At 42.1% G+C, this 144,179-nt stretch overlaps 2 protein-coding genes and 1 long non-coding RNA gene across 7 annotated transcripts; 1 reads left to right on the top strand and 2 right to left on the bottom strand.

Moving 5' to 3' along the window:
- Positions 1-13,563: 13,563 nt before the first annotated feature.
- LOC121013823 (methyl-CpG-binding domain protein 3-like 2B) lies at positions 13,564-14,549 on the top strand. Its single transcript, XM_040449629.1, has 2 exons — positions 13,564-13,653; positions 13,974-14,549. The coding sequence occupies exons 1-2, from the start codon at positions 13,564-13,566 to the stop codon at positions 14,547-14,549; spliced, it is 666 nt and encodes a 221-aa protein (XP_040305563.1).
- An 18,410-nt stretch (positions 14,550-32,959) lies between these two features.
- Positions 32,960-43,709, bottom strand: LOC121013871 (uncharacterized). 2 transcript variants are annotated; one of them, XR_005782952.1, is made up of 5 exons: positions 43,671-43,709; positions 41,141-41,256; positions 37,937-38,050; positions 35,621-35,917; positions 32,960-34,054 (listed from the first exon to the last, which is right to left on the bottom strand). It is a non-coding gene; the product is annotated as an uncharacterized LOC121013871 (long non-coding RNA). The 2 variants fall into 2 exon arrangements; XR_005782951.1 differs by having other exon boundaries at positions 37,937-38,038.
- A 92-nt stretch (positions 43,710-43,801) lies between these two features.
- LOC121013870 (adhesion G protein-coupled receptor E4-like) lies at positions 43,802-136,268 on the bottom strand. Of its 4 annotated transcripts, none has more exons than XM_040449681.1 (22): positions 136,228-136,268; positions 132,126-132,218; positions 128,466-128,516; positions 125,982-126,101; positions 121,172-121,321; positions 118,461-118,501; positions 117,712-117,847; positions 117,004-117,111; positions 113,870-114,054; positions 113,114-113,281; positions 110,818-111,012; positions 101,293-101,528; positions 99,276-99,342; positions 98,370-98,461; positions 97,039-97,219; positions 95,016-95,111; positions 57,243-59,072; positions 54,373-54,464; positions 52,655-52,828; positions 44,378-44,573; positions 44,057-44,157; positions 43,802-43,847 (listed from the first exon to the last, which is right to left on the bottom strand). In XM_040449681.1, the coding sequence occupies exons 2-17, from the start codon at positions 132,154-132,156 to the stop codon at positions 58,836-58,838; spliced, it is 2,094 nt and encodes a 697-aa protein (XP_040305615.1). In that variant the 5' UTR covers positions 132,157-132,218; positions 136,228-136,268; the 3' UTR covers positions 43,802-43,847; positions 44,057-44,157; positions 44,378-44,573; positions 52,655-52,828; positions 54,373-54,464; positions 57,243-58,835. The 4 variants fall into 4 exon arrangements, with proteins under 4 accessions (XP_040305615.1, XP_040305614.1, XP_040305617.1 ...); XM_040449680.1 differs by having other exon boundaries at positions 44,378-44,499; XM_040449683.1 differs by lacking the exons at positions 43,802-43,847; positions 44,057-44,157; positions 44,378-44,573; positions 52,655-52,828; positions 54,373-54,464 and adding an exon at positions 65,062-65,175 and having other exon boundaries at positions 58,952-59,072.
- Positions 136,269-144,179: the final 7,911 nt, after the last annotated feature.

Below are 144,179 nucleotides of genomic sequence, written 5' to 3'. Positions count from 1 at the left end.
TTTTCTTTTTCAACATTACTTTGGCTATTCAGGGTCTTTTCTGGTTCCATATAAATTTTCGGATTGTTTGTTCTAGCTCTGTGAAGAATGCTGGTGTTATTTTGATAGGGATTGCATTGAGTGTGTAGATTGCTTTGGGGAGTATCGACATTTTAACAATATTTGTTCTTCCAATCCATGAGCATGGATTTCTTTTTCCCATTTCTTTGCGTCTTCTTCAATTTCTTTCATAAGTTTTCTATAGTTTTCAGCATAGTTTTTACCTCTTTGGTTAGGTTTATTCCTAGGTATTTTATGGTTCTTGGCTTTTTCCCATTTTTAAATTGGGTTGTCTGATTTTTGTGGTTGAGTTGTAAGAATTCTTATTATACTCTGATACTAGACCCTTTTATGCTTTACAGATAGTTCCTTCAATTTTATAGGTGGTCTTTTCACACTCTTGATAGTGTCATTTGCACAAAAGTTCTCAATTTTGATGAAATCCTAGTTATCCATTTTTTGTTGTTGTTGCTTGTTCTTTTGTTGTCATATCTAAGACGTAAGCAAATATTTGTATAAGGTGTGAAGGAGGGGGTCTAACTTCATCTTTTTATTACTTATTTTTATTTCTGTTTTTTAAATTTTATTTTAGAGAGGGAAAGAGAGCGCAAGCAGGGGAGGGGGCAGAGGGAGAGACAGCGAAACAAAGAATCTTAAGCAGACTCCGTGCTCAGTGCAGAGCCTGCTGCGGGGCTTGATCCCATGACCCTGGGATCATGACCTGAGCTAGAATTAAGAGTTGGAAGCTCAACTGACCGAGCCACTCAGTCTCCTCTCACTTCATCCTTTCAAATGTAGATATCCAGTTGTGTTAGTACCTCTTTTTTTTTTTTTACAGCTTTATTGGGATGAAATTGACATACAGCAGTGTGTAAGTATAATGTATACAGTATGTTGATCTGATACACATATACACTGCAAAATGATGACCAAAATAGGGTTAGTGAACCGCTCCATCAACTCATATAATTATTTTTTCTGGTATGTTGTGACGATATTAGAGAGTCACTCTCTCAGCAACTTCAAAGTATATAATACAGTATTGTTAACTGTAGTCTCCATGCTCTACGTTAGGTTCCCAGAAGTTATTCATCCTTCCCAAAGTTTGTACCCTTTGGCCCAAAGGGTACAATGAGGAGTCATTTCCCCACTCTCAACCCCTGGGAACCACCATTCCATCCTGTTTCTATGAAATTGACTTAAAAAAAGGTTTCACGTATAAGTAATACCATTCAGTATTTATCCTCCTCTGTCTACCTTATTTCCCTTCGCAAAATGCCCTCCAGGTTCATCCATGCTGTCACAAATGGCAGGATTACATTTTTTATGGCTAAGTAATGTTCCATTATATGTATATATATTCACACCACATCCTCTATATCCATTCATCCATAGGAGGATATTTAGGTTATCTCCATATCTTGGCTATTGTGAATAAGACTTCAATGAACAGAATAACTTTTCAAGATATTTATTTCAATTCTGTTAAGGCCTAGTTAATGATTTTGGGGCAGATAGAATTTAACTTCTCATTGACAACATGTCCAGACACTGCACAAAGTTTGACTTTATTGAGCACCAGGGACCACACTCTTACCTCCTTGAAACTCTGCTTATCCAAGGGACGGACTTCACCTTGGATTCTGTACGTTCCCAAACAAGTATGTAGGGACAAAAGGAGCATGGCCATCCCCCAGAGTGGCCAGTGTTTCCTGCAAATCTTCTCTTTCTGCACTTTATTCTAGACTTTGAAAGCCCAACCACCCATTGACTTCGTTCAGCTTATTTAGTTCCAGAGTCTATTTGCTGGGGCTGCAAAGATGAGCCAGTCACAGTCACTACCCTCACCAATACCACTGTCAAGCAAGACCACTAAAGTGTTTCCTCCTTCCTTTATCCTTTTTAGATGAAGCAGGTCCATGAAGATGGGCTGTATGTTTTGATCAAAGAAGATGCAACCCCTTGAGTTACTCCAGGCACAAGACTGTGTCTTTTAGGCTGGATTTCCCCCACCCCAAAATGCTGTGGAGGTAAATGGTCATTTCCTTTCTATCTCTGTCTCTCTCTTCCCATTTCCCCAAAGATACAGGGACCCATCCTTTTTTTCCTGTACTTCAACACTAGCCTCCAAAACACATCTAGAAAATTAGCACCTAGGCTGAAACACTATGGAGCCTAAATCCCACTTGCTTAGGCTCTCACACCAATAGTGTGATTCAGTGGTAACTCCTGAGGTCACCCTTTTCCCCGAGACCCATTCTCAACCCATCCTTTGTTTATTAGAGGGTGCCAATGGGATTTCCTGGGGGACCCTCTCAGGCTGGGAAGAAACATTTTGAAATGTTTTCTGTATTAAGTATCAGGAACAAGAGATTTTAGTAGAATTAAACTTCGGTGTGTATGTGTGAGAATGTTTACTCTCTGGGTGTTTTGTTTTTCACTTACATATAAAATAATGACATTATTGGATAAGAAATACATAACTGCTTCACATGAAAGTTTTTTATAGTGTGAAGACTTGGGAAGAAAATGTCATATGTACGAGCATGGAATAAAGAGCTAACTAAATGGCTTATATTCAAATTTTAGCTCCACCCCTTAGTAGGTATGGGACTTCGGGTCAGTTACATACCTTGTTTTTGCCTTGATTCTCCCTCTGTCAATTAATTGGTGATTTAAAATTTTTTAAAAAAATGTTTATTTATTTTTGAGAGAGAGAGAGAGAGAGAGAGAGAGAGAGAGAGAGAGAGAGAGAGAGATTGTGAGCATTGGAGGGGCAGAGAGAGAGGGAGACACAGAATCTGAAGCAGGCTCCAGGCTCCCAGCGGTCAGCACAGAGCCCGACGCAGGACTCGAACTCACGCACCGCGAGATCACGATCTGAGCCGAAGTCAGAGGCTTAACCAACTGAGTCACCCAGGTGCCCCTGGTATTTTTTTTAATGTTTATTTATTTTTGAGACAGAGAGAGAGGAGAGAGAGAAAGAGAGAGAGGGGGAAAGAGAATAAAAACGCATGGGCATGGGGGGAGGGGCAGAAGGGAACAGAGGATCCAAGGTGGGCTCCATGCTGACAGCAGAGAACCTGATATGGGGCTCCAATCTGTGAACCCACGAACCTAGAGATCATGACTTGAGCCAAAGTCCAATGCTTAACCAACTGAGCCTCCTGGCGCCCCTGTCAAATGGTGATCTTAAGAGTAGATGGAGTGTAAGGTTATTTAGGGTATTAAAGGAATTGATGTTTGAAAATGCTTGGGACACATGACATATCACAAGGTCTGTACCCATGTATCACAAATAAATTAAATACATATATTCTTCCTACACTTTAAGCTCCTGAAACATGTGACTGGCACTCTGCATGAGCACATGTGTACAGAGACTCCATAACAGTGATGAGTAAACAGATGGGACTACGTTGTTGCACATATTGCAAATATTCTAATTTGCGCCTAACCATGCATCTCAGACCAACTTATTTAGATTGGCAGGAGCCTTTTCAGTGTTTTGAGGCCAAAGCTTAGGATTTATAAGTTCTTCCGGGGGGGAGGGAGGGGACTTTTGCGGTGGGAGTGGAGATGGTTGTCAGGCTTGGCTGAGCCTTTTCTGGAGCAAGGGGAGGAGCTCTGGGCTGAAGACAAAACTTGCATGAGTCCAAGTGTTAGAAGACAAGGCAAGGAGATACTGTTGCTCAGATGCAACAGTCAAAGAAGAGGAGACATTGGGTGTTCATTTCACTAACTGGGTCTCCTGTTTGGAAGACCCTGGGCTCTCATTCTTGGAACGACTGGCTTGACTTTGGAAACTCAACCTTTATCTTTGGAAAGTATACATGTGCACAATATTTTAAAATACTATCCTATTATTCTACAAGAAGTAGAATCCTGTGTTCTACTTCTTTTATTTCCCCTTGTGCTCTTTCCTATGAGATTGTCAGGTTTTTGAGCAAGGTTACAAATGGTGCCAGTACCACTCACATACCTAGATGTTCATAGCAAACACACTCCCAAGTCAAGGACTCCCCTTGCCCTACTTTGCAAATGTATCTTCGTCACAGTCTGGAAGACCAGGTTTAGACTTAGAATTCTAGATTCTACAGGGGCCCCAGGGTGGCTCAGTGGGTTAAGCATCCGACTTTGGCTCAGGTCATGATCTCGCGGCCCGTGAGCTCGAGCCCCGCATCAGGCTCTGTGCTGACAGCTCAGAGCCTGGAGCCTGCTTCAGATTCTGTGTCTCCCTCTCTCTGTACTCCTCCCCCACTCATACTCTGCCTCTCAGTCTCTCTCTCAAAAACAAACAAACAAACAAACAAACAAACAAACAAACAAAAAGAATTCTAGATTCCCCAGCAAGTATACCAGAATGTATTGGCACAGGGAGACTTGACCCACACCAGCCCCTTTCTTTCTACCTCTGTCTCCATCGTGCAACATGAGAGACCTTGAACACATAGAAGTGGATGTCGCAGGCTGCATGTTCAAGTTCTGTGCAAACCCTTGTTAGGAGCCAACACTGGACGCTCCTTGGACCCAAGCATGCAAACACCACTAACATTGAAGGTGGGCACTCACAGAGGTTGAGTTTTGGAGATGTTTCTGTGGCCTTAGGAAAGGAGAAGAGTTTGGGGACAGAATGAGGTCTTGGGGGGATCCTTCATGTGTTGCCACATGGGGCAGAACCAGCGGATTTGTTAGCAAGGTCTGATGTGACTGGTTGGAGCTACAAGGGCTTCTTAGATTAGCAGCCTCTTGACATTTGAGAAATTCTGATGGACATTTGGGGTTGATCTCAGGCCAATTTAGAGAGTGTGCCTGCGTAATTGTGTTACAAATTGTGTATGTGAGAGAGCGAGCGAGAGCAAATGCTGGTACTCTGGAGTTTGTGTGTGCATGCACACATGTACTGGCAGGAGGGCGGGTGGATGGCACTCTCTAGGGGCTGGTAGAACTTCCTTTCCTTTGGGAAATCAACCCTACTCACTCTTGTGGGCTCAGCTATCCTTGGCTTTATCTAACCAAGCCCAACAGAAATATGACAACTGCTACGCTACGTGTCATTTCCAGTTTTTGAGCAAACACGTTGGCACAAATCAACACAAGGTGATCAAGCGCGCTTTTGAAACATTTTATTTAGCTCAAGAAACCCAGTGTTATCACTTGAATTATAATCCACACCAAAGTGATGAGTAAGATATGTTATAACTTGTCTTCGTTCAGAGCTTTGAAACCCAGTGTGTGGTCAGATACAGTGTATCTGATTCCAAACTTAAATTTGATCAGATACATTTGATCTGTATGTAGATATGAAAAGATTTACTGTTATAAGTCTCAGAGCTAAGTTTCCCACACTTAATGTATAATCTTTCAAATAGCTAAATCAAATATTAGTATTTGCAATAACTCTACTGTACTTAAACTTGGAATCAATTTTAAAAGTCCCGTCCTCTTCATTGCTGAGGAACATCCCCTGTGAAGGATGATGGGTCACCATTTGAATATCCATCCACTTACCCTGAGGGACCCTGGAGTCACATCCTCTGTTGTGAATAAGCTGCTGTTACCCTTGGCATTCGGTGCTTTTATGAACATATGTTTTCATTTCTCTCAAGTATCTCAGAATGGGAAAGGTGGGGCGAACGGCAAGTGTATAATAAATGAAGGAAGAAACTACACACCATTTTCCCTGAGTGGTTGTTCTAGTTTGCATTCCCACAAGGAACGGGCTGGGGTTCCAGCTGCTGTATACTGCCCCCAGAGTGTCCTCCTTAGGGTCATAAGGGCTGGATTGTAGTATCTCACAGTGGATTTCACTTGCATTGGCCTCAGGTGGAGTGACGTTGGACAGCTTTTCAGCCGCTTTTCTTGGTGCAATGTCTGTTGAATTCTTTCCTATTATTTTCCCTCTGGGTCTCCCTCCCTCCCTCCCCCCACAGCTATTAGGAAATGCTCTCTCTTCTGTATATTAGTAGTACTTTGTGATGAAGGAGATTTGTAATATTTTCTCCCCAAACTGTAGGTTGTCTTTTTTTTTTTTTTTTTTTTTTTTTTTTAATCTCACAACAGCATCTGTTGCAGAGCAAAGGTTTGGGGGAGAGTCCCCAGTATCTGCGTCTGTGGTGTCCCTAAGTGCAGGTGATGTGGGGTCCTGTAGACCCTGTAAAAGAGGCAGGCAGCTGCTGTTCCTGAAGGGCGTGTGCCAATTCTTGACAGAGGGGTGGATGCTCGGGGGCAATCCCTTTGGAAGAGTCATCTGCAGGCCTGGGAGGGTGGTCTGCGATGGGTCACACGGCAGGTTCTGGGCCCCTGACTCGCCAAGGGAGGCAGAAGTCTGCGCGCAAAGCGGGGCCAGAGCCCCAGGCCCCGGAACGCGCATCCTTGGACTGGGCAGCTGGCGGCAGCCCCGGGGGTGCGGGGCTGGAGAGAGGCTGGAGGACCGGGGTGCTCAGGGCAGAGGGGGCGATCCCCGGGAAGTGGTTGGCTGAGGGTCCCGACCGGGGGAGGGGCTGGTGGCCTCGGGGAGCCTCGCACTCCTCTTCTGCACTGCTTTCTGGGCTGAGACGGATCCCTCTCCAATATTTATTCCCCTCCCGTATTGACCTGACGGAGCCCCTAGGCACCCCCACATCCCCCGTTCCCCTGGGGAGAAAAGCTGAGTCCTCGGCCTCCTCCGGGGGAGGCTCAAAGGGGTGGTGGCTGAGGAAGGGGCTGCCAGCCAAGCCACCCTCCCCCAGCAGCCCTGGGAGCGAGCACCTGCGCGCTGCCGTAACTCCCACAGCCACCTGGAGCCACGGCTCCTGGAAATCCCTGGGGCCTGGATGTGGGGCGCCGGTGTCCAGGGGGCCTTGCCTGCGTGGTCCTGGAGCAGCCGTCAATCCCCACCTGGGACCCGTGGTCCTGGGGCTGTTCCCGAGGGGCTGTGGCTCAGGGTCGCACTTCTGAGATCGTTCTTAGTCTTCAATCCCAGTAATTCGTGCATTCTTATGGCTGGAGTTGGGTGGGTGCAGACGCCTGGGAGAAATGTCCGTCCCCGCGGACGCACGTTGGATTAGTTTCTAGCCGGGCGCTGCTCAGACTCCAGCCGCTGGGACCCAACCAGAGCTTGTGGGTTGCGGACGCAGTGCTGGGGACGTGTGTGTACCTGAAACAGCACAGGTGTGTGTATGGCTTCACTGGGTGCTGCTGGTTTTCCAAAGCGGTTCTGCTAATTTAGATTCTCACTCTCCCTGCAGGAATGATATGACTGTCCCCGATAAGCCCGGGCAGCCTGTAGGATTACGGTTTTTCATTTCAGCGAATGTGGGTCTCGTTGTGACTTTTATTAGCATTTCCTTGAAACTAAACAGGTTTTTTTTTTTTTTTTTAACATGTTAACTCTGTATTTGTTTATCCTTTTTTGATGGGGTTCCTAGTCTAGGATTTTTGAGCCGTTTTTCTAGTGGGTGTTCAGTTTTATTTTTTATTGGACAGAATTATTTACATAATTTGGCTTGATGTACTTTACCAGATGTGCATAATGCCAATTTCTTCTCTCGCCCAGGTTGTCCACTACCCGTCCCCCGCCCCCCCGTCTTACTGGTGAATTTTGATGAACTTATTTAAGCTTATGATTCAAATTGTATTTTTCCGCTTCAAAATGAAAACATTTCTCCTCATTGTGAAACTGCTCTGCTCTCTTTTCGAAGTTATGTGTTATGTTTATGGTAGAACGAAAATGAAGGATTTAAATAATTAAGAAGGAATTGATTCCTTCTAGCAAAATGCAAGATTACTAAACCAGAAGACGGTTCAAGAGCAAATATCCCAACAAAACTACAGGGTGAATGATATTAGTAAGCTCAGGACAGAGTTAAAAAAAAAAAGCGAGATCAGGAGAGCAGAGAGATCATGGGGAAGGATGATGTCAGAAGCGAGGACCCACAGTCTGTTCCACGTTGATGAAAGGTATCACCCCACAGATGTAATTAAGTCAACATCACATAAGCAAAGTCAATTACACAGGAGATGCCATTGTCTAAAAACAGATTTTAGAGAAGGCAGAGGCCAAATAAACAAGAAAAAGGCTAACTGGTAGTATTGAAACAAAACTTAAATAAGATCGATATCAACAGAGTGCCATTTTAAAAATGCTAAAGAAGGGAGCATGGGTGGCTCAGTGGGTTAAGTGTCCAACTTCTCCTCAGGTCATGATCTCATGGTTCGTGGGTTCGAGTCCCGCGTTGGGCTCTGTGCTGACAGCTCAAAGCCTGGAGCCTGCTTCCGATTCTGTGTCTCCCTCTTTCTCTGCCCATCCCCTGCTTGCACTCTGTCTCTCTCTCTCTAACAAAAATAAATAAACATTAAAAAAGTAAAATGCTAAAAGAAATGTCATATCAAAACCAGGATTCTATACCCAGCAGCAATATTGCCCACAATAAAGATGTCTTAAAAGGGGCGCCCGGGTGGCTCAGTCGGTTAAGCGGTCAACTTCAGCTCAGGTCATGATCTCACAGCTTGTGGGTTTGAGCCCCTCATCAGGCTCTGTGCGGACAGCTCGAGCCTGGAGCCTGCTTGGGATTCTGTGTCTCCCTCTCTTTCTTCCTCTCCCCCATTCGTGCTCTCTCTCTCTCTCTTAAAAATAAATAAACATTAAAAATTTTTTTAAGATGTCTTAAGAAAACCTTTAAAAAATGAAACATTTCATTGTTAGCACACTTGAATTAGAAAAAAATACTAGAGTGAGTTCTTTAATCCAAACAAGTGGAATTCCAGATTGAAAACCAGGATTGCAGGAAGGAACAAAGAGAAGGAAAGGATAATTTATAATTACAAATAAACTTAAAAAATTTTTTAATGTTTATTTACTTTTGAGAGAGAGAGAGAGAGAGAGAGAGAGAGAGAGAGAGATCATGACCTGAGTCCAAGTCGAATGCTTAACCGACTGAGTCACCCAGGCACCCCCAAATGAACTTTGCTTTATGAGGCAATTCTGGAAATCTCTCTTGGAGATTAAAATATATACTGTAGTGGGATTCTCACACAGAGTCGTGATCCCAAGTCTTTTCTTTCCAGGAAGCAGCTTTATTCGTCCCAGAACAACTCAGTTGTGTTCGTACCCAAAGAACTGAGCTCCAAACACCACATGGTCATGGCATAATTTTGTTCTACATTTTTTACTTCTGTGTCTCCCATAGATGGTAAGACACAAACATGTAGTCTGATTAAGTGGTCTCATGTTACAAGGTCATGAGGGATGTTGTTACTTACACATATAACCAGGTTGCCTTGAGGTGTTTGTTTGCTCGTTTTTCTTTCCTTAGGGAGGGGACCCTAACCACAATGCAGGATTAAGGTGCCTCAGAAAGCTTAAAAATGTAATGGGAAGGGTTGGAAGGTATTAGCGTTTGGGGAAGGTGGTAAAAGTAATTATATTAGACTATATAAAATAAAGGAATCGTAATTAATCATTAAGCACATAAAGATTTATATATGATTGCAACTGGTAAGTTTATTAAGGGAACAATATAACAATAAAAGAGTTAAATCAAACTCAGTAAAATGAAGAGAGTGAAGGAACATTAACTATTTAGGTCAAAGGGTAGGGAAAGTGTAAGGTGGTTGAAATACTCTCAAATTTACTGGCAATAAAATGAATTATAAATGCACAAATTATTAATTTATTTTTAATGTCTTTGTGATATATTCCATAGAATTGTTAATAAATATTTTGGACATACCTTTACCGAGAAACATTTAAACAGTTTCTAATTTTTTCCTAATAAAACATAAGTTGTATGAAAATTTTTATACATAGAAACTTCCATTTCTGTTTTTATGGACTGTATCCATAGTGGGAGGAAACGGGAAACATTAAAAAGTGGACAGAAACCACAAGATACAAATGTACCTCACACACAAATGTATTTAATGATTTCATCTACAACAGCTGACAATGTCAATAGCCCCACATCTGTGTGTATGTGTGTGTGTGTGTTTAAGGTTTATTTATTATGTAAGTAATCTCTGCACCCAATGTGGGGCTCAAACTCACAACCCCAAGATCAAGAGTCAAATGCCCCTCCAAATGGGCCAGCTGGGAAACCCAATATTTGTGTCTTTGTATAAAAAGATTTTGCAACTGCTCAACTGCAGTTGATAGGAGACAGGATGTCGCTTCTCCATTATCCACTCATTGGATTATCTACTCCCTTCCTCCATAAAACGGGCCTCAGGCTCAGAGGCAGAAGTCACACATTTTGCAGCAAGCCACGGGTTCTCACATCAGGAGTGGAGGCATCAGGACAACTTGGCAGCCATGGAGGACACTGTACCCACCTGTTGTCCAGACCAGCCCGTTCTGGTGAGTGTGGAGTCCATATTGTCGACATGAGTGCCCACTGGTATACCAATCCTTTTTTTTTTTTTTTAATGTTTATTTATTTTTGAGAAAGAGAGACAGATTGTGAGTGGGGGGTGGGGCAGAGAAAGAGGGAGACACAGAATCCAAAGCAGGCTCCAGGCTCTGAGCTGTCAGCACAGAGCCCGACGCAGGGCTCGAACCCACAAACCGTGAGATCATGACCTGAGCTGGAGTCCTACGCTCAACCAACTGGTCCATCCAGGAGCCCTGGTACACTTCTCATTCCATGAAACCTCTTTAAGTGAGCTGACAGGAGATTTTAAAGGAAGAAGATATCTTAATTGAAAGCTGTTTCTTCGGTGCTCATTTTTTAAAAGTTTATTTATTTATTTTAAAGTTGGGGAGCGGGGGCAGAGAGAGAAAGAGAGAGAATCGCAAGCAGGCTCTGTGCAGTGAGCATAGAGCCAGCTTGGGGCTTGATTTGGGGCTCGATCCCACAAACCATGAGATCATGACCTGAGTTGAAACCAAGAGTCAGAGGCTTACCCAACTGAGCCACCTAGGCATCCCTCAGATGTTAATGTTTTTTAAGTAATGTTCAAGGTGTTGCACTAATACTATTTAGTATATGAAGTTTTCTTGGGAAAATAGGCTTAGATGTGTTTGTTTGGTGGTTTTGTTTTAACCAACAATATCACCAGGAAGTGGAAGTAGACTTTTGTCCTCCACTGTTTACATTGTTCCCCTCTCTGGAAAATTCTTTACCCACATGTGCTTCGTCTTTTTTTTTTTTTTTTTCTTTTTAATTCAATTCTTTGCTTAAATATGTCCTCAGTTAGTCCCATCTTAATCTCTTCATCAATAATTGTAGTTAATTTCTGGGGTGCCTGTGTGGCTCAGTGGGTTCAGCGTCCGACTTCGGCTCAGGTCATGATCTCAAGGTTCGTGGGTTCGAGCCCCGCATCAGGCTCTGTGCTGACGGCTCAGAGCCCGGAGCCTGCTTGGGCTTCTGTGTCTCCCTCTCTGTCTGTCCCTCCCCCACTCACATTCTGTGTGTGTCTCTCTCTCAAAAGTAAATAAACTTTAAAAAATTAAAAAAATAATTGTAGTTAATTTCTTTGTCCTGTTATCCCTCCCTACTTTCCTCCTCCACCTCTCTTTCTCTACGTCTGTATCAGCCTGTTTACCACAGTAGTTAATTATACCTGACATGATATTAGATACTCATTATTCTGTGTATTAACTCTTTCCTCTTACTGAGACTAAAATAAATGGGGGTGGGGTGGGCAGTGATTTTTGTTAAGTTAAATTCTGGTTTTAGTGCACAACTTGGCATATATTAGGTGCTCTATAAATGGGAAGATCAAACAATTTTTCCTCTAAACTGGGACCTCTTGAGTATTGAAAGGGGTGGTATAATAATAATTATGGCAGGACAAAAGGAATGAAATGAGATTTGTGGCTTCCCTTTAAAAATAAATGATAGGTTTAAAAGGAAAGGCATATTGATTAGGTTTGCAGTTTAAACAGATTATTGTGATTAGAGTCTTATATAGTACTCCTCCCATGTCCCCAGGGGACATGTTCCAAGACCCTCAGTGGATACCTGAAACCATAGATAGTATTGAATCCTATATATGTTTTTTTCCTATGCATAGTTATGGTAAAGTTTAATTTATAAAGTAGACACAGTAAGAGATTAACAACAATAATAAAATAGAGTAATTATAACAATAGACTGTAATAAAGTTATGTGAATGTAGTCTCTCTCAGAATACATAACTGTATCGTACTCACCTTATTGTGATGATGTGAGATTGATCAAATGCCTAGGTGATGAGGTGGAGTGAGATGAGTGCTGGTAGGCACTGTGATGTAGCCTGAGACTACAACTGATGCATCAGAAGGAAGACCGTTCCTTCTGGACCTCGGACCACAGTTGACCGCAGGTAACTGAAACCTGAAACGGTGGCTAAGGGGAATTGCTATAATAAATTACAGAGAGAAAGGATTAAAAAATCTCGGACAGTGATGATTTAGTGCAGTATGCCACAAGAGAGATACGTCATTGCACTTGTGGTGGAATGAATTTATTTAAAAAGTGTAGAAAGTATTTTTTTGAGTTTGAATAATTTATTTCCGTAAATAAATCCAAGTGCCTTCAATGGCGAAACAGTAAGTGGTTATGGATGTAACCACTGCACATGTGTAATTAAACATTAAAGTACACATCTCTGCTGAGTATCCAGTTTGTAGAAAAGCAATATGAAAGAAATAGTAATACATATAGAAGTAAACACTGAAAAAAATCAACACAGAAAATGTAATTTTGGTTGCTGGATCAGGAAAGGTCACCGAGGTTGTGGGATTTTATAGGAAACTGAAAGTACTCAAGAATTATTCGGAAGTTGAGTCTTTAGGTAAATTCAGGAGGGCGGATGTATGGTTTATTGTTCAAAGTGTGTGGTGTGGCCACAATGACACTCAGGTTTACACAGGACATTAGTACTAGCAAGTGGGTTTGGGGACACTGAGACAGCAGTGAATTTTGGGGGGGAATTGGTTGGTTCAACTTCGGAGCTGGTCACTGTTCGTGGAGTCATCAGTGTCATTATTGATGAGGTGAGTGGGAGAGTGGGTATTGGGTATCAGGGTCAGAGTCAGATCTGCACTGACTCTATGGGCATTTCTAGTTCCATTAATGGTATTTGGAAGCCAGGGAAATGGATGAATGGCCTAGACAGGGGTGCGTATGTGTAACAAATGTGAGAGCAGGATTGACCTCTAAGAAGCATCGATTGTTGTGTTAAGTCAGAAAGAGGAGCTGACGTTAACAGGGAGGAGCACGGAGAATGTTCTTGCCAGAATCTTGAAAAATGGTTTTATAATGGAGGTCTTTGTGCAAACAAACAAAAACGTGTGATGGGAATATGGTGTTTCTGGTTATCTATTCATGAACAGGAAGATAGTTGAGTGACAATGGGGTTTGAGTGTGCAAGTGAGAGTGAGTGAGTATCTAAGGGTTGGGAGGGGCAAGACCTCACTGAGGATGAGGCACTAGAGGTAGGAGAACCAGGTTGTTGTGTGTCCTAGACCCCAGTTAAGAGATACTGCAAGCCTGAAGCCTTGGGATACTAAGAAACCTGTGATCCCTGTGTCCAAATGACGGTGGGTTGAGGGGAGCCAGCATGAGTGTGGTTGACATTGACAAGTGTGGTAAGATGGGCACATCCTACAGAGAAGGTGGTGGAGGAGAAAGGGTCTGGAATTGGCACTGGGTAATGACCTCAAGCTTTCTGTCCTTGACTCACATCTCTTTGATATCATCCCAGGAACTGTTCTCGCACCAGCATCACCATCACCTGGGAACCCTTAGACATGCAGATTCTTGGCCCCACTCCAGACCTGCTTGGCTTGAGGTCCAGAAATCTTGAGTGCTAACCACCCTCCAGATGATGGTGATACAACGGTGCCATTCGAGACACCTTTCTCTGTGGGTAAAGGAGGGTGAAAGATACAGATGAGTGGAGACCATTCTTTGTGGCTGGTGGCCTTCATCCCCCATCTTCAAATTTCCTGTTTCATTTTGTTTTCAAAGGGGAAGCTCAAAAGAAACATGATGGCCTGGACTTCGGAGAAGAAAAAAGTCCATTTAGTTGAGTCCAAGCAGAGGTGTCGTGAAAGGGCTGCACTTCCTGTAAGGCGGACCAGCTGCATTTTTGAGAGGCCGGTCACAAGGATAACTTCTCATCCTGGCAGTGGGACCAGGTGCAATCAATGGGACAAAACCTTGGAGAAGCCCCAGCAAATCTGTGCATACAGGAGACTGCAGGGCCTCCAGGCCTGCAGCAGCGATGGGGAGATGTTAAGTACTTTGGACTTTACAAGTACCTTACAGGTAGTTGCGCTGGGTGGTGTGGGTGGTGCTGGGTCTCTACCTGGCAGACCTGAGTTCTGCACAGCGCCATCTTCAGGTTGGGCAGGGACGGTCCCCGGGGTGGGTTTCTGTCCCCCACCACTCGTCTACAGACAACCGGTAACACTCGGAGATATCTGGAGACAGACTCAGAAAGTGAGAAAAGCAAGAGACAGGCTGGCTGAGGCCTTGGGGGCAGACAGGCTTGCCAGGGAGGCAGAGAGAGCCAGAAGCCAAGAGGGATGTTCTGACAACTAGAGGAAAAGTAGAAGATTGTGTGAAAGGGTCGAGTGGGGTGGCCCTGGGGAGGGTACTCGCCAGTGAGGCACGTTCCACTTTCTGTTGCATTGTCAACCCTGTTTCTCGCTCCCTACCACGATGCTTTGTTATAGTAAGATGGCTCTTTATTAAACTCTTTTGGGACACAAAGACATGAAATAGTGGGTGGTTTGGTGGGTAAGAGATTGGATTTCATGTGATAAGAGAGAAGACAAAGCTTTGCCAGCAGGCTCAGTGCCTTTGCTCTGGATGAAACTTGTCTGCCTCACAGCATAGGACATGCTGGAATGATCCAATAAACACTTCATTTTATTTATGGACAATTCATTCGGTCAACAAACGTTGTAATTATTTGTGCCGAACAAATACTTGGTGGAATATTACAGAAGTCAGAGGGGGAGACCTTCTCACTAGGGTCAGGAAGGAAAAGAAGGAGCCGGCATTTTCTGGACTTCCTTACACTTTTGATAGAGTAGTTTTGGCAGAGGTGGGGGAGGAAGGCTGATTTCGGAGGGTCAAGGACGGGAACACAAAAGGGTAGAGAGTGAGAGGAGGCGGACAGGTATGTCTTGTACCTCCTACCATGGGCTCTGGATTTAACTTAGTGAAAGTTCCCTCCCAGAGCAAGCAGCTTTGTGGTAGAGGCTCATTCCGGCACAGGACTGGGGCAGATCTGACTCTTCAGGATGAGCTAATCTTCTTATCCAATGTCCTGGGGTAGGAGGACATCTCATGGCCCCACCCTAGCCCAGTAGGATCCAGGCACAGGGCCCTTTATGGCACCGGAGTTGGAGCTGGAGTACACAGGGTCTTGCCTGCCAGATCTGGAGTTCTGGGAGTCAGAGTTGAGTGAGGTCACAGAGGAGGAGTGCCTGCCTGGGTTTGAGTCCACCTGGGAGGAGAGCACAGTAGGGGTGGGTGTGGGGGTTGGCAGGGAAAGACCTTCCCCCACTCATTAAAATTTTTTTTTAATGTTTATTTTTTTTGAGATAGAAACAAAGTGAGAGCGGGGGAAGGCAGAGAGAGGGAGACACAATCCGAAGCAGGGTCCAGGCTCTGAGCTGTCAGCACAGAGCCCAATGCGGGGCTCAAACTCACGAACCGTGAGATCATGACCTGAGCCGAAGTCAGACACTTAACCACTGAGCAACCTAGGTACCCCTGCCCCCCCTCATTTGTATTCTGCATGTATCTGTGTCTGTCTGGACATAATCTACTCTAGTCCCATCAACAGCTGATTTCTTCCCTCACTGAATCTTCCCATTTGTAAATTGTGTTAAATTGCTTTATCTTGATTTATCCATGCATTTAAATCATTCTCAGCCGGTTCCCAGATGTAGGCTATGATTACAGGGAGCTATACTGAAAAATGAAGGTGTTCCTTTCCAACCGGGACCTGGAAGAATGGCTCCCACAAAGAAGGGTAGCGAGAAGGGCCATTCTACCATCAAGGAGGCAGGGTCCAGAGAACACAGCAACATTCACAAGCGCGTTCGTGGAGTGGGTTTCCAGAAGTGTGCCCTCTGGCACTCAAAGAGATCTGGACATTTGCCACAAAGGAGATGGAAACTCCAGATGTGAGCTGAACAAAGCTGTCTGGGCCAAAGGAAGAAGGAATGTTCCATCCTGTATCTGTGTGTGGCGGTCCGGAATACATAACGAGGATGAAGATTCACCAGACCAGCTCTATATGTTGGTTACCTGTGTACCTGTCACCACTCACAAAAATCTCCAGACAGTTAATATGGATGATAGTTAGTCAGTGATTGTCAGATAAAGGTGTAAAACTGCAAAAAAAAAAAAAGTGTTCAGATTGATAACTGGGGACCTGGAAAGTTTACATGATGGCATCGGGCATGGTCACTGATCTCCAGGACATCCGTGTGATAAGCCACGTGATAATTAGGATTTTAAAGACAACGTACTAACAGCTTTTGATAGTTTGAGTGGGCATAAATGGGGGAGTCCTACAGTCGATTCATGGTTTATCAACAGCAGAGAATCATTCCTTGCCTCTTCCAGCTCCTGGTGGTGCCTACAGTCTCCAGCTTCTGGTGATAGTATCACTCCAGTCTCTGCCTGAATCTCTCACAGGGTCTCTGTTCCTCTATGTCTCTGTGTCTTCTCTTCCTACAAGAACACCAGTCATTGCATATAGGGCCCACTCTAAATCCAGCCTGAGTGCAATGTGCTATCTGCCACTTCTGGAAGCTTTTTGGCCAGGCTAGGCTTCTTTTCTCCTTCCTTGGCTCTCTCCTCCCTGACCTCAGCTCCCTCTTTCTCTCCTTGTCACTTCTGGACTCTGTATGGCCACAGTTTCTCTCTGAGCTTTCACTGCTTTGGTTCAACCCTCTCTGTCTCATTCTGCCACACCACAGGCATGGCTCATACCATTTTGGTTTGTTGCATTTCATTTTTTTCTTATTTCAAAGAAGTGAAGGATCTGTAATACTGAAAAGTATAAAACACAGAAGGAAATGGAAGGAGACATACCTAAACCGAAAGATATCCTGTGTTCATAGATTATGAGATAGTTATTAAAGAGCCCGTTCTGCCCAAAGCCATCTACAGATTCAATGCAATTTCTATCCAAATCCCAATGGCATTTTTCACAGATAGAAAAAACAACTTTAAAATTCATATGGAACTACAAAATATCCCAAATAGCTAAAGCAATTCTGAGCAAAGAGAAAAAAAAAAAAAAAGCTGGAGGCATCACACTTTCTGATTTCAAATTGTGTTAAAAAAATATAGTGTTCAAAGCATTATGGTACTGGCATAAAAACAGATACACCAATAGAACAGAGAGTCCCCAAATCAACCCATACATATAGTCAACTAATTTTCAACAAAGTAAGAATGCACAGTGGGGAAAGGATGGTCTTGTCTTTTCTTTTAAAAAAAAATGAGAGAGAGAGAGAGTGCAGGGGAGGGGCAGAGAGAGAGGGAGAGAGAGAGTCCCAAGCAGGCTCTGTGCTGTCAGTGCAGAGCCTGATGCAGGGCTTGATCTCATGTGTTGTGAGACCATGACCTGAGCTGAAATCAAAAGTCGGATGCTTAACTGACTGAGCCACCCAGCGGCCCTTGAAATAACTATCTGGGAGTGATATCTGAACTCCTATATTCGCTGCAGCATTATATTCCCAGTAGCCAAGGTATGCCAACAAAATAAATGTCCATTAACAGATGAATAAAGAAAATGTGATTATTATATAACCTATGTATATATACATATTTGTGAATATTATTCACCCATGAGAAAGAAATATTTGCAACAACATGGATAAACCTGGAGGATATTATATTAAGTGAAATATAAAGAAAGGGTCATCACATGCACAACTTCAAGAGACCTTGCCAAGCTGTCCCACCCACTGGTTGTACATGATCAGATTGCTTCCAGCCTTAAAAGCACGCGGTATTGCTTTTGACACAAAAAGCAATTCTATTGACACAGAAAGATACTACAAGATCTCACTTTTATACGGAATCTCAAAAAAAAAAAAACAGAGTCAAACATACAGTAACACAGAATACAGTCGAGTTTATCAGAGGCTGGGTGGTGGGGGGGAAAGGGAAGATTTGATTAAAAGGTACAATCTTTCAGTCATAAGATGAATAAATTCTGGAGACCTAATGTACACCGAGGTGATTATAACTAATAATTATGTATTGTGCACTTGAAATTCACTTAGAGAGTAGATCTCAAGTGTTACCAAGAACATGATCGCTAAGTGAGGTGAGGGATATATTAATTACTGGGGTAATAATTTCACAATGTAGATGTATATCAAATTATCATTATCAGACCCCCCTCATACCTAGTCACCAGTTGGGGAATGAATAGATACTGTGGTTTCTGCAGCCAGCATGCCTCCACACAGCCACAGGAATCTACAAATATAACTGATGGAACAGTAGGGGGGGATCTTAGAAATCTAGTGTTGAATCATGCGCTGGAGAGTCTATGCTGTGCCCTTGCCTGTAAATAAACATATAAATCGGTAAAATTAATCCATGGTGCATCTTGCAACAATGGACAGCCTCGTGGGAGCAAGGATTACAGCTTGGTTCGCTGTTCACATCACAATGTTTAAAATATTAAACATCACAGGGGCACCTGGGTGGCTCCATAAATAGGCGTCTGACTTTGGCTCAGGGCTTGATCTCGCAGTTTGTGAGTTCAAGCCCCGCATCGGGCTTTGCGCTGGTGGTGTGGAACCTGCTTGGGATTCTCCCCACCCCCACTCTGTGCCCCTTCCCCACTTGCACTCTCCTTCTCTCTCTTAAAATTAATAAATAAACTGCAACTTAAAAAAACATTAAACATCACAAATATAAATGAGTCGCTCTGAGCATTTTTTCCTGATACCTTTTTCCTCTCTCAGTGCACGGAGAGATAATGTCTATCCAGAATTGTTATTCTCTTCCTTAAGCTGCCTCCTACTCTTAAGAGCCAATCACCCCATTCCACATTCTTGAATTCCTCGTGCCGCCCACCCCTGAAGTCACCCATCTCAAGGAGCTACTCACACCAAGTGATCCAGAAAGTAATTTAATTAGTTCTTTCTTCACGGATTGCCATGAATTCGCTGTTCTCCAACCTTAATGCTGTGGCTGTCACAATTAGTTGCATATTTATGTCGCCTAGGTAAATTTCAAAGTGCTGTTGCCTTCTACACCCCCTTCCCTTAATCTACAGATACAACTGATCCTGCCTGGGGTCCAGACACCAGTCCTTTCCAATTTTACCAGGCAATTCTAAGGTGCTGCAAAGTCTGAGCAACCCTGAAATGAGAGAAAAGTCCTTAATCTTGTGGTTAAAAAACACTTGGAGTTCTTACAAAATAAATTCTGCTGTCTTGGCCCCTCCCACAGCCATTGTGATACACTTGGTCTGGAATGTGTCCAGGGACCCATAGCATTACAAGCACCCCAGGTGTGTTTCACATAAGTCAAGGTCCTGGACCACATTCCCCCACACAGCTAGAGGAGTGGTTTCTCATCCTTTAGACCCTTGGGGATTTGTAAATCTCCCGTGGACCAGGCTGTATCCCACATCAGCAGAGAAGAGCTGGGACTGGACCCAGCTATCAGTAGTTGTAAACTCTCCAGGTGCTTCCAATGAACATCCAGGCTGAGAACAATTAAAACAGATCATCTGATGTTAATCACAATTAAAATGTGGTGATGCCAGATGATGACTTCGGATCCCTCCATTTCCTCTGAGGTACTGGTAACAGCAGTGGACTCTAAGCGTGAGAGGACGTATACCCAGCTTTGGGGCCAGCTTTTGGAAGGAAGAACAATTTTGGATAACAGGCTCAGCCATCAGAAAGTAAGTGCTGTGAGGGCGGGGCACAGTAGATATTCCCCTTCGTGAAGAGAGAGTAAAGGGATCTCTGAGAAAATCCCCGAGGTAGGTGGGTTCCTGGGGCTCTCCACTCTAGTTATGTTTCCACTGGCCACTCACTGCCCCACGGTACTCACTGCCTTGAGGCCAAATTCTCTGGATTATCCTGACCAGCACAAATGCTGTCTAAGAATTCCCACCCGCCTGTGGGCTCTTTTGTCTCAGGTCAAAGTGGAGAGTCTCTCACAGGGTGGCTCCTCCCGTGCTCCCTCCCCCTTCAAGCTGCCTGAGGTCAGAGAGAGGAAGTCTCTCTTCACTTCCATTCTTCCTGGTTGAGGACAGCCGTTGCACCCTGTTACATCTTGGGATGGCCCCATGAGGAACTGCTTCCCAATGCTGTTTGGTAAAGCTGACAAGGCGAGCCAGATCTGTGCTTGTTACAGAAAGGAGTTTCATTTTTGCCTTTGGTATTAAGCGGTAATCAGTGTATCTGAAGTTGAGAAGGGGATGGTCACAGTGTTGGTGCTTTTGTTTGTATCTTTAAAGAAACCGGTTTGCATCACGCAGCGTGATTAGTATTGGCTGGAGGTGAAGAGACCCACTAGGTCAGTGCTGGGTCAGTGTGGGAAGGATGGTCCATGTGTGAGCCAGGGGAGAGGTTGGAACCATTGGCAATTGTTCCGGGATCCACAGACTAGGCTTACTCATACTGCTGAATTTAGGGGTCTGTAAAGGCCAAATAACAGTTTCTATGGAATACTTGCTAATAACTCTTTATTGTTTTAAAAATCAAAATTTACATTTAATATATGAAAAATGGCTACAACCTTAAAAATGTCACTCAGAATACATAATGGCACCTCAAGAGTGAAAATGTTGTAAATCAGTTTAAAAAGCACTATAAGCTATTGGGATATGTTGGGTAATGAAATTGTGTTAATAATTATGTCAGGACAACTGGAATGAGATGAGATTTAGGGCTGCCTTTCTGAAAATAATCTGAGGAAGGCAGAAATTAAGGGCTTAAAAAGAAAGTGCTCTGATCAGATTTGCATTTTAAATGGATTATTGTGGCTAGAAACATAATTGGATTACAGGGAAGGGACATTGGATTAAATCTTAGCAGTTAATTAATACAGGGCAGTAGACCACTCTGAAGATTATATCATTGTGTAATTAGAGTTAAGTGACTTTATTTGAAATGTTTTGTAATTAACTGTAGAGTTGGAATCATTTATGCTTCAATAAATCACGTGAGCACCTACTAATACAAAGCAATATTTGAATACCTCTATGTAAAACATTTAAAGCCCACACTAGTCTTCTCTTCAAGGTGCATCTAATTTAGTGAGAAAAAGTGTGAAAGAGATCATCATATACATATAAGTAAAAAAAAAATGCACAAAAATCAGGGGAAAATGTAGTATTATAATTTTGATTGTTGGGTCAAGAAAGGACACCCTGTGGAAATAACATCTTCTCTGAGATCTGAGAGATGATAAACAATTATGGGACAGTGAGAATCTTTTGGTGAATGCAGGATGGTGAATGGCTCATCGGTATGAATGTGAGGTGGCTGGGTGTCCAGAAGGATGCTCGCATTTAGACAGGGGATCAGTACCAACAAGTGAATTTGGAAACAATGGGGGAGAACTGAGTTACCCAGGAAGGTGTTCGTTCAACTTGGGACCTGGTCACTGAATTGAATGTCATGGACACTGATGGGGTGAATGAACGGGCAGGTGGATATTTGGGTCCCCAGGTTGAAGTCAGGTTTTGCTTTTGTTGCCTGAGCTTCGGCGTCCTTTCCAAAATGTCATTGACAAAACCAATGTCAAGGAAAATTTTCTGTTTTCTTTTTTAAAACGTTTTTATTGAGATATAATTGACACATATTAGTTTTAGGTATACTCCATGATACAATATTTATATACATTGCAAAATGATCACCCCAATAAGTCTAGTTAACATCTAATATTGGGGCACCTGGGTGGCTCTGTGGGTTAAGCATCGGACTCTTTTTTTTTTTTTTAAATTTTTTTAATGTTTATTTCTGAGACAGAGAGAGACAGAGCATGAGTGGGGGAGGGGCAGAGAGAGAGGGGGACACAGAATCTCAACCAGGCTCCAGGCTCTTGAGCTATCAGCACAGAGCCCAACTCGGGGTGGGGCTCGAGCTCACAGACTGGGAGATCATGACCTGAGCCAAAGCCGGACGCTCAACCGGCTGAGCCACCCAGGTGCCCCGTGAGCATCTGACTCCATCTCATGGTTCCTGCCCTCAGGCTCTGGGCTGACAGCTGGAGCCTGCTTGGGATTTTGTCTCTTCCTCTCTCTCTGCCCCTCCCCCACTCACACCTTCTCTTAAAATTTTTTTTTTAATGCTTATTTCTCAGAGAGAGAAAGCGCACACATGAGTGGGGCAAGGGGCTGAGAAAGAGGGAGACCCAGAATCTGAAGCAGGCTCCAGGCTCTGAGCTGTCAGCACAGAGCTCAACGCGGGGCTCAAAGCCACAAACCAGGGGATCATGACCTGAGTCGAAGTCGGATGCTTAACCGACTGAGCTACTCGGGCACCCTATATCTCTGTCTTTATCTTTAAAAAAAATTTTTTTTTTTAAAATGTTTGTTTATTTTTGAGACAGAGCATGAGCGGGGGAGGGGCAGAGAGAGAGGGAGACACAGAATCGGAAACAGGCTCCAGGCTCTGAGCCATCAGCCCAGAGCCCGACGCGGGGCTCGAACTCACGGACCGCGAGATCGTGACCTGGCTGAAGTCGGACGCTTAACCGACTGCGCCACCCAGGCGCCCGAATCTCTCTGTTTTTAAATAAACTTAAAAAAAATCGAATACCACAAAGTTACACTTTTTTTCTTGTGGTGAGATTTCTTCTTAGCAGCTTTCAAATACACAATATAGTATTGTTAACTATAGTCACCATGCTGAACATTTCATCCTGTGGCTTATTTCACAACCGGAAGTTTGTACCTTTTGATCACCAGTATTCGTTTCCCTCCCCCTCCTGAGGCCATATGGTATTTCACTTTCTCCGTCTGACTTATTTCATTTAGCATCATGTACCCAAAGTCCATCTATGTTGTCACAAGTGGCAAGATTCTCTTTTATTTATGTCTTTAGGTTTATTTTTGAGTGAGAACTTGAGCAGGGGAGGGGCAGAGAGGAGGGAAAGAAAGAATCCCACGCAAGACCTGCACTGTTCTCACAGAGCTGGACCCGGGGCTTGATTGAACCCACAGACTGTGAGATCATGACTTAAGCCAAAGTCAAGAGCTGGATGCCTAACTGGCTGAGCCACCCAGGCGCCCCTAAGATTTCCTTTTTGAAATGGCTGAAAAATAGTCTGTTATCTATCGACCAGTTGATGGATCTATGCTGCATTTTCTCTATCCATTCATCCATCCATGGACTAGATTGTTTTCCATGTCTTGACTATTGTAAATTTCCATTTTCTGCTAAGAGTTTTATAATTTGGTACTTATACTCAATTCTTTAATCCATTTTGACTTAATTTTTGTTAGTGGTGGGTTTGTTGTTTTATTTTATTTATTTATTTATTTATTTATTTATTTATTTATTTATTTTTAAAAATATGATTTATTGTCAAGTTAGTTTCCATACAACACCCAGTGCTCATCCCAACAAGTGCCCTCCTCAATGCCCATCACCTACCACCCCCCTCCCACCCCATAAACCCTCAGTTTTTTCTCAGTTTTTAAGAGTCTCCTATGGTTTGCCTCTGTAACTTTTTTTTCCTCTTCCCCTCCCCCAACGTCTTCTGTTAAGTTTCTCAAGATCCACATAAGAATGAAAACATATGGTATCTGGCTTTCTCTGCCTGACTTATTTCACTTAGCATTATACCCTCCAGTTCCATCTACGTTGCTGTAAATGCCCCGATTTCATTCTTTCTCATTGCCAAGTAGTATTCCATTGTATATATAAACCACATCTTCTTTATCCATTTGTCAGTTGATGGACATTTAGGCTCTTTCCATAATTTGGCTATTGTTGAAAGTGCTGCTATAAACATTGGGGTATAGGTGCTCCTCTGCACCAGCACTCCTGTATCCCTTGGATAAATTCCTAGCCGTGCTATTGCTGGGTCATAGGGTAGATCTATTTTTAATTTTTTGAGGAACCTCCAGACTGTTTTCCAGAGTGGTTGCATGAGTTTGCGTTCCCACCAACAGTGCAAGAGGGTTCCCATTTCTCTACATCCTTGCCAGCATCTATAGCCTCCTGATTTGTTCATTTTAGCCACTCTGACTGGTGTGAGGTGGTATTTCAGTGTGGTTTTGATTTGTATTTCCCTGGTGAGGAGTGATGTTGAGCATCTTTTCATGTGTCTGTGGGCCATCTAGATGTCTTCTTTGGAAAAGTGTCTATTCATGTCTTCTGCCCATTTATTCACTGGATTATTTGTTTTTTGGGTGTAGAGTTTGGTGAGCTCTTTATAAATTTTGGATACTAGCCCTTTATCTGATATGTCATGTGCAAATATCTTTTCCCATTCCATCAGTTGCCTTTTAGTTTTGTTGATTGTTTCCTTTGCAGTACAGAAGCTTTTCGTCTTCATGAGGTCCCAATAGTTCGTTGTTGCTTTTAATTCCCTTGCCTTTGGAGATGTGTCAAGTAAGAAATTGCTGAGGCTGAGGTCAAAGAGGTTTCTTCCTGCTTTCTCCTCTAGGGTTATGATGGTTTCCTGTCTCACATTCAGGTCCTTCATCCATTTTGAGTTTATTTTTGTGAATGGTGTAAGAAAATGGTCTAGTCTCATTCTGCTGCATGTTGCTGTCCAGTTCTCCCAGCACCATTTGTTCAAGAGACTGTCTTTTTTCCATTGGATATTCTTTCCTGCTCTGTCAAAGATTAGTTGGCCATACTTTTGTGGGTCAGATTCTGGAGTCTCTATTCCAGTGTCTGTTTTTGTGCTAACCTCATACTGTCTTGATGATTACAGGTTTGTAGTAGAGGCTAAAGTCAGGGGTTATGATGCCTCCCACTTTGGTTTTCTTCTTCAATATTACTTTGGCTATTTGGGGTCTTTTGTGGTTCCATACAAATTTTAGGATTGCTTGTTCTAGCTATGTGATGAATGCTGGTGCAATTTTGATTGGGATTGTATTGAATGTGTAGATAGCTTTGGGTAGTTTTGACATTTTAACAATATTTATTCTCCCAATCCATGATCATGGAATGTTTTTCCATTTCTTTGTAACTTCAATTTCCTTCATAAGCTTTCTATAGTTTTCAGCATAGAGATCTTTTACATCTTTGGTTAGATTTATTTCTAGGTATTTTATGGCTCTTGGTACAATTGTGAATGGGATCAGTTTCTTTATTTGTCTTTCTGTTGCTTCATTATTGGTGTATAAGAATGCAACTGATTTCTGTATATTGATTTTTGTATACTGCGACTTTGCTGAATTCATGTATCAGTTCTAGCAGACTTTTGGTGGAGTCTGGTTTTCCATGTAGAGTATCATGTTGTCTGCAAAAAGTGAAAGCTTGACTTCATTTTTGAGAATCTTGATGTCTCTTGTTTCATTTTGTTGTCTGATTGCTGATGCTAGAACTTCCAACACTATGTTAAACAACAGCGGTGAGAGTGGACATTCCTGTCGTGTTTCTGATCTCAGGGTGAGAGCTCTCAGTTTTTCCTTGTTGAGGATGATATTAGCTGTGGGCTTTTCATAAATGGCTTTTATGATGTTAAGTATGTTCCTTCTATCCCGACTTTCTCAAGGGTTTTTATTAAGAAAGGATGCTGAATTTTGTCAAATGCTTTTTCTGCATCGATTGAGAGGATCATATGGTTCTTATCTTTTCTTTTATTAATGTGATGTATCACATTGATTGATTTGTGAATGTCGAACCAGCTCTGCAGCCCAGGAATGAATACCACTTGATCATGAATAATTCTTTTTATATGTTGTTGAATTCGATTTGCTAGTATCTTGTTGAGAATTTTTGCATCCATATTCATCTGGGTCTCTGGTTTAGGAATCAAAGTAATGCTGGCTTCATAGAATGAGTCTGGAAGTTGTCCTTCCCTTTCTATTTCTTGGAACAGCTTGAGAAGGATAGGTATTAACTCTGCTTTAAATATCTGGTAGAATTACTCAGGGAAGCCATCTGGTCCTGGACTCTTATTTGTTGGGAGATTTTTAATGACTGATTCAATTTCATCACTAAGTTATGGGTCTGTTAAAATTTTCTATTCCCAGTTGTTTTGGTATTGTGTGGGTGTTTAGGAATTTGTCCATTTCTTTCAGGTTGTCCAGTTTGTTGGCATATAATTTTTCATAGTATTCCCTGATAATTGCTTGTATTTCTGAGAGATTGGTTGTAATAAATCATTTCATTTGTGATTTTACTTTTTGGGTCCTTTCTCTTTCCTTTTTGAGAAGCCAGGCTAGAGGTTTATCAGTTTTGTTTATTTTTTTTTAAAAAACCAACTCTTGGTTTCATTGATCTGCTCTACTGCTTTTTTGGATTCTGTATTGTTTATTTCTGCTCTGATCTTTATTAGTTTTCTTCTGCTGGGTTTGGGGTGTCTTTGCTGTTCTGCTTCTATTTCCTTTAGGTGTGCTGTTAGATTTTGTATTTGGGATTTTTCTTGTTTCTTGAGACAGGCCTGGATTGCAATGTATTTTCCTCTTAGGACTGCCTTCGCTGCATCCCAAAGCATTTGGATTGTTGTATTTTCATTTTCATATTTATTTCTTCTCTACTTGCCTGGTTGACCCATTTATTCTTCAGTAGGATGTTCATTAACCTCCATGCTTTTGGAGGTTTTCCAGACTTTTTCCTGTGGTTGATTTCAAGTTTCATAGCCTTGTGATTTGAAAGTGTGCATGGTATGATCTCAATTCTTTTATATTTATTGAGGGCTGTATTGTGACCCAGTATGTGATCTGTCTTGGAGAATGTTCCGTGTGCACTCAAGAAGAAAGCATATTCCATTGCTTTGGGATGCAGAGTTCTAAATATATCTCTCAAGTCCATCTGGTCCAATGTCTCATTCAGGGCCAAACTTTCTTTACTGATTCTCTGTCTAGGTGATCTGTCCATTGTTGTAAGTGGGTATTAAAGTCCCCTGCAATTACCACATTCTTATCTATAAGGTTGCTTATGTTTGCGATTAATTGTTTTATATATTTGGGTGCCTCCAAATTCAGTGCATAGACATTTATAATTGTTAGCTCTTCCTGTTGGATAGACCCTGTAATTATTATGTAATTCCCTTATTCATTTCTTGTTACAGCCTTTAAATTAAAGTCTAGTTTGTCTGATATAAGTATGGCTACTCCAGCTTTCTTTTGACTTCCAGTAACATGATAGATCTCCATCCCCTCACTTTCAATCTGAAGGTGTCCTCGGGTCTAAAATGAGTCTCTTGTAGACAGCAAATAGATGGGTGTCATTTTTATCCATTCTGATACCCTATGTCTTTTGGTTGGAGCATTTAGTCCATTTACATTGTGTTGTTATTGAAAGATATGGGTTTAGAGTCATTGTATTATCTGTAGGCTTCATGCTTGTAGCAGTGTCTCTGGTATTTTGTGGTCCTTGCAACATTTCACTCACAGAGTCCCCCTTAGGATCTCTTATAGGGCTGGTTTAGTGGTGATGAATTCCTTCAGTTTTTGTTTGTTTGGGAAAACCTTTATCTCTCCTTCTATTCTAAATGACAGACTTGCTGGGTAAAGGATTCTTGGCTGCTTATTTTTTCTGTTCATCACATTGAAGATGTCCTGCCATTCCTTTCTGGCCTGCCAAGTTTCAGTAGATAGGTCTGCTACTACCTTTATGTGTCTGTCTACCTTTGTATGTTAGGACCCGTTTATCCCTTGCTGCTTTCAGAATTCTCTCTTTATCCTTGTGTTTTTCCAGTTTCACTATGATATGTCATGCAGAAGACCAATTCAAGTTATGTCTGAAGGGAGTTCTCTGTGCCACTTGGATTTCAATGCCTGTTTCCTTCCCCAGATCAGAGAAATTCTCAGCTATGATATGTTCAAGTACACCTTCGGCCCCTCTCTCTCTCTCTTCCTCTTCTGGAATTCCTATGATATGGATATTATTCCATGTGATTGCATCACTTAGTTCTCTAATTCTCCCCTCATACTCCTGGATTTTTTATCTCTCTTCTCAACTTCCTCTTTTTCCATAATTTTATCTTCTAATTCCCCTATTCTCCCCTCCACTTCTTCAATCTGTGCGGTGGCTGCCTCCATTTTATTTTGCACCTCATTTATAGCATTTCTTAATTCATCACGATTATATTTTAGTCCCTTGATCTCTGTAGCAATAGATTCTCTGCTGTCTTCTATGCTTTTTTCAAGCCCAGTGATTAATTTTATGATTCTTCTAAATTATTGTTCAGTTATGTTGCTTATATCTGTTTTGATTAATTCTTTAGCTGTCGCTAATTCCTGGAATTTCTTTTGAGGAAAATTCTTCTGTTTGATTATTTTGGCTAGTTTTCTGTCCCTTATGTTATGTGCTCTGCACCTGTGAGCACTGCTATATTAAAGGGGGGATTGTCATACACTGTCCAGGGCCTGGCCCTTCAAGAGGTGTTTTTTGGAGAGTGTTACTTGCTCTCTGTTGTTGTGACTTTGGTTATTTTATTTCCTACTCGTAGTGATGTTTTGGACCCTCCACCAGGTTTGCTTTGGTTTGTTCCCTGGGTAGCCCTGGAAAGGAAAACATACAGACAAACAGGAAACAAAGACACACAAACAAACAAAAAGAAAAAACAAAAAACTAAAGACAATCCAAAAGCAAAAAACCAGAAACACTAGCTACAAGTAAAGAACAAGAAATGACAGGGGTGGGGAAGAAGAAAAAATAAACATTGACCAGGCAGAGAGACTAAAAGGCTTAATCCAGAGAGACAGAAAGGAAAATAAGGAAGGAGGTGGGGGAAAAAGAAACAAAGATAAAGTTATGCAGACAGAAAAACTATACTGCTTGATTATTCCAGAGAGAGAGAATGGAATGTAAAGAAGGGGGCGTAGAACATGTATCAAGAGAATGGATTAAATAGGTCTGTTTAAACAAACCAATAACTGGAGTAACCAGCCCAGAGGAGGGAATTGATAAGAAGGAGAAATGGATGGGAGAATATATCTATATAACAAAAATTGTCCTTGAATTAATCCAGGCAATGCAGCAGCACTGGCCAGGAAGGGTGGGGGGGGGGGTGGTCTCTCTGGTTCCACAGCATCTATCCTGTTCCAGTAGATATGCAATTACCCAGCATGGAGGGGCGTGGTTTGGTGTAGGCTGGCCCCGCCTCCACTGTGGGCCCCGTGGACCGATCCCTGAGGCCCCGTGTTGGTGGTGGTGGGGAGAAAAATGGTGACCCCTCAGTCTCTTCTCCACAACCCGGTGTCCCAAATCATTCCTTTGGGAATTTCTTTGGGCTCCTTTGGAGCCATCCTCACTGTGCTGAGGGCACAGACAAGGCTGGCTGTCTCGCTCTGCCAACTCCTTTGCCCCTGTGCTTGGCTGGGATTTAAACTCCCACTCTGTGTACCCTGGTATTGGGGAAGCACCTCCTGATATGAGGTCCCAGCTGGTTTTGTCCTGTGCCACAGCACTTCAGAGGAGGGGACTGGTTTCTCCTGAAGACTGTGCCCCTGATCTCCCACTGAATCCTGGAGTGGCTCCTCTCCTCCCCAGGTGTGTGAACAGGACAGCCGGCTCCAGTCTGAGGATGGGATCTGCAGTTAGAGATCCTTTAACCTGCACTTAGAGATGGGATCCCTCTCCATCCTTGTCTGAGGTTTATCTCTTGTCCAGATACAGTCCTATGCTTCCCCAGCTGCTCTTTCACATGCCTTTGTCTCTCTGCAAAAGAGGATCCCTCCCCTCCTTGCCTACATGGCCCCTTTTATCTCCCCCAGTTTGCAATCACCCACCTATGGCCCATCAGGTACCAGTTTCTCCCTGGTAGACTCAGTCTCTTTTCCTCCAGACTCTTGGGGTTCAAAGTCCTTTGGCTTCAGGCCTTCTTTGTTTGAGAGAAGTGGGAAGTATGGATACCCCTACTTCTCCACCATGTTGGCTCCTCCTCTCAATACAAATTTAATAAAATAAGTTTCTAATTGGCTGCTTTCTGGAAAGGGAATCTTTTTTTTTTTTTTTTAATTTTACGTGGGTCTGTTTCTGGACCCACTTTTACTCCCTTGATGTATGTGCCTACTTTTTAAAGTTTATTTATTTTGAGAGAGCAAGCAGGGGAGGGATAGAGAGAGAGGGAGAGAGAATCCTAAGCAGGCTCTGCACAGAGCCCGATGTGGGGCTCAAACTCATGAACCAGGAGATCATGACCTGAGCTGAAACCAAGAGCTGGATGCTTAACCACTGAGCCACCCAGACACCCCTTTGTGTGTGCCTATTTTTATACCAATACCACAGAATTTTGGCACTGTAGCCTTATAATAAGATTTGAAATTAGGTATTATAAATATTCCAACTTTGTTATTTTTCAAGGTTGTTTGTCTATGCTGGTTCCTTTCCATTTGCATGTGAAATTTAGAATCAATTTATCAATTTCTACACAAAATATTGTATATTTTTATTGAGATATTGAATCTATAAATTTGTGGAAAACTGGCATCTTAAAAATGCTAAGTTTGGGGCACCTGGGTGGCTTAGTTGGTTAAGTGTCTGAATTCAGCTTAATGAGTTCGAACCCTGCATCTGGCTCTGTGTTGACAGCTTAGATCCTGGAGCTTGCTTCAGATTCTGTGTCTTACTCTCTCTCTGCCCTTCCCCTACTGGGTCTCTCTGTCTCTCAAAAATAAATATAAAAAAATATTAAGTTTGAAGATGATTGTGTATTTTTTCTCTTTTGATCTCAATTTTTTTTTATTTTTTTTTAACGTTTTATTTATTTTTGAGACAGAGAGAGACAGAGCATGAACGGGGGAGGGGTAGAGAGAGAGGGAGACACAGAATCGGAAGCAGGCTGCAGGCTCTGAGCCATCAGCCCAGAGCCCGACGCGGGGCTCAAACTCATGGACCGCGAGATCGTGACCTGAGCTGAAGTCGGACGCTTAACCGACTGAGCCACCCAGGCGCCCCTGATCTCTTAAATTTTTTTAATGTTTGTTTATTTTTGAGAGAGAGACAGCATGAGCAGGAGAGGGGCAGAGAGAGAGAGAGAGAGGGAGACACAGAATCTGAAGCAGGTAGGCGCTGAGCTGTCAGCACAGAGCCCAACATGGGGCTCAAACTCGGGACCTGTGAGATCATGACCTGAGCTGAAGTCGGGCGCTTACCTGACTGAGCCACCTAGACACCCCCTCTTTTGGTTTCTTTTAAGGTGAATTAAGTTGATAGTTTGCATTGAATCAACCTTGTGTTCTGAGAATAAACCCAATTTTTTTGTGATTTATTACACCTGTTATGTATTGATGGATTTTGTTTGCTGACATTTTGTTTATGATATTTGGATCTATGTCTGTAAGGGATATTAGATTGTAGTTTCATTGTGATGCCTTCTTCCTGGTTTTGGTGGCAGTGTTAACACTGCCCTCATGTAATGAGTTGATAAGTGTTGACTCATCCTCTGTATTCTGGAATATATTGTGTAGAATTGGTATTGTTTCCTTCATAAGTGTTTGGTAGAGTTCAACAGTAAAACCAATTGGGACTGAGATTTTCTTTTTTGGAATGTTTTGACTACACAATTTTCTCATTGATAGAGGACTATTCAGGCTATAATTTTTCTTTAGTGAATATTTATAGTTTGTGTTTTACAACAGTAAATTTCACCTAAGATGTGTGTAAAACATATGGGCAGAAGGTTGTTTGCAGTATTTATTTTCTTTATAATGTGCTGTTGGATTTTGTTTGCTATTGTTTTATTGAGGATTTTCATTTCTATTCATTAGAGATAGTGGTCTATAGTTTCTTGTTCTTTTCTGGCTTTGATATTGAATATTGGCCTCATAGAATGATTTAAGAGGTATTTCCTCCTGTCATTTTTTGGGAAGAATTTTAGAAGGGTTGGTAACTCTTCAATTTGTCAATAATACAGCTTGTGCTGAACTTTGCATTGTTGGGAGATTTTTGGTTACTGATTTAATCTCTTTACTTGTGATAGGTCTATTCAGATTTTTTATTTCTTCTAGAGTCAGTTCTGGAACTCTGTGTTTCTCGAAATTCATCCATCTCATGGAGGTTATATACTTTGGTCAGAATATTCTCTAATGATACTTTTTGTTTCTTGTACTGTTGGTAATTATCCATTTTCATTTATGATTTTAGTTATTTGCATGGGATTTTCTATTTTCTTAGTACATTTAGTTAAAAGCTTGTCAATTTTGCGGATCCTTCCCCAAAACTGACTTTTGCCTCCATTGACTTCCATATTGTTTTCCATTCTCTTTCATCTACCTTGACTCTAATCTTTGGTTTTCTACTTCTCCCGTCTACCTTTGCTTATAGTTTGCTCTTTTCTAGTATCATAAAATGGGAGATTATTGTACTGATTTGAGATCTGTCCTTTTTCTTTTTTTTTTTTTTTTAATTTTTTTTTCAACGTTTATTTATTTTTGGGACAGGGAGAGACAGAGCATGAACGGGGGAGGGTCAGAGAGAGAGGGAGACACAGAATCGGAAACAGGCTCCAGGCTCCGAGCCATCAGCCCAGAGCCCGACGCGGGGCTCGAACTCACGGACCGCGAGATCGTGACCTGGCTGAAGTCGGACGCTTAACCGACTGCGCCACCCAGGCGCCCCGAGATCTGTCCTTTTTCTAAACATAAGCATTTATATCTTCAAATTTCCCTCTGTGCATTTTCTTTTTGTTCTTCAGATTAATTTTCCAATTGTTTTAAGTTCATGAATTCTTTCTTCTGCCTGCTCAAACCTGCTGCTGAATCCCCCTAGTGAATTTTTGCCATTTCAGCTATTGTGCTTCCAACTCTAGAATTTCTATTTGTGTGTGTGTGTGTGAATAATTTCTGTAATTTAATTGATATTCCATATTCATTCACATCTTCCTGATTTTAATTTTTTTCCCATGATTTCAACTCATTTAGCATACTAAGACAGCTGAAGTGGCATCACCAAGATGGTGAAATAGGAGGCCCTACCTTCTGTTTTCCCACAGAGATCTACGATTAGCCATCTACCCACAAACAAAAAGCTCTCTGGGATAGCTCAGGGGTCCACTTAGGAAATAACAGCAACACAGTGGGGAAGAAAACCCTGAGCATAAGTGCACACAAAGGAAAGGAAAAATATCTTAATTTTGCTTGCATCACTGGTCTTCCAGTTGGGCACTGCTCAGTACCAAGCAGAAACACTCTGGCCAGAAAGCATTTCCCTAACTGGAAAAGGGAGAGCAGGGTGACCAACCAGTTTCTCCAGGCTTTTGAGGCACCACACAAGGGACCTACTTCTGTTGCACTTCATTCAGACACTAGCAAACCTGAGATGTACAGAGAAGGCTAGGAACAAAAAAAGAAGAGCCTTGGCTACCAGTAACAGTCACACAGCAGGAGCGACATTGGTTCCAAGTGATTTGCTCTCCAGAGGACCCCAGCAGCTCTCTCAAACAACTGGCCAGCACAGTATCTGAAAACCCAAAGATATTCACATACTTGTGTAGAGAGACAGGTCCTGAAGGTGTGGTGATGAGAGAATTACAAAGCAGGGGGCTGAGACTCTCCAGGAGCCAAAGCATTGGTCCTCTGGCTCAAGCCTCTTTTATGTTTGCAAATTGATAACAAGCCATTACAACATAGTATGTGGCATCTTGACAGGTTGTGCACTTGCAGTGTATTCCATACTGGGTCATGAGTACATCTGGTGACAGACAAAACATTCTTATCCCCAGTCCTGGCCACCCGTATGATGTCCTTCTGGAGAAAATGAGCAGTCCCGGCGGCCTTCCGTCCTGGGGATAAAACTGCTTTTGGTTCCTCGCTGCTCCGTCCCTTTCCTTCAAGACATCCTTACGTGCCTCTGGTTTCTTGTTCTCCAACATCTCCCCCTTTTTGTTTATATACAATGGGCTATAGGAGGACATTGTATAACCCAAGCTGTTGGTCCGTTGACAGGCTCATTGTCCCTGGCACCAGACTGCACATGCAAAGATAAATACATTGCATATTAATACAAACAGAATAGCAGTAGAGAAACTAAAAATCCCAATATGCTCTATAGCATTTAATTTTCCCAATCCCTCTGATATACTTTCTAAGATCTTAGAACCAGATAACATGTCCAGATTTGTTTTGGAAGTCTCCTATATCCCTGCTTGCAGATGTTAAATGTCCATGGACATGTTTGATTGAGCAAGTGTCTCTTAATGCCATTCCATGGAAATTTAGTGTTATTAAACAGCAATGGGGTTACACATTGGTGTAGTGTTCCAATAACATTTTAATGATCTTTGCCTTTGTAGGCTCACTAATTGATCCCCAGCAATATCACAGCCTGTTGTAGGTCTGCAATCTCACTGGACCATCTACTGTCAATGTCCTGCTGTGTCTTCCAAGGTGGTGCAATTTCTCATGCCGTTGTTGCACAAATTGTACCATCTGCGCAGATTGGTGCAACGAGACAGCTGCAGTGGCTATGGTGGCAGTCACAGCAATAATGCATATGAGAGCTGCAACAAGTATTCCAGCAAACCTTTGGGATCAGTGAAGAACTCGCTGTAGAGCCTGGTCCATCAGATACATTTCTGGAGAATGTTGTCATGGTTGAGACATGCAAACCAGCAGCCACAGGCCAGTGCGTGCTCTAAGTAAATATAAGCTTTTGGATGACATAGTAAAGGGTATAGAATTAAGACAGGTATATAATGAGCAGTTAACACAAGTTATAAGGGCCTCAGCATCATTCCAAACTATCTGTGCTTTTAATAGTATGTATGGCAAACGGACACAAGCCCGTATGTATCGGGTACTATTGACCGTGAAGGATAGAGTAGAAATAGTGCTGGGGCTGTTTTTATAATATGTGCCCTTGCAGGTATGTAAAGGGTGGAGGGCAGCAGTTCATGTCCATATATGCTTTTGTAATGGTCCTTGTCGTAAACGAGGGCTGGGTGCAGAAAATCCCCCACCATGCCAAATGACTGAGCCATTAGCAGTGGTGCTGATAGTATGATTATGAACACACCATCGTAGATTTTGTAATGAGTTTTTAAGGGGAACTGAGCCCAGAGGGCTCCAATCAACGATGCTTCCATAGGAAGTATTTAAAAGAACTCACCCTATCTCCCCTCTACATGCTTCCCAAGTCACCCATCCACCCCATTCTGACAATGTACGAGTAGCACAAGACAGAAGCATTGGAGGAGTGTCATTAAGATTGGAGCCAATCAGAGAATGGGCTGAGAGTAAGAAAATAGGTTTGTGCTGGGCCCTGTTTTTAATAATAGATCACCATGCTTGAGGCTTACTTTTGAGGCAGTGTTTCCTGTAACCAAAACATATAGGACGACCTTCAGTCCCTATAGCATAATTATCCATAACAGTACCTTCTTCATTGGGCCTATGTGTTTCTCTGTTGTCAAATGGCCCAGGTGTCCATTCAGTGTCATTTGTATATACCGGCATGGGGGAGTTGTACCAATTTCTGCCGATTGAGAGGTGGATGAGGGATATAAGCCCAGTAAATATAGTTATCAGCGCTTACCATAGTAGTGATAACCACGAGCATCGCAAGGAAAAGGTGAGCAGGAGTTTTGTGGGCTGCGAGTCTGCATCAAGATTTTTTCAGCAGCGTGCATCAACCTCTTAACTTGTCCCTGAGTAGGAGGCTAAGAGGTCCTAGTGCTCCTCAGGAGAGGGTGTGGTGCACTGGGCACAATTATTGGTTTCTCAGTGGACATTCTGTGAAACTCTTTGGTGGGGTCATGTCGAACTGCGGTTGCTTGGATCAGCTCATGCCTGGGTTTCAACCGGTGACTGGGTAACCACTGGTAGCCTTGATCTGTAAAGACATAAGCATACCCTTTGCCCCACACAACAACTTCTCCCTTTTCCCCGTGTCCCTTCTCATCTTTCCAATATACCGGCTGGTAAACAGGGGTGACCTTTTTCTTGTGCCAGTGTATCTCAGCAGAAGGACATGTATGGGGTCCTCATATGTCCAAGAAACTTAAAGTATATAAGGCCGGATGTAATTGTTCCCGTGGCGTAGGTCTCAGTCCTTCTTCTTCTCCCCCTCTTTGTTTAATTAGCATGTTTTTAAGTACCTGATGAGTATGTTCTGTGATCCCTTGACTGTGAGAGTTCTAGGGAATGCCAGTAAGATGAGTAATTTGTCAGGCTACAAAGAATTGGACTCCTTATGAGATACATATGCAGGGCCATTATCAGTTTTAATGTGTTGTGGGATACCTAGAATTGCAAAGGTTTCAAGAAAATGAGCACTGACATGCCTAGTCTTTTCTCCGGTATATGCCGTGGCCCAGATCTATCTGGAGAAGGTATCCACAGTAACATGCACATAAGAGAACTTACCGAAACCAGGAATATGGGTAACATCAGATTGCCAAAGTTCATTTGCCTGTAGTCCACAAGGATTCACTCCAGAGGTATATGGAGCCACAGTGAGGGGGTTGCAACAAGGACAGGCACTAACGATGTCTTTTGACTCAGCATGTGTTATAGTGTCTATGGGAAAGTCCTTGAGCATTAGTATGGTGAAGCATATGCTCCTGTTGTGCCATTTGTAAGGTGCCTTGTAATAAGTCATCAGCAATGGAATTTCCTAAGGATAATGGGCCAGGAAGGTTAGAATGACTGTGAATATGAGTGATACAAAAAGGGCGTTGCCTATGCCATATTAATTCTTATAAATGCAAAAACAGATGATGTAATTCATTTCATGGCACAATATGTACAGTTTCAATATTTAGGACTGTGAACCATGCACATTGTGAATCTGTCACAATATCGAGGGAGGCAGGTACAAGATGCAACAATCCTATAATGGCTGCTAATTCAGCTTTTTGGGTAGATGTACAGGGTGTCTTCCAGGCCTTAGAGATAGGACCATGTATAGAAGCTCTACCATGACCATTTCCATCTGTAAAATATGTGTCAGCATCTGCGAAAGGCCACTCTCGAATTATCTTTGGCCAAATCCATGATGTAACCTTGAGAAATGACAAAATTTTTGTCCCTCGGATAGTGATTGTCTAATTTCCCTGCGTAATCAGGCAAAGCTATTTGTCATTGTATATTAATTTGGTAAGCCATATCAGTTTGTTGATATGATAAGGGAATAATTATAGAAGAGGGATTGCTACCATTAAGCACACGTAATCGGGATCGGCCTCTCCAAATTACATTCCCAATTTTATCCAGATACATGGTAAGACTTTTAGAGTCCTTACTTGGTAAAAACAGCCATTCGAGGATTCCCCCATCCTGCCTACGACCGCAGCTGGAGAATGTGGAGTAGGAAAAATCAATAATTGAAGAGGAACATTAAGTCAAACACGAGTGAGCTGACAATTTTGAATATGATTTTCAATCCACTGTGATTCAGCTTCTGCCTCTTTTGTGAGGACCCTAGGGCTGTTAAGGTTGGGATCAGGGGCTTATGTTTGGAAAGGATGAGATAAGGTGTAAGTTGGGATTCCCAAAGCAGGTCGCAACCAATTTATATCTCCTAGTAACCTCTGGAAATCATTTAAAGTTTCAAATTATCTCAGCCAATCTGTACTTTTTGGGGAATGATGGTTGCCTTGTGAATTTTTGCATCAAGATAAAGAAAGGGATCTTGGGTTTGCACTTTGTTGTTGTTGTTGTTACTATTAGGCTGTATTTGGGTACAATAACCCAGCGGCCTGATAAAGATCTTTTATCTGTGTAGGTGTTTCTGCAGCAAAAAGAATATCATCCGTGTAATGGATAATCAACACCTGTGGGACCTGAATAAGTAATTGTGAAAGTGGCTGATTAACAAAATGCTGACACGTAGTAGGGCTATTAAGCATACCTTGCAGAAGCCCTTTCCATGGATGGCATCACACAGGAACCATATGATTGTCTGAAGGTACAGAACAGGCAAATTTTTCTCTATCATCTGGCAGTAGAAGAACTGAAAAACAATCTTTTATTTTTTATTTATTTTTATTTATATATGAAATTTATTGTCAAATTGGTTTCCATACAACACCCAGTGCTCATCCCAAAAGGTGCCCTCCTCGATACCCATCACCCACCCTCTCCTCCCTCCCACCCCCCATCAACCCTCAGTTTGTTCTCAGTTCTCAACAGTCTCTTATACTTTGGCTCAATCTACTATAATTAATGACCAGTTCTGAGCAATCATAGTAGGAGACAGGAGCCCAGGTTGCAAAGCAAAGGTCCCATAGACCGTATAACCTCGTTTACCTTCCTTAAGTCAGTCAACATTCTCCATTTCCCAGATTTTTTCTTTATCACACACACACAAGAATTCCATGGACTGGTGGGCATTTCTACATGACCTGCATCCAATTGTCCTTGCGCTAATTGTTCTAGAGCCTCTAATTTCTCTTTTGGGAGGGGCCACGGTTCCACCCACACCAGGGCAGTTGTTAACCATTCTAATGCTAAGGCATAACGTTGTTCAGGAACAGTGGCTCTTACACTAAACCTGAATTCTGTACAGACTATCCCAGTCCCACACAAGGTGGCCACGTTTCGGCAGTAATTGTTCCCATACGCCCATGTTCTTGTCGTCCAAGCCCTTTTAATGGATTATAACTCACTTTGGACACCATATTGGTTGCAGCAGGGGAAACATAAGGAATATTAACATGCTCCCCATTGACTTAGGAGGTCTCTTCCCCATGGATTAATGGCTGTATCAGTAACATAAGTCTGGATAGTAGCAGCCTGGCCTTCAGGCCCTTCACATAGAAAACTTTCAACACTCTGTTGGATGTCAGTAGCTTTTCCTACACCTGTAAAGACTGTGGATATAGGTCGGAGTGGCCAATTCTTAGGCCAAAACTTAGAAGCGATGATGGTGACATCATGAGCTCCTGAGTCTACCAGGCCAGTAGATGATTTTCCATTCATTTGTAAGGTCATCTCAGGCCTTTGTCCTTTAGAAATGTTTGCCAAGATATCTGTTTGCCCGTAGATCCAAACCCTCCCTGCCAGTCTATTGGCATGGAAATTAAAGCAATGTAAGGCAACAACGGTAGTTGGGCAATGCGATCTCCTGCAAGACATGATAAGGAACTGAAGTACTAATCATTACTAAAACTTCATCCTTAAAACCAGCTTCTATAATTCCTAAGTAGACACGAACTCCCTTGGACGTAAGACTGCTTCGTCTAATAAGAAGGCCAATGGACCCTGAAGAGGCCCGTAAATCCCAGTTTTAACCTTATAAATTCCCACGGAGAGTTTGAGGACCAGAGACTCTGGGGCAGGAATATCTAATGCAGCACTCCCTCATGTGGCATGGAGAAGGTCATGGACAGACTTGCATGGTAAGTCCCGTAGCTCACAGGGTAATAATGTGGAATCTAATTCCCCGTATTCTTTACATTCGGGCCCTGGTTGGGGGGGGGGGGGGGCGTTATCCCTGTCTCCCCCACCAAGATGGCAGGGGAGCTCTATTCTTATGGAATTTAGATCTACATTGATTTGCAAAATGATAGCCTTTATTGCATCCAGGGCATAACCCAGGAGGCTTAGAATTTCATTCTGGGGGTGAGGTAGATCATGGGAGTTGTTACAGCTCAGCTGTCAGCAATCCCTTTTATAATGTCCCAATTTGCCACAGCGAAAATGCTTGGACTGTTTGTAAAGTCCAGGGGCTGCTGGCAGTGGCTATTCAAGGCACATTTTATAGACCTCTGAGCTGATATCTTGACAGGCCTTTATATAATCAGTTAAATCACCTCCTTGAGACTTCACTGGGTATAAAGCTTGTTGGCATTCCTTATTAGCATTACCAAAAGCCAGCAGCTGTAAGAGGAGATCCGGTAAGCCTGCCTGAGAGGTGCTTTTTATAATAACATCCTTTAACCCAGCAATAAAATCTACATAGGGCTCGTTAGGACTCTCTTTGACTTGAACAAAAGAGGGTGTAGCCTGTCCTGGGGTAGCTATTTTCTCCCAGGCATTCAGGCAGCACAATCTAACTTGTATCACTGCTTGAACATCATACTGAAGCTGAACCTGTATGCCAAACCCTGTCTGCTCCTGGTAAGTTGTTTCCCGGTAATGGGCACAGGAGGATTCAGGGCGGCATCATGCCGGGCCTGTATCTGTGCTTCTTCCTCCCACCAAGTCCTAAACTGCAAAAATTCAGAAGCGCTTAGGACAGTGCGACCCAGGACCGCCCAGTCCCATGGAATGAGTCGCTCTGAATTGGCTAACCCAGACACCAATCCCAATGTATAAGAGGAATTAACACTGTATTGCGTGCAAGCCTGTTTCAAGTCATTAATTACCTTAAAACCGAAAGGAACCAGATAAAATCATTGCCCTCCCTGAGGATATTTCTGATTAGGAGGAATTTGGGTAATGTTGACAAGATAAGCTGCAGGCATACTAGGTGTTAATTCAGTGTCCCCCCCGCAGCCTTAGTTTGTTGAAGCACCTGCATTAAGGGGGAAACGAATTGTGATACTATGAGTGGAGATACCAAGAAATGGGTTTTTTGAATAAGCGGAACATTTAGTTTCCTCAAAGGGATGGATGGGTTCAGGGCCGTGGGGCCATGAGGGAGGCAGGAGTACGGAAGCCTGAGCTGCGACTATCTCTGGGCCATAACCTGGGACCTATAGGTTTCTATTCCTCTGGTGGTGGGATACGGGCTCGGGCCCTGAGTCACTATCTACAAGCTCATGATCACTTTCAGCAAGTGAGGGGTTGTGATGACCAATGTCCCCTTCTTCCCCTGATTCTGACTGCAAGGGCTGCAAAGCCAGGGAACTTAAGTTACATAAAGACCATAGGGAGAGAGGGATGGTTTCTTGCTGATAAGCGTGGCACAAAGCACATAAAACCAAGTTCCATTGTTTCTGATTCAAAGCATCTTTGCCAGAGGCATAAACCGGTAACAATGTTTCTTTACTAACTATAACAAATCCTGAAACGCCGATCGTTTCACTTTTACCCCTGAGCTCTTTAATAAAGTCTGCAAGAGCTGAATATGTAAGTGATAACTAGATGGGGTGGAATCCCCTATACTTACCCTGCAGAAATCCTGAAGGATGAGCTTCCCCAGCTCCAAAGTTTCCTTCGGTTCCCTGGGCCCTTCTTCAGTGGTGCTGCACACGTCCCCCTTCAGGTTCCCTGTTCAGGCACCAGCTGAAGAGAGGTCCTCAAGGTGAGACTCTCCAGGAGCCAAAGCATCGGTCTCCTGGCTCAAGCCTCTTTTATTTTTGCAAATTGTCTGATAACAGCAAGCACATACGACATAGTATGTGGCATCTTGACAGGTCGTGCACCTGCAGTGTTTTCCATAATGGGTCATGAGTACATCTGGCACCAAACAAAACATTCTTATCTCCAGGCCTGGCACCCACATGATGTCCTTCTGGAGGGAGCGAGTAGTCCCGGCAGCTTTCTGTCCTGGGGATGAAACTGCTCTCGCTTCCTTGCTGCTCTGTCCCTCTCCTTCAGGACATGCTTATGGTGCCTCCGGCTTCTTGTTCTCCAACCTACTTGGACACCAGCCACCAGGATACCTCCCATGCCCTCCTCCGTGTACCTGCTGGAGCCTGGGATGCATGTTGGAGCCCAGCTCAGGCCTCTCTCTGCAGCTGCTGAGTGCATGACACCTGCCTAGATCCCTGCAGCTGACCCCCCAACACACAGGTGCTAGCTCCAGCTGTGTCCTTCGTGCTGCTGGCCTGATGCTTGTCCCAGGCCTCTACTGCCATTTGCAGGCCCCTGGTGATAGCCTGTAGCTACCCAAGTGCAGGCCACAGCCAGACCCCTATAGCTGCTTGTGACCCAGATTCAGCCCTATCTCCAGTCACTAGCTTGCACCTCTGTGCTCACGTATAACTAGCCCCTCCAGCTGTGTACCTGCACCCCGCTAGCCTGACTCCTACTACCCGCATCCACTGCTGTGTACCAGACAGCCAGGACCCCCTTAGCTACTTGTGGGCTCAGCTTTGTCCCTGTCTCTTGTCACTGACCTATACCCCTGTGCTTATGTGCAGCTGGCCTTTTCCAGCTATTCACCTGCACGCCCCCAGCCCAGCTGTTTTCACTGCCTCCAGTGCCCTGTATACACCCCTGGAAAGACCCCCTACAGCCTCAAGAGTGTATGCTGACAGCCAGAACTCCTACAGCTACCAGTGCACCTGCGGCTGGCCAGACTTCCATCACTGCACGGGTGTCTGCAACCACTCCTGGGCACTACACAGGCCTGTGCAGCTGGACCCTCCTGCGGAGTGTGTGCATGCCCCGGACCCTGCCACCACTGCTCCCTGGCCCAAGCTGCTGGACCAGGAGGGGCCATTGAGGTCCTCTACAGCCCTTACAGCCACTGTGAACCCCCCTGCAGTACTTTCCAAGGGCCACACAGCTATTGATGGTGTGGATCTCAGCAGCTTGAGCTGACGAGACATCATGTGCCTGCCTCACGCCCCCTGATCCAAAGCTAGCACACGCTCCTGCTTGAAGGTCTTCCCCCTTTACTGCAGTTTGTCCATCAAGTCTAGAAGAGGTTATTGCTCATTCAAATGTGCAGACACTGATGCAAGGCTACAGGGATCGAAAAGAATGAGTGAAACATGCCCCCACCAAAGGAACACAGGAAACTTCTAATAACTGACCCCAAAGAAATGGAGATACGTACATTTCCTTAAGAAGAATTCAAAGTAATTGTTTGAAAGATACTCAGAAATGATGGTTACCAGAGGGGAGGTGGCTGGGGTGAAATGGGTGGTGGGGATTAAGGAGTGCCCTTGTGATGAGCACTGGGTGATGTACAGAATTGTTGAATCACTATATTGTACACCTGAAACTAATATAACACTATATGTTAACTAACTGGAATTAAAATAAAAACTTTAAAAAAAAAGATACTCGGAAAGCTACAAGTGAACACAAGTTACTGAAATCAGGAAAACAAATAGAAGAACAAAGTGAGAAATTCAACAAAGAGAAAGCATAAAGAACTAGACAGAAGTTTTGGAGCTGAAGAATACAATGGCTGAAGAATTCAACAGAAATCTTCAACAGTAGACTACACAAAGCAGAAGAATGGCCGATCTTGAGGACAGATCATTTGAAATATTCAATCAGAGGAGTAAAAAAGAGAAAAGAATGCATAATAAAGGAAGCCTTCAGGATCTATGGGACACAACTAAAAAAAACAAACAAAAAAAAACCCAAAAAAACCCATCTACACCTCACTGGAGTCCCAAAGGAGAAAAGAGGAAGAAGGAAGCAGAAAGCTTATTTTAAGAAGTAAACTGCTGTATGGGGCGTCTGGGTGGCTCAGCCGGTTGAGCGACCGACTTCGGCTCAGGTCATGATCTCACAGTTTGTGAGTTTGAGCCCCACGTTGGGCTCTGTGTTGACAGCTCAGAGTCTGGAGCCTGCGTTGGATTCTGTGTCTCCCTGTGTCTCTGCCCGCCCCCCACTCATGCTCTGTCAAAAATAAACATTAACAAAATAAAAGAAATTGAAGAGGACACAAAGAAATGGAAAAATACTCCATGTTCATAGATTGGAAGAAAAAATCTTGTTAAAATGTCTGTACTAACCAGGGGCGCCTGGGTGGCTCAGTTGGTTGAGTGTCCGACATTGGCTCGGGTCATGATCTCGCGGTCGGGGAGTTCGAGCCCTGCGTTGGGCTCTGTGCTGACAGCTCAGAGCCTGGAACCTGCTTCGGATTCTGTGTCTCCCTCTCTCTCTGCCCCTCCCCTGCTCACGCTCTGTGTCTGTCTCAAAAATAAATAAACATTAAAAAAAATTTTTTTAAATAAAAAGAAATAAACTGCTGTAAGACACTCTTGTTTTTTCTCCTCTTCCTGCACCCCAGCCTCCTCCCCCAACACAAATCCAGCATCCATTTATTAACAAACGTAGCTTGTAGGAGCTGGGGGGTCCAGCACCATATGTCAGGGGAGCTGTGAGGCGTCTCACTCACCTTTGCATCGGGTAACAGACAGACATACTGTGGTCCCAGCTGTGGTCCTTGCAGTGGCCCATTAACTTGCTGCAGTCCCTTTTAGCCATAGTCCAGGAGACCTTGGAAAACACGGACTTAGACAATCACCCATGTATGAGAGAGCCTTCATGGAAGTCCAGATTTCTACAAGTGCCCCATTAGAGAGAAAAGAAAAAGTACTGAGTTAGGGTACCAAATCAGGAGTTCCAGGATTGGGATAGGGTGTAAGGGGGTGGGAAGAGCTTGACAGAATGGCAGAAAGGAATCTCAGAATACATGAGGGGGACAGCTCCTACTCACTGTGTTGTGGAAACCATCAAGAAGTCCACTCAGGAGTCACTGGGTGGCCCACAGACACGACGAGTATTCTGTATTCCTCCCCCTCACTGCCCCATTCCGTGGTCAGCTTCCTTTGCCTGCTTCTGAAGAGAGCAGTGAGAGTAATCTCTGGCAGACAGGGAGAGACTACCACTTTAGCAACAGCAGGTAGTGTTACCTTTGGGAAAAGCAAGACCAGAGTCTGTTAGCACTTGGTCTGGTGCCTGGCAGGGTAGGGACAAAGCACACAAATATAAGAATTGTGCCACAAGAGGGAGCAAGAGGCATGGAACTGGCATGACCCCAGAAGATCTGAGGAAGCCTTGATCTCTAGCTGGGCTGACAGGAGGTATTTCTCCCTGGAGGCAGTTAGTAAAAACTACAGGATGTAACTACACTTCATATGCAAAGACAGCGAGGAAAAACTTCAAAGAAACATGAAAACAATACGGAAACATGACTCCACCAATTCCTACCAATAATATTCCAACAACCAATACTATTCTCAAGGGATTTACCTGGAGAATAATTCAAAATAGCCGCTTTAAGGAAAATTAATGAGATAAAAGAAAACACAGGGAGGGACCAAGATGGTACAACAGCATGGAAGGTTTTTTTTTGTGTGTGTGTGTCTCGCGTCCCTGAAATGCAGCCAGATCAACACTAAACCATTCTGCACACCTAGTAAACTGATTTGAGGATTAACAACCCAAACCAGAGAACTCAACAGGTACATAACATGGAGAGGTGAACTGGGGGAGAAAGCTGCAGAGGGCAGGGAGCTGTTTTTGCTTGGAGAGAGGATGGAGACAGGAGGAGAGAATGGAAAGCATCCCCCCCCCCCAAAAGCAGCTGGAGAGAAAAGAAAAAGTATGCAAGGGACTGAACAAAAAAGGCAGAAAGGAGAGGTTTTAAATTCCATGAAGACTCTACGAACAGGGGGAGCACAGAATCTGAAACTCTGCGGCTCTTTACCTGGCAGTGCTCGGGTGGGAATGGCGAATGCCCAGGAGGAGAGAGTGAGGTCCTTAGGCCACATGGGAAGATGCAGTCCCCCAAGGGGGGAAATTTGGTAGAGGCTGTGTGGCCACCCCACAGGCAAAGGTCCCAGCAGACCCCGGAGAACATCCACATTTGCTGGTGGTGGAACAAGGATGTTAAGGTTGAAGCCTGGTGCCAGATGTTGTGATTTTCCATAATCCCTGAAATGCTTCTGCTATAAGGTTGCATGAACTCTTGGGGGGGCAGGCTGGCACCCAGCCACGGTCTCTGGGCATCGAGAGAAGCATGGTCCTGCGAATGTTCCTGGGTGTGGCCGCCATTGCTTGGTGAGATCCTCCTGCAGGGGTCAGAACAGGTCAACACCACGGTCCCTCAGAAGTGAGGGGTTGGGAAACAGCCTCATCTGAGATAAAACTCAGCAGGGAGGTGCCACCTGCAGCCTGCTGGCTTGGTCACAGACAGTGCAGAAGTGGGGAGTGGATGGAAGCTGGAGACAAAGGAGGGGTGCATGATAGCTGATCAGGGAGACCAGAGTTCCAATACTAGAGACTGGGTAGCTGGGTGATGCCATTTTCACTCCTTCCACGCATGCGCATACACACCTACACACGCTACAACAGTCCACCCAGTAAGCTAAGCAGAGCCATCTAGTGGAGAATAGCTGTTACACTAAGCCCGCCCAACTGGGCCAACCTCGCTCTTCAGGAACACAAGTCTCTCTGCCTGCATAGTTTATGGACTATAAAGTGCTACATAGTCCAACTTCTAGGGGAAAACGATGTGATTTCAATCGTACTTCAGTCTGTTTGCTGGTCCATCTATTTAATTTTTTTTCTGATTCTTGAATACAGAATCAGAAACAAATTATCTCTATTTTTCATTTCTATTAAATATGTCTTTAATTTTTCTACTATATTTTTTATTTTTTTGTAAATTTTTCAAATGCTATTTTTTTACTTCCATTATTTCATTTTATTCTATTTCATTGTATTCATTTTTTCAAATTTACAACAGTTTCCTTTTTTCTTTTTTATCTTTCTCTTTTTTTCTCTAATCTATCAACCTCCTTTCAAAAACAGACCAGAACACACCTAGGATCTAGCATCCTTTATTTGACTTTTTCGTCTTGTTTTTAATTTTTTAATTCTAATTTTTTTCTGTTTCTTCCTTAAAAATGATGAAACGAAGAAACTCACCCCAAAAGAAAGAGCAGGAAGAAATGACAGCCAGGGACTTAATCAATACAGCTAAAAGCAAGATGTCTGAACCAGAATTTAGAATCATGATAATAAGGATACTAGCTGGGGTTGAAAACAGATTAAAATCCCTTTCTGTGGAGATAAAAGCTAGTCAGGATGAAATAAAAAATGGTATAACTAAGCTGAAATCTTGAATGAATGCCACGGCGGCAAGGATGGATGAGGTAGAGCAGAGAATTAGCGACCTGAAGGACAAACTTATGGAGAATAATGAAGCAGAAAAAAAGAGGGAGACTAAGGCAAAAGAGCACGATTTAAGAATTAGAGAAATCAGTGATTCATGAAAAAGGAACATCAGAATCATAGGGGTCCCAGAAGAGGAAGAGAGAGAAATAGGGGTAGAAGGGTTATGTGAGCAAATCATAGTGGAAAATTTTCCTAACCTGGGGAAAGACACAGACATCAAAATCCAGGAAGCACAGTGGACTCCCATTAGATTCAACAAAAATCGACCATCAACAAGGCAGATCATAGTCAAATTCACAAAATACTCAGGCAAGGAGAGAATCATGAAAACAGCAAAGGAAAAAAGTCCCTAACCTACAAGGGAAGACAGATCAGGTTTGCAGCAGACCTATCCACAGAAAATTGGCAGGCCAGAAAGCAGTGACGAGATATATTCAGTGTGCTGACTCAGAAAAATATGCAGCCAAGAATTCTTTATCCAGCAAGGCTGTCATTCAAAATAGGAGAGATAAAAAGTTTCCCAAACAAAAATTAAAGGAGTTCATGACCATTAAACCAGCCCTGCAATGGGGCGCCTGGGTGGCGCAGTCGGTTAAGCCTCCGACTTCAGCCAGGTCACGATCTCGCGGTCCGTGAGTTTGAGCCCCGCGTCAGGCTCTGGGCAGATGGCTCAGAGCCTGGAGCCTGTTTCTGATTCTGTGTCTCCCTCTCTCTCTGCCCTTCCCCCGTTCATGCTCTGTCTCTCTCTGTCCCAAAAATAAATAAACGTTGAAAAAAAAATTTAAACCAGCCCTGCAAGAAATTTTAAGGGGGACTCTCTGAGGGAGAAAAGATGGAAAAAAAAAAAAAAAGACCAAAAGCAACAAAGATTAGAAAGGACCAGAGAACACTATCAGAAACTCCAACTCTACAGGCAACATAATGGCAATACATTCACTTCTTTTCAGTACTCACTCTAAACGTTAATGGACTAAATATTCCAATCAAAAGAATAGGACAATTGAATGGATAAGAAAACAAGATCCATCTGGGTGCCTGGGTGGCTCAGTTGGTTAAGCTTCTAACTTTGGCTCAGGTCATGATCTCATGGTTCATAAGTTCAAGCCCCACATAGGGCTCTGTGCTGACAGCTCAGAACCAGGAGCCTGCTTCAGATTCTGTGTCTCCCTCTCTCTCTGCTCCTCCCCCACTCATTCTCCCTCTTTCTCTCAAAAAAATAAAACATTAAAAAATATTTAAAAATAAAAGAAAACAAGATCCATCTATATGCTGTTTACAAGAGACCCAGTTTAGACCTAAAGACACCTTCAGATTGAAAGTAAGGGGATGGAGAACCATCTATCATGCTAATGGTCAACAAAAGAAAGCCAGAGTAGCCATACTTACATCAGACAATCTAGACTTGAAAATAAAGACTGTAACAAGAGGTGAAGAAGGGAATTATATCATAATTAAGGGGCTATCCATCAAGAAGACATAACAATTGTAAACATTTATGCTCCAAATGTGGAAAACCCAAAAATATAAATCAATTAATCATAAACATAAAGAAACTCATTGATAATAATGCCATAATAGTAGGGGACTTCAACACCCCACTCACAGCAATGGACAGATCATCTAAACAGAAATCAACAAGGGAACATGCCTTTGAATGACACACTGGACCAAATGGACTTAACGAGTATATTCAGAACATTTCATCCTAAAGCAGAATATACATGCTTCTCCAGTGCACATGGAATGTTCTCCAGCATAGATCACATACTGGGACACAAATCAACCCTCAACAAGTACAAAAAGATCAAGGTCATACCATGCATATTTTCAGACCACAAGGCTAGGAAACTTGAAATCAACAACAAGAGAAATTTTGGAAAGGTAACAAATACTTGGAGACTGAAGAACGTCCTACTAAAGAATGAATGGGCTAACCAACCAGTTAAAGAAGAAATTAACAAGTTTATGGAAGTCAATGAAAATGATAGCACCACAACCCAAAACCTCTAGGACGCAGCAAAGGCAGTCATAAGAGGAAAGTATATAGCAATCCAGGTCATCCTAAAGAAGGAAGAAAGATCTCAGATACACAACCTAACCTTACACCTTAAGGAGCTGGAAAAAGAACAGCAAATAAAACCCAAAACCAGCAGAAGACAGGAAATAATAAAGATGAGAGCAGAAATTAATGCTATCGAAACCAAAAAAAAAGTAGAACAGGTCGATGAAACCAGAAGCTGGTTCTTTGAAAGAATTAAGAAAATTGATAAACCACTAGCCAGGTTGACCAAGAAGAAAAAGGAAAGGACCCAAATAAGTAAAATCAAGAATGAAAGAGGAGAAATCACAACCAACACAACAGAAATAAAAACAATAATAAGAGAATATTATGAACAATTATATGCCAATAAAATGGGCAACCTGGAAGAAATGGACAAATTCCTGGAACATATACACTACCAAAACTGAAGCAGAAAGAAATAGAAAATTTGAACAGACCCATAACGAAAAGGAAATTGAATTAGTAATAAAAAATCTGCCAAAAAACAAGAGTCCAGGGCCAGATGGCTTTCCAGAGGAATTCTACCAAACATTTAAGGAAGATTTAACACCTATTCTCTTGAAACTGTTCCAAAAAATAGAAATGGAAGGAGAACTTCCAAACTCTTTCTATGAGGCCAGCATTACCTTGATTCCAAAACCAGAGACCCCACTAAAAAAGAGAACTATAGACCAATTTCCCTGATGGACATGGATGCAAAAATCCTCAACAAGATACTAGCCAACTGGATCCAACAATACATTAAAAGAATTATTCACCACGACCAAGTGGGATTTATAATTGGGATGCAGGGTTGGTTCAATATCTGCAAAACAATTACATGATTCATCACATCAATAAAAGAAAGGACAAGAACCATATGATCCTCTCAATAGATGCAGAGAAAGCATTTGACAAAATACAGCATGAAAAACCCTCAAGATAGTAGGGATAGAAGGATCATACCTTGAGATCATAAAAGCCATATATGAATGACCCAACGCTAATATCATCCTCAATGGGGAAAAACTGAGAGTTTTCCCCCTAAGGTCAGGAACAAGACAGGGATGTCCATTCTAGCCACTGTTATTCAAAATAGTATTGGAAGTCTTAGCCTCAGTAATCAGACAACATGAAGAAATAAAAGGCATCCAAATCAGCCAGGAGGAGGTCAAACTTTCACCCTTTGCAGATGACATGATACTCTATATGGAAAACCCAAAAGATTCCACCAAAAACTGCTAGAACTGATTCATGAATTCAGCAAAGTCGCAGGATATAAAATCAATGCAGAGAAATCAGTTGCATTCCTATACACCAACAATGAAGCGACAGAAAGAGAAATCAAGGAATCGATCCCATTTACAGTTGCACCAAAACCCATAAAATACCTAGGAATAAATCTAACCAAAGAGGTGAAAAATCTATACACTGAAAACTGTAGAAAGCTTATGAAAGAAATTGAAGAAGACACAAATGGAAAAAGATTCCATGCTCCTGGATAGGAAGAACAAATATTGTTAAAATGTCGATACTACCCAAAGCAATCTACATATTTAACGTGATCACTATCAAAGTAACACCAGCATTCTTCACAGAGCTAGAACAAATAATTCTAAAATTTGTATGGAACCAGAAAAGACCCTGAATAGTGAAAGCAATCTTGAAAAAGAAAACCAAAGCTGGAGGCATCACAATCCCAGACTTCAAGCTATACTTGAAGCTATAATCATCAAGACAGTATGGTACTGGCACAAGAACAGACACTCAGATCAATGGAACAGAATACAGAACCCAGAAATGGACCCTCAAACGTATGGGCAACTAATCTTTGACAAAGCAGGAAAGAATATCCAATGGAACAAAGACAGTCTCTTTAGCAAGTGGTGCTGGGAAAACTGGATAGCGACATGCAGAAGAATGAACCTGGACCACTTTCTTACATCATAACAAAAATAAACTCAAAATGGATGAAAGACCTCAATGTAAGAAAGGAAGCCATCAAAATCCTTGAGGAGAAAGCAGGCAAAAACCTCTTTGATCTTGCCCGCAGCAATTTCTTACTCAACACATCTCTGGAGGCAAGGGAAACAAAAGCAAAAATGAACTACTGGGACCTCATCAAAATAAAAAGCTTCTGCACAGCATAGGAAACAATCAACAAAACTAAAAGGCAACCGACAGAATGGGAGAAGATATTTGCAAATAACATATCAGATAAAGGGTTAGTATCCAAAATCTACAAAGAATTTACCAAACTCAACACCCAAAAAACAAATAATCCAGTGAAGAAATGGGCAAAAGACATGAATAGACACTTCTCCAAAGAAGACATCCAGATGGCCAACCGACACATGAAAAAATGCTCAACATCACTCATCATCAGGGAAATACAAATCAAAACCACAATGAGATACCACCTTACACCTGTCAGAATGGCTAACATTAACAACTCGGGCAACAACAGATGTTGGTGAGGATGCGGAGAGAGAGGAGCTCTTTTGCATTGTTGGTGGGAATGCAAGCTGGTGCAGCCACTCTGGAAAACAGTATGGAGGTTCCTCAAAAAACTAAAAATAGAACTACCCTATGACCTAGCAATTGCACTACTAGGCATTTATCCAAGGGATACAGGTGTGCTGTTTTGAAGGGACACATGCACCCCAAGTTTATAGCAGCACTATCAACAATAGTCAAAGTATGGAAAGAGCCCAAATGTCCATCGATGGATGAATGGATAAAGAAGTTGTGGTGTGTGTGTGTGTGTGTGTGTGTGTGTGTGTGTGTGTATGTATACACACACATACATACACACAATGGAGTATTACTTGGCAATCAAAAAGAATGAAATCTTGCCATTTGCAACTACGTGGATGGAACTGGAGGGGATTATGCTAAGTGAAATAAGTCAGAGAAAGACAAAAATCATATGACTTCACTCATATGAGGACTTTAAGAGACAAAACAGGATGAACATAAGGGAAGGGAAACAAAAATAATATAAAAGCAGGGAGGGGGACAAAACAGAAGAGCTCATAAATATGGAGAACAAACAGGGTTACTGGAGGGGTTGTGGGAGGGGGGATGGGCTAAATGGGTAAGGGGCATTAAGGAATCTACTGAAATCATTGCTTCACTATATACTAACTAATTGGGATGTAAATTTTAAAAAATAAAAAATAAATAAAAAAAGATTCAGAGATCCTTGGGAAATTAATAAATCCCCAGATAATTTGTGTGAAGCTGCAGTTTGCAAAAGTCGAGCATCACACAAAAATCATTATATCGTAGCTACCACATCATAACACATAAAATAATGCCCCTCTAAAAACCAACATTTGATTTTTTCATTCTAAGAAGTAGCCCACATTTACAATTATAAACTCAGTTTCAAATATAACAACTCAGACTTGTTTTCATAGCATAGGGATTTTGCCTAGTTAAGTCCTAAGCAAGGCTCCCCCAACCCTGCCCCAGAATTTAGTATGTTTTCCTCATTTGTGATTTTTTTTTTCTCATTGTCAGATAATGTGGACCTTGTATGGCTCTATCCAGTTTCTGCTGCTTCAGTGCAAATTCAAATGATTGGAAGCAAGAAAGATAAATCCTGAAAAGGTGGTCTCTGGGACAAACATTATGATATGGAAGAAAGAGCCCCGTGCATACACACATACACCACCATGCAAGCAATGGAGAAGCCCAGGAGACAGAAAATAGTAAAACATGAGACACCAAGGGGCCATGGAACATGGGGAGGAGACACTGGTTTACCTTGTGATTCAGAAGGCAGTGGACAAGTAGACATGGACGCCCTGGAGGATGCTGATGATGGTGAAGGTCATCACCAACCTGACAGGGTCCAGCACTCCTTCCACCAGAAAGAAGCCAAGGCCCCAAGAAGAGCCCAGAATGAAAACCTGAGCAACGGCTTTGAACGTCAGCATCCTGCCAAAACCAAGAAGCAGAACAATGTCAGCTCTATGGCTCACGGCAACGCTTTCTATCACATATTTACTCTTGCTTCAAGGCTTGGGACTAAGAATGTCAGACGTTAAACATGGTAACCTCTGGCAGGAGTGTTAAAGGGATCGACTGATATGTAATGCTAGCATCGTATAATGTGACTGTGATATAATTTATGCCATGTAATTATTTATAGAAAGTAATACATATACACAAAAAGTAATTTATGTTTGGTATAATGAAATGGGAAATGTTCCAACATTCATAATATTAACATAATGGCATTTATTATAATTATATACTATAAGTGTATTAACTGTGTTTTTTTATTTTCCGTATTCAGTTGCTGTCACAACTGGAATCCTACTGACCCTGTGGAGGGACTGCCCCTTATGGGGTTAGTCAATTCTTAGAGTGTACCTTTCAAATGCAAACCAACCAACCCAGGGCCCACACCCTCAACCACCTCCTTTATGGGGCTCTCACACTCTAGGCGACTATCCACCTGCCTTAACTACCCCAGGACCAGGTACCAGACAACCCAGGACAGCCCCTATACCCAGGAGCCCAATGGCTATTCAAACTAGTCCATCCTAAACCTGTGTATCCTGCCTCACCTCCTTTCCACACACCCCACAATAAAGGTGCTTGCCTACAATTTCCCCTGTGCCTCTGCCTGCTAGCCAACTCCGGTGTTTCCCCCAGGATATCTCCCCTCTCCTGACACAGCATTCCCTTCCTTTTGGGGTCTGTGATTATAACATTATCTTTTCAATGACAGCTATCTCCCGATCTATTGTTCTTCCTACATACCTAAATGACACCTGTGTAAAACAATAAGTTAATACAATATTAAGTACAACATATATTTCATACTATTAAGTACTGAAAATGATTCCTAGCAGAAATACATCCTTAGAGGTTCATATACTGGATAAATTTTCATTTTCACCTGGACCATATAAATTCCCCAAATTATAAAAATGGCAAAACTGAAAAAGCATTATTCTCCTAACTCAGGGTTTCTTAGCCTTGGCATTCCTGACATTGGGGGCGGATCACCTTTTTTTAAAAAAAAAAATTAATGTTTATTTTTGAGAGACAGAGAGAGACATAGCACGAGCAGGGGAGGGGCAGAGAGAGGGAGACACAAAATCTGAGGCAAGCTCCAGGCTCTGAGCTGTCAGCACAGAGCCCAACGTGGGACTAGAACACACAAACCAGGAAATCATGACCTGAGCAGAAGTTGGATGCTTAACCGACTGAGCCACCCAGACACCCCTGGGGGGGGGGTCATCTTTGTGGCGGGGGCTGTCCTGTGTGTTGTAGGATATTTAGCACTATCGTTGGTCTGTACCATCTAGATGCCAGTAGCAACCTTCCCCTCTTCACCCCCCCCCTCCCCTATTGGCCTAACCCAAAACGGTCCCCAGAAAATGGCCCCCGGGTTAGAATCACTGCCCTCACTTTAGGCAGTGAAAAAAAACAAACCCCCCCTCCAGTTTTCCAGCTCTGCGCCTACCTACCTTGTGTTCTGCATCCCAGATACTTCATTGTTGAGGGACTTAAGTTGGTCTTTTAAAATCCATAGGGTGGTCAAATAGAAGGACAAGTTGATCTGTGAAGTGACATGAAGGGCAGAGCTTAAAGTAGGCTAATACCCAATATTTGTAATTAAATAGGAAGTGACAGGTATTCATTCTCAAAACTTGTAAAATATGTTTAGGATTCCTAAAACTCAGTGTACACCGTGATTTTTTAAAAATTAGCTTCCATTTTTTTTCTGATCAGAGAAGCAACATATGGTCATTATCCAAAATTAGGAAAATGCAGAAAAACAAACAGAACTTATCTGAAATTCCAGAGAAGAAATTCACACACAGAGATAAGCACTATTTCCATTTTGGTGCTTATCTTCTCTAAGGTTTTGAGGGTTTTGTTTCCTCCCCCATTGGCATGCCTTTTGTATAATCGTATTTTAAAATCATGTATTAAATGTTTTTCAACATCTTGGGGCACGTGGGTGGCTCAGTCAGTTAAACGTTCAACATCAGCTCAGGTCATGATCTCCCAGTTCATGGATTGGGAGCCCCACATCGGGCTCTGTGTGGACAGGTCAGAGCCTGGAGCTTGCTTTGAGTTCTGTGTCTCCTTCTCTCTCTGCCCCTCCCCACTTGCTCTCTGTCTCTCTCTCTCTCTCCCAAAAATAAATAAACATTAAAAAAACCCTAATATCTTTAGGGACAGCTGAGTGAAGGGTATGTGGGACTCTGTACTATTTTTACAACTTCTTGTGAATTTTAAGTTATTTGAAAATGAAAAAGATAACAAGTGTTGGGAAGCATGTGGAGAAATTGGAATGCTGTGTGCTGTTGGTAGAAATACATTGGTGTAGCTGCTGTGGAAAACAATATGGAGCTTCTTCAACATACTAAGAATATAACTGACATATGATCCAACAATCCCACTTCTGGGTACTTATCCTAAAGAATTGAAATCTGAATCTCAAAGAGATACGCATACTCCTAGGTGGGGAATAACAGGAATTCCCTGAACTTACACTGATGGGTTAACAAGGCATAAAGAAATAGAAAGTCACAGGATGCATGCATCCAAGATCGGTAAACAAAGTTAGGTAAACAGGGCAAAGGCCCCCAGTATAGGACACAAAGGTACAGGAATAAGAAATCTCAGGATGGAAGCATCCAAAATGAGTAAACAAGATTAGGTATTCAGGGCAGAAACGCCCCCCAGCTTAGTACAATAGCAGAAAGCTGCTTTTACAGGAAGGAAGGACAAAAATGGGAAAAAAGGGACTTTAGATCAGCAGCAAAGTCTCCCAGAGCCTGAGCTAATTAACAAAAGAAAGATGCCTTGTTGACCCTGAGGTAGCATGCTCTTTCTTATCCCCTAGGCAAGTTTAGGTAAACAGAGGTGGGGCCTCATGTCTGCTGTAAACAATGATCCAGCCGGGGCCAGGAGTTTGTTCTTTATTAACCCAACCCCCTAACACTGCATATCTTCAAAATCCCCTTTCCCCCATGCCCATGAGTTAATGTTCACAGTTTCATTGTCTCTTTGTGCTTATAAGCCTTCTGATCCTAATAAAAATGGAGCAAGGACACTTACTCAGGGCTCTTGTCTCCTCCCAGACATTAGCCTCTCTTGTATTTCAATCCTGCATTGCTGGACAGGAGAGAACTCCAGACCCTGAGTCTACGACACTCCTATATTCATTGCAGCATTATTCACAATAGCCAAGATGTGCAAACAATCTAAGTGTCCGTTAACAGATGAATGGATAAATAATTTATGATAGAAATAGCTAGTTAGATAATCAGATGGACACAGTGGAATATTATTTAGCCCTAAGAGAGGGAAACCCTACAATATGTGACCACATGGATTAACCTTGAGGACGTTACACTAAGTGAACTAAGCCAGTCACAGAAGGACAAATACAGTATGATTCCACTTACATGAGGTACCTAAAACAGTCAAACTCAAGTCAAATTCATAGAAGTGGAAAGTAGGATGGCGGTCTCAGGAGATGGTGAGGGAGAGAGAGGCTATCAGGAGTTATGACTCAGGAGGTATAAAGTTTGGGTCATGCAAGGTGATTATGTTCTAGACCTCTGCTGTATGACATCATGCCTATGGCCGACAACACTGCATTTTACACCTAAACTTTTACTAACAGGAATACAGCTCATGTTAAATATTCTCATTATAATTTCAAAAAGGTGATTGACCTTGGCCAAAATTGTTTCTTTTCATTTTGAACTTTTTAAAAAATATTTATTCTTATTTTTGTAAATATAATTATTGTCAAATTGGCTAACATATAGTGGGTAAAATGTGCTCTTGGTTTTTGGGGTAGATTACCATGCTTACATACAATACCCAGTGCTCATTCCAACAAGTGCCCTCCTCAATGCCCATCACCCACTTTCCCCTCTCCCCCATCCCTCCTCAACCCTCAGTTTGTTCTCTGTATTTAAGAGTCTCTTATGGTTTGCCTCCCTCCCTCTCTGTAACTATTTTTTTCCCCTTCCCTTCCCCCCATAGTCTTGTTAAGTTTCTCAAGACCCACATGAGTGAAAACATATGATATCTGTCTTTCTCTGACTGACTTGGCCAAATATTTTTGAAAAAGCCACATCATCAGTGGTGCAGGCAAGATTAACATCGGAAACTTTATTTCATGTGATGTCTCAGTTTCAACTCAGATGTGACTCTTTCCACAAGAAAAGGGCCTACAATCTCTTGGCATGTTCTGCCTTAAGTTCAAGGACTCTAGAGAAAATTTAAATAGGTCATTATCAAATTATCCCTTTGTCACATCAGTGAAACATATTTTCTACATTCAAAGTAATGACAAAAATTATAAACCCACCAAAATAATAACAAAAACAGGCCCCATGAGGCTCAAAGGAAGCTGATCCAGCAGCTGAAAAAGAGAATAAACAACTTTCCAGCTCTTCATAAAAAGAAGAAAATGCACTTAAAAAACCTTTCCCTAAACTAAAACATTACAGCAACTGGGTCAGGGGGAAACAAATAATATAATAGGTGACAACCATTAACACTGAGAAAAAATTAACAATGATTAGCATTCATGGAAGACTTACCTTCTGGGCATTGTAACCCCGGACATTCAGTTAAGCATAGAGGACTCAATGAATGCCACCATGTCCTTCCGCTATCAGAATTCAGTTACAAACTCAGAGCAGGGGCTTTGAATAGACCAGAGCTCCCCTGCCTTGGCTCTACTGGCATTTTGGGCCCGTGGTTCTTCACTGTGCGGTTGGCCTGTGCATCACAAAACATTTAGCAGCATCTCTGGCCACCCCCTCCCTCAAGTGGTGACAACCAAAAAGGTCTCCAGACACTGCTGAATGTCCCCTGTGGGGCATGAAATCACCCCTAGTTGAAAACCACTGGAATGGACCAAAAATAGGATAAATGTATATTTGGCTTTCGGTAACAAAAATATTTAGTTTCAACTCCAATTTTTATCCATAAATGACAGTGCCTTTTCAAGTTGTATTTCAAAAGGAAGTTGTTCACTGATTAGTTCAATGGATACTCTTGTGCGTTCGTCCTTTTCCAAAAGTTATCAACACCTTAAACCCAGGATTGCCCACTTGTTACTAAATTTAATTTTGCAAGATAGAAGAAATTAAAAAAGAAGGTCAATTTGTAGATGTGATAGGATAATGTGAGCCCCTCTCTCCACCCCCAAAATATCCATGTTCTCATGCTCAGAACTTGTGAATTTCTACTTTGTGACACAAAAGGGACTCTGCAGATATAATTGAACATAAGGATTTTGGAATGGGGGAGATTATCCCGGGTTACCTGAGTGGATCCAATGTAATCACAAGTGTTCTTACAAGGGGAAAGGGGAGACAGAAGAAAGTCAGAAAGGGATGTGAAGGATGGTCAGAGACATGCAATGTTGCTGGCCCTGAAGATAGAGGATGGGGGACATAAGCTGAAGAATGTGGGTGGCCCCCAGAAGCTGGAAAAGCCCCTAGAACCTCAAGAAGGAATGCACTTTGCTGGCACCTTGATTTTAGCTAAGTGATACCCGGTTGGACTTCTGATCTACAGAATTCAAAATAAGATAATAAACTTGCATTGTTTTAAGTCACCAAGTTTGAGCTAACTTGTTAGCACAGCAATAGGAAATTAATACAGTAAGACATCTAAAAAGTCAAATAACATATGACATACAAAGTTTACCTCAGTGGTTTCCCTGACCACACTATTTAAAATTATTAGCTCACATATATTCCCATTTCCCTAGTTTGCCTCTCTGTGGTGGCACCTATTGTAGCCTAACATCATATTCCATGTCTATTTGCTTATTGTCTGCTTTGTTTCCTGGGGTGCCCACAGCACCTGCAACAGAGCAGGTAGTAGATGTTCAATACATGGGAGTTCATACATATATTATTACTTCCTCATGACAAAGACACCGTGGTTACTTAGTATGTATCCCATAACTGCTGTGTCCAACACCTGTAGACACAGCTACAATCAGAGCTGGGACCCCGTAGCCAAAAGGATACATGAACTTCTTGAACTTCCCCGTAATGATGTAGTTGGCCACCTTGAGGTTTCTGACAGTTAGGAAAAGCTGTAGCCCTTCAAGGAGCATCCAGGTGAAGGAGGCCAGGTAGAGGTAATGCAGCACACCAGCGATGATGGAACACAGCACCTGCAGGGGAGACAAGGGTTGGGAGAATTTGATGGGTGCACGGAGAACAATGTCCACCATTCCCTGGGGAAAGGGGGATGTGAGGTAAACAGAACACAGTTGAGCAGAGCAGGATGCTTAGGTTGACTCCTGATACTTCTCTACGTCAGCTCATGGTGGCAAACTCAAATGCCTGTGGAGGGTCAGGCAGGCAGCATGTATCTGTCAAACAGGCCACCGTTAGGGAATGAATAAACAGGGGTTGAAACTGTGCCACATGACCCATCTGGAAAGCCACATTACTTTCAGCCCCAGCAATGGTTTCCACACAAGAATGTGAGCTCAATATCGCCAGTGCTTCCATTCTTAAAAAAAAAATAAAAAAATAAATAAATAAATAAAAATCAAAATACAAAAACCTGGAAATCTGGATTGTCATGCAAAATCTCAGTTTTTAAATGCTGGCAGCTTTTTTTTTTTAACGTGGTAAAACATACAGAACGCAACACAAAATTTACCATCTTAACCATTTTTGAGCAGATGGTTCTCAGTCCAGTGGATGCTTATGAATCTTAACCACCCTACCTGACTGCGTGTCTCACTTGTAAGGTAAATGAGAAGAGGAAGGAAAAAGATCATTTTTGATGTCAAGGCAATGTGATTTCCTGGAGAAGAGACTATATCTGTTGAATTCCCAACTAATAGTTCTTTTGTCCCTTGTAATTGTCCTCATCACCACCACAGATAACATTGACAGATATCTACATTTGCAGGCACCATTGTACAGACTCAACATAGAATAACTCAGTTAACCCCCACAGCAATCTGTGATGTAGGTTCTGTTATTGTCCCAGATTTATGTGTTAGGGGACAGAGAAACAAAGAGGTTAAGTAACACCCCCCCCCCAAATATAGTATGTACACAAAAATGTTGGCTGACTGTTCTTTGAATGACACATAAAAAGATTTGCCCTATCAAGCTTTACTATAATGAACAACTTTACTATAATGGGCCCCACTGGGAGGTATAAACGGGGCCAAAATACTTTCACACAGTCATTCAATCATGCCCACAAAGTTTTTTTTTTAAAAAAAAATTTTTTTTTTAACGTTTATTTATTTTTGAGACAGAGAGAGACAGAGCATGAACAGGGGAGGGGCAGAGAGAGAGGGAGACACAGAATCTGAAACAGGCTCCAGGCTCTGAGCTGTCTGCACAGAGCCCGACGCGGGGCTCGAACTCACGGACCGCGAGATCATGACCTGAGCCGAAGTCGGACGCTTAACCGACCAAGCCACCCAGGCGCCCCGATGCCCACAAAGTTTGATTACATGCTGGAGACAAAGTCTGTTTCTCTCCTTAATCTAGGTCTAAGGGTGTTTGTAAGAAAAAAAAAGATATCCTATGTTCAGCCAGGAGCTGGAAAAGAGGGAATGGTGTCTGAATACTGCTTAGGAATATCTTTGATAGGAAATAAAAGGGCAGCAAAAATATATTCTAAGTGCTCACCACTGCTTGTGTCCTGAAATTCCCATCTAATTGAATTTTTTAAAAAAATCAAAGGTCAAGCCTAAAAAGTAACAGTATCTAAAGTTTGGGGATGCTTACCATGTGTCAGACATTTTTTAAAAAAAGCTTCTATTATGGTAAAAAAATGCATAACATAAAATTTATTATCTCAACCATTTTTGAGTGGACAGTGCAGTAATGTTAAGTATATTCACATTGTTGTGTAACCCATCTCTAGAATTTTTCCATTCTGTAAAACTGAAGCTCTATACCCATTAAAACACAACTCTTCATTTCTCTTCCTGTACCACCTGGCACACACCCTTATACTTTCTGTTTCTATGACTTTGACTACCCTGGGGACCTCATGCAGGTGGAATATTACAGTAAGTAAATACTGTCTTTCTGTGTTTGGCATATTTCATTTAGCGTAGTGTCCTTAAGGTTCATCCATGTTGTTGCATATATCAAAATTGTGTTTCTTTTTAAAGTGAAATACTATTCTGTATTATTTCATATGGTAGTACTAGGTTCAAGGTTTTGAGGAGCCATCATACTATTTTCATAGTGGCTGTGCTATTTTATATTCCTAACCAGCACTACCCAGTTCCAGTTTCCAGTGGTTCCAGTTTCTCTATGTCCTCACGCTGTTTTTTTTTTATATATATAATATCTATACTAATGGGTGTGAGGTGATATCTCATTGTGGTTTTGATTTACATTTACCTAATGGTTAGTAACATTCAGCATCTTTTCATGTGCTTCTTGGTCATCTGTATAGCATCTTTGGAGAAATGTCTATTCAGATTCCTTGCCCTTTTTTTTTAAATCGAGTTATTTTGTTCTTGTTGAATTGTAGACATTCTCTATGTATGCTGGAGACTAATCCATTATCAGGTATTTTCTCCCATTCCCTGGGATACCTTTTCACTCCATTGACTGTATCCTTTGACATGCAGAAGTTTTTAGTTTGATATACTCCTTTTGTCTATTTCTACTTTTGTTTCCTGTTCTTTTGGGGTCATACCCAGAAACACTTGTGGAATCCAATGTCATCAAGCGCTGCTGTCATGTTTCTTCTAGGAGTTTTATAGTTTTAGGTCTTACATTATGTCTTTGATCCATCTTGTGTTTATGTTGTATATGGTAGGTGTCCAACTTCACTCTTTGGCATGCAGATATCCAATACTCCCAGTACCATTTGCTGAGGTTGGTTAGTATTTTAAGGGCTTTATATACATTGACTTATTTGTCCCACATGTCAACAATGCATGTTGCTATTATCAGTAGCAGAAATGCAGCATTCTGGGCTGAACTCAGCATGGAAGGCTGGTAACTTTCCTAAGAAGTGAGTGGGAAGGGAGGTGGGACTTGAATGCATACTGTTCAGCTCCAGAAGCTATAATCTCCCTTTAGTGGTTTAAAAAATGTCCATCAATTCTTGGGGCACCTGTGTGGCTCAGCTGGTTAAGCATTGACTCTTGATTTCAGCTCAGGTCATGATCTCATGGTTTGTGCGATTGAGCCCTATGTCATGCTCTATGCTGACAGTGTGGAGCCTGCTTGGAATTCTCTCTCTCTCTCTCTCTCTCTCTCTCTCTCTCTCTCTCTGCTCCTCCCACCTCCAAAATAATAAATAAATAAACATTTTAAAAAAAGAAAAAATGTCCATCAATTCTTTGGCACTCCCATCAAAATGCCAAGCCTAATTCCACTCCCTTAAGTACAGTCTCTCACGGAGCACTCGCAGAAGCGAGCTGCTATGCCATGAGGACATTGAGGCAGCTCTCAGAGAGCCCAGGTGGCGAGAAAGAGGCCTCAAGCCAACAGCCACATGGGGGCACGACCTTGAAAACAAAGCCTTCAGCCTCAGTGAAGCTTTCAGGTGACAAGCCCCAGCCAACATCTTTACTGCAACCTGAAGAAAATCCTTGAGACAGAACCATCCAAAGAAGCCATTCTGGATTCCTCACTCCCAGAACTGAGTGAGATAATAAATGCATATCATTTTAAGTCGCCAAGTTCTGGGGTAATTAGTTACACAGCAAGTAGAACCCCTTTGAAGAAAGCAGAATGATCTTTAATTTTGGCAAAGTTCTGAAACCTAGAAACTATTGAAATGTGCCTGGTATGATGCCTGCTTGTGGCACTTAAGAAGCAACTCAAAAATACCTAAGGACTGTCACTCATCTCCTGTGCTAGCTCTGGATTGGTGCCTTCTTAAAACCTGACCACTTTTATTTGGACCAATTTGACCAGTCAGATCGGTCCAGAGCCTTGGAGGACAGTTGAGGGGCTGATTCTGAAGTTGTCTCCCCAGTACAGCTCATGGGTACCCTAATTTCCAAGGCAACCACATCACCTTTGGCTCATTTTGGATTTTGCAACACCATGTCTCATAGATGAGTGACACTCTTTTTTTTTTTTTAAAGTTTATTTATTTATTTTGAAAGAGCACAAGAGGCAGAGACAGAGAGGGAGAGAGAGAATCCCAGGGAGTCTCCTCCCTCTCAGCTTGGAGCCTGATTTGGGGCTTCATCTCACAAACTGTGAGATCATGACCTGAGCTGAATTCAAGAGTCAGACATCTAATTCACTGAGCTTCTCAGGTGCCCCAAGTGAGAATCTACCTCATTTTTAAAGACTTCTCACCGGTGAATTCTTCAGCATGGAAATATTCTCATTTAATTACAAAATGCCTCTGGATGTAATAGAGTCACCTGGTTGTCACACACCTTTCATGGTAAAATGCGAAATTAATGGATATGGAGAGTGAGGTGTTCTTCCTGGATCTCGTTGTATCACTTACTACCTTGGAGTTCAGGTAGAAATTATGCAACTTTTCCTTCATCATTAGGTTTTCCTCAGATGCAAAGCTCTCGTCAATTATGGGGACCAACAGAAGCATAAGATATAAATGCAACAGCACTTGGGATAAAGAAGAAAAACTGCACGTAGTTTCAATGATGCCCATTTGATGGCAAAATAAATGATGTAAGGGATCATCTGTGTTAATGCTCATTTTTGAATAGGATGCTAGACCATTGGAAAAAAATAATTTTTGCTCCAATTTACTTAGCCTTTTGGGACAATTTGTCGAGCCATTCACATAAGTCATAATTATTTAATGTTTAATGTATTTTTTGTTTTAAATGATAATTTCATCCTTACTCCCACTCTTAAGATAAGCATAGGCATAATTTTCTTTGGCATTTTACAGTCAAGGAAAAGATTAAAGATATTAAATAACTAACTTTACGTTGGAGCTAGGAAAAGGTGAAGTCATTAGTATATTCCTGAAAATTTTCGACCTAAGTCAATGAATCAATGGAAGGAATGAAGGGACAGGGGAAGGAAAAAAGGAAGGAAGGTGAGAAAGCAGGAAGGTTAGTAGATAGATGAGTGGGTAAGTAGATGGATGGCAGAATGGATAGAGGCATGGGTGGATGGATGGATGCAGGGAAGAATGGATGGGTGGATGAATGGGTGGATGGAGAGAAGGAAGGAAAGGGAAGGGAGAGAAAAAGAGGAAGAAAGAAGGAAGGAAGGGAGCAAGAAGGAGATACAGGGAATAAATGAAGGAGGGAGCAAGGAAGTGAATGAGGAGGAAAAGGCTGCTAGCAGGTAAATTCGCAGGAGAGTAAGGTCTTACGAAAAGTAGTCAAAGAAAAATCGTAAAGGTCATGAAAGATAGACTATGCACAGTTTTAAAAATGAGCTAGACAAATATAAAATCATTATGATGTACACTTGAAACTAATATAATGTTCTATGTCAATTATACCTCAAGTAAAAACTTTTAAAAATTATGTTTTTATTTCTATGTATTTTTAAGTTTATTTATTTATTTTGAGACAAAGAGAGGGGGGCAGAGAGAGAGAGAGAGCGAGAGAGAGAGAGAGGGCCCAAGCAGACTCCCTCCTGTCAGCGTGGAGCCCAAAGTGGGGCTCGGCCCCACCAACAGTAATATCATGACTTGAACTGAAATAGAGCCAGACATTTAACCTACTGAGCCACCCAGGCGCCCCCAAAATTTTTAAAAATTGTAAAACTTAAATAAAAAAATAAATGCATAACATATAAACACAGATATTCAGAAATTAAAATAAGAGAGGGCTAAAAGGTTTGTCAACTTTCTCTAGGAAATTGGGAGCCATTCACTGTTCAGGTGCAAGGAAAAGACATTCACGTTTAAGAAAACCAGCCTTGAGCAGGGTAGAGGCAAGTTAAGCCCGGAACCAACCTGGGAAATCATTAATATCCCCTCTAGTCTCGCTCCAACACATCCCAAGTAAACAGAATAGGAAATTGGATGCTTTTCTTTTTCTGGCTATGAAAGCCCAATGCGAATCTCCCAGACTCTGGCTTTATATTGTCGTCGCAGAACTTACTAAGTAACAATAAAGGGCTTTTAGGAACTGCTTTATAGGAGCAACATGAAATTCCATTGGGAAGATTCTTGGACTACTGTCTAAATTCTAGGGCCACCATTTACTCTACCTCCCAAGCTTTCCTGCTCAATGGTGGTTCAGTGAACATCCATGGTCTGTTTTTCCGCCTTCAGCCTGAATGTCTTCTTCAGTGTGCAGTTCTTAAGCGTCCCTGTTTCAATGGCTAAAACACAGAGAATGTTTGGTCAACAGCAACATCCACTTGCCTGCCTGCTCCAATATGATAATCCTCTGCACCAAACACCAAAAAGAAAAGCCTGAATGCTCATGGACTGACTGCTCCTGATTAGTGTGGAGAAAAAAGGCCAACCCCCCTGGGCATTTAGCCAAGTTCAAAAAGTAAACTAGGAATTAACCAGCCACCTTCACTCTTTATTACTATCGTGATAAAATACACATAACAGGAAATTTACCATTTTAACCATGGGTAAGCACACACTTCAGTAGCATTAAGCACATTCACATCCTCACCATCCATCTCCAGAACATGTTTATCTTCCCAAATGGAAACTCTGTTCCCAGCAAACACTAACTCCCCTCCCCCAGCCTCTGGATCCCACCATCTACTTTCTGTCTCTATGGATGGGTCTCCCTTGGGGACCAAGTATGAGTGGGATAATACAACATTTTTTCTTTTGTGTCTGGCTTGTTTCACTGGGCATAATGTCCCCAAGGGCCATCTGTATTGTAGCAGATGTCAGAACGCCCTTTCTTTTTAAGACTGAATAATATTGCATTGTCTGGATGGACCACATTTTGTTTCTCCATTCATCTGTCCATGGTCACTTGGGTTGTTTCCACCTATTGGCTACTGTGAATAATGTTGCTGTGAACGTGGATGTATAAATATCTCTTTTAGTTCCTGCTTTCAGTTCCTTGGAGTGTATACCCAGAAGTGGAATTTACGGGTCATATGGTAATTCTGTGTTTAAGTTTTTTGAGGAACCAAAAAAGTTCCATCTAGTTACACCATTTTACATTCCCACCAGCAATGCATAAGGGCTGCAATTTCTCCACATCCTCACCGATGTTTGTTATTTTCTGTTTTCTGATACTAGCCTTCCAAGTGGGTGTGGGCTGTTGCCCTTTGCTCTTCAACCCAGCACTGAATCACAGGCCAGGAAGGGAAGGCAGAGCAGACAGAACAATCTCCAAATCACCAAGAGAGGCAGTGCATTCAAAACGATGTTGGCAAGAACCATGGTGTTTGCGATTCAGATTGCTATGTGTGAGGTGCTATGGGTGACCTGGGGCCAGTGGCTTAATCTTCCCTATCTCCAATTTCCTCATCTACAAGATTGGGATAATAATAGCGACTGCCTTAAGGAGTTACCATATGATTACAGGAAATCATTAATGCACATACCCTTTGGGCACCTATTATGAGCCAAGCCATAGCAGTGAATGAGACTGGTGAGGTCCCTTAGCCTCATGGATTGCAGAAAATATGCACTCTGGTTTAGCTCCCTTGCGTTTTTTTTTTTTAATCAGCATACACTCCATGAAAAGGGAAAGAGTGTACTCAGTGCTTCCTTTATGCACACCTTGATTAATGTCAGCATCAAGCTCTGAGAGAACCTTCCCACCCAGCTGTAGGCAACTGAAGTTTCCCTATGCCCTCTGCTGTCTGAGCCTAGAGCCATGAGGAACCACAAAGGACTCAAAATAATATACCCCCCATGGAATGAAATACCAGCATCTGCACACATTCGTATCAAAAATCAACCTTCCCAGGGGCACCTGGGTGGCTCAGTCAGTTAAGTGCCTGACTTCGGCTCAGGTCATGATCTCCCAGTTTGTGAGTTCGAACCCCGCATCGGGCTCTGTGCTGACAGCTGGGAGGCTGGAACCTGCTTCGGATTCTGTCTCCCTCTCTCTCTGCCCCTCCCCTGCTCTCACTCTGTCTCTCTTTCTCTCTCTCAAACATATATAAACATTAAAAAGAATTTAAAGGGGTGCCTGGGTGGCTCAGTTGGTTAGGTGACTGACTTTGTGGGTTGGAGCCCCGCATCAGACTCTGTGCTGACAGCTTCTGATTCTGTGTCTCCCCCTCTCTCTGCTCATACTCTGTGTCTCTCTGTCTCTCAATAATAAATAAACATTAAAAAAAAAAATAAAAAGAATAAAAAAAAAACCTTCCATCCTTACCATTAAGAGTAAAGTCACAGTCTTGGCAACATTAGTATATTTAAAATAGGAATAGCATATTTTACACACATACACACACAAACACACACAAAATAAAGATCATATGAATGGTATCACTGCAAATTTATTTTTTTTGAAGAGGAGGTTAGGATATCTTGACCTCTCTCTATGTGTGTGTGTGTGTGTGTATGTGTGTGTGTGTGTGTGTATATATATAATATATATGTATATATATATACATATATATATAATATACAATAATATACAAGTATAACATATACACATATAGGAGTATATGTAACATATGTATTTTATATAATGGACAATTATATATTATATAACATTTATATATACAAGATTTCTAGGTATAGAAACAGAGACTCAGTGAGATAAAGATACTAACCCAAGGCCATGCATCTACCAGGTGTTCTTTTAAACCCAGGTCAGTCAACTAGGTCTGGCCCTTAAGCAGTATACCGAGTACTTCTCAACCCAGGCAGTATATCAGAATCACTTGGGGGGCTTTAAAATTACTGATGCTCAGGCTCCATCCCCAAGTGGGTCTTCCACTAGTATTTTCCTTTTTTTAATGTCCCACATGATCCTAATGAGCGTCCAATGCAGGAACCACCTCACTGAGCATGGTGGAAAACTAAGATGGCACTCCATGACCCACTCCCCAGTCTCCTGGTATCCACACCTTGGTGGAAGTGCTTCCCTTTATATTTGGGCTGGTCTGGCAACTTGCTTCTGACCAAAAGAATATGGTGAAAGTGAAACTCAAACATGAAAGTGTTCACGATTATGCTACGTAAGGCTATAACTCCCACCTTGCTAGCAGATGCTTTCTTACTGACTTTGATCAAAGACATCCCACAAGGAACTGAATCCTGCCAACAAACCATGTGAGCTTGGAAACAAATTCTCCCTTGTTCATGCCTTCAGATGAGACTCCAGACCTGGTCAACACTTTATTTCAGTCTTGTGAGACACCCAGAAAAGCCATGCCCTGACTCCTGACTCATGGAAACTATGAATTATAAGTGTGATGTTTGTGGTCCCTTGTTATGCAACAATCCCTAACTATAAACTAAGCTAGAGTAGCTTTCTCTGACTCTCCAGAATCATAGATGGTTTATATTATCTTCTTGCTGGCCTGTATTTCCTCGAAAAATTTTAAGACATAAAGAGATGTCTCTAATCTAAAATTAAAGCCACATCCTCTTTATTTCTTCTGACATTGTAGTACCTAATGAAATTGGCTAGCTCTAAACTTTGGACTGTGGGTCCATGAAGAAAACAATAACATCAATGAAATTCCAGAATGACCAGCTGTTTGTGTACTGGTTGAGAGAAGAATGCACATTTGGACCAAGTTGGAGAGTCCAATTCCTGGCTCTTCCAACATTTAGGAGGCCTAGACCTTATACACTTTTTTTCTGAAATAGAGGTGGGAACATCTATACTCCAGCACAGCCAGGACGATTTTGTGGGGTGATGTACAAACTCATTAGAACAGACCTGGCAATGGGCAAGGGGAGATGTGCTTACCAGCATTGTGATTCCTTACTCATACTGCCTTTCCACCTTCCGTGTTTCTTCCATATCTCTGGATTCAGCTGCAAGGACAGCCCTCCTCCACACTCTGCAGGTAGAGCGTAACTAGCACTGCTTTCTCTTTGTGCCTTCCAGCGGTTAACTGGGAAGTGAGGTTTGTGAGAACAAGGTAGGAATCCCTGATGCCCTGTCAGAAACAAGGCTTGTTATATGAAGGGAAGAAGCCTTTGCAAGGTCAACGTCCTTTACTCAAACAAATTTGAGCTTGCATTTTGGCAGGATAAATCTACCAATAGCCCGGAAGCCCAGTATCAGGCACTGGAAAAGCAAAAGCATGCTTGGTTAACACTTATTCCATAATAAAACCGGTTTGCTCCTCTTAGACTTCTGTGGCACATCTTTCTGGGTTAAGATTTTTGCTTTTCATTGCCTTTCCCCAACATTAAGCCATGTGATAAAGAAAATTTGACATGAACCATGAAAGAGGAGGTATTTCCTCTCATTGACAGAGGTTTGAGAGGGCTTAAAGCTTTTCTGGGACTGTCCCACACCCCCCTATGTATGAGCTCCAAAGTATCTCTGTGAAATAAGATTCCCCTGAATTTGCAAACCCCACTTGAGACCAATTCTGAGAATCTTCACTTGATTCATATCCTAAGAAGGGAAGTCTCAGTAGACTCAGTTCCTTAGCATGTCTGTCTTTCAATACTTTCCAGTTTTATAGTAGTTTTTGGTTTCTATTCGGTTAAGTATCCATCTACACTGGTCAAATATTCCAAAGTTGTAGTTATGTAGGATGAATAAGTCTTGACACCTAATGTACAGCATGCTCACTTTAGTTAATAAAACTGTAATATATATTGGACATTTGCTAAAAGATTTCAGGCACATTCGCATGTGTGCGCGCACACACACACAGGTAAATGTGAGGAAATGGATATATTAATTAGCTTGACTATGGTAATCATTTCATTATGTATATGTATATCAAACTATCATGATGTACTCCCTAGATATATAAAATTGTTGTTAAAAGACATTTTAGGGGTGCCTGGGTGGCTCAGTCAATTAAACATTCAACATTTTGATTTCAGCTCAGGGTTGTGGGATTAAGCTCTGTGTCGGGTTCTGTGTTGGGCAGGGAGCCTGCTTAAGATATTCTCTCTCTCTGTCTCTCTCTGTCTCTGTCTCCTTCCCTCCCTCCCCCTGTGCTCTTCCATGCCCCACCTCAAAAAAATAAAAGGACATTTTAAGCAACCCATATGGATGAGTTTTTAAAAAAATTTTAATGTTTATTTATTTTTGAGAGAGACAGAATGTGAGCGGGAGAGGGACAGAAAGAGAGGGAGACACAGAATTCGAAGCAGGCTCCAGTCTCTGAGCTGTCAGCACAGAGCCTGATGCAGGGCTTGAACTCATGAACTGTGAGATCATGAGCTGAGCCTAAGTCAGACACTCAACTGACTGAGCCACCCAGGCACCCTTTATAGATGAGTTTTTTAGTGTAATTTTAGGGTGGTGAAACTATTGTTTGTTACTATAACAGTGGATACACGTCATCATACATTTGACAAAACTCATAGAAGGTACAGCATCGAGTGACCCCTAATGTCAACTATGGACTTTGGGTGATATTGACATGACATTGTAGGTTCACAAAAGGACCATCTGGTGCCAGATGTTGATAGTGGGTGAGGCTGTGCAAGGAGGGGGTGGGGGTATATAAAAATTCTCTATTCCTGCTAAACATTGTTGTGAATCCAACACCGCTCTAAAAAACAAAGTCGGGGCGCCTGGGTGGCTTGGTCGGTTAAGTGTCCGACTTCGGCTCAGGTCATGATCTCACGGTCCGTGAGTTCGAGCCCTGCGTCGGGCTCTGTGCTGACAGCTCAGAGCCTGGAGCCTGTTTCGGATTCTGTGTCTCCCTCTCTCTCTGCCCCTCCCCTGTTCATGCTCTGTCTCAAAAATAAATAAACGTTAAAAAATTTTTTTTAAATAAAAAAAATAAAAAACAAAGTCTACTTGGGGTGCCTGGGGGGCTCAGCCGCTAGAGCATCTGACTTCTGCTCAGGTCATGATCTCGCAGTTTGTGAGTTTGAGCCCTGCGTTGGGCTCTGTGCTGTTGGCTCAGAGCCTAGAGCCTGCTTTGAATTCTGGGTTTCCCTCTCTGTCTCTGTGCCTTCCTCGCTTGTGCTCTCTGTCTCTCAAAAATAAATAAATATTAAAAAAACAAATTTAAAAAAACTCTTAAAAAAACACAACAAAGTCTACTTAAAAGGTGGTGTGTGGGGATGTTGGTGGAGAAAGCATCCATTTGCAACTAGAGCCAAAGGAAAGAGCTCAGACCTGCAAGGACAGAGTGGTGTTTCCCTCTCCACAGCTGGGGGACAGCCTTGACAAATGGGCACAAATCTGTCTGCTGTTGTTTGGGAACTGCTCCCTCTTAATATCCATCCCAAATCTAGCCCATCACCCCCACCTCCATAAACCCCCAGTTTGTTCTCTAAGATTCTCTCATGGTTTGTTTCTCTCTCTCTTCCCTCCACTACCATATGTTCTTCTGTTTTGTTTCTTAAATTCCACATATGACTGAAATCACGTGGTATTTATCTTTCTCTGACTGACTTATTTCACTTAGCATAATTTGTGTAGAACCACAGAAGACCATGAATAACCAAGCAGTCCTGAAAAAGAAAAACAAAACTGGAGGCATCATGATTCCAGATTTCAAGCTAAGGTATAAAGCTATAGTCATCAAGACAGTAGGGTGCTGGCACAAAAACAGGTGCATAGATCAATGGAACAGAATAGAGAACCCAGAAGTGGACCCACAACTATAGGGTCAATTAATCTTTGACAAAGCAGGAAGAATATCCAGTGGGGAAAAAAAAGACAGTCTCTTCAACAAATGTTGGGAAAACTGGATGGTGACATGCAGAAGAATGAAACTGGACCACTTTCTTACACCAAACACAAAAATAAATTTAAAATGGATGAAAGACCCAAATGTGAGACAGGAAACCATTGAAATCCTGGAGAACACAGGCAGCAACCTCCTTGACCCTGGCCACAGCAACTTCTTAGTAGACACATTGCCACAGACCAGGGAAACAAAAGCAAAAATGAGCTATTGGCACCTCACCAAGATAAAAAGCTTCTGCACAGGGAAGGAAACAATCAACAAAACTAAAAGGCAGCCTACAGAATATTTGCAAATGACATATCTGATAAAGAGTTAGCATCCAAAATATACAAAGAACTTATCAAACTCAATACCTCCCAGAAAACAATACAGTGAAGAAGTGGGCAGAAGACATGGATAGACACTTTTCCAAAGAAGACATCCACATTGCAAATGGACACATGAAAAGATCCCCAACGTTGCTCATCATCAGGGAGATACAAATCAAAACCACACTGAGTACCACCTCACACCTGTCAGATGGCTCACATTAACAACTCAGGCAACAACAGATGTTGGCGAGGATGCGGACAAAGAGGAACAGTGTTGGTGGGAATGCAAATTGGTGCAGCCACTCTGGGTAACAGCATTGGAGGTTCCTCAAAAAGTTAAAAAATATAACTACCCTAAGATCCAGAAGTTGCACTACTATTTACCCAAAGGATACAAAAATGCTGACTTGAAGTGGTACATGCACCCCAATGTTTACAGCAATATTATCAACAATAGCCAAATTATGGAGAGAGCCCAAATGTCCATTTACTAATGAACAAAGTTCTGCTTTTTAAGCAAAAAGTTTGATTGCCTTAGCAGTTAAACCCCACCTTGGCTTTTTTGTATGAGTCAGTTCTGGTTGTTTGACGAAACCACTAGGACCCAGACTTTGCTTCTGTTTCTTAAACCTGCCAGCTCAACTGTTGGGGAAGGTCATTGAAAAGACGTGACCACAGATTGACCCATGAGCAGAAACCAGGCACTCAGAGCCTCCTTATTCCAACCCCTTTCCTTGGAATATGGGTCCCTCTTTCCTTTCCTGCTTCCAGAGGGTGTTCTAAGGACATAGCCTTGGGATATTGATGTGGTCTATGTGTGACTGAACCCAGTTAAGGCCTCCTCTCTTTCTATAAACTTACAAGATTTGGCAGATGAATGCTGGGATCCATTTGTCTTGCTCCTGCCCAAGACAAACATCATATGTAAGCTCCCTTTGCTTATTAAAACTGTGACCTCCATACCTGAAGGGGCCTGCCTCTTTCTGCAGTGTCTCCCTGCCCTCGAGCAAGGGAGCTGGTTTCAGATCACACCTGGGAACTTCCCAAGTGGGTTGTGAACCAACATCAACTCCAAGGTCAGCTTAAGGGGAACAGCCCCCTCCCCTATACCCCAGAAACTAGGGGCCAGCTCAAAGATTCTGAGAGGTAGCAGGACCCAGGTGGTCAGTTATGGATGTGGTTACTGCAGACCTCAAGTGCCTTCCCCAGAAGGAACTAAAACAGCTTGACCACTCCCTAACACTTTCGTCCTTGCTCACCTTGCCCTGTAACTCTGGCTTAGATTTTACCAGGGGGAAGGGGAAAGAAGAGAAGACACAGTAGGAGAACAGAGGGGAAGGGGGACCATTTGGACCCATCAGCCAGGGTGAGGCTCCTTAAACGCTGAAGAAGCAACATGTCCTCTCCTGAATGTAAGACCGTGGAGTCCTGTAATTCTACCTCTCTGTTTAAGTCTATCTCCTACCAATCCAATTCAATAGTGGTGCTGAAATTGACCTCATAAAACCAGACAGTTGAATGGTGGCTACCAGGGATGGGGGGGTGGGGTGGAAATGGGGAGATGTTTATGGGCACAAACTTGGAACTAGGACACAGGTAAGGTCTGTGATCTAATGCACACCATAGTGATGATAGACAACAGCACCGTATTATATACCTTAATATATGGTAATATATGGTAATATATAGTTGACAGAGCACATCTCATTTGTTCCTGCAACAAAATAGAAATGGTAATTATGTGATGCCATGGGAGTTTAGTTAAAGCTAAGGTGGTTATTCCATTGCCATATATAAGCATATGAAACCAACATGGTATACACCTTAAAGTTATACAATGTTATGTGCCAATTATGTCTCAAGAAATTTTAAAAAATTAAATTTAAAAATAGTGGTTTTGATGTGGACAGCTACAACTGATCGAGCAGGTACACAGGGAAGGAGTCTGACCAACAGTGATAGCCAGGGCGAAGTAACCATTTACCCCTGATAAGCACCTTCCAGGTAGACTATCTCATGGATTCCCCCCTGACATTCTCAAGAAGCAGAGCCTCTTATCTGCCCCATTTTACAGCAAAGGAATCTGAGGGTCATAGTGGTTCAGGAACTTGCCCAAGATAACACAGCAGGTAAGCAACAGAGCCCAGCCTGTCACAGTGCTACACCCCCACCAGGCTTTTTTGTTAAGCGCTCCTTCACAACCTTAGTTTCTGAGATCTTTCCCCTTTTATTAACACTGTGATTACTACACCAACTGTCCCGGGGACCAAAAAGTGTCCTGTTTTGTGCCATAGAGAGAGGAAAGAAAGAGAATGGTAAGATTCCCTCACTGCCCATTTGGAACAGATTCTTTTAACACCACACAGAGAATTCAATTCTCTTCCAACTCCATTTAAATGACTTGGGGCTCCCTGAAGAGCCTCGTGCACTGGTTGAAGCTGTCTCCAAATTCCAAGTCCTCTGTCACCTTCTGATTTTCATATAGACATGCTGACAAGTCCAGAGAAGCAAGATATGCTATACTGAAACTTAAAAAAAAAAGGTCAGCCATATTAGTGGTCAAAATTTCATGGAGATTTTGACTTTTTTGCTGATAAATTTTTCTATGAAGCTTCCTGCCCCCATTTGGCAGGTTTTTGTTGTTATTGGTTTAGCTCGTACCATTAAGCTTTTTTTTTTTTTTAATTCTCATGCCTTCCTTTAAGGTAAGGTGTCTCAGCCTTAGCACCTTAGCATATTTTGGGCTGGATAATTCCTCATCGCAGGAGCTGGGCTGCACTGGAAGGTGTTAGGTAACACCCTTGGCCTCCACCCACTAAGTGACAGGCACACTGTCACCCCAGATCATGACCACCAAAACTGTGCAAACATTACTGTCTGCTGTGGGGGTGCCAAATGGTCCCCAGTTGACCACTACTTTTGATATTCTTTGTACCTCTAAGGACATTGGACTTTGTATCTGCAAGCAAATAAAAACAATTTAAAAACTGTGCCTATGTTAACACAGTCTTAGAAAGTTGGACATGCCCCTCTCAGGAACTGCCCCTCAGGCCAGCCCTCCATCAGATCCAATTGAATACTATAGCTGTTCTAGAACCAAAGAAAATAAGATGTTTAACACTCAGCACACAGGAGAAATTTCTCCTCTTGGTCATAGCTCCCCCACCTTCTAACTGATAACAGAGAGGGAACTGTAGAATCTTATTTCCTATTTCTCAAGGAGTCTTGGAGGTTTCAAGAGGACCACAATTTGTTGGTGTAATTTCCACAGGTCAGGTCAAGGTCTAATTAAAGGCAACATCACAAATACAAACTCTATACACCATGGGTATCCACATCATGCTCACTGCAGAATTCTTTGGTCACTTAATCACTTGTGGAACCCAGAAGTAAGGACTAGGCAAGTAGAGCATTGCTGATGTTGGGGCACTAATGAGCCAAGGCAGCACCCACCATGCCAAAGCTGCATGCTTGGCAACATGTAAAACATACCTGCACTCCTATGTGCATTGCAGCATTATTTACAATAGCGAAGATATGGAAACAACCTGAGGTCTATCAAGGGATGAGTGGATACAGAAGATGTGCCATATATATATATATATATATATATATATATATATATATATATATATAGACACACACACACACACACACACACACACACATTTATTAGTCATCCTGAAAAGAGAAGGAAATGTTGTCATTTGCAACAACACGAATCAATCTGGAGGATGTTATACTAAGTAAAATAAGCCAGTCACAGAAGGACACATATGGCATGATCTCACTTATATGTGGAATCTAAGAAAGTCAAGTACCTAACAGCAGAGGGTAGGACAGGTCCAGGAGCTGGGGGCAGGGAGAAATGGGGAGATACTGGTCAAAGCATGTAAAGTTTCAGTTGTGCAAGATGAATGAATTCTGGGGGCATGGAGACTAGCGCTAACAATACTGGCTTGTATACCTGAAATATACTGACAGGGCATCATCCATGTCCTCGTCAAAAACAAAAAATGGTAACCATGTGAGGGGATGGGTGCGTTAATTAGCTTGACTGTGGTGATTGTTTCCCAGTGTCAATGTATATCAAAACATCACGTGGTACATTTTCATTATATATAATTTTATTTGTTGATCATACCTCAGTAAAGCTCAGGAGGGAGAGAAAAAAAAATGAACTGAATCAAAACCACAGAACTAGATATAAAATATTAACGTGTGAAATTTAGTGTAAGTAAATGCGAGAATGAGTTAACAAATAATAGTAAAATAGGAACATTTCAGTTCTATAATTCAGACTTTTAGCATATGATCTGTGAAGTAGAGAAGTGACTTTTCTTCCTGCTTTTCATGGTATTTTTGCCATGCAGAAATTACATTGAAATGGGTTTTCTTATCCTCTCCCTAACCCTGACCCTGACCCTGACTGTTGCAAGCAGACATACAAATAAGACTTGTCCTATTTCCTAGTTCCTTACCCTCAAAGGGCTCACTTCTTAGAACTTCCCTCTGTCTGATCTCACCCGCCGGGTAGCCCAGATCCCCATTAGAGATACCTGCTGCCACCCTCCACTTCTTGCTGAAGAGTGGATGATTTTTCTAGTAAGTAAGCTAAATTAAATATCTTGTCTATGTCCTAGGTAGTGAAATCTGGAGTTGACATCAATATTGAGGGAATACTGTGCTATTCCAAGAGGAGAACTGAGAACTTAGAGATTTCATACATTGTGGCAGGAGAGGGGGGAGAGAGGGGTTAGGAAGGTTGAGCGACTTTCATGTTGAAAATGGAATTCCCCACTTGGGTACCTCTGACCGTCAGCTCCAGCCATTAACTGCTGTGCTATAGAGTCTTATGTTTACTGTTCCTTTTCTCTACAACTTGGTTCAGTTGTCTTCACTCTGAAGACTTTCTCCAGATGGTGAACAGGGTTCTTGATGGCCAACTCAATGGGACTTCAGAGACTCTTTCCGACCTCAGCTAGACTAGGTTAAACCCGGGCTTTCCTCTCTGTCCTTATAGAATCCAGTTTGAACAAGAGTCTTCCTAAATCAATTCAGCAGACATCCCCCACCCGTGGTGTCTGAACACCCTCCTTATCTTACTATCCTCACTTGCCCTGGGTAAGAATGCCTCTGACCCCTGATGTTTCCTCTTGGTAACTTTCCATTCCCTGACCCTGATCCTTGTATATAAATCTCCACTTATCTCTGATGGAATCAGAACTGAGTCCAGTCTTCTTCCCCACTACAAGACCCTATTGCACTGGTCCCTACACCCATTGCAAAGTTCCCCCTCTTGAAAAAAGTCTGCCTTACTGTTCTCTAGCAAGTGTCTTTAAATGACTTTCTCTTTAATAGTTAGAATAATATTGTTTTTTGAACACCCACCAGGTCCATTCTGGTCTCTTTGTTCAAATGTTTAAGAGAGGAAATCTGATTGGTTAGACAAAAAGTCAATGACTTGACCCCTCCTGGGTGGCCACACTATTGCACCTGGCAATGGCCAGTGGGGATAAAGTTATATGGCACATGGGGTGCACTTTCTGTGCCAAAGGGAGAGGTATCATGGAAGAAAGCTGACACACTAGCAATGTTGTCTTCTAAATGTAGCCATCAACAAGATTTCTGTCTTTTCTATCAGGTAAATATCGGTGTGTAAGCATAAATATAACATAAATAAAAGGAGGCATGGGGATGAGAAATGATGATCAAGACAGATGGTAGCAGAAAGTGTAAGAACTAAACCAGGAACAGGATGGACCAATCAGCAAGTTCATCATACACAAGAATATTTATTGAGCATGTACCACGTGCTAGATACTGTTGTAAGCACTGAGTATACAGCAGTGAATGAAACAAACAAACAAAACCTCTGTCCTCATGGCATGGACACTCTGGTAGAGTAACAGAAGAAGTAAACCAAATAAGTAAATGTATGTTTAGCAGTGCTGAGTACTGTCGAGCAAGGAAAGGTGATAGAGAAATCTGGGACCATTAACCATCAAACGATCAGGGACAGCTTCATTGTGAAGGTGGTGTTTGGAGAGAGACTTGCAATGCACATGAATCATGAAGACATTAGAGATATTCTGAATTAGAATTAGAAGACACTAGAATATTCTGGGAGGGAACAGAAAGCCCTCTGCCATTCCTGAGGCAGGAGTGAGTCTGTTCTGTTTGAGAAGGAGTGAGGAGAGCAGTTCAGCTGGAAAGAGAACTACAAGGAAACTAGGAGGAAAATAGTAGGATGCTGACTCCCAGAAGTAAGGGTGGTCAAGTGCCTGATTCGTGGAGATGCTCCATGACCACTCTGGATTTTGATTATAGGAACTCAGATTTTGAAAAGAGGAGTAACCTGATCTGACTTCTGTATTGAAGCGAGTTCAGGTGACCAACCATCCCAGTTTTCCTTGCGCTGTCCCAATTTTAGCACCAAACTTCCCACATCTGGGGAAACTCTTCAGTCCTTGGAAAAATGGGACAGCTGGTCACCCCAGCTGGATGCCACATTGATAAGAGACATGAGAGCAGATGTTGAGGAACCAGTAAAATGGCCACTGCAGTAGCTCCTTCTTTACTCTTTGTTTTTTTTTTTTTTTTAAATTTTTTTTTCAACGTTTATTTATTTTTGGGACAGAGAGAGACAGAGCATGAACGGGGGAGGGTCAGAGAGAGAGGGAGACACAGAATCGGAAACAGGCTCCAGGCTCTGAGCCATCAGCCCAGAGCCTGACGCGGGGCTTGAACTCACAGACCGTGAGATTGTGACCTGGCTGAAGTCAGACGCTTAACCGACTGCGCCACCCAGGCGCCCCAGCCTTCTTTACTCTTTGAATGTAGACTAGTTGCCAAGATATTCTCCAGCTGCTTGTAATGAACATTTTAATGTAATGGAAAAGGCATGGAGATTGTGTCTTTGATGACCTCATCAGGATGCTTCACCAGACTTCAATTGTTCACACTTGGACTCCTTGTCATGCGAGATCATTAAATGTCTTTATGCTTGAGGCAGTGCCTCCCAAGTGTGAGTGAATATTCATAATTACTGAGAGTCTTGTTACAATGCAGGTTTGATTCAGTAGGTCTAGAGTGAAGGCTGCAATACTGAATCTCTAACAAGTGCAGTCCATGCTTGTGCTGCTGGCACAAGGACCATGCTTTGAGTAGGACAGTGTTTCTCAAACTTAAATATACATAAGAATCTCCTATGCCATAAAGGATTGGCAGGATATATTCAATGTGCTGAATCAGAAAAATAAGCAGCCAAGAATTCTTTATACAGAAAGCCTGTCATTCAAAACAGAAGGAGAGTTAAAGAATTTCCTAGACAAACAAAAACTAAGGAGTTCATGACCACTAAACCAGCCCTGCAAGAAATTATAAGGGGGACTCTGCATGAGAAAAGACAAAACAAGAAAGACCAAAAGCAACAAAGACTAGAAAGGACCAGAGAACATCTCCAGAAACACCAACTCTATAGGCAACACAATGGCACTAAATTCATATCTTTCAGTACTCGCTCTCAATGTCAATGGACTAAACGCTCCAATCAAAAGACATATGGTATCAGAATGGATAAGAAAATAAGACTCATCTATATACTGCTTATAAGAGACCCATTTTAGACCTAAAAACACACAGATTGAAACAAAGGGGATGGAGAACCATCTAGTATACTAATGGTGATCAAAAGAAAGCTGGAGTAGCCATACTTATATCAGACAATCTAGACTTTAAAATAAAGACTTTAACAAGAGATGAAGAAGGATATTATATTATAATTAAGGGGACTATCCACCAAGAAGATCTATCAATTGTAAATATTTATGCCCTCAATGTGAAAACACCCAAATATATAAATCAATTAATCATAAAGAAACTCATTGATAATAATACCATAATAGTAGGGGACCTCAACACCCCACCTACAGCAATGGACAGATCATCTAAGCAGAAAATCAACCAAGAAACAATGGCTTTGAGTGACACATTGGACTGATGGACTTAACAGATATATTCAAAACATTTCATCCTAAAGCAACAGAATACACATTCTTCTCGAGTGCACATGGAACATTCTCCAGAATAGACCACATACTGGGACAAATCAGCCCTCAACAAATACAAAAAATAGAGATAACATCTTTCATATCTTCAGACGACAACACTATGAAACTTGAAATCAACCACAAGAAAAAATTTGGGAGGATAGAAGATGGCAGTGTAGGAGGACTCTGGGCTCCCCTTGTCCTGCTGATCACTTAGATTCCACCCACACCTGCCTGAATAACCCAGAAAACCACCAGAAGACTAGCAGAACGGACTCTATGGAGCCAAGCATAGACAAGAGGCCCGCAGAAGAGGGTAGGAAGGGTGGAGAGGCAGTGCGTGCTACACGGACTGGCAGGAGGGAGCTGGGGCCATGGAGGGGCAGCCCACTGGGCAAGGCATAGCCCCCAAGTCTGCCTTGCAAAAGTGGAGGGGCTGGACTCTGTGAGTTCTGACAGCCAGTGGGACTTAACATCTGGAATCTTAAAAGTCAACAGCTCTGCTCTCGGAGAGCAGGGAGGGCGAGAGGACACTGGGAGGGAGGGTTGTTGAGCCCTGGAAGACAGAGCTCAGCTTGGCGGGGAACAAAGGCACTGGCAAGCACCATCTCCCTCTCCCACCCACCAGCTGAAATTCCAAAGGGAACCAATTCCCATCACCGAATTTGCTGCACTGAGCAAATGCCCAACGCTGTGCTTCTGTGGATCCATCACTCCAATGGATCGGCCTCCCTCCTGGTGCTGCATGGTCCCTCCTGCAGGGGATCACCCATGGCAAAGCGAGCTAAGTCTGCCCTTCCTGCCTCTGCACCTTGCGGATCCACCCTGGCTAATATGCCAGATCCCATCGAAGCAGCACCACAAGCCTGGCAGTGTGCAAGTAGCCCAGACAGAGGCCACACCATTCCACAGTGAGTCCTGCCCCTGGGAGAGGGGAAGATAAGGTACACACCAGTCTGACTGTGGCCCCAGTGGTGGGCTGGGGGCAGACATCGGGTCTGACTGTGGCCCCACCCACAACACAAGTTACTCCAGACAGCACAGGGGAAGTGCCCTGCAGTTCCGCACCACTCCAGGGACTATCCACCATGATGAAACGGAAGAATTCTCAAAAGAAACTCCAGGAAGTAGAAACAGCTAACGAATTGATCAAAAACAATTTAAGCAATATAATGGAACAAGAATTTAGAATAATAGTCATAAAACTAATCGCTGGGCTTGAAAAAAGGATAGAGGACAGCAGAGAATCTATTGCTATAGAGATCAAGAGACTAAGAAATAGTCATGAGGAACTAAAAAATGCTATAAATAAGGTGCAAAATAACATGGAGGCATCCATAGCACGGATTGAAGAGGCAGAGGAGAGAATAGGTGAATTAGAAGATAAAATTATGGAAAAAGAGGAAGCGGAGAAAAAGAGGTAAAAAAAAATCCAGGAGTATGAGGGGAGAATTAGAGAACTAAGTGATGCAATCAAACGGAACAATATCTGTATAATAGGAGTTCCAGAAGAGGAAGAGAGAGAGAAAGGGGCTGAAGGTATACTTGAACAAATCATAGCGGAGAACTTCCCTGATTTGGGGAAGGAAACAGGCATTAAAATCCAAGAGGCACAGGGAAATCCCTTCAGACGTAACTTGAATCGATCATCTGCACGACATATCATAGTGAACTGGCAAAATAAAAGGATAAAGAGAAAATTCTGAAAGCAGCTAGGGATAAACAGGCTCTAACTTACAAAGGGAGACCATAAGACTAGTGGCAGACCTATCTACTGAAACTTGGCAGGCCAGAAAGGAATGGCAGGAAATCTTCAATGTGATGAACAGGAAAAATATGCAGCCAAGAATCCTTTATCCAGCAAGCCTGTCATTCAGAATAAAGGATAAAGGTCTTCCCAAACAAACAAAAACTGAAGGAATTCATCACCACTAAACCAGCCCTATAAGAGATCCTAAGGGGGACTCTGTGAGTGAAATGTTGCAAAGACCACAACGTACCAGAGACATCACTACTAGCATGAAACCTGCAGACATCACAATGACTCTAAACCCATATCTGTCAATAATAACACTGAATGTAAATGGACTAAATACTCCAACCAAAAGACATAGGGTAACAGAATTGATAAAAAAAAAAAACAAAAAAAACCAAGACCCATCTATTTGCTGTCTATAAGAGATTCATTTTAGACCTGAGGACACCTTCAGATTGAGAGTGAGGGGATGGAGAACTATCTATCATGCTACTGGAAGTCAAAAGAGAGCTGGAGTAGCCATACTTATATCAGACAAACTAGACTTTTTTTTTTTTCTTCAACGTTTTTATTTATTTTTGGGACAGAGAGTGACAGAGCATGAACGGGGGAGGGGCAGAGAGAGAGGGAGACACAGAATCGGAAACAGGCTCCAGGCTCTGAGCCATCAGCCCAGAGCCTGACGCGGGGCTCGAACTCCCGGACCACGAGATCGTGACCTGGCTGAAGTCGGACGCTTAACCGACTGCGCCACCCAGGCGCCCCTAGACTTTAAATTAAAGGCTGTAACAAGAGATGAAGAAGGGAATTATATAATAATTACAGGGTCTATCCATCAGGAAGAGCTAACAATTATAAATGTCTATGCACCAAATACGGCAGCCCCCAAATATATAAAACAATCACAAACATAAGCAACCTTATTGATAAGAATGTGGTAATTGCAGGGGACTTTAATACCCCACTTACAACAATGGATAGATCATCTAGACACAAGACCAATAAAGAAACAAGGGCCCTGAATGATACATTGGATACAGATGGACTTGACAGATATATTTAGAACTCTGCATCCCAAAGCAACACAATATACTTTCTTCTCAGGTACACATGGAACATTCTCCAGGATAGATCACATACTGGGTCACGAAACAGACCTTAATAAGTATAAAAGAATTGAGATCATACCATGCACACTTTCAGACCACAATGCTATGAAACTTGAAATCAACCACAGGAAGAAGTCTGGAAAACCTTCAAAAGCATGGAGGTTAAAGAAAAGCCTACTAAAGAATGAATGGGTCAACCAGGCAATTAGAGAAGAAATAAAAAAATATATGGAAACAAATGAAAATGAAAATACAACAATCCAAATGCTTTGGGATGCAGTGAACGCAGTCCTGAGAGGAAAATACATTGCAATCCAGGCCTATCTCAAGAAACAAGAAAAATCCCAAATACAAAGTCTAACAGCACACCTAAAGGAAATAGAAGCAGAAGAGCAAAGACACCCCAAACCCAGCAGAAGAAGAGAAATAATAAATATCAGAGCAGAAATAAACAATATAGAATCTAAAAAAACTGTAGAGCAGATCAATGAAACCAAGAGTTGGTTTTTTGAAAAAATAAACAAAATTGATAAACTTCTAGCCTGGCTTCTAAAAAGGAAAAGGGAGATGACCCAAATAGATAAAATCATGAATGAAAATGGAATTATTACAACCAATCCCTCAGAAATACAAGCAATTATCAGGGAATACTATGAAAAATTATACGCCAACACACTGGACAACCTGAAAGAAATGGACAAATTCCTAAGCACCCACACACTTCCAAAAGTCAAACAGGAAGAAATTGAAAACTTGAACACACCCATAACCAGCGAAGAAATTGAATCAGTTACCAAAAAGTCTCCCAACAAATAAGAGTCCAGGACCAGATGGCTTCCCTGGGTAATTCTACCAGACATTTAAAGCAGAGATAATACCTATCCTTCTCAAGCTGTTCCAAAAAATAGAAAGGAAAGGAAGACTTCCAGACTCATTCTATGAAGCCAACATTACTTTGGTTCCTAAACCAGACAGAGACCCAGCAAAAAAAGAGAACTACAGGCCAATATCCCTGATGAATATGGATGCAAAAATTCTCAACAAGATACTAGCAAATCGAATTCAATAGCATATAAAAAGAATTATTCACCACGATCAAGTGGGATTCATTCCTGGGCTGCAGGGCTGGTTCAACATTCGCAAATCAATTAATGTGATACATCACATTAATAAAAGAAAAGATAAGAACCATATGATCCTGTCAATCGATGCAGAAAAAGCATTTGACAAAATTCAGCATTCTTTCTTAATAAAAACCCTTGAGAAAGTCCGGATAGAAGGAACATACTTAAACATAAAAGCCATTTATGAAAAGCCCACAGCTAATATCATCCTCAATGGGGAAAAACTGAGAGATTTCCCCGAGATCAGGAAGACGACAGGGATGTCCACTCTCACCACTGTTGTTTAACATAGTGTTGGAAGTTCTAGCATCAGCAATCAGACAAAAGGAAATCAAAGGCATCAAAATTGGCAAAGATGAAGTCAACCTTTCGCTTTTTGCAGATGACATGATATTATACATGGAAAATACGATAGACTGCACCAAAAGTCTGCTGGAACTGATATATGAATTCAGCAAACTAGCAGGATATAAAATCAATGTACAGAAATCAGTTGCATTCTTATACACTAACAATGAAGCAACAGAAAGACAAATAAAGAAACTTATCCCATTCGCAATTCCACCAAGAATCATAAAGTACCTAGGAATAAACCTAATCAGAGATGTAAAAGATCTATATGCTGAAAACTATAGAAAGCTTATGAAGGAAATTGAAGAAGTTACAAAGAAATGGAAAAACCTTCCATGCTCATGGATTCAGAGAATAAATATTGCTAAAATGTCACAACTACCCAAAGCTATCTACACAGTCAATGCAATCCCAATCAAAATTGCACCAGCATTCTTCTTGAAGCTGGAACAAGCAATCCTAAAATTTGTATGGAACCACAAAAGACCCCGAAGAGCCAAAGTAATGTTGAAGAAGACCAAAGTGGGAGGCATCACAATCCCAGACTTTAGCCTCTACTATAAAGCTGTAATCATCAAGACAGCATGGTACTGGCACAAAACCAGACACATAGACCAATGGAATAGAGACTCCAGAATTGGACCCACAAAAGTATGGCCAACTAATGTTTGACAAAGCAGGAAAGAATATCCAATGGAAAAAAGACAGTCTCTTGAACAAATGGTGCTGGGAGAACTGGACAGCAACATGCAGCAGAATGAAAATAGACCACTTTCTTACACCATTCACAAAAATAAACTCAAAATGGATGAAGGACCTGAATGTGAGACAGGAAACCATCAAAACCCTAGAGGAGAAAGCAGGAAAAAAACCTCTCTGACCTCAGCTGCAGCAATTTCTTACTTGATACATCTCCAAAGGCAAGGGAATTAAAAGCAAAAATGAACTATTGGGACCTCATGAAGATAAAAAGCTTCTGTACTGCAAAGGAAACAATCAACAAAACTAAAAGGCAACGAATGGAATGGGAAAAGATATTTGCACATGACATATCAGATAAAGGGCTAGTATCCAAAATCTGTAAAGAACTCACCAAACTCCACACCCAAAAAACAAATAATCCAGTGAATAAATGGGCAGAAAACATGAATAGACACTTCTCTAAAGAAGACATCCAGATGGCCAACAGGCACATGAAAAGATGCTCAACATCACTCCTCATCAGGGAAATACAAATCAAAACCACACTGAAATACCAACTCACACCAGTCAGACTGGCTAAAATGAACAAATCAGGAGACTATAGAGGCTGGCGAGGATGTGGAGAAATGGGAAGTCTCTTGCACTGTTGGTGGGAATGCAAACTGGTGCAGCCACTCGGGAAAACAGTGTGGAGGTTCCTCAAAAAAGTAAAACTAGATCTACCCTATGACCCAGCAATTGCACTGCTAGGAACTGACCCAAGGGACACAAGAGTGCTGATACATAGGGGCACTTGTACCCCAACATTTATAGCAGCACTTTCAACAATAGCCAAATGATGGAAAGAGCCTAAATGTCCATTAACTGATGAATGGATAAAGAAATTGTAGTTTATATTCACAATGGAATACTACATGGCAATGAGAAAGAAAGAATGAAAGGCTTTTGTAGCAATGTGGATGGAACTGGAGAGTGTTATGCTAAGTGAAGTAAATCATACAGAGAAAGACAGGTACCATATGTTTTCACTCTTATGTGTTTCCTGAGAAACTTAACAGAAGACCATGGGGGAGGGGAAGGAAAAAAAAAAGGTTAGAGAGGGAAGGAGCCAAACCATAAGAGACTCTTAAAAACTGAGAACTGAGGGTTGATGGCGGGTGGGGGAGAGGGGAAAGTGGGTGATGGGCATTGAGGAGGGCACCTGTTGGGATGAACACTGGGTGTTGTATGGAAACCAATTTGACAATAAATTTCATATATAAATAAAAAAAAAGTAAAAAAATAAAAAAATAAAACAATAAAAAAATAAAAAAAATTAAAAAAAAGGAAAAAATTTGGGAAGACCATGAACAAATGGAGATTAAAGAGCATCCTACTAAAGAATGAATGGGTTAACCAAGAAACTAAAGAGGAAATTTAAAAGTACATGGAAGCCAATGAAAATGAAAACACGACAGCCCAAAACCTCTGGGATGCAGCAAAGGCGGTCATAAGTGGAAAGTATACAGCAATCCAGGTCTTCCTAAAGAAGGAAGAAAGATCTCAGAGACACAACCTAACCTTACACCTTAAGGAGCTGGAAAAAGAACAGCAAATAAACCCCAAAACCAGCAGAAGACGGGAAATAATAAAGATTAGAGCAGAAATCAATGCTATCGAAATTAAAAAACAAAAACCCAAAACAGAACAAATAAATGAACAGGACCTGGTTCCTTGAAGGAATTAACAAAATTAATAAACCCCTAGCCAGATTGATCAAAAAGAAAAAGGAAAAGACCCAAATAAATAAATCACAAATGAAAGAGGAGAGACCACAACCAACACCGCAGAAATATGAACAATAAGAGAATGTTATGAGCAATGATATGCCAACAAATTAGGCAATCTGGAAGAAATGGACAAATTCCTAGAAACATATAAACTACCAAAACTGAAACAGGAAGAAATAAAAAATTTGAACAGAGGGGCGCCTGGGTGGCTCAGTCAGTTGGGCTTCTGACTTCGGCTCAGGTCATGATCTTGCAGTTCATGAGTTCAAGCCCCGCATTGGGCTCTGTGCTGACAGCTCAGAGTCTGGAGCCTGCTTTGGATTGTGTGTGTGTGTGTGTGTGTGTGTGTGTGTGTGTGTGTGTGTGTCCCTCCCCTGCTCACCCTCTGTCTGTCTGTCTCTCTCAAGAATAAATAAACATTAAAAAAAACATTAAAAATTTTTGAACAGACCCATAACCAGCAAAGAAATGGAATCAGTAATAAAAAAATCTCCCAACAAACAAGAGTCTAGGGCTGGATAGCTTTCCAGGGGAATTCTATCAAACATTTAAAGAAGAGTTAACTCCTATTCTTTTGAGGCTGTTCCAAAAAATAGAAATAGAAGGAAAACTTCCAAACTCATTCCATGAGGCCAGCATTACCTTGATTCTAAAACCAGACAAAGACCCCACTAAAAAAGAGAACTACAGACCAATTTCCATGATGAAAATGGAAGCAAAAATCCTCAACAAGATACTAGCAACCATATCCAACAATACATTGAAAGAATTATTCACCATGATCAAGTGGGATTTATGCCTGAGATACAGGAATAATATTTGCTAATATCATCTGTTTTCCCCCTAAGGTCAGGAACACAACAAGGATGTCCATTCTCATCACTGGTTATTCAACATAGTGTTGAAAGTCCTAGCTTCAGCAATCAGACAACACAAAAAAATGAAAGCATACAAATCAGCAAGGAGGAAGTCAAACTTTCACTGTTCACAGACGACATGATACACTGTGTGGAAAACCCGAGGACTCCATCAGGAAACTGCTAGAACTGATCCATGAATTCAGCAAAGTTACAGGATATAAAATCAATGTATAAAAACTGGTTGGATTTCTATACACTAATAATGAAGGAACAGAAAGAGAAATCAAGGAATCAATCCCATTTACCATTGCACCAAGAACCATAAAATACCTAGGAATAAATCTAACCAAAGAGGTGAAAAACCTATATGCTGAAAACTATAGAAAGCTTATGAAAGAAATTGAAGATACAAAAAAATTGAAAAAATATTCCATGCTCCTGGGTTGGAAGAACAAATATTGTTAAAATGTCGATACTACCCAAAGCAATCTACATATTCAATGCAATCCCTATCAAAATAACACCAGCATTTTTCACAGAGCTGGAACAAACAATCCTAAAATCTGTATGGAACCAGAAAAGACACTGGATAGCCAAAGCAATCCTGAAAAAGCAAACCAAAGCTGGAGGCCTCACAATCCTGGATTTAAAGCTGTATTACAAAGCTGTAATCATGAAGACAGTATGGTACTGGCACAAAACAGACAGATCAATGGAACAGAATAGAGAACCCAGAAATGGACCCACAAACGTATGGCCAACTAATCTTTGACAGAGCAGAAAACAATATCCAATGGAATAAAGACAGTCTCTTCAGCAAATGGTGCTGGGAAAACTGGACAGCAACATGCAGAAGAATGAAACTAGACCACTTTCTTATACCACAAAAATGAAATGGATGAAAGACCTAAATGTAAGACAGGAAGCCATCAAAATCCTAGAGGGGAAAACAGGAAGCAACCTTTTATGACCTCAGCTGCAGCAACTTCTTACTTGACATGACTCCAGAGGCAAGGGAAACAAAAGTAAAAATGAACTATTGGGATTTCATCAAGATAAAAAGTTCTGCACAGTGAAGGAAACAATCAGCAAAACTAAAAGACAACCGATAGGATGGGAGAAGATATTCACAAATGACATATCTGACGAAGGGTTAGTATCCAAAATTTATAAACAACTTATCAAACTCAACACTCAAAAAACAAATAATCCAGGATGAAATGGGAAAAAGACACAGACACTTTTCCAAAGAAGACATCCAGATGGCTAACAGACACATGAAAAAATGCTCAAAATCAGTCACCATCAGGGAAATACAAATCAAAACCACAATGAGACACCACCTCACACCTGTCAGAATGGCTAATGTGAACAACTCAGGCAACAACAGATGTTGGTGAGAATGCAGAGAAAGAGGAACCCTTTTGTATTGTTGGTGGGAATGCAAACTTGTGCAGCCACTCTGGGAAACAGTGTCGAGGTTCCTCAAAAAGTTAAAAATAGAACTACCTTATGACCCAGCAATTATACTACTAAGTATTTATTCATAGGATATAGGTATGCTGTTTCAAAGGGGCACATGCACCCCAGTGTTTATAGCAGCACTATCAACAATAGATAGCCAAAGTATGGAAAGAGCCCAAATCCATTGAGTGATGAATGGATAAAGAAGATGTGGCGGTGGCAGTGGTGGTGGTGTGTGTGTGTGGGTACACACGGAGTACTAGTTGGTAATCGAAAAGAGTGAAATTTTGCCAATTGCAAAAACATGGATGGAACTAGAGGGTATTATGCTAAGTGAAATTAGAGAAAGACAAATATCACAAATGTGGAAGTTAAAATACAAAACAGTTGAACATAAGGGAAGGGAAGCAAAAGTAATATCAAAACAGGGAGGGAGACAAACCGTAAAAGACTCTTAAATACAGAGAATGGAGGGTTGCTGCAGGGGTGTTGGGTGAGGGGATGGGCTAAATGGGCAAGGGGCATTAAGGAGGACACTTGTTGGGATGAGCACTGGGTGTTACATGTAAGTGAAGAGTCACTCAATTCTATTGCTGAAATCATTGCTACACTAGATGTTGACTAACTTGGATTTAAATAAATTTAAAAAAGGCATAGTCAAATTATGGAAAGAGCCCAAATGTCTATCGACTGATGAATGGATAAAAAAGACGTGCACACGCGCACACACACACACACTGGAATATTACTCAGCCGTAAAAAGAATGGAATATTGCCATTTGCAACAGCATGGATGGAGCTAGAGTGTATTATGCTTAGTGACACAAGTCAGTCAGAGGAAGACAAATACCAGAAGATCTCACTCATATGTGGAATTTAAGATACAAAACAGATGAACATAGGGAAAGGGGAAAAAAGGGGAGACAACCCCTGAGAGAACAAACTGGGGGTTGCTGGAGGGAAGGTCGGAAGATGGGCTAAATGAGTGGTGGGTGTTAAGGAGGGCACTTGTAATGAGCACTGGGTGTAGTATGTAAGTGATGAATCACTCAGTTGTACTCTTGAACCCAATATTATACCACATGTTAACTAACGAGAATTTAAATAAAAACTCAAAACATAAAAAAAGAATCCCCTGTAGAGTTTGTTAAGCCATGGATTCCTGGGCCCCCAACTGTAGGGATTCTGTGTCTGGTGGTGATTTTCAGGTGACATCTGAGATTTGCATTTTTAACAATATCCCAGGCCATGCTGATGATGCAGATCCGTAGACCACAAGTTTCTCAAACTTTGACTTGCATAGAATCTCCTGGAGATCATGTTAAAAAGAAGGGTCCTATTCACTGGATCTGGGATGGAGCCTAAGATTCTGCATTTGTACCAAATTTCCAAGTGATTTGCATGTCGCTATGCTGCTGATTTTCAGGCCACATTTGGGCAGCAAGACAGAGCAGCTAGATTTCTATCAGTTGCAACTGAGAACACCCATGATTCATGCACTGCCTATATGTATTTTTGCAGGGAAAAGACTCACTTTTTAAAAATCTGACTCGCAAAGTATTCTGTGATGCAATAAAAGAAAATCTTAAGAGCCCCCGGCTTGGAGTCTCTTAATTTTATTTCCTCTCCTCTGCAGCACAAACCCAAGCAGGGGACCCTTCTAAGCAAAAGTACATGTTGCAAAGAAGCAGATGTGGGTTTTGATGAATAGTCTCTGCCACAGTGAGGTGGGCAGTTCCCAGAAAAGAAAGCTGGCCAGACAAGAGGTGTTCCCCAGACGTACCACCCCCTTGGAGTGCAGAGCATGTGCGTAATAACCACATGCTGAGTGAGTATTCATTTCCTGGAACAGCTGGGTGACCACAAAGGACTTTTTCACTATGAACTAATGCCTAAGCCAGTAATTCTCAATAAGATCACTTCTGTTCCCAGGTGGCAATGTCTGGAGACATTTCTGATGGTCACAGTGGGTGTGTGTGGGATGGGGGAGGTTACAGGCATCTAGCGGGTAGAGGCCAGGGATGCTGCTGCAAATCCTGCAATGCACAGCAGCTCCTGCCCCCAAAAGAATTATCCAGGCCAAAATGTTAACAGTGCGGAGCTTGAGAATTAATGTTCTAGGTGGAGGCAGGGAAACTATCACTTACCACCTTGCAATTGATCATTAAAACATCTATCATTTTTGCCCTCCAGAAGTTTATAGTCCAGGCAGGAATGATTTACAAGCACACACATATCGTGTGTGCAATAGCACACAAAATATAGGGTAAGTCACGTCATACTGACAGTAATAGAGTAAGGAATTTCACTGAGGTCTAGAAGAATAAAGGGCTCTCAAAGGACGAAGACAGTAGTTCTTAAAGCGAAGGGGGTGAGCGAGGCAGATAAGAGAAAGAAAGCAGACCTGATGTTGGGAGGAAGTGAAAATATTGAATAGAGAGGTCCAAACCCGAAGCGCCTAGAACATTTGGCTTGTTTATTCACTTTTTGCAACTGTTTTGGATGCAAAAACAGCAGCGACATTAGCGGGGCTTAAGCACAAGGATTTGTCAACTGCCCAGGAAGGTTGCATTTCATGCGAGTTCTATTCGTGTATATTTGAAATTGCAGGATATAAAAAGTCACACCGCAGGCATGCATTTTGAAACCATGTGAATCTCCCCAATTTGTCTCCCTGAGACGAATCACATAATTTTAAAGCCGGCAAGTGGAGTGAATCGTGCATTCTGTTTGCACCGCCACCATGTGGAAGAGACACTTAAGCTGATTAAGCAGAAAAAGGGACAGTCTTTGGTTCATGCCTTAAAAACTGCACAAGAAATCTCTTCAAATGAATCACGGCGAGTCTCAGCTGCTATTTTTACATTTCCTGCTGTTATTATTTAAAGTTGCTTTTAAAATACTGTCTGGTAACAAAGTTAGCCATACATTTATTTATTTTGGTGCTGAAAAACACACTAAATCCAATGACTTTGAAAACAAAATTAGAAATGTTAAAACTAAATACATAAGGCCAAAGGACTGCTGTGACACCCCTCCCCCCCTCCCCCCCGCCGCTATTGGTTTGGGAGCATTTCCATGAGGACATGATGTGACATTAAGTATATGTGCTACTAAAGCGAGTGCTTGAGATCACACTAAAATTAACCTGAGTATATGAGTAGGTTTGAAAGTCATCAAGCAAAGAAGACAGTGCTGGTCTCCTGACCACTAGACATTTCCTTAGGACGCCCTCCTGAGTGGGATGGAGGTGTATTTTTACAATGCAAGAATACAACCCTGTTTTTAATATTTATTCATATGGGAGTTATTGAACTATGAAAATGTTGAGTGATGCAAGATCTTCAGGAGTATAAAGTGGAGCCAAAAATTCAGAGAGAGAAATCTGCAAGCTGAATCCAGATGTTGGCCAATAAATCCTGGGCAAGGTAGTATTAGCTGGAATATGAAAACCCCCTTATTTCCCTTGTTGTTAAAAAGAATTCTCTGAGCATTTAATGGCACACGATATACAATTCTGGGTTTGGGGGGGGTCTCAGTAGTCTCTCGACACCCCTTTCTTTCTATGGAGACAGAAGCCAAAATAGGGAAAAAAGTCACGACTGCTTTCAGGAGAAAGACAGATGGTGGCATTTGTCCCATCCATGTGTCACCACAGAGGGCGCTGTCCACAGCAGCTCAGTTTGCTGGTTTTAGCCAAAGAGCAGAGATCAGAGTCTGAGGCTGTGGTTGAACAGACGCAGCGTCTCTTCTGCGATAGAATTCTGATGATGTTGTTGGTTCCTCCTATTTGGGGGGAAATAATGTGTAGAAAAAGCTGAAGAGAAATTAACACCTCAGAAATTACCTAGGACTTCCAGCAGTGCCTAGATAGAACAAGCAAGAATTTCTTTAAGGTCCAAAGCTCAGTAAAGAGGTCCTAATATATGGCTTACAGCCTCTCCCGTCCCCAAACACCATCTGCAATGGTCTTTTTATTTGTTTGATCTTTTCACAAACATTTACAGGGTGTTTACTGTGGACCAGGCAGCATCCTGAGCTCTTAGCACATATGACCTCACTTACTTCTTATGATGAGATAGATACTATTATCATCCTCATTTACAGATGAAGAAACTGAGGCACAGAGACATTAAGTGGCTAGCGTAAGCTGATGCAGCCTGGAACTGGTGGAGTTGTCACTTGAACCCAGGCATGTTGGCTCCATTCAAACAGTGACGAATCACTTAAATGCTACAGAGGATCAGTAATGACTGTAAGGATGGATATGCACTTTTTACAGAGAAAAGTGTTGTCCAAAGATAAGGGGACAAGATTACTGTTTGGGGCCTTCTATGTAGCTGACTTTTGATAATTTGGTATTAATAAAAAGCAGCGTTGACATGGTTCAGAGTAGAGCAAAGTGCTTTCATGTACATTGTTTCATTCCTCAATCAATTGGGCATTTCAACGATGAATGAATTGAGGCTCAGAGAAGTTAAATTATTTGCCCATCATCTACCACCTAAAATCTGAAAGAGTCAAAATACAAACTCAAATCTGGCGAACCCCAGAATCCACACTATGGATTCTACTATGTGACATGTTTTGGGGGACTACAAGCATTGGGAAAGTTCTTTTACACAGTTCAGATTGACATATCCTTTGGCCGCTGCTGATTCTAGCCAAGAGGTGAACCTGTGGCATACACTGATAGGACATAGTCAGCAGCCACTAAGGAGAATTGTCCTTAATATGAGAGTGCATGTCCTATCAAGCTGGTCCCAATATTGTTGACAATCTGGGGTGACAACTAAGGAAAGCTGTCAACTTTCAGAGAAAAACAGACCCAAGTTGGAACCCTCTACCCAGCTGAGTAGCTTTGAGCAAATCATGTGGACTCTCCCAGTCTGTTTGCTCATCTGTAAGCAAGGAATTTAGACACTCAACATCTTTTGTGGGCCAGGCATTGCTCTAGGTAGAAGGAAAACAATAGTGACCACAACAGTGAAACTTACAGGGGAGCAGAGGCTGACCAAAAGCAAATACTTCAATGTTTTTAAGACTAAGACAAATATCATACAGAGAGGCACATCACACAGAGAATTAAAATAGAATGTAGTGACAGAGACTGTGAAGGGCTGTCACTGTGACCACCTTACTGAAAACCAAACTCCCCTCACCCCATGCGTCCTGATTTCTCTTCACTGCTCTGTATTTTTCTATAGCACACATCACTTTGTGATGTACTGTATAATCTACACTTGGGGGTTTATTGTCAGCTCCCCCCCCCCCTCCAACATCAGTCCTGTGAGGGCAAGGATTTTTGTCAATGTGTCCACTGCTGTTTCCCCAACACCTAATACAGTGTATCTAGCATGTACTGGATAATCATTAAATATCTGTTAAATGAATGTTGTTAAATTATCATTTGGATTATTTGTGGAATATCCAAATTTGTGGAAAGACTTGGGAGAGGGAGAGAAAGAGAGAGAGAGGATGAAAGAAAGAGAGAGAGAGAAAGACAGGGATGGAAGGAAGGAATAAAGGAATGAATGAAGGAGGGAAGAAGGAGGGAAGGAGGGATGATAAAGGAGGGATAGAGGATAGGGAAGGAAGGAGGAAGGAGGGATGAAGGAAGAAAGGGAGGGAGGGGAGAAGGAAGGGAGGGAGGGAAGGAGGGAGAAAGGGAAAGAGAGAAAAACAGAGAGAGAAAGCAAGCAAGCAAGCAAGTAGAACTCCACTGGTTTTGGTCTCAAAAACCAGAAACCAGCAGCATAATGCAGGAAGCTAATGAAATTTCTCTTTTCTTTTAGATCAAGGACCAGGAAGGTCTTGGTTGTAGGAGACGTTGGGTTTAGCAAGTACACATCACTGCAGAGAAGCTGGTCTCACTTACCATTTTGGTTTGGATCGTAGAGCGAGATACGTCAAAGCTTTCAGTCTCAATCGCTTTCCAGATCCTACTAAACCACTTCTTGTATTCCATTCGCACCTGAGGAATATAGAGGTTTGTGTCATGTCCAGAGCTTGGTTAGAGAGAAAGGACCCCAAATAGGAGGCCAAAGATATAGATGCCAAGCCCTATGACTGCCTTTTCATTACTTTTCTGTATAGTCCTCTTGTTAATTCATTCTGAAACTCAACTTTCTCATTGTGGAAAAGTAACATCTAGTTACTAGATGTTGGGCACTACAAAGTTTCTACAGAGAGACTTTGAACCCAGTGGTTCATCAAAGTGGTCGTGATGATGATGCTGAGAACAAGGAGGAGGAGGATGGTGAAGGTGATTATGGTGATGCTGCTGGTGGTGATTATAAGGATGAAGCTATGTTCAATACACTTTGCACCATATGCAATGTCATCTTCCATAAGCCAAAGGACAAAGGCTCTTCCCTTATCAGCAATTGAAGGTAAAGAATCTGAAGCTTGTGGAAGTACATGGACTTGCCCAAGGTCATACAGACAGAATTCAACACCTCATGATTCTTACTCAGGGCCCCAAACTAACCACTACGTACAAACACCCCCTGTGATTACATGGATTCCCTTCATGTAACCTGCTTAACATGTCTGAAAAAGATATTTAAATACTTAATACTCAACATTATTTTACCAATACACTTAAGTTGTACTTCATTTTTGGGTGTGAGGAGTACCAAGCATTGAGAAGGCACTAGAAGACGAAAGAGAAATTGATAAAGTGTTACGATGGTCTTTTTGCCACAAGCATCTTAATTGATGGTAGTTCCACTCAATAGCAAAGGGAGGGTGGGGGAAGTCAGGAAAATTGTTTCCAATATTCTATGAGGAGTAAAATTATAATAATGACCCTCACAAGAACCGCGCGAGGAGATTCATATTGCATTATCTCATTTAATTCTCAACCCTGTGAGGCACGTATTGCCATATACACAGATGAGGAGTTGAGGCTCAGAGAGGGTAAGAAAGCTGCCCACACAGCAGCCTACTCAGTGTAAAACCTAACACTAGAGCTGAAGTCTCTCTGTTTTTGGCATGTTATGCCAAATTTTCCAGTGCCCCTCCCTAAAGTGCTCTACACTGTAAGAGGATTATGTGTCCTCTTTCTGGTGAACTCAGGTATGGCCACATGACTAGCTCCAGCCAATGAAAGAGAACTAATTCAGGTACAGTTGGCCAGGATCTCCTTTCCCTTTGCCACAAGAATACCAATATTCCAGATAAGGGCTGCCCCTTCAGCCTGTATCCCAGAGTGAAGACAATGTAGATCAAGACACAGTTATGTAGCATGAGCAAGAGATAAACTTTATTGTTGTCACCCACTGAATATCCTGACTGATAAATTCTCTGCTATGGACTAAGTTGTGTCTCCTCAAAATTCGTATGTTAAAGGCTTAACCTCCCAGGATGATTGTATTTGAAGATATGACCTTTATAGGAGTGACTAAGAATAAATGGTAGAGCCCTGATCCAATAGGATTAGTGTCCTGTTAAAAAGAAACATAAAAGCTCTCTCTCCTTGTCTCTCCTATGGAAGGACACAGCAAGAAGGTGGACTTCTGAAAAAAAAAAAAAAAAAAAAAAAAAAAAAAAGAAGAGCATTCTCACCAGAACCCAACTGCACAGTCACCCTGACCTCAGATTTCCAGCCTCCAGAATTATAAGAGATATTTCTGTTGTCCAAGCCACATGATCTATGATATTTTGTCCTGTCATCTCCAGCTGACAAAAGCACACTCTTAAGATAGAGATTGGAATGTGAAATTTAGTTAGATGCACCCAGAACACACAGCATACCCAAGCAGCACCTAAACCTTTTTCCCAGAATCAAGGCAACCACAAGATACAAACATAAAAGATCAGAAAAGGGTGAGAATGTGAATAGCCATTCAATAAGATGGTGGGACTCAGCTGGTGATAAATAAAACAATTAGCCTTACCTGGCGATTAAGGAGACAGTGTACCACAAAGAGCAAAACCCCCTGCAGGACATTGATGATGGTGAATGTGTAGGCAATGACTGATCCGATCACCTTCCCGAACTCTTCAACCATAAAATAGCCAAGGCCCCAAGAACAGCCCAGTATAAATAGCTGAGCAATGGCTTTAAATGTCATGACTCTGGGAAGGAACAGGAGTAATAGTAACTATCACTGATCATTATATGTTGGGCACTGTACTAAATGCTTTGCACGCATTACCTGATTTAAACTTCGCATCACCTCATGTGCTTAAGTGACTCATGCAAAGTCATACAACTTGAAGATGAGGCAGAACCCATGCTTTCAATCACTGCTTCTGAGAATAATGCTTTCTCCTATTCTTGGAAATGATTTATCTGAACCTATTGGAAGATGTGTGGAAAGTGCCTTCTAGAAAGTTGTACTGAAAATGTATACTGATGATGATATCATGACTTCAGATCATAGCATGCTGTTGGGCTTCTTCAAGAAAATTGTGTTTTGTCAAACAGAAGCGTTGTTGATGGCAACTGTCTGGGACAGCTGACGTGTGTGAGTGTGTGCATGCACATGGTGTGAGCCTACACTCATCCATACATGTGTAGAAGGATGAGGAAACACTAAGAAGGGGGACACTCTGACCCTCTAGGGCAGAAAACACCAAGGCTAGGAGATGTTGGTTGGTATGATAAGTAGAGGAGATCAAAGCCAGGGTCTGAAGTTGGAAAGATGCTCCTTAAGTTTTGTTCATCTGACTCACCAATGCACCTGACTCTTGCCCACTTTTGGGTAACATGAGTACCGGCTCCTCATATCAATGGGGGATAGTAGTCATGCCCACCTCATAGATTGGAGTTATAGGCATTCAGTGAAACAATATTGGTAAATTCCCATCATCTATCAAGTTCCTAGTTAATATTAGTTGTTCTTATTATTTCCAGTTATTTAGATCAGTGCCAGTAAGAACTGAGTGTCTACACCCAAGGATAATGGAGCCCCCAGAAGTGGGTGGACTCATGAGGTTGGGGAGAGATGATAATATTGATACTCTTGGCATGAATTTCATACGAACAGTATGCTACACACAGGAGCACCCAATGAATATTTGTTGAGGAAAGAGATCAAGAAGTACATTAAGCTACCTGAAAATTATAGTTTTTACTTCTAGAAATTGTACCCCACTTACCCTTTATCCAGTACCAGGATATTTTATATTAGATTTTTATATGGGTTTTTCATTCCCAGTCAGAAAGAAAAGTAGTCCTGTAGGAAAAAATCTGTGGATACCACGGATTCTAGGGTCTTCTTACCTGGTATCCTGAATGGTAGAAACTTCTTTGTTGAGGGAGGAAAGTTTACTTCTCAAAATCCACAGGATTTGAAAGTAGAGCACCAAGTTTATCTGTGGACACAGAACTAAAAGTTGACTTGGAATTTTCTCTGGAGTCCAGGTCATGCAACCTAGTTTGAGTTGGACCTAAGAATCTTTCCCCAAAAGATACAGGCCTCGTTGGATGCTATGCTATGGTCTGGTCTTTTATACAGCACATTGTGTATATATGAATTTGTGGCACTTGGTGCTTGATTAGGGTGACTATATAATTTATCATTCAAACCAAGACACCTAGAAAGTGAAAGAGTACTCTTGATAGCTATAGCAGGACAATGATGTGATCAGGAAGTTGCTGACAAACAGGAAAACATATCACTCTATGAAGAGTAGATATTTGCTGAATATTTGTTAAAAATTTTTTAAAAATGTTTACTTATTTTTTTAAAGAGAGGGAAAGAGAGTGTGAGTGGGGGAAGGCCATAGAGAGAGGGAGAAACAGAATCTGAATCAGGTTCCAGGCTCTGAGCTGTCAGCACAGAGCCCGATGCGGGGCTCAAACTCACAAACTACGAGATCATGACCTGAGCGAAGTTGGATGTTTAACCGACTGAACCACACAGATGCCCCACTAAATAGTTGTTGAATGAACAAATGTGGATTTTTAGAAGAATCTCCAGCAGAGGGTTATATTACATCAGAGTAACAAGTGAACCAGGAGGGAGTCTGGGAAAGAGATATGGAGACTGTGTTTTCAGGAAGAGGGGTAAATCACATTAGACTATATTTTCCTTATCTTCACCTCACTTCTGCTTTAACAGAAAGAAACACACTATGCTTGGCAAACCCAGGGCAGGCACATCAATAACTATCACTAGTCACCCACCAAGATAATGACTGCCACTGGTCCCATAAAACTCCAGATGAACGCTTTATCATGCTTGAGCCAGCAGCTGTTGAGAGAAAGGTGTGCATTAGCTATTTCTCAGAAGGCAAAGGTGTTGAATTCAGACTCCTATAGCAAGATCCAACCAGTGCCAGGAATCATTTAATTCAGAGCCTGGACTTTAGATGGAATCAGACATGGGTCCTCATCTGACATAAGCCGTGTGCTCTAAGCCTCAGTTTCCCCAAGTGTAGAGTGGGGGCAAACAGAAGGATTAAAAGGTTAAATAATTACTGTGGTTATATGCAAAGTCTTGAAGTCAGGTAGGGTCGCTCCTATGACTTTGTTCTCCTTCAATATTGTGTTAGCTATTTAGGGTCTTTTTCTTCTCTGTACAAACATTAGAATAATTGTATCAATATCTACAAAATAATTTTCTGAGAATGTGGTTGAGAATGCATTCAATCTACAGATCAAGTTGGGAAGAACTGACAGACTGACTTCTTGACAATATTGAGTTTTCCTATCCATGAACATGGACTATCTCTCCGTTTATTTGAAACTTCTTTTATTTCTTTCATCAGGATTTTGCAGTTTTCCTAATATAGATCTTGTAGGAAAGATTAAAATGAGATAATGTGTACAAATTTGAGTACAGTTCCTGGCAAAGAGGTAAGGCTCAATAAACAGTACCCTAATAATGATTGCTATAAGAAAGAGAGTAAAAATAGTAACAGCTACAGCAATAAAAATTACCAACACAAATTAAATATGTTCCATATACCAAATACTCAGCTGCCCAAATACCTTTTATTATGTCATGGCTTATGTTGGCCAAGTTAGCATAACTTATTCTAAACAGAGACCTCACAGCATAAAACTGGTCAATTTGACAAGCAATTGCCAACACTGAGTGGGCAGACAAGCTCCCACACTTAAGTTCTATTCTAAGGGTTGTAAACAATAGCCCACAGGGCAAATCCAGTTTACCCCATGTTTTTATAGATAAAGTTTTATTGAAACACAGCCACACTCATCCATTAACATATGGTCTATGACTTGGCTTCTCTCTCACTACAAGGACAACACTGGGTAATTGCCACAAAGACCATACGACCCGTAGAGACAAAACAGGTACAATTTGGCCTTTTATAAAGTTTACCAACCCCTGATCTACCCTGCCACTGTATCTCCAGAATCATTCTGGCAGGATGTATGGTTCAAGCTGGAGATGGGGCTTGTTTTCTTCAAGAGGGACACCTTTGTACATGATACCTTAGTACATGTATACCTACTTCCTAACCTAAGCCCCATTGCCAATATACCAGCTTCTTCAACTAACTTTATGGAGCTTTCTAAACTTCTTTAGTCAGGCTAAAAATGCTGCCTTGGGAATTCTGAACTTACTCTCTTTTTAGCTGTGACCTTGAGAAAGTTTCTTAGATGGACTAAGTACCAGGTGTCCTGTGTATGAAGTAACAAACAGTGCTGATTCCACAGGGTCATGGGGAGAATAAGAAAATACTGTGTTATCTCTGATACAGAACAGGACCTCTAGATTTATTGCTATCGTTGTTACTCTTTACATTTGGGGGATTAACCTCAACCTATTCAACCTACTCTTTCAGAATCCTACAGAACATAGAGACCACAGGTGGGCTTTTATGTTCCTGAGTTTCCCAAATGTGCTTTTTTTTTCCTCCCTAATTTCCTAAACTGAATTCAAAATTTTATGTGTAAGTACATTTGTCTGAAAGGTACATTTCCCTATTTGGGGAAATAGGCTCTAGGTTTTACCAAAGTTCTTAAGAGGATCCAACCCCAAAGATGCTGAGAACCATTCCTCTAGGAATTTTGAAGAGAAAATAGAATTCTGGCTAAAAAAAAAAAAAAAAAAAAAAAAGGACTGGTTTGATGTATAACTCACAACAGCAAATGTGCTGAAATGTTTTTTGATTTCAGATCTCACATCAGCCATGGACACAACTTCTACCCTAAAGGCACACATCATTCTTACCGATCATATGTTCCATAATTTTGGGGTCCTACTATTGCAGACACAGCCACAATCAGAGCTGGAACCCCATAGCCAAAAGGGCACACGAACCTCTTCTTGAATTTGCCTGCACTGGTGTAATTGGCCACCTTGAGGTTTCTGACGGTTAGGAAAAGCTGTAGCCCTTCAAGGAGCATCCAGGTGAAGGAGGCCAGGTAGAGGTAGTGCAGCACACCAGCGATGATGGAACACAGCACCTGCAGGGGAGACAAGAGTTAGGAGTGTTGTCTCCACCTGATCCGATCCTCAGCAGTTGACATTTCCTGGATGTTGACCTGCATTTTCTTTTTATTTAATGTTTATTTGCTTTCGAGAGAGAGAAAGACAGACAGAGCATGAGTGGGAGAGGGGCAGAGAGAGGGAGACACAGAATCTGAAACAGGCTTCAGGCTCTGAGCTGTCAGCACAGAGCCCGACATGGGCTCAAACCCATGAACTGCGAGATTGTGACCTGAGCTGAAGTCGGAGGCTTAACCGACTGAGCCACCCAGATGCCCCCTGCATTTTCAATCCTAACACCTATGACATTTTGCCTACGGGCAACACATTGTGGGGAGCTCTCACTGGCCCATGCTTACCCCATGGATGGGGCAGGCCAGAAGTGCTGAGGAATAAATACCACACAAACAGTCCTCAGATCCATGATGGATCAGAGTTGGTAGATGAATATTCCATGGCCCTTATCCTTTGGGTAGGTGAGATGCTTAATTTTTTTGTGTTAACTCAACTGAGCTAAGGAAAATGCCCAGATAACTGGTAAAACATTATTCCTGGGTGTGTCTGTGAGGGTGTTTCAGGTATATATTACCATTTGAATCAGTAAACTGAGCAAAGAAGATCACCCTAACCAATGAGGGTGGGCATCATCCAATCAATGGAGAGCCTAAATTAAATTTTTATGGAGGAAGAGAGAATTTGCTCTATCTATCTGAGTTGGGACATCTCTCTTCTTAAGCCCTCAGACATTGGTAGTTATGGTTCCAATAAAAAAAAGACTATTTTACGAAACATTTTTTTTTTTTTTTACAAAAACAGAAGGTAGGCCTGACTTAGCCTCAGCACTGTCATTTGCCAATCTCTGCCCATTTTCTAATGAGGAAACTAAAGCCCAAAGAGATTAAAATCTCACCCAAGATCATACAACTAAAAAATAAAAAGGGATTTGAAACGCAAACCATCTTTAAAGACTATACTTAATCTTTTTAAATTTTTCTTATTGCTTATTTATTTTTGAGACAGAGAGGCAGAGTGAGAGCAGGGAGGGGCAGAGAGAGAAGACACAGAATCTGAAGCAGGTTCCAGGCTCTGACATGTCAGCACAGAGCCCAATGCAGGGCTTCAACTCATGAACTGTGAGATCATGACCTGAGCCAGAGTTGGATGCTTTAACTGACTGAGCCACCCAGGCACCCCAAGACTATACTTACTCTTTTTTAAAAAATTTACATCCAAGTTAGTTAGCATATAGTGCAACAATGATTTCAAGGGTAGATTCCTTGAATCTGTGCCTCTTACCCATTTAGCCCACCCCCCCCACAACCCCTCCAGTAACCCTCTGTTTGTTCTCCATATTTAAGAGTCTCTTCTGTTTTGTCCCCCTCCCTATTTTTATATTATTTTTGTTTCCCTTCCCTTATGTTCATCTGTTTTGTCTCTTAAAGTCCTCATATGAGTGAAGTCATATTTGTCTTTCTCTGACTGATTTTGCTTGCATAACACCCTCCAGTTCCATCCACATAGTTGCAAATGGCAAGATTTTATTCTTTTTGATTGCCAAGTAATACTCCATTGTGTATATATACCACATCTACTCTATCCCTTCATCCATCGAGGGACATTTGGTCTCTTTCCATTCTTTGGCTATTGTTGATAGTGCTGCTATGAACATTTGGGTGCATGTACCCCTTTGAAACAGCACACCTGTATCCCTTGGATAAATACCCAGTAGTACAATTTCTCGGTCATAGGGTAGTTCTAGTTTTAATTTTTTGAGGAATCTCCATACTGTTTTCCAGAGTGGCTGCACCAGTTTGCATTCCCACCATCAGTGCCAAAGAGCTCCTCTCTCTCCGCATCCTCGCCAAAATCTGTTGTTGCCTGAGTTGTTCATTTTAGCCATTCTGACAGGTGTAAGGTGGTATCTCATTGTGGTTTTGATTTGTATTTTTCTGACGATGAGGGAGTTGAGCATTTTTTTCATGTGTCGGTTGGCCATCTGGATGTCTTCTTTGGAGAAGTGTCTATTCATGTCTTTTGCCCATTTCTTCACTGGATTATTTGTGTTTTGGGTGTTGAGTTTGATAAGTTCTTTATAGATTTTGGATACTAAACCTTTATCTGATATGTCATTTGCCAATATCTTCTCCCATTCTGTCGGTTGCCGTTTAGTTTTGCTGATTGTTTCCTTCACTGTGCAGAAGTTTTTTATTTTGATGAGGTCCCAGTAGTTCATTCTTGTTTTTGTTTCCCTTGCCTCCAGAGACGTGTTGAGTAAGAAGTTGCTGTGGCCAAGATCAAAGAGGTTTTTGCCTGCTTTGTCCTCAAGGATTTTGATGGCTTCCTGTCTTAGGTCTTTCATCCATTTTATTTTTGTGTATGGTGTAAGAAAGTGGTCCAGGTTCATTCTTCTGCATGTTGCTGTCCAGTTTTCCCAGTACCACAGGCTGAAAAGACTGTTTTTATTCCATTGGATATTCTTTCTTGCTTTGCCTAAGATTAGTTGGCCATGCATTTGTGGGTCTATTTCTGGGTTCTCTATTCTGTTCCATTGATCTGAGTGTCTGTTCTTCTGCAAGTACCATACTGCCTTCATGATTATAGTTTTGTAGTACAGCCTGAAGTCTGGGATTGTGATGCCTCCTGCTTTGGTTTTCTTTTTCAAGATTGCTTTGGCTACTTGGGGTCTTTTCTGGTTCCATACAAATTTTAGAATTATTTGTTCTAGCTCTGTGAAAAATGCTGGTGTTATTTTGGTAAGGATTGCATTGAATATGTAGATTGCTTTGGGTAGTATCGACATTTTAACAATATTTATTCTTCCTATCCAGGAGCATGGAATATTTTTCCATTTTTTGTGTCTTCTTCAATTTCTTTCATAAGCTTTCTATAGTTTTCAGCATATAGGTTTTTCACCTCTTTGCTTAGATTTATTCCGAGGTATTTTATGGTTCTTGGTGCAATTGTAAATGGATTTGATTCCTTGATTTTTCTGTTGCTTCATTGTTGGTGAATGGGAATGCAACCGATTTCTGTGCATTGACTTGATATCCTGCAACTTTGCTGAATTCATGAATCAGTTCTAGCAGTTTTTTGGTGGAATCTTTTGGGTTTTCCACATAGAGTATCATGTCATCTGTGAAGAGTGAAAGTTTGACTTCCTCCTGGACGATTTGGATGCCTTTTATTTCTTTGTGTTGTCTGATTGCACAGTCTAAGACTTCCAATACTATTTTGAATAACACTGGTTAGAATGACATCCCTGTCTTGTTCCTGACCTTAGGGGGAAAGCTCTCAGTTTTTCCCCATTGAGGATGATATTATCAGTTGTTCTTTCGTATATGGCTTTTGTGATCTCGAGGTATGGTCCTTCTATCCCTACTATCTTGAGGGTTTTTATCAAGAAAGGATGCTGTATTTTGTCAAATGCTTTCTCTGCACCTATTGAGAGGATCATATGGCTCTTGTCCTTTCTTTTATTGATGTGATGAATCACGTTAATTATTTTGCAGATATTGAACCAGCCCTGCATCACAGGTATAAATCCCACGTGGTCGTGAATAGTTTTTTTTTTAATGTGTTGTTGGATCCAGTTGGCTAATATCTTGTTGAGGATTTTTGCATCCATGTTCATCAGGGAAATTGGCCTATGGTTCTCCTTTTTAGTGGGGTCTCTGTCTGGTTTTGGAATCAAGGTAATGCTGGCCTCATAGAAAGAGTTTGGAAGTTCTCCTTCCATTTCTATTTTTTAGAACAGCTTCAAGAGAATAGGTGTTAACTCTTTCTTAAATGTTTGGTAGAATTCCCCTGGAAATCCATCTGGCCCTGGAATCTTGTTTTTTGGCAGATTTTTTATTACTAATTCCATATATTTACTGGTTATGGGTCTGTTCAAATTTTCTATTTCTTCCTGTTTCAGTTTTGGTAGTGTATATGTTTCTAGGAATTTTTCCATTTCTTTCAGAATGCCCATTTTATTGGCATATAATTGCACATAATATTCTATTATAGTTTTTATTTCTGTTGTGTTGGTTATGATCTCTCCTCTTTCATTCTTGATTTTATTTATTTGGGTCCTTTCCTTTTTCTTTTTGTTCAAACTGGCTAGTGGTTTATCAATTTTCTTAATTCTTTCAAAGAACCAGCTTCTGGTTTCATTGACCTGTTCTACTTTTTTTTTTTTGGTTTTGATAGCATTAATTTCTGCTCTCATCTTTATTATTTCTTGTCTTCTGCTGGTTTTGGGTTTTATTTGCTGTTTTTTTTCTAGCTCCTTAAGGTGTAAGGTGCATCTAAGACCTTTTTTCCTTCTTTAGGAAGGCCTGGATTGCTATATACTTCCCTCTTATGACTGTCTTTGCTGCATCCCAGAGGTTTGGCTGTGGTGTTACCATTTTCATTGGCTTCCATATACTTTTTAATTTCCTCTTCAGCTACTTGGTTAGCCATTCATTCCTTAGTAGGATGTTCTTTAGTCTCCAAGTATTTGTTACATTTCCAAATTTTTTCCTGTGGCTGATTTCAAGTTTCATAGCATCGTGGTCTGAAAATATGCATGGTATGATCTTGATTTTTTGTACTTGCTGAGGGCTGATTTGTGTCCCAGTATGTGGTCTATTCTGGAGAACATTCCATGTGCACTGGAGAAGAATGTATACTCTGCTTCTTTGGGATGAAATGTTCTGAATATATCTGTTAAGTCCATCTGGTCCAGTGTGTCATTCAAAGCCATTGTTTCCTTGTTGATTTTTTTTAACGTTTGTTTGTTTGTTTATTTATATATTTATTTATTTTGAGAGAGAGACAGAGCATGAACGGGGGAGGGGCAGAGAGAGAGGGAGACACAGAATCGGAAGCAGGCTCCAGGCTTCGAGCCATCAGCCCAGAGCCTGACACGGGGCTCAAACTCACGGACCACGAGATCGTGACCTGAGCTGAAGTTGGACGCTTAACCAACTGAGCCACCCAGCCTCCCCATCCTTGTTTTTGATTAGATGATGTGTCCATTGCTGTGAGTGAGGTGTTGAAGTCTCCTACTATTATGGTATTATTATCGATGAGTTACTTTATGTTTGTGATTGATTTATATATTTGGGTGTTCCACATTTGGTGCATAAATATTTACAATTGTTATGTCTTCCTGGTGGATAGACCCCTTAATTGTGACATAAGGACCTTCTTCATCTCTTGATACAGTCTTTATTTTAAAGCCTAGATTGTCTGATATGGCTTTAAGTATGGCTTAAAGTATGGCTTAAGTATTGTCTGATATGGCTTAAAGTATGGCTACTCAGGCTTTCTTTCGTTGACCATTAGCATGATAGATGGTTCTCCATCCCCTTACTTTCAATCTGAAGGTGTCTTTATGTCTAAAGTGGGTCTCTTGTAGACAGCATATAGATGGATCTTGTTTTCTTATCCATTCTGTTACTCTAAGTCTTTTGATTGAAGCATTTAGTCCATTGACGTTTAGAGTGAGTATTGAAAGGTATGAGTTTATTGTCATTATGATGCTTGTAGAGTTGGGAGTTTCTGGTGGTGTTCTCTGGTCCTTTCTAATCTTTGTTGCTTTTGGTATGTATGTATGTATGTATGTTTGTATGTATGTATTTTAATCTTTTCTCCCCTCAGAGAGTCCCCCTTCAAATTTCTTCAGGGCTGGTTTAGTGCTTACAAACTCCTTTAATTTTTGTCCATCTGGGAAACTTTTTCTCTCTCCTTCTATTTTGAGTGATAGCCTTGCTGGATAAAGAATTCTTGGCTACATATTTTTCTGAGTCAGCACATTGAACATATCTTCCCACTCCTCTCTGGCCTGCCAAGTTTCTGTAGATAGGTCTGCTACAAACCTGATCTGTCTTCCCTTGTAGGTTAAGGATTTTTTTTTTCCCTTGCTGCTTTCATGATTTTCTCCTTGTCTATTTTGTGAATTTGACTATGATATGCCTAATTGATGGTCGGTTTTTGTTGAATCTAATGGAAGCTCTCTGTGCTTCCTGGATTTTGATGTGTCTTTCCCCAGGTTAGGAAAGTTTTCTGCTATGATTTGCTCACATAACCCTTCTACCCCTATTTCTCTCTCTTCCATTTCTGGGACCCCTATGATTTTGATGTTGTTCCTTTTAAATGAGTCACTGATTTCTCTGATTCTTAAATCGTGCTCTTTTGCCTCAGTCTCCCTCTTTTTTCTGCTTTATCATTCTCTATAAATTTGTCCTCTATAACGCTGATTCTCTGTTCTGCCTCATCCATCCTTGCCGCTGCAGCATCTGTACAAGATTACAGCTCAGTTATAGCACTTTTTATTTCATCCTGACTAGCTTTTACTTCTTTTATCTCCACAGAAAGGGATTCTAATCTATTTTCGACTCCAGCTAGTATTCTTATTATCATGATTCTAAATTCTGGTTCAGACATCTTGCTTGTATCTGTGTTGGTTAAGTCCCTGGCTGTTATTTCTTCCTGCTCTTTCTTTCGGGGTCAGTTCCTTTGTTTCATCATTTTGAAGGGAGAAAAGGAATTAATGAGGTAGAAAAAATTAAAATAAAAAATTAAGAAAATATTAAAATTAAAAAATTAAAAGCAAACACACACACACACACACACACACACACACACACACAAAATTGAATAAATGATGCTAGATCCTAGGTGTGTTTGGCCTGGGTGTTGAAAGTGGCTTGATATATTAGTGAAAAAAGGAGGGGGAAAAAGGAAATTATTTGAAAATTTGAAAAAATGAATACAGTGAAGTAGACTAAAATGAAATGATGGAAGTAAAATAGAATTTGAAAAAATTACACAAAAGTAAAAAATATAGAAAAAAAATAAAGAAAAATATTTTTTTTTCAACATTTATTTATTTTTGGGACAGAGAGAGACAGAGCATGAACGGGGGAGGGGCAGAGAGAGAGGGAGACACAGAATTGGAAACAGGCTCCAGGCTCTGAGCCATCAGCCCAGAGCCCGACGCGGGGCTTGAACTCACGGACCGTGAGATCGTGACCTGGCTGAAGTCGGACGCTTAACCGACTGCGCCACCCAGGCGCCCCATAAAGAAAAATATTTTTAATAAAAATTGAAAATAAAAATGAATTTTTTCTTTCTGTATTCAAGAAAAAGAAACAAAAAAGAGAAAAGAAAGGAAGAAAGAAAATTGAATAGTTGTACTAACAGACTGAAATATGACTGAAATTACTTCATTTTCCCCTAGAAGTCAAACTATGAAGCACTTTATATAGTCCATCAGTTAAGCAGGAGGTGAGATTTGTGTTCTTGAAGAGTGAGGTTGGCGAAGTTGGGCGGGGCTTAGTGTAGTGGCTCTGTTCTCACTAGTTGGCGCTGCTTAGCTTGCTGGGGTGGATTGTTGTGGGGCTTGTAGGTGTGTGTGCATGCGCAGGAGCGGTGAAAATGGCGTCACCCAGCTACCCAGTCTCTAGTATCAGAACTCTGTTCTCCCCAATCAGCAATCGCACACCCGTCCTTTGTCTAGGCTTCTGTCCACTCCCCACTTTTACATTGTCCATGACCAAGCCCCAGGTAGCACCTCCCTCCCAAGTTTTGTCTCAGATGCAGCTGTCTTCCACGGCACCCCACTTCTGAGGGACTGTGGCTTTGACCCCCTCCACCCCTCACTAAGCAATGGTCGGGTGCTGGCCACATCCAGGAACGCTTGTGGGACCATGCTGCTGCTGATGCCCAGAGACTGCGGCCAGGTGCCAGCCCGCCCAGAAAAAGTTCACAAGACAGTGTAGCAGCAGCACCTCAGGGATTATGGAAAATCACAACACACATCTGGCACCAGCCTTCACCCTTAATGACCTTGTTCTAGCACCAGAGAATGTGGCTGTTCTCCAGGGTCTGCTGGGCCCAGGTGGCCTCACAGCCTCTATCAAATGTCCTTCCAGCAGTGGAGCCACTTCTCCCTGTGTGGCCTGAGAGCCTCCCGGGCCCCACTCTGCTCCTGGGGATTCGCCCTTCCCACCAGAGCACCGCTGGGTATCGAGCTGCAGAGTTTCAGACTCTGTGCTCCCCCTGTTTACAGTCTTAATGGAATTTAAACCCTCTCCTTTATTCTTTCTCCTTTTTTTAGTTCAGTCCCTGAGGCTGTTTCCAACTTTCCACTTTCTCTCCAGCTGCTTTTGGGGAGGGGCATTTTCCCCATATTCTCCCCCCATCTCCATCCTCTCTCCACACGCAAAAGTGACTGCCTGTCCTCTGTGGCTTCTCTCTCCCCCGGTTCACCTCTCCGTGCTGCATCCTGTTGAATTCTGTGGTTCATATTGTGCAGATTGTTGTATTAATCTTCAGATCAGTGTTCTAGGTGTGCAGGATGGTTTAGTGTTGGTCTGGCTGTATTTCGTGGATGCGAGACACACAAAAAGCTTCCATGTTGTTCTGCCATCTTGGCTCCTCCACCAAGACTATACTTACTCTTAACTGTAATAATATACTGCCTCCCCGGGAAGGGGGGAAATAGTGCTTCCATAACCTTCTAGCTGTGAGATCATAGTCTTTTAGGGTTAAAAGGAGCTTTGGAAAACATTTAGCTCCAATTCTTCCTGAATATGATGATGAATGTAATCATGATGAAGACAAAAGCTAACAGTGGCAAAGCCAATGTCCACCCGAAATTCAAGACTCACTCCACTCCTGATTCCAGACTATAGACATGTCACTGGGATGGGACTTCCCAGCCAGAGACTACATTTCCCAACACCCTTTGTAGTTGGGTGTGACAACACCACTGATTTCTAGCCAATAGGATGTGAAGGGAAGTGATGTGCACCATTTTCCAAGATGGCCCATATAGACTTCCCTCACGGGACTCTGTCTTGTTCTTTTCTCTTTCCATTTGGCTAAAATGGAAAGGACTCTTGGATGACCTTGAAAGCTGTGTATGGTAGATAAAGAAGGCTCCATCAGCCTGAGGTTGGAGGATAGACACCCTTCAAACCCGTTTTCTCACCCTCTGTGGATACATAAGTGGGAAATTAACCACTCTTATGCTAAGCCACAAACATTTTGGAGTTTCTTTGTTACAGAAGATACTGTTACCTTGGTTAATGCCATCAGTCTGACTCTCTATCAGCTTGCTAAATGGCTTCTCAGAAAGTACCGGTCTTATTCAGAGTTACAGATGAGGAGAATTGAAATGGAAAGTTGTTTTTTCCCCCAATACTATCACTGCTGACTCTTGTCTCTCTGCCCATCCTTCCTCAAGACAAAATGGCTAGATTTGATTATGACAACAGACAAAATAGCACCTACCTCAGGCTTAGTTTGGTCAATCCCTGTTAGGAAGAGCAGATGGGCCAGGAAGAGACAAATGGAAAGCTGCAGGTGGAGGAAAGTGCTGGTGTTCTGGATGGGTCGGCACAGGAGGAAGGTGAGGGCTGCCAGGAGGAGGCACAGCAGAGAGAGGCTCAGCCCCACATAGGTGATCATAGTCAGCACAGGATCCACCTATGAGCCAAAGTGAAGATCTGTTATAGTTTCCAGCTCTGTGCTTATGTGCCTGATGGAGAGTTATATGGGTGTCCCAGTTCAGTCTCTCCAACAACTGACTTAATCTAAGAGTTGATATTCCCATCTTCAAAATGGGTGCATTTACCACACAAGGTTATTGAAAACCCAAAACCACTAGCCTTGTGCTGTTCAACAGAAATATGTGAGCCACATGTGGAATTTAAAATTTTTTAGTAGCCATATATTTTAAAATGTGAAAAGAGGGCGCCTGGGTGGCTCAGTCAGTTGAAGGTTGACTTCAGCTCAGGTCATGATCTCACAGTTTGTGTAGTTTGAGACCTGCATTGGGTTCTGTGTTGACAGATCAGAGCCTAGAGACTGCTTTGGATTCTGTGTCTCTTTCTCTCTCTGCCCCTCTACCCCCCTCAAAAAATGAATAAACATTAAAAAAAAGTTTAATGTGCAAAGAATCAGCTCAAATTAATTTAATAGTGTGTGTTCAAAATATTATCAGTCCAATGTACTATATATAATATGATCAATATAGCAAAAGTGTAATCAGTTTAAATTACAATCAATGTAAATAAATTATTAATGAGATCTTTGGTACTTTTTTTCCACATTAAGTCTTCAAAATCCAGTGTGTATTTCATGCAGAGAGAGAGGGAGACACAGAATCAAAACAGGCTCCAGGCTCCGAGCTGTCGGCACAAAGCCTGACGCGGGGCTCGAACCCACGAACCGTGAGATCATGACCTGAAGGGAAGTCAGACGCTTAACTGAGGCACCCAGACACCCCCAGATCCTATTATTTTTGATGACAGAAGTGAAATGAAGTCCTGCCAATGAAGTTGTGTTTAATGGAAAAACATTTCACACTGCTTAATTTAAATAAATTAAAATTAAATAAAATTTAAAATTTAGGGAGGGGCACCTGGTGGCTCAGTCAGTTGAATATCCGACTCTTGATTTTGGCTCAGGTCATGACCCCAGGGTCATGGGATCAAGCCCTGACCCATGCTCAGCACAGAGCCTGCTTAAGATTCTCTCTCTCTCTCTCTGCCCCTCTCCCTTGCTCACACACTCTCTAAAATAATTTTTTTAATTAAAAATTTGGGGGGCACCTGGGTGGTTCAGTCGGTTAAGCCGACTTCAGCTCAGGTCATGATCTCACAGTTTGTGGGTTCAAGCCCCATGTCAGGCTCTGTGCTGACAGCTCAGAGCCTGGAGCCTACTTCGGATTCTGGGTCTCCCTCTCTCTCTCTGTGAAGGTTGGGATTTATCTGTTTTGTTCTTTGCTGTATCCTCAATGCCCAGAACAGCATCTAGTATATAGTAAGCAGTCACACACGAATTTGTTGAGCGAATAAAATGAGGTCATGCATTTAAATGTGCAATATAATGCATGACCTCATTTTATCATGCAGTCATACAGTAACTGTTCAATAATGAGAGCTAAAAAGAAATAGGGGAATAAATTAGGCAAATTTCTTTAAACGTGGCTTATCGTAGCTGTAGTTGGGACCTGGGAAGTTGAAGGAGCTATGCTTTTTCATTAGTGATAGTCAGTGGCTTTCCTTCCCATCTGACCAGCTGTAACCACTGTTTGCAGAATAATGGATGTTTGATTCCAGATCACCTTAGATTCCACCCAACTGTCCAATGTTTGAAGGATTTATCTGATAGCTTGAACTTACTCTGCTCATGCCCATGGAAATGCCAAAATTAACAACCCTTGGGTGCAGCTTTCAACCAATGCCTGAGAGGAGGTGGTATATAAATACCCCTGCTCTCCTGCTGTTCAGTTAGGATGACTCAGGTGTGTCTCCTACACTGATTCCCAGAATACTCCAGAAGGAATTAAGTTCCAGATGCCCACGGTGGTGACTGGCTTGATAATGCTGTCCACATTAGCTTGATTTTTTTTCTTTTCTCATTTCACTTCTCCAGTCCCTTTACTGGTGCTTCCTGGAATTACCTCTCAAGGGAGCCACTGCCACTTGATTCCTTATCTTAGAGTCTCTTTCTAAGACATGGAGAGGACGACCTCACCCTTTGTAGGACACAGACTCCAGGAGGGGGCCATGAATCTTGGTACCTTGGGAACAAGAGCCATGAGAACAGCAAAGCTGGAAAGGTGGAAGCATTTGCATCGGGTGTGTGAATCGTTGCTGCCCACATGAGAGCAGCCCTGCGTTGACCAGGCGCCCCCCTCCTCTGATGCATCCCAGGAGACACAGAAATATTTTGCTCTCGCACCACCAGGCTGGAAAGAGAATAGCATGAGAGTAGAGCTCTTTCTGGTTTGATTATCTCAATTTTGTAGGTTAGTCATGGATGCATTGCTTTGGAAACTGGAATGAGAAAATCCTATCATGGAGAACACTTGTGGGGAAGACTTTCATATGACCACATTTACTGTGGGATTTATTCTTCATTTATTCTGCCACTCTCTGGTCATCTCAGAGCCCCAGGGACTGACTCTTATGAACTGCTTTACCCACGTTCCTTGTCATTGGGACAACCAGTGAGAGGTACCAGTGAGAAGTCCTTAGATGAAAGGAGGAGGAGGTCAGGTGTTTTGCTAGATGCTTCTTCTGTTCCAGGATGCCTCCATCTCCAGCAGGGCAACCCTCCAGCTTTCCTTGGGCTCAATAATGCTCACCCTTCCATTGCCTTTTTACGCTTAAATATGATAATAACTTCCCTTGGTGGCAATCTCTGGGTGCCTTCACATTTCTTGTTGGTTCTCTTAACTCTGAATAAGCAGAGTTGGATTCAGTTTCTTGCCAGAACCCTAATAACATACCTCTTTGAGGTAATGCACAGAGATCCAGCCCTGGAGTTTGCTCACCTGTATATTTTGGAAGGTCAGGAACACAGGTTCAGAGAGATATACTTTTTCCTTCATACCAATGGTGCCACTTGTGACACGAGAGTTCAGTTTCACTTCTTGTGTCCCTCTTCGATCATTAAAAAAAGATCCATTCAGAATATTCCCAAGAGATTGATAAGTGATAAGTGCAACTGCACTTCTATCTGAGAAAACAGAAGAGAAATTGCTTTAGAAAGCATCCATATTATGGGAAATTGGTACACTAGTATCTTGTGTGAGAGTCATAAGGCAAACGTTACATACAGTCAAAATTGCCCTTGGAAAGCTCTTATGTTGCCCCGTCAATACATTATGTGTGGTTTCGGGTATAGCACTTTGTATATATAGTACATATTAATACACATACATACATAATTAATACATATTATAATGCACCACACACAAGAGATATACATGCAACATATCCAGTGATGTATTGTAAAAATATACATGAGCACTTAGATATCAAAATCAGAGCCAGGAGGCCAGATGTTTGTCCTCAGAACGGCAGGTGGCACTCAGGTAGGATGAGGAAACCACACCTTCCCACTGTCCATCTCAAGCTCACTCTGGGATATCCAATTTAGAAAAGTATGGGAAGATATGCAGGATGATGCATTCTATTTAATTCATTCTTTCATTCTTCCCTCTGTTTCTCTCTTTCTCTCCCTCCCATCCTCTTCCCCTCCTTTTTTCATGCAAAAAGAATTTAATTCACAGAAGGTAAATGCACATATGATGCTCTGTAGCATGATGTAGTATTTATTTTTTTAAGGTTTATTTATTTACGTTGAGAAAGAGTGCATGTGAGCATGAGTCGGGGAGGGGCAGAGAGGAGACAGAGAATGCCAAGCAGGCTCCATGCTGCCATCACAGAGCCTGATGCAGAGCTTGATCCCATGAACCATGAGATCTTGACCTGAGCTGAAATCAAGAGCTGGACGCTTAACTAACTGAGCCACCCAGGTACCCCACATGATGTAACATTTCTTAAACTGCAATTATTCATCAGCCACCATCCCAGTTTTAGTCAAATCCACTTACTACCTATATTTACTCCATTTAAAAAATCAACTCATTTTAAGATCTTTTCCCTCTCCCTTCTCCATCAAACAGCTCATAATAAGGAGTGAAGATTAATCACTGTGGAAAGCTGGGGGCTTTCTGAAGAAAATGCAGCTGGTATTTCACTCTCTCCAGAGAACCAGGTCTTTCTCTTTGAAATATTTTTTCATGCATTCATTCATTAATTTATTCATTCGTTCATTCAAATATTTATTGAGCATCTAGTGTGTGCCAGATAGTGTTTTAGGCATTATGATACAACAATGAAGAAAAGAGGCTGAGTTCCTGCCATCAGAGAGCTGATATTATAGCAGGAGATGAGCAACAAACTAATTAAGAAAATATTACATAGTGTGGATTCTGTGCGGAAATTTAAATAAGATGATGGAATAAAGGAGGGGTGGCAAACTATGACCTGAGAGTCAAATCCAGCCTACTACTGGTTGTTGTACATTAAGTTTTATTAGCACACTATCATGCCCTTTTATTTACATATCGTCTATCACTGCTCTCCCACTACAACGTCAGGCTTGAGTAGTTATAACAGAGGTCACCTTGCCTAAGCAAGGCCAGGGAAACAAAAGCAAAAATAAACTATTGGGATTTCACAAAATAAAAAATCTCTGCACAGTGAAGGAAACAATCAACAAAACTAAAAGGCAACCTACAGAGTGGGAGAAGATATTTGCAAATGACATATCAGATAAAGGGTTAGTATCCAAAATCTATAAAGAACTTATCAAACTCAACACCCAGAAAATAAAATTCAGTTAAAAAATGGGAAGAAAACACGAACAGACAATTTTCCAAAGAAGATATACAGATGACCAACAAACACATGAAAAGATGCTCCACATCACTCACCATCAGAGAAATACAAATCAAAACCACAATGAGATACCACCTCACACCTGTCAGAATGGCTAAAATGAACAACTCAGGCAACAACAGATGTTGGTGAGGATGTGGAGAAAGAGGATCTCTTTTGCACTGCTGGTGGGAATGCAAATTGGTGTAGCCACTCTGGAAAAAAGTATGGAAGTTCCTCCAAAAGTTCAAAGTAGAATTACCCTATAATCCAGCAATTGCACTATTAGGGATTTACCCACAGGATACAAAAATACTGATTTGAAGGGGTACATAATAGTTAAATCACAAAAAGAGCCCAAATACCCACTGACTGATGAATGGATAAAGAAGATGTGGTGTGTATGTATATATATATATATATAATGGAATATTAGTTATAAGAATGAAGAATGGAATCTTGACATTTGGAAAGACGTGAATGGAGCTACAGTGTATTATGCTAAGAGAAATAAGTCAGCCAGAATAATAAAAATACCATATGATTTTGCTCATATGTGGAATTTAAGAAACAAAATAGATGAATACAGGGGAAAAAAGAAAAAAGAGGGGCAAACCATAAAACAGACTCTTAACTATGAAAAACAAACTGAGGGCTGATGGAGGAAGGTGGGCAGGGGGATGGGTTAAATGGGTGATGGGGATTAAGAAGGGAACTTGGGATAAGCACTGGGCATGTATGTGATGAGTCACTGAATTCTACATCTGAAATTAATATTACACTATATGTTAACTAACTGGAATTTAAACAAAAACTTGAGAAAAAAAAATTTACTACCTGGTCCTTTCACAGAAAAAGTTTGCCAACTCGTAGTACAGAGGAAGACAGGGGGACGATTTAAAATAGGGTGATTATAAAGTACTTCTCAAGGGAAAGAGCATTCAAGGCAACAATCATCTGCCACCTGCAAGTGCTGTCTTTTTAGACCATCATATGGAAACCAAGCATACATCAGCCTGTCCCTTTTAAGGAAGCATGTCAAGGACACCTGTATGAACCTCAGTGTGTCATAAAGTACACACGCCAAGTGTATCCCTCAAATTGCCTGGTTAGTGATCACCATGTAGAATCCCCCCTGCCTCAAAAACTTTAAGTCCCCACCTCCTGCCCCAGCCACCTGGAAATGAGACAACAGTGTCTAGAATTTGGAGGTCAGGAGAATCCAACTTGAACACAGTACCTCCTATGGTTCCTTTGAAAGCATCAGTACAGTTGATATCCATAGTGTTATTTCCAGCCTCCAGAAGAGTCTTCTCACTTGTGTCATTGCACCTCTTGGTTTCATAAACTGGAAACATTAAGAGAGTCCTGCTTTGTTCACTTCTCACACATATGAAATTTGTTGAAGAACTAACTCCCTTCTTTGAAAGGCACCCTACTGGTGATTTCCTTTTCTGTATGCAAGGTAGACCAGATGGCACTCCCTTCCACATCTCTGGCTGATAGGGATGAGATGGTCAAAATGACCTAAGCAGCACGCACTGGCCACAGCCACCCAGGAGAAGAGAGGAGATGGCCATGCTTCTTGAAGCTGGAACTAGGGTGAGCAAGCTCAGACTTTACATACACTATTTAAAGATCAGGGTGTTGTATGGAAACCAATTTGACAATAAATTTCATATATTGAAAAAATATTTACAGATCAAAAAATTTTAAATCATCTTATACTGGAGTACCTGGTAATGGGGGGGGGGACTTACTTTTTTTAAGCAAGAGAAGCTAAACATTTAAAAGTTTTCCCAGAAAAGTCACTTTGGAGCAGGTCTGCATTTGGGAAAAATCCCTTGAATGAATTCTCCACGTCACATAAACACATAAACACAAAGTCTGACAAAAGATCACGCTCATAAAATTTTTTTGGTCATAAGGAAAATGCTCTGTTTCTTACCTATACCAAGCATAGAATTCTCATACTTTCCTGGAAAAGCTAAAGTCTCAGTCCATACGATCAGTTCCATGTCTTGAAGTACTTGGGTCGCCACTTTTGCAATGTGATTTTTGCTTCCATTGTTCATCAGAATTTCCTTGCAAAGAAATAAAGCTAATTAGGTAGACTTGCACTAGAACTTAAGAAAGCAGGAATTTACTTGAGTGTGGTTGGGTGAGCCTAGAAGGCAAAGCTCTGTGCTTTCAACCTGGAGCTTGTCTTCGCATTTATCATGCACAGCCCTGTGAAGGGAGAATCATTCACTCCATTGTATTTATGGGAGCATGAGGGCCTGAAGGGTGAGGTGTCTGAAACTCATGAAGAGTGCTTTACAGAGGAAGACGGGGATGGAAGTGATGATAGGGGTGGAATGAAACTCGAGATGTCTGGTGCTGGTCTTTGAACAACAGTTGAGGCACTAAAAGCCTTTCCCATGGTTTCTCAATTTCTATTAACATTTGGGACCAGATAATGGAGCATAACAGCATGCCTGGTCTCTACCCACTCAATGCCAGTAGCACCCTAGTTGTGACAATCAGAAATGTCCCCAGATGTTTTCTGATGTACCCTGGGAGAGAGGACAAAATCGTTCCTATGTGACAGCTGGTGTGTCCTAAATGGCAGAGGGAACCATGGTAGTTATTTAAATGAGAGAATAACATGGAAAGATTGGCCAGATGTCTCCCAGATCTAGGCTTCACCTCACTCACCTGAATGTCCCTTGAGACCTGTATCTCCTCACCAGTGGCCTCTGAAAAGAAAAGTAGCCATTGAGTGGGATGTGGGAGATAACATGCCTAGCTCACATCTCTCTTCCAAACACTCTCAAGTTGGGTCTTTCTCTGATGCTTCCCATCCTTGCCCAAGTCCCCTCTAAGAAGTCCCAAGTATCTTCTACAGTAGAATTTAAAAGAGAATTAGGGTAGGGCCTCCAGTTCAATAATTCAGTCAATAGTATTTTTTGCACAGCTACTAAAAGCCAAGAACAGTATTGAACCTTATGGGTAGAAGTTGATAAGGAGACAAAGGAGTTTGAAGTCTGGTGGGAAAGTCACTAGGTTAATGATGAAAAAAAATGAGTAAGTCATCGCAAGGTACCAGCATGTTCTTAATAGGATGAGATATCTTGGGAGTGCACAGAGAAGCTCCAGCACATGTGGGGTGCAGAGAAGTCTTCCTTCCTGAAGGAATGGGTATTAACTGGGTTAATATTATAGAAGCAATAATAGTACCGGCAGTTGTATACACAACATGGTCTATAAAGTGCCTTAATACACACTATTTCGTGTAAAGAAACACAGAAGTTTCCAGAACAGGGTCATGTGACTTAATATTTATTGAGCCTTCCTAGGTACCTAGCACTGAACTGAGTATTTTACACACCTTAATAATCAAAATGGGTAGGCGAGGTGTGTTAGTTTCCTAAGGCTGCTGTGATAAAGTACGATAAACTGGGTGGCCTAAAACAACAGAAATGTGCTTTTTCATGGTTCTGGAGGCTAAAAGTCCAAAATCAAGGGTTATTGGCAGGGCCACACTCTCTCTGAAGGTTCTAAGGAGGATCCTTCTTTGCTTCTAGCTTCTGGTGGTTGCAATCTTCTCTGTTCCTTGGCTCGTGGCAGCAGAACCCCAGCCTCTGTGTCTGTCTTTGCATGTCTGAGTGTATGTGTCTCTACATCCAATTTCCCTCTTTCTTTTTTTTTTTTTTTAAAGTTTATCTGTTTTTGAGAGAGAGAGAAAATGTGTGAGTGGGGGAGGGACAGAGGGAGGAGGAGAGAGAGAATCCCAAGCAGTCTTTGTGCTGTCAGCATGGAGCCCAGTGCAGGGCTTGCTCTCATGAACCACAAAATCATGACAGGAGTCAAAATGAAGAGTCAGGTGCTTAACTGACTGAGCCACCCAGGCACCCCCAAATTTCCCTCTTCTTATAAGGATAGCAGTCATATTGGATTAAGGGCCCACCCTCATCTGGTACGACCCCATTTTGATTTTATTAGATATGTAGAGACTTTCTTTCCAAATAAGATCATGTCTCTAGGTTCCAGATAGGCATAAATTTGGAGAGATTCTGTTCCACCCAGTACATGAGATAAGCAGGTGTCTGAAGGGACTCTCAGTGATCTCTGCCATTTGGATCCCTCCTCCCCTGATCAGACCCCTGCTAATGAATAGAACTTAGCAAAAGTGATAGGATGTCACTGCTGAGACTGGGTCATAAAAGACTTCAACTTCTCTTTCATTTGCACTCTCTTTCCAGCTATTCTTATGTGCTTGCTATAGCAAAGCAAGCCAGAGAGGCTGACAGCTTCTCACCAGCCACCAGAAAGGGACTGAGGCCTTTAACCCAGTAGCCTTTAAAAAACTGAATCCTGCCAGAAACCACGTGAGTGAGCTTGGAAGCAGATTCGCCCCCAGATGAGCGTTCAGATGAGACTGCATCCCTGCCAAACACTTCGTAGCTGTGAGAAGCCTTGGAACAGAGGACCCAAGGGAGTTATGTCCAGATTCCTGGCCTACATACACTGTAGAAAAATAGGTGTTCTTTTAAGCCATGACCACTGGGGTAATTTACTATGCAGCAACACATCACTCGTACAGTAGGTGTTATTGTTATTCCCATTTACAGGTGAGGCATATAGAAGTTAGGGCATTACGCAAAAGTCATCTGGTTAAGTGGTAGAGTCAGAAATCCAATGTATTGAACTCAAAACAAGAATGAGCATATTCTGGTGAGTGAGAGCCAGGTTCTTGTGTCAGAGAAAGTTACAACAAAGGACAGAGGGAAGGCTAGAGCAAGCCCTGATGGATGGGAATTGGAGGTGTCCATGTGAACTTGCAGGGTTTAGTATGTAGACAGATAAAAATAGAAATTGAATTTAAAGTAAGCAGAGGAAAGGGGCATCTGCGTGGCTCAATCAGTTGAGCATCTGACTTTGACTCAGATCATGATCTCACGGTTCATGAGTTTGAGCCCCACATTGGGCTCTGTGCTGACACCTCTGAGCCTGGAGCCTGTTTCAGATTCTGTGTCTCCCTCTCTCTATACCCCTTCCCTGCTTGCTCTGTGTCTCTCTTGCTCTCAAAAACAATAAACATTAAAAAATTAAAAAAAAAATAAAGTAAGCAGAGGAGAAACAAGTAGGGAAGTCCAGCAGAAAACCAGAGATGTCATTTTGGAAGCTCAGGAAAGAGACCCAGACAGGAGACTCACTCTTACAAGGCAGCTGCACAGGGATGACGATTGGTGCTGGGGGCTTGGGTGGTGCCTTCTGAGAAAAGATTACCAGGGACAACAGGGGGGATGCAGGACGAGGGCCAGGACATATCTGTTCTCTTACCCTGGCCTGAAATGAATGGAGCTTTCAAAGTCTTCCCTCACCCCTCCTTTTTCACAGTGGAAAGAGTATTTGGAAATCCTTACCATAACACTGTTTATAATCTAATTTAAATAAGCCAGCCACAAAGTTGAAGATAGAATTTGGGACACAGCTGCAGTAGTAACTTCCAATTTCATTTCTGCAGTAGGATTTCTTCTTGCACTTTGCCAGACCAGTCTCACACTCATCGATATCTGCAAATCAAGAGGAAACATCACTTTTTTGTTCTCAAACTATACCATCCTCCCTTGTACATGGAGTCTCAACTACCCAGCATCATTTATAAACAACACCTGTTCTTGGATAAGATGACTCAGTATCATAGAGGTGATAGTTCTTCTCAAGTTAATTTATAAATTAACTAGTGAAAAACATCTAGCTGGACTTTAAGGAGTAAGGCAGTGGATACAATCATGCAAGAATAGCCAGAAAAACTCTGCAGTGAGGATTTGTCCTACTAGATGCTAAAATACACTTTAAAGCCTCAATAAAACGAGTGCTGGTGCATGAACCAAGAAGTAGGCTAGTGGAATGGACAAAAGTCCAGCAACAGACACTAGTGCATATGGAGCTTTGATGATGGTGGTATGTCAAAACACTGAAGGAAGGATGAGTGGTTCTTTCAATGCTTGGATCACACAGTTTGCTATATCAACTTAAAACACACAGCAAGGAGCAAGGGGAAAGAGATAGGGCAGGTGCACGTGCCTTTAAGAAATGGTACAAGTGAAGCATAAGGCTCACCGTTTGCTACCTAAGTCCTGGCACGTGCAGTATTCACTCATCCTGCATCTATCTGCCACATCTATCTGACGGACCAGGGTTGCGACTCAAGCAAAGGGACTCACAGATGGAAGGTGCCCTGAGCCAATCAATGACTCACACTTGTTCCCTCTGTGGGAAGGACTCAGGACAAGCACACTTAGCCAAAAGCTGCAACTTGCCTATTAGTCTATTATGGGTTTTATTGGTCTAGGGGTGTGTGTGTTGGGTAGAAGGTACATGGCCAGAATGGTTATCACTAATGAGTAACTGAGTTAAGACCTCATAAATATTAAGTGCTTGTGTATATTTTGTTCATATTGTACATCTTGGGCATCAAATGCCTCTTATTTATGTGCTATGAACATTTAGCACCTACGTTCTTTGAGTATATTTATTATTTCATGAATACTGTTGTTCTCTCCATTCCATTCTCTGTTTAACACACACATGTTCTACCCACTAACTACTTACAGCTATTTTTTTTAAGTGTTTTTATTTATTTTTGAGAGAGAGAGCATGAGCGGGGAAGGGGCAGAGAGACGGAGACAGAGGATCCAAACCTCACTCAGCACTGACAACAGAGAGCCTGACGTGGGGTTCGAACCCACGAACCAGGAGATCATGACCTGAGCCAAAGTCAGATGTTCAGCCAACTGACCCACCCAGACACCCCACTACTTATACCTATTTTAACACATCTTATGCATTTCACATATCCCATTGGATTTTTTTCTGTCTTCTGCCGCAGAACCAAATAGTCTCAAACAGTCTAACAAGTGCACATTTTACCTTTGTACATTTCCCTTCTTTAAACAGGGTTCCCCTTCATCCTGGTTCTGGATCTTATTAAAAAATAAGATAAAATGAGACCTGGGTCTCATACAATTCTTAAGAATAAACTCTACGTGGATCAGAGATTCAAATGTAAAAATGGAGCCATACAAGTACTAGAATTAAACAGAGGTGAATTCTTTGATCTCAGTGTAGGGGAAAACATTGTAATGAAGACTTAAGTGCCTTAGTAAATTTGCCTATATAATTTTTTTAAATTCGTTGCATGGCTAAATAAAATACATAAACAAAGTCTAAAGACAATTGACAAACACAGAGAAACTATTCTCCATGTATACTACTGACAAGGGACCCAGATCTCTAACCTATAAAGAAATAAAAAATTGGGAGAAAAAGAAACACTCAGTAGAAAATATAGGGGAAAGATGTGAACAGAAATTCAGAAAGATACAAAAATGATCCTCTAACATAAAATGTTCAAGATTGTTCATAATTAGGGGCACCTGGCTGGCTCTTGATCTCAGGGCTGTGAGTTCAAGCCCTACATTGAGCCTAGAGATGACTTTAAAAATGGTTTCATAATTAGAGATGACAATGAAAAATCTACTGAGATACCGTTTCTCACCTAGCATACTGGCAATGCATTCTGAAAACATGTTCTGCCGGCAAGATGGTGGGGAGACAGGTGCTTTCATGCAATGGTGGTGGGAATGTCAATTGGTACAACTCTCCTGGAATTAAATTTGGGGTAGCTAATCAAGGTACATATGGACTTACCTCTTAACGAAGCCACCTCACCTCCAGGACTCTACCCTGAAGACACATCTCCCACAAATGTTGGAAAGAGCCTAAGTGTTCAACTAAAATGCCCTCACACACAGAAGAGGGTTGAATAAACTATGGTTTACCCACACAGCTACGTAAAAGAGTGGGGAATATCTCTACATGAATTGGAGTAATTTCTAGGATATACTGTTAATCAAGAAAAAAAAGCAAAGTGCAAAAGGGCATCTCTGGTGTCCTACCAAACGTGTCAAAGTCATGGAAGAGGAGAAAAGGCCAAATATATGTCACAGATTGCTGTCTCAGGAGCATGGCACCTAAATAGGATCTTGAAATGGTTCTTGAAGAAGGAAAAAAGGACAATGGGAAAAAAATTGGTGAAACTGGTAAAAAAAAAAAAAAGTCTGTGGTTTATTTAACACGATTAGACCAGTATTAATTCCCTGGTTTTCATCATTGTAGTATGGTCATATTGTTAGCTAACCTCAGGGGAATTGGGCAAAGGGTAATACAGAATTCCCTGAGCTGTTTTAAAAAGCTTTAAAAATAGATACATCCAATGTTTTATGATTCCACTTATAGGAGGTCCCTAGTGGAGTCAAATTAATGGAGACAGAAAGTATGATCATGGGAGCCTGGGGAGGGAGAACAGGAAGTTAATGTTCAGTGGGGACGGAGTTTCAGTTCTGCAAGATGAAAAAAGTCCTGGAGATGGAGGGTAGGGATCGTTGCACAACATTGTGAATATACTTAATTTCAGTGAACTGTACACTTAAGAATAGTTATAGTGACTCTCACCTGTCAGAATGGCTAAAATTAACACAGGAAACAACAGATGTTGGCAAGGATGCGGAAAGGGGAACACTCTTACACTGTTGGTGGGGATGCAAACTGGTGCAGCCACTCTGGAAAACACTGTGGAGGTTCCTCAAAAAGTTAAAAGTAGAATTACCCTATGAACCAGCAATTACACTACTATTTACCCAAAGGAAACAAAAGTGCTGATTCAAAGGGGCACACGCATCCTGATATTTGTAACAGCATTATCTATAATAGCCAAGCTAGGGAAAGAGCCCAAATGTCCTCAGCTGATGGAGGGATAAAGAAGATGTGACATCTATATCTATATCTATCTATATGATATATATATATGTATATATATATAATTATGCTAAGTGAAATAAGTCAGAGAAAGACAAATACTGTACGATTTCAGTCGTATGTATAATTTAAGAAACAAAACAGATGAACATAGGGGAAAAAAGGAGAGGCAAACCATAAAACACACTCTTAATGACAGAGAATAAATTGAGTGTTGGTGGAGGGAGGGGGGTTGGGGGATGGGCTAAATGGGTGATAGGGATTAAGGAGGGCACTTGTTGGGATGAGCCCTGGGTTTTATATGTAAGTGATCAATCACTAAATCCTACACCTGAAACTGATATTATACTATATGCCAACTAACTGGAATTTACATACAAATTTGAAGTAAAGAAAAAAACATACCAAAACAAAAACAAAAACAAAAAATGTTTCACAAGTAAAAAAAAAAATAGTTACCATGATAAATTTTGTTGTGTATATTTTACAATTAAAAAAATTAATTTAAATAAATTAATCCAGTATTGTCTGATTTCACTCACAGGAGGTCCCTAGAGGAGTCCCATCCACAGAGACAGAGAGTACATGGTGGGAGCCAGGGGTGGGGGAGGGGGTGGGGAGTCTGTTTCATGGGAACGGAATCTCGGTTTGGGAAATTGAACAGGTTCTAGGGATGGGCAGTGGGGATGGTTGCACAACAATATGCATGTATTTAATGCTTCTGAAAGATACACCCCAAAATGGTTAAAATGGTACATTTTACATTGCATATATTTTGCCACAATAAAATAGAGTAAATCCTAAGTAGTCTACCATGGTTCGCTTTGCCTTCTGAATTTACACAACTCCACCAAGCCGTTATCCATCTCTACCGGTCAGATATTCAGGAGTGGTTCTTGTCTTTGGTGTACTCAAATAGACCTTTAGAATTTGTGGAAACGAGAAAGGCTTATTTAGGCTGGAGCAGAAGGGAGCAGTGAAAAGGGAAACTGAAATACTAAGCTGGGGCCAGATCATGGAAGATACTGTCAAGATGGTAAGTTATTTATTTGTTCTCTTGGACTACACATTTTTATTGGGTCTCTGTTATGTGACATTATTCTCTGTCCTCAGCATACAGCAATGAACAAAACAGACACAGTCCCCACCCCTATGGATTCTCAGACAAACAAAAACCAGTGCTTGAAACGTCAAGGGTCCTGGGAACTCTACCTTCCTCTAAAGAAAAACATGAAGCCAGCCTCAGAGAGAGTGAAGGGGATACAAAGGGTAGGGACTTCTCTAGGGGCACTGAGACAGCCCTGACATTTCCATCCTGTAGCACGACTTCATCTTTACGTCACTGGCACACCCATAGAACACATGCCCCTGCCTCGTCCAGGGATTCCAGGATGATGTGGATTCCATCATTACCTTCACACTTCTCATGGGGCTCAATGTACTTCCTCCCAGACACGGACTGAAATCCATCTTTACAAGCACAGTGGGTACTGTTGGAGCAGCTGGCATTTTCAGGGCACTTGGGACAGAGACCTGCAGAGAACACAGGATCATTCCATTCATGTACTCATTCATTCAAGAAATATTCCTTAAGCCCTTACGATGTCTCAGGTGCTGTGGTCAGCAGAATAGCGCTGTCAGCCTCCACTGCCCACCCCTCCTACTGCTGAATACAGATGCTTGCAGTGTCTGCCCCACACACATCCAGCCTCAGCCACCAGCACCACTTATGCTCAACAGAACTTCCCACTGTCAGCACCTGAGTTTCTCTACCTGAGGGCTTTCTCTGGCCACCAGAGTCCTCTGTGCTCACAAGGCAGGTTAGCAGTGGAGCAGATCTCTCAATCAATGACTGACATGAGTCAGGGTGTTTAAAAAAAAGGTGGGGAGGGGTGCCTGGGTGGCTTAGTCTGTTGAGCATCCAATTTTGGCTCAGGTCATGATCTCACAGTTCATGAGTTCAAGCCCCGCATCAGGCTTCATGCTGATGGCACAGAGCCTGCTTGGGATTCTCTCTCTCTCTCTCTCTCTCTCTCTCTCTCTCTCTCAAAAATAATAATTAAAAAATTTATAGAATTACCATATGATACAGCAATTCTGTTTTTAGGTATATATCCCAAAGAACTGAAAGAAGGGGTTTGAAGAGATATTTGCACACTTGTGTTCATAGCTGCATTATTCACAGTAGCCAAAAGGTGGAAACACCCCACGAGTCCACTGACAGATGAATAAGCACCATGTGGCCCATCCATACAATGGAATGTTATTCAGCTTTAAGAAAGAAGGAAATTCCAACACCTGCTACAACAACATGAGTGAGCTCTGAAGACATTACGGTGGGTAAATAAAGCAGTCATCAAAGGATGACTACTGTTTGATGCTACATACAGGAGGTCCCTAGAGGAGTCGAATTCCTAAAGACAGAAAGCACATGGTGGATCCTGGGGCTGGTGGGAAGGCAAATGGGGAATTGTTCAATGGGGAAGAGTTTCAGAAGAGGAAAAATGTTCTGGAGGTGGTTGGTGGGGATGGTTACACAACAGTGTAAATGTGTTTGATGTCACTGAGCTGCACACTTTAAAATGATCATGATGGTGAATTTTATGTTATGTATATTTTACCACAAGTTTAGGAACATAACAGCTTCCTTGCTCATCAAGGGGCATAACACTGGGGTGCACACTCCTTAGTACATCCCAGCTCCCATTGTTACGTGTAACCTGCTTGACAATGGACCCTTATGACTCCTCGCCTTCCCAGGTAATTTCCCACTCCCACCTGGCACTTCCTAGAATCACCTCTGATGAGGGAACATACGGCAAGCTGATAGGCTGATAGGCCACCGCAACCCTCGCCTCCCCACCAGGTGCAATATATGTGTGATATCCTCTGGCTCTCCTCGCTGCCCAAGAACAAAGGGAAGGGGAAAAACACAGGGTTAACTAACAGAGACCATAGTCCTGCAGGACCTAAGTCTCCATCACCCCTCCATAGTGATGTGGGAAACCAAGGCAGAAGGAAATGGCAGATACAACTCAATTTCCTTATAATCTGCAGCCCATTGACAAATACTTGAGGCAGGCAGAGTAAAATGTTTCTACAGGAACTCCTTACTGTCTTAATGCTAATACTTTGCTAGAGGGAAAAACCACCTTAGCCTGACAATAGCTAGGCCTCCAGTATCCTGGGAGTCTTCTTAGGAAATATGAAACTCTCACTAGAAACTTCCCCTGGATTAGACCTCCTACAACCCCATAGTATATAACCAGTTTCTCCTCATGGTCCCGGGGCAGCTCTTCCTGTCCAGGGGTCCTGTCCCCATGCTTCAATAAAATCACCTTTTTGCAACAAAGATGTCTTCAAGAATTCTTTCTTGGTCGTAGGCTCCAGACCCCATGAACTATCACCCCCCAGACTCATCAACCTCCCAGATAAATGACTTGTTCTCAGGTCCTTTTCTCAGGGTTTGCTTCTGGAGGGACGCAACCCAGGACATGGGGAAAAGCAAAAGTATCTCCTGCCATGACTTGGACACAGGCTCTGGGAAAGAAAGGGCACAGTCCACCATCCACCAGCTGTGCGACCTTGAGCCAGCTACTTCTCCAGAGGGCCACTGGTCAAGTGAGGATGCGGTCAGGACCTTCTCTGCAGGAATGTCAGGATTGCATGGGATCAGTGTGCAATTTGCTTAGCATGGAGCCTGGTGCAAAGCAAGGGTTACATAAATGGCAATGATGATGCAAAGGGGGGGGGGGCAGTCCTTGGGAGCTGCAGGCAATAGGAAGAAGGCAGCAGGGATTTATATGGTCTCCCTTGAAAAGAGCTCCTTCCCCCTCCTTGAGGCAGGTTGCAGACCCTAATTTCCGTTCCCTGGAATTTGGCAATGAGTAAGCTCACCTTCAGAATTTTTGACATGTGATCCTGACAGAGCCAGCAGGACAGTGAGACCTGGAACAGAGAGAGGGGGACAGTTCACCTTGGCTGAAGCCCAATGGGGATAGGGCCGGGCATACCCTGCTGACTTCATTGCAGATTCTTCCAGGCAGATTAGGGTCAGGGAGGTGAGGGTCAGGGAGGGCATCATATACTAGTGAAGCGGGCCAGGGCCATCTGATTGCAGCTGTAAGAGGGTCTACACCCAGTTTCAATGTGCGAAAGTTTGTGTGGGGGGTGGGGGGTGTTTCCCACACCAGCAATCAGTGCTCTGACACCAGCTAGGTGTCCTACAATTCAGCTCAACTTCTGCACCATCTACCCAGAGACAGCATCAGATCCCACAGGTTAAGGGCTTGCTCCCACAAGCCTGTCCGCCCCCCCCCCCCTTCAGAAGCCATAGAAAGCCTAAGTTGTCACCTCCCTCTCCTGCTGCATTAATGCGCTGGAGCAGCTCAGAGAAACATTGCAGTTACTAGATTGCTGACCTGTTAGGAAAAGGTATCACGCAGGAACAATGGATGGAGGAGGGATGGGGCAAGATACAGGGAGGGGAAGGGTGCAGATCCTCCTTGCCCTCTCCGGGAGGCCACTCTCCGCAGACCAGCTTCACCAGCCCCAGCAGCCTCTCGGGTCTTAGGGAGACTTCCTCACACAGGCAAGATTGATTAGACCCTTGACCCTCGGCTGGCTACCCGCCCTCCAGCTCTTCGCCCCTCCCCGAAAATCAGGAGGTGGGGCTGAAAGGGCTAGTCTGCTGATTACGTGATTGGCTCCCCGGCCCCGGCCCCGCCCCACCCTCCCCGCCCCCGCCCCGCCCACAGCCCCCGCCCCGCCCCCAGCCCTAGCCCCGCCCTGCCGTGAGTTTCCCAAATCATCTTATTACCGTAACAGGAGACACCTTTTTCAATCACCCTCCTCAGGGAAATTCCCAAATGGGGACAAAGCCCAAAGACGTATATCTCATTATAAATCACAATATCATTAGCTGTGGGTCCCGATTTCTGAAAAGTCAGCGGCTCATAAAGCTTTTCTCCAAGCGTAGCACCGAAAGGCCAACTGCCAAACTCCTTTCCACATGCAACAGTGCACCTAGACCTGTCTAGACCTCTAGCCCCACACTGTCCGAGGGAGATATAATGTGAGCCACGTGGGTCCTTTTAAATTTGCTAGTAGCTGCGTTTTTAAAGGCTGAGAAAAACAGGTGAAATTAATTTTATTATTGTGTTTGACCCAATAGAGTCAAGATGTGATCATTTCAACCCTCAATCCAGATGTGGCAAATTATTCATAAAGTGTTTTGCATTCTTTCCTGCGTGTAAGATAGTCTTTGAGACCAAGGAGGCATTTCGCACGTGGGGCCAATCTCCACTCAGGCTGGCCTGTTCTCTAGTGCTCAAGACCAACGCGTGCCTGGTGGCTATGGCAGTACATCCTATTAACCAGTGCTTTCTCTGGAGTAAGAGGGGATCTGAATAGCACAGACCATAAGAAGCCTCAAAGTCCAAGACTGTGGGAAATTTGGAATGGATGAGCATGTTTGGGGCATGGTCCATTTTGAGGATGACTTAAAAATATCTCCCACATTTTTAGATGAAGCTTTATATGAAAGTTGGGGTGGCTCAGTCAGTTAAGCAACCGACTTCAGGCTCAGGTCATGATCTCGTGGCTTGTGGGTTTGAGCCCCGCATCGGGCTCTGTGCTGACAGCTCGGAGCCTGGAGCCTGCTTCAGACTGTGTCTCCCTCTCTCTCTGGCCCTCCCTTACTCATGTTCTGTCTCTTTCTCTCTCTCAAGAATAAATAAACGTTAAAAAAAAATTTTTTTTAAAGTTGGGGATGAATTTAGAAATGCAGAAAGCTTTCCACATGTTTCCTAATATCACTCCCTCAAGGTACATATAGGTGGCAAATAACCAGGCACTTGAAAAATGTTTTTTCTTGGATTTTTTTCTCTTTCCTCACAAGCAGGCTGTGCTGGGATCCTTTGCTAAAATCTGGAGTAATTGGCTTTCACAGCTAACACCAGCCCCCAGGTGGTTTAAGTATGACAAGTAAGATGGAGGTAATTTGAATTTGTACCACACGGAAGGGGGAAGAGTAAGAAATCTGCCCGTGGCCCGTTTGGATGATCACAGAATGAGACAGATCCCTTGGACAAGATAAGGCTCTTTCTACCTCCTCTGTAATATTTACTATGCTTCATATTATGGGTACTGACAAAAACATGACCTTTAAGGATTCATGATAACAGGCTGAATCATATGACATGGCCATTTCTGTAAATCAAAAAAAAAAAAAAAAAAAAAAAAAAAGCCCAAATACCAGCCATTTCCTTGTTAATGCTTTCTTCACAAAAAAGAAATATTACTTGGTCCCTATGGGGCAGGGGTCAGCAGACTATGGCCCACAGGCCAAATTCAGACCACTGCTTGTTTTTGTATGGCCTGTGAGCTAGGAATGTTTTTTACAGTTCTTACATGGTCAATATAAATCAAGTTTTATTGGAACACAGCCATGCCCATCAGTTGGAGGAAGGCTTGGGGGTACTCTTGTATGGCAGTGCAGAGTTGAGGAGTTCAGAGGGAGACCACATGACCCACAAAGCTGAGAACAGTAATTATCTGGCCCTTGATAGAAAAAGTTTGCCCACCCCTGACATATACTGGACATCACATGCTTGCTAATAAGATCGTCTAACAAGCCTGGTTTAACCCATACCTTGCAGATTCAAAATCCCAGAGAAGAAGGGTAGGTATAGGCCCAGGTCATTGTACTAAACTACAGTGGTCCAACCCTGGACCCTCTTGGTGGTTGATCACTATAGCAGACCCTTGAAGTGTTCCCCTATAGTCTTCCCCTGAAAAGGCTCCTATCCATACAGATAACTTACTCTGTCTTTCAGTGGGAGAGCATTTTCTGCAGCCTGTGGGGGACAAGCCCCAAATGTTCAGAAGTTATGCGGGAGTGGCTATCTAGCTGTGAGAGATGAGGACCAAGGGTGTATAGCCCAGTCTCTTTGCCCTGCTAAGGCACGTTAGGTATTCCCTCTTGGGGGCTCCCCAGCAGTGTTGAATGGCAGTTACCCACAGAGGTAACTCATTGCTAACACATCCTTCATCTGCTCTTGTCTCTGTCCCATTTGGCATCCTCCACTCCCTCCTGTGTGCCTCCTGGGATCCCTTCCCAAGTGAACTACTTACATCCAAGTCTTTGTCTTAGTTATGCTTGGGGAGAGCAACTAAGAGACTCAGTGTGAGAGTTTCTTTCTTTTTTTTTTTTTTAATTTTTTTTCAACGTTTATTTATTTTTGGGACAGAGAGAGACAGAGCATGAACGGGGGAGGGGCAGAGAGAGAGGGAGACACAGAATCGGAAACAGGCTCCAGGCTCCGAGCCATCCGCCCAGAGCCCGACGCGGGGCTCGAACTCACGGACCGCGAGATCGTGACCTGGCTGAAGTCAGACGCTTAACCGACTGTGCCACCCAGGCGCCCCTCAGTGTGAGAGTTTCTAATAGGACTGGCTCACACAGTCATTTCTGCACAAAGTGACAAATTTGGGGGAGCAACCCAAACTGGGATATCAGGGTCATGGGGAGAAGAGAGAATTCTTTGTTGCACTCACCTGAGAGCAGGGGCAGACACCTGCTTCCCATAGCACTGAGATATCAGAAGCAACAATTGAGAAGCACTCTCAAACAGGACGTGCCAAGGGTTCCTGGAATGAATAAACCCCATGAAAGTCAATTTCGGAGGGTCACAGACTTCAGGGGCCAGGTGGCCAATGCTTCTCAAAACATTTTGATTTCTGCCTTTTTTTTTCTTTTTTAAATTTTAATTAGATAACATACACTGCAATATTGGTTTCAGGAGTAGAACTCAGCGATTCATCACTTACATACAACACCCAGTGCTCATCCCAACAAGTGCCCTCCCTAATCCCCATCACCTATCTAGCCCATCCCCCACCCACCTCCTTCCATCAACCCTCAGTTTGTTCTCTATTGCTAAGAGTCAGTTATGGTTTATTTCCCTCTCTCCTCTTCCCCACCTCCCCTTCCCATATGTTCATCTGTTTTGTTTCTTAAATTCCACATATAACTGAAATCCTATGGTATTTGTCTTTCTCTGATTGACTTATTTCACTTAGCATAATACATTCTAGCTCCATGTGTGTTGCTGCAAATGGCAAGCTTTCATTCTTTTTGATGTATATATTTACACTATATCTTCTTTATCCATTCATCAGTCAATGGGCCTTGGGCTCTTTCCATCATTGGGCTATTGTTGACGGTGCTGCCATAAACATCACGGTGCATGTTCCCCTTCAAATCTGTACTTGGTGTCCTTTGGGTAAATACCTCGTAGTGCAATTGCTGGACTGTGGTAGTGGTTATGGTGATGATGGTGGTGGTGATGACAATGGTAGTGATGGAGGTCTCCCATGTCTCTTTCCTGACGCCAATTATAACCACGACTTTGTGTGTTAAGGATTGATCCATTATCAAGAGGCGTTGAGAATTCACAGGGTCCTGTGAAGCTCCCCCAGGAACAAAGTAGTGGCCTCAGAAGGCCCCTTTCAGAAAAAACTCTTAGTCCCGATGGCCTGAACAGGCTAGTCACACATTATGTGCTGGCATCTAGCATGCAAGTCAAATTTTGCTGCACATACTTCTCTTAGCCTTCTATTCTCACATCCCCAAAACATTTATGGAACTTCTGTGGTGGGCTAAGTCCCTTACTAAGTGTTTTGACACTATTGTTTCATTGAAAGCTCACAACCACCTTGTGATGTAGATCATATAATATCTTCCCACTCTTCCAGTGATGAAATTGAGGCTTGAAGAGAGTCTGTCACCTGCTCCAGGTGGCACTGCTAGCACAATGCAAAGCTAAGACTTGGAAAAGTCAGGCTGAGTCCAAAACCCACATATAAAGTGCAATGAGATACTAAGCCTCAGCGTTTCCTAGGTGCACAACATGTAATATAAATAAGCAAGGCCATTTTGGGGAAGCAAGGAGGAGTGTGGAGAACTGAAGATTTTGGGCTCTATCTAAAGACATTCAATTCTACTTTTTCCCTAATTGCAGAACCAGTGGGCCACCAGCTTTTAATATCTGCAATGGACAAATCGTATAATTGCAAGTCAAATTCTGTACCTGGGAATCTTGGAGGACTTATACTTGTAATCTCCTGGATGCTTTCCCTTCTCTCAACATCCATTTCCTTTTTTGATTCATGGCTCTCTTTCCTTCCAAAAACCTACTTCCAAAATATACTGTGGAAACTCTTCATGTGAAGAAATTATGTCTACGGGCACCTAGCAGGTTCAGTTAGTAGAGCATGTGACTCTTGATCTCAGGGTCGTGAGTTCAAGCCCCATGTTGGGCATAGAGCTTACTTTTTAAAAAACTAAAAAAAAAAAAATCATGCCTAGATGAGGATAATTCCTTTCTGAGGCCTCTTTTGAAACTGGTTTAACTAAAATGAGCATTTTATGTGAAAGAGGTGATCATGTTTTTCAGAACCACTGAAACCTTTAGCAATGCTGATTTGGTCTTTTGGGTCTTCTTTTAAATGTTTATTTATTTTTGAGAGAGAGAAAGAGAGCATGAGCCAGGGAGGGACAGAGCGAGAGGGGGAAGAGAGGATCCAAAGCAGGCTCTGCGCTCACAGCAGTAAGCGCAATGTGGAGCTCGAACTCATAAACCATGAGATTATGACCTGCGCTGAAGTCAGATGCTCAAACAACTGAGCCACGCAGGGGCCCCTCTTTTGGGTTTCTTAAGATCACTTTACTGAGGTATGATTGGCATGTGAACAGCTGTACATGTTTAATGTGTGCAACTCAATGAGTTTGGGCTTAAGTATATATCCATGAAACCATTACCACCATCAAGGCCATAAAGATATCCATCACCTCCCAGAGTTTCCTCCTGCCCCTTTGTGGTTATTTGTGTGTGTTTATGTGTATGCACACATACATGTGTGATACAAACACTTAACATAAGATCTATCCCCTCAGCATATTGTAAGTATATAATACAGTGTTGTTAGCTATGGGCGCCATGTTGCATAGTATATCTCCAGAACTTATCATCTTGCGTAACTGAAATTTTGGACCCATTGCCCATCGCTTCTCATTTCCCCCATCCCCTAACCCCTGGCAACCACCGTTCTACCCTCTGCTTCTATGGATTTGAGTATTGTAACTCCGACATATAACGGAGATCATACAGTATTTGTCTTTCTGTGGCTGGCTTTTTTTTTTTTTTTTTTTTTTTTACATACCTAGAATGCTAACTCGGTGAGATTTTTGACCATGACCCACTATAAGAAATACATTTTCAGGGGCGCCTGGGTGGCGCAGTCGGTTAAGCGTCCGACTTCAGCCAGGTCACGATCTCGCGGTCCGTGAGTTCGAGCCCCGCGTCAGGCTCTGGGCTGATGGCTCGGAGCCTGGAGCCTGTTTCCGATTCTGTGTCTCCCTCTCTCTCTGCCCCTCCCCCGTTCATGCTCTGTCTCTCTCTGTCCCAAAAATAAATAAAAACGTTGAAAAAAAAATTAAAAAAAAAAAAAAAGAAATACATTTTCATTAGAGAGAGAGCGAGAGAGGGCAAACTGAACCAAGTTTCACAAATTAACATGCTACATTTGATATTTTATAATTATAGTCCCTTGCATTTCTTTTAAAATGCTGGTTATAATACCCACTAAGTTGGTTTCATGACTCTGTCCCCCCTCCAGTGGGTCACAAACAGCTGGAAAAACACTGACCTGTACAGTGAGTCACTTGGCTGTGAACGAAATAGACAATCCTTTGACAGTGAGCCTTGCATTTAATTGTGCTGATGTGTTTATCGTGGAGGTGAGGCGTGGGGAGTGACAAAGCTTGTTAATTCACTATGTGACCTCAGTAAACATATTCGTCTTTCTAGGTCTTGTTTTCTTCATTTTCAGTAACAAATTGGTTATATGCTACGTCTGCTTCAGGCTCGTTTCTTGAAACTTTATTACAGACATACCTCAGAGATATTGCAGAGTGGGTTCCAGACCCCCTCAATATAGTGAGTCAAATAAATGTTTTGGTTTCCCAGTGCATATAAAAATATGTGTACATTATACTGTAACCTATTACATAATGCAATAGCATTATATCCATATAAAATGTACATCCATTACAGAAACATCGCTTTATTGCTGAAAAATGCTAACCACCATCTGAGCTTTCAAGAGTCATATTAGTGATCACAAATCACCAAACATAATAGTAATGAAAAATTTGAAACACTGCTGGAATTACCAAAGTGTGACACAGAGACACGACGTGAGCAAATGCTGTCCAACAAATAGTGCCAATAGATTTCTTGATACAAACCTACAAGTTGTAAAAAAAAAAAAATGCTGTATTTGCAAAGTGCAATTAAGCAAAGTGCAGTAAAATAAGGTATGCCTGGATTTTAATTCACCTGAAGCCCCTTAATATATAATTCATCATCTGTCGAGAGCACTGAGGCATTTCAGTATGTTCTGCATTACCACGTGTTGCATGACCAGAAGCTAGAAAACGATCCCTACAATAGCAGCTTTCAATAAACAAAGCAACAGGATATAGAACGAGGTCTCCTTGAACATTTCTCCAGTACCAGACATTTTCCTAGACCCAACATCACCTGTGAAACATTTTCTATTTTCTATGGAAAGACACTAATCAGTTCTCACTCACCCACAAGATGAAAGGTTCTTGATTCTTACCCTGGCAGCTTATCAGAGCTAATGAAGAAGGAAGTACATTGCTTCTTATCTGGAACTCCAATTTCTCAAGGAGTCTCGTGGGTGGATGAGAAGGCTGGGGGTGTTGACTGGGCAGCTTGCATAATGCAGGGTCCCTTAGTTCTCTTTTCATTTGGGTAAATTAAATAGTGCGTTACGTTAGGGTGGATCGTATTGAAGTGTCTCAGAAAATGAGTTTGGAAATGATGATGGTGTTCCGTGTGGAAAATCAGGTAATGGAGAGTGGCATCAACTTCCATTCACACCAAGAAAATGGATCCAGCTTTGGAGAGGCTTCTTTAATTTGGTGAACTTCTTAACAAGAGAGAGAAGGCCAGGCTGTGGGAGAGTGTATCCCACTGTGCCAGTGTATCTATGTACCATCCAGTTCCTTATTATGGTGTCACTTCTCAGTTTACCATCTTGGGAAAATGACATACCCATATTCTTGGACTTTGAGATAGGGTCACTCATCCCGATTATACTCATCTACTAGGCTGATGAAAGTCTTGATTGGTCCCACTAGCATGGTGTCCTGAAATTTTCTTCTAGTTCATATTAGAAGAATCTTTCTAAGAGCCAGCACAGGTACAGCAAAAAACAAAAACAAAAACCCTAGTTTAACAAGTCCAAATACACACAAGGAGTAAATCCTTATCTAGTGATTTACTCCTTATCTTGATTTTGTTGCATTTATCAAGTATCTACCCTTATTATCCCTGACATTTATTTTGTAAATTAATTAGAGTCAATGCAGTAAAATATTCAAATAATCACTTAGATATGGTCCACAGGCAGTTAGCCCCTCCATGTAAGACTCAAAATATTTGCACCATGTGATACTGAGAATGTTTCTTTTGAATGACAAATGAAAGAGAGCTTAGGTTTATCACTGTCAGCTGAGCTAACATGAAAAGTATCTGAACATTAACCTGAAATGCCTGACCCCAAGAGAAGTCCCTGAAATTCTGAGCATTTTAAGTGCTTGCAGCCTGATTCTGCATATGACAGACTATTTGCACAAACATATGCAAGAATACTCCATCTTTGTGCATGGTCCTCCTATGCTGACTCTAGACTTGACTGTGTGGCTGGCTTTAGCCACTGGAACAACAGCCAACAGGATGGAAACAGAGATTTGAAAAGTTCTTGCCTAGTGGGGCTTGCCCTCTGTTGCTGCACTTGATTCCCAAAATCTTAATGTGAAGGAGCCCAAGCTAGTCTACTAGAGGATGAGAGGCCATGAGGAAGAGAGTGAAGTCTCATTAGTTAGCAATCCACCACTCTGGTTGTCAACCTGCCAGTGACAGAAGTAGGAGTAGGGCTATGCTAGATCATCCAGCAACCAGCTGACCCATCAACTGACCACAAATGCATGAAAGAGCTCATCAGAGACCAGTCAGGCTAGACTAGACCAGAAGAAATGTCTAACCAACCTACAAAATCATGAACAAAACAATATGGTTGTTATTTGAAGCAAATGAAATTTGGGGGTGGTTTGTTACACAGCCAAGGCTAACTGATACACTTCACAAAGTGGACTGAAAGAAGTTTTTACACACGTTGTCAGGCATGGTACTGTGTGACTTCACCTTCTAAGCACAATTGATGGGACCATTCAGCACCAACAACCTATGAGGTGGCCCAAGCAGAGAAATCTACCTTAGAGTATTTCTCCATATTGAATGCTGACTGGCCAATCCATTCAGCTTCTCTCTTGGAGAGTTTGAACGTGAAGCCCCAGAGAGAGACACAGACAAATGGTAGAGTGGTCCATGAGGTGATGAACAAGCTGGGAACCAACAAAAGCAGAAGCCATCAGACACAAGAATCCATCGATGAACTTCTTTAATCCCTACTTAGGATATCTCAGATTTCCTTGATGGAACAGTAGGTTGTCACCACAACAGAATCCCAGTCTGTTCCACAATCCAATCCAAAGAAGGACATACCCGGTCTAGGGAACAGTTTGGCAGGGTATGGCTGCTTCTCAAACTTTAACAAGCTCATAACAATTCATTCTGGGTGATTGTGAAAGAATCTGTTCTCCATCCTTCTTCACCCTGCTCTGTGACGAGAGGTTGTCCTGCAGGGACTGAATTACCAGGCTTCTCTTGTGCTCTGTCTCCAACCCAGTTTGACCAATGGTAGCAGTGGAAGGAGACAATAAGGCTGGAAGAGAGAGAGATGGGAATCTTTATTTTCCAAGCTCCTCCTCTCCTGCAGAGATTGCTCATTAGGGCAATGATTAGATTCTTCTGTCACAGGGTGAGGCATTTTCCAGATTCTCCATCCCCTTGCCCATTTAAGCCAAGGACTGAAAAGACTTCCCTCCTATTGCTAGCAACTTCTCCCCCCAATCCTTTGTTGGTTTCCTTTAGCTCTGCTGTGACATTGTGATTTGTAATAAGAAATATATATTTGGGCTTCCTCCTGTTTCTGGCACAGAGCTCCTAAAACCCTTGGAATTTCCTGAGCAGTAAAAGCAATGGGAACATCTTTTGTTATATTCGTAGACACTGAAATGGGTGTCTTGTTATTCATGCAAGAACCTTGTCACCACAACTGGGTTTAAGCTAATGAAGTGACTTTTGAAAAGCACCTAAGGATTGGGGCTGGTTGCCAGGGGGAACCCACCAAAATAGAGGGTTGGAATTTTCAGTCCCATCCCCCAACCTATTGGGAGGAGAGAGGGGCTGGAGATTGCATTCAACCACCAGCCCGCAACAATTTGATCGAGCATGCTTGTGTAATGAAGCCCTTATAAAAACCCAAAAGGATGGGGTACAGGGAGCTTCCAAGCTGGTGAACATGTGGGGATTTGGGGAGCTTGGTGGTGCACCTGCAAAGGGTGGGGAAACACTGTATCCCTTCCCCACATCTCACCCTGTGCATCTCTTCCGTCCAGATGCTCCTGAGTTATATCCTTTCTTTTTAAAAAATTTTTAATGTTTATTTTTGATAGAAATTAACACTGCGAGCAAGGCAAGGGAGGGGCAGAGTGAGGGAGACACAGAATCTGGAGCGGGCTCCAGGCTCTGAGATGTCAGTACAGAGCCTGATGCAGGGGAGGGTGGGGGGGGGGGGGGCTTGAACTCATGGACCATGAGACTATGACCTGAGCAGAAGTCGGATGCTTAACCAACTGAGCCACCCAGGGGCCCCTATATCCTCTCATAATGAGCTGGTGATCTAGCAAATACAATGGCTCTACTTATTCTAACCAGAAGCCAAGTCTTTCTTATTAACTGTCTTGCAAGGGGAAGCCACATTTCAAGCAAAGAAGGAAACATCATCCTTTACCAACATGTAGACCTGAAGCACAAAACATTAATGCCACTTCCGCTTTTGCTGCCGTTTAACCACTGCTAGTTTTTTAAAGTCTTTGTTTATTTTTTTTATTTTTTTTAATTTAAGCAGTTTTTTAAAGTTTATTTATTTTTGAGGAGAGAGAGAGAGAGAGCAAGCAGGGGAGGGGCAGAGAGAGAGGGAGAGAGAGAGAACCCCAGCAGGCTCCACACTGTCAGCACAGAGCCTGATGTGAGGCTCAAACCCACTAACCCGTGATATCATGACCTGAGCAGAAATCAAGAGTTGGACCCTTAACTGGCTGAGCCACCCAGGCACCCTGTTTTTTTTTTTTTTTCAATTTAAAGTTTAATTAGCTAACATACAGTGCAATATTGGTTTTAGGAGTAGAATTCAGTAATTCATCACTTATATATACCAACCAGTGCTGTTTAATTTTTTTTTTTTAAGTAGGCTCCATGCCCCAGGTGGGGCTTGAACTCATGACCCTGAGATTAAGAGTCACATGTTCTTCTGACTGAGCTAGCCAGGCACCCCTTTGTGCCTGTTATTTTATTTTATTTTATTTTATTTTATTTTATTTTAACTTTTATTTATTTTTGAGACAGAGAGAGACAGAGCATGAACTGGGGAGGAGCAGAGAGAGAGGGAGACACAGAATCGGAAGCAGGTTCCAGGCTCCGAGCTGTCAGCCCAGAGCCCGACTTGGGGCTTGAACTCACGGACGGTGAGATCATGACCTGAGCCGAAGTCGGATGCCCAACCGACCAAGCCACCCAGGCGCCCCTGTGCCTGTCATTTTAAAACAGTTGTTTCTCTGCAAACTTCCCATACTTTGAAATGGCGGTAGTCCATAGGAGTGTTGACTGGAAATACAAAACACGGTGAGGCCCTCCACCCTGCAGGAACAGGACGCAAGAACCAAGCAGAGCCCAGTGTTTGTGCCGCATCAGAACAGCAGCCTGAACTTAACGCTGAAACAGTCCTGGTCAGGACCTGGTTCCCTGCAAAGCAACCAAACCTTGCCCTTGGAATACGCAGTTGACCTTGGAAACAACATAGCTTTGAACCGCGTGGGTCCATTTACACGCAGATTTTTTTTCTAGATATAAATACAGTACAATACTGTAAATGTATTTTCCTGATGATTTTCTTAATGTTTTCTTTTCTCTAGCTTACTTTATGGTAGGAATGTGGTCTCTAATGTATATAACATACAGAATATGTGGTGATCGATTATTTATGTTATCAGGAAGGCTTCCAGTCAGCAATAGGCTGTTAATAGTCATGATTTTGAGGAGTCAGAAGATATACACAGATTTTCGACTGCGTGGGGGTCAGTGCCCCTAAACCCTGTGTTGAAAGTACTGTTACTTTTGTTTCAAACAAACCTGTCATGCCAAATGTGCTTGCCACCAGAGATGGTTTAACGTGGCCCTGCAGAGTGGCAGTGACACATTTTGACTGTCGTAAAAGCCCTTGAACTATACGCTTTAAAAAACAGTTGAAACGTGAATTTTATGTTATGTGATTTTAATCTCAATAAAAAATGAAGAAAGGAAGAAATTACTGGTCCCATTCAAGTTTAAACAGGGAACCTGGTTGAACGTGTTTGGATTCTGGCAAAATCATATTCCTACCCATGGATTTGTTAGGGTTCATTTTCCATAAAATCCAGACAACACTGGCCTTCTGTCCTATCTTTATGGTGATCACAGTGTGTGGGGAAAGTAGGACGTGCAAACAAAGATGAATATTAATTCCCTAAATTTCATAACTGAAGCTTTCTAAATTCTTGTATTTTATGTGCAAATAAAATCACAGGATAGGCTTCAGAGGCTTCAGAATTACACATGTAAAGCTTTTGAGAAAATTTAAGCATGGACATGGAGTAAGAAATTGTGATTGATGAGACTTGGTGTACCAGCTCATGGAGCTCTGTTCTTCATGCAAGGGACAGACAGCCCATGGTGACCTGCAGGAAAAGAGCTAAGAGAACAAATACTCTGACCTCACTCTCCTCCCTTTTCCTGATATCTGTTGGTGTTTCCCATCGGCTAAAACCAACAGGAAGCCAGTAGCCAAGGAAGTTTATCATCATTCTCCAAAGGCGTCAGCATTCTAGGCAGACAACTGGATGCATTTGGAGGGATCAACAGAAGACATCCAGCCCACTCAGAAAAATAAAAACTAAAACATTTGATGGATTGCAAAGATGTCTGCAGTGTGACAAGTGAAAAAATAAAGATTTAAAATATTTCACTTTCTCATTTGTTGAATCTCTCCCTGCCATGAGGCAATGTACGTCTTGCTTACTATCATAGCCCCAGTCTCTAGAGAGTGGAGACTTAATAAATATTTGTAAGATGAATAAATGACATTGCACAAATTCCTTAACATCTCCAAGGCTCCTGAGTTTTCTTATCTATGACTTCTTGGGTGTTTGGGCTGGATGAGACATAGAATTTAGATGCTTTTGGCAAACAATTAGGATATACCATAACAATACCTCCACAACATCTACCTGTGTGAATGGATATGCATGGGGGTTTTGAGAAGAATCCTCTAGGAGGCAAAAAGAGAGAAGACACAAAGGTGGAGAGTCCTGTGTGTCCAGCAGACCTATGTGGGTACTTGGAGGTCCTTTAAGTGAAGAGATAGAATGAGGCAGCTAGATGGTGCCATGTTTATGGGTCAGAAGTGACTCTGTGCCCAGGTAGAACAGCTCTGGGGCCCAGGAGACAATGACAGCCCCAAGCCGGGGACAGAATATATGCTTCCTACAGCACAGGTCAGGATGAATCTCAGCATTCTGTGGCCTGCACTTGGCACGGGGGTGGATCGCTGTGACAGGCAGAACAGATACTTGGGTAAAGCCTGTGAGGAACTTGGGCGAGGAGGTCGAAGTAGAGAAAGATGGGCAGAGACCAGAAGTCACTTTAGCAGCACCCACAAACTCCCGAGGAGGAATTTTCTGAGAAATGGGGAAGAGGAAGAAAGACTATCTGTGGTCAAAAAGCTAGATATGTAAACCGAGCCGGCCCATGTTTATAGTACAGGCAGATGCAGCTTGAGAATTTCAAACCACACAGACAGTTTTATCACAGTTGGAAATTACTTATGAAATAAGGTCGTGGAAATGAGACATAACCAAGACTGGGTACTGATTATAAAGTGAGGTAGTAATATTCAGGGAGGAAAGTCTCTCATGCTGTACGTTACAGGATTTCAGAGAGAAAGCGTGCCCCCCTCCCCGGATCAGCAGTAGAAATGTCTCCTTCTAAAGCTTTTCTTATTTTTTTTTTAAAGATGAAAGCACTTAATATGTTTTGGCATATTTGGAAATGTAGACACGATTAAATTCTAGGCTCAATAAAGCCAAATGACAATGGTAAAATAAGCAATTCCTAAGACCTTTTAGTAAGTGGAAGGTTTTACCAGAAAGTCTAAGGAGCTGCAGCATCATTTGAAACAAACCTTTTGAAATGCAGTTCAAAATCTCAGTAAAATGAGCTTTGAGCACGTATCGAAGTGATTAATCCAACTTTCTTTTTTATATTTGATGGTCATGGGGTTGGGGGGAAGTAGTCGATATTGTTGATGTCTGTCCTTAATCTCCTTTTTTAGGCCAGCTGTCCTTTCTCCACATTGGCCTGAGCCAAACAGGAGCTATAACGCACCTTCCCTCCACCAGGAGAGCAGCACACAGCCAGTGACTGACAGACACAGGGGCATGAAAGGCTGGGCACCTTGCCTCAAAGGGGGGCCAACCCTGAGGTGCAATACAGGCATCAGAGCTCAATGTGGGATTGGGCTGAACCCAGGTCCCTCTCCTACCACATCCTGCTTCCCTCCCTTTCTCTCTTCTCAGAGCACTCCCTCAATAAATCATGGACACCAAAATCCTTGTCTCAGGCTCTGCTTTTAGGAAACCTTCCCTAAGTCACCTATTGCAATTTTAGAAATAGTGCTAGTAATGGAATTAGCATGGAATTGTTGTTACTGGAAGCATAAAAGGGTCCTGTTTTAGTTGTTGGGCAAGAGCAGGAAATGATTTGGAAAACCCAGAGAACTTGTCCTTAAGAGGCCAGAATATCAGAACACTGTCCTGTTACTGTGGAGCAGATGCAACACTCTCTTGGTGCATTCACTCAACAAACATTGTAGATTTGATCTGTGAGCCCAATCTTCTGCTGGGTCATAGGCATACAGAGATAAATCAGACAAGGGACTCATAGGATAGAGACAAAACACGTGAACACCTGATTATAACAGACCAAGTTGATAGCCTTAGCACAATAGAATGGAAAGGTTAAGGCAGGGAGGTGACCAGATGACTCAGAAGTGATGACGGAAAGCTTCTCTATGGGTACACCCTAAGTAAACTTCAAATTACTGTGTTTCTAATGGCTTTTTTGATGGTTTGGGAAAGTTTTGATGGCTTTGGGACAGTTATGTTTGTTTTTTTTTTTCAACCAGACATTAAGGAAGACATACAAGCTTCTTTCCACGCACAACCTCCTAGTAACCCTTAAAAGCACTTAAATAGTAGACCATTTTAAATTTAGCTCAAAGACCTTCCTTAAAGCATTGTTT

This window comes from Herpailurus yagouaroundi, unplaced genomic scaffold (assembly GCF_014898765.1).
Source record: "Herpailurus yagouaroundi ecotype Mexico unplaced genomic scaffold, PumYag 200, whole genome shotgun sequence".
NCBI lineage: Eukaryota > Metazoa > Chordata > Mammalia > Carnivora > Felidae > Herpailurus > Herpailurus yagouaroundi.
The sequence above is the reverse complement of the archived record's forward strand: the minus strand, read 5'-3'. Positions and strand labels throughout refer to the sequence as shown.

Excerpts from the sequence above, each read along its gene's own strand:
- LOC121013870 (XM_040449681.1), bottom strand. The coding sequence starts at position 132,156 with ATGGGAAGCAGGTGTCTGCCCCTGCTCTCAG. Across the intron at positions 117,848-118,460 it reads AGGTCTCAAGGGACATTCAG|GAAATTCTGATGAACAATGG; the intron begins GTGAGTGAGGTG and ends TTTCTTTGCAAG. Across the intron at positions 98,462-99,275 it reads CAGTGGCAGTCATTATCTTG|ATAAACTTGGTGCTCTACTT; the intron begins GTGGGTGACTAG and ends CTGTGTCCACAG.
- LOC121013823 (XM_040449629.1), top strand. The coding sequence starts at position 13,564 with ATGAGTGTGGTTGACATTGACAAGTGTGGTAAGATGGGCACATCCTAC. Across the intron at positions 13,654-13,973 it reads GGGTCTGGAATTGGCACTGG|GGGAAGCTCAAAAGAAACAT; the intron begins GTAATGACCTCA and ends TTGTTTTCAAAG.